The sequence below is a fragment of the Budorcas taxicolor genome, chromosome 18 (assembly GCF_023091745.1).
Source record: "Budorcas taxicolor isolate Tak-1 chromosome 18, Takin1.1, whole genome shotgun sequence".
Classification (NCBI taxonomy): Eukaryota; Metazoa; Chordata; class Mammalia; order Artiodactyla; family Bovidae; genus Budorcas; species Budorcas taxicolor.
Window position 1 is genome coordinate 52,821,213 of NC_068927.1, and position 115,186 is coordinate 52,936,398.

Consider the following 115,186-nt stretch of genomic DNA (forward strand, 5'->3'; position numbering starts at 1 on the left):
TCAGTTCCAATCTGGCCTTTAGGCACTCAGATATTTTTGAAGGCTTTGGAAATCTAAGAAAGACTGATGGTTATTGTTGTGTGTTATAACTTCCCACCTTTTCATGGTTGCAGCTTTCTCTGGGTACCAAGTGTGACAGGTATGAATATGTGCCTCTCAGGGGTCTTGGGGTGGGGATTTACTGATGGAAGGCCCTCTGAATTCACTGCCCCTTTGCACAGAGGAAACACTTCACATCGGCTCCCAGTAGGGATGTGAATTCAATCTCAATTCTGAGAAATGATCTTCCTCCACGGTAGGGCACGGATCTTCCCTGCCCTACCAGGAAATCCTGGGTTTCCAAATGAATCTCTATCTCTAGAATTTTTAGTGTCCCAGCCTCCATTTGGGATAAGTCCTCACACCCTGCCTAGCCACGTAAGATTACCTGGAGACACAGCCCCGGGAGAGACACTCACCATATTTCTATACATAAACAGTGAACAGTATGAAAAGAAAAATTTCAAAATCCCATGTACAACAGCATCAATAAGAATGAAATACTTAGGAATTAACTTAACCAGGTAAGTGGCAGACTTGTACACAGAAAAACTGAAAAACAATTGTTAAAAAGGAGAACACATAGTAAAAGAAATTAAAGAAGACATAAATAAGTGGAAAGATATTCTGTGCTCGTGTACTAGGAGACTTGATATTTTTTTAATGACAATACTAATGAAAATGTAGTGGATGTATATGGGTAATGATTCCCTGCCCAGGAGCTGAACCCGATTAGTCAACATCTGCGGGATCATCAAAAAAGCAAGAGAGTTCCAGAAAAACATCTATTTCTGCTTTATTGACTATGTCAAAGCCTTTGACTGTGTGGATCACAGCAAACTGTGGAAAATTCTTCAAGAGATGGGAATACCAGACCACCTGAACTGTCTCTTGAGAAACCTGTATGCAGGCCAGGAAGCAACAGTTAGAACTGGACATGGAACAAAAGACTGATTCCAAATAGGAAAAGGAGGACGTCAAGGCTGTATACTGTCACTGTGCTTATTTAACTTATATGCAGAGTACATCATGAGAAACACTGGACTGGAGGAAGCACAAGCTGGAATCAAGATTGCTGGGAGAAATATCAATAACCTCAGATATGCAGATGACACCACCCTTATGGCAGAAAGTGAAGAGGAACTAAAAAGCCTCTTGATGAAAGTGAAAGAGGAGAATGAAAAAGTTGGCTTAAAGCTCAACATTCAGAAAACGAAGATCATGGCATCCGGTCCCATCACTTGATGGCAAATAGATGGGGAAAGAGTGGCTGACTTTATTTTTCTGGGCTCCAAAATCAGTGCGGATGGTGACTGCAGCCATGAAATTAAAAGACACTTGGCTCCTTGGAAGGAAAGTTATGACCAACCTAGACAGCATATTAAAAAGCAGAGACATTACTTTGCCAACAAAGGTCTGTCTAGTCAAGGCTATGTGTTAGGTAAAGACAACCAGGACACCAAAAAAAAAAAAATGTCTAACAAGCTTTTTAATGACAAAGCACTACAGCGCAGGATTCCTGGACCCAAACGAGGCAGGTCGAGGAAGCCTGCGCCCAGGCCTTGTTACAAGCAGCTTATATAAGTTTGTTGCGAGGGATGGTCAGGTTAATGGATGGGGGTTTGGATAGGTCGAGGTGTTGTGGGCTGATAGGTCCTTCTACGTGGCTGGGGTGGGGCGGCTTTAGCTGGTGAACTGTGCTGTCACTGGTCCCCGGGATCTGGGAGGCTCCTTCCTTAGGGACTTCCCCCGCTGGTGGGGGAGGGAAGGGGTGGCCCATCATGACCCCAGGGGTCCGACGTTACACTATGGTTTTTCCAGTAGTCATGTATGGATGTGAGAGTTGGACTATAAAGAAAGCTGAGCAGAGAATAATTGATGCTTTTGAACTATGGTGCTGGTGAAGACTCTTGAGAGTCCCTTGGACTGCAAGGGGATTCAACCAGTTCATCCTAAAGGAGATCAGTCCTGGGTGTTCATTGGAAGGACTGATGCTGAGGCTGAAACTCCAATACTTTGGCCACCTCATGCGAAGAGTTAACTCATTGGAAAAGACTCTGATGCTGGGAGGGATTGGGGGCAGAAGGAGAAGGGGACGACAGAGGATGAGATGGTTGGATGGCATCACTGACACAACGGACATGGGTTTGGGTGGACTCCGGGAGTTGGTGATGGATAGGGAAGCGTGGCGTGCTGCGATTCATGGGGTTGTAGAGTCAGACACGACTGAGCGACTGAACTGAACTGAGCCTGAATGAAAACCAGGAATCCTAGTAGTTTGGCCACCAGGGGCTAGAGGCAAAGTTCCCTTGGCTTTACCCCTCACTGAAAGCAAGAATTTTTCAAGGAAGCGAAAACTAAAAACAACAACAAATTTTATTAGAGACACAGCATAATAAGTGGGAGAGCACACAGAGAAGCAGTCTGTTTATTTAAGATAGAAGCAAGGCAGAAATACACTCCCAGAGAGGAATGTGGGTATCCTGAAGGAGAAGCACAGTTAAGACATGATTGAAATCAGTCATCCAGGACAGTCCTTCTGGGTCTTTGTTTACCTTTGGCCAGTTATATAACCTTTTCCCACATCAGACCTGTGCTAGGATCCTCCCCAAGTCACATGGGTAACTTTTTGCTGAGATGGGTCCCACTGCAGAGGCATGTCCACATGTATTGGGTGACGACCCCGCCTCCCTTTTTGACTCCCAAGGAGCCTTCCTACACAGGTACACACAGGGAAGTTCTCCTTGCCCTCAGGAGTGGTCGTCTTATCTCTTTACTTCAGCAGAGCTCAGCTCCTGCCACTAGCTCTGTCCTCAGAGTGTCTGGGTGAGAACAAAGCTTCGATTTTACTCCACTGGACAGACACCAGCAGTTCGGATCAGGGGCCCATCCGTCTCCTACATCAACCTTGGTAAAAGCAATTTTAGAGGAAGAAGAGAAGGAAAGAAAGCATGGAGGAGTGAGTGAAAGGTGAAAAACTAGAAGAAAAAAAAAATTGTGGGCTTCCCTGGTGGTCCAGTAGTTAACAATCTGCCTGCCAACACAGGGGGCAGGAATTTGATCCCTGGTTCAGGAAGATCCCACATGCCTCGGGGCAACGAAGTCCATGTGCCACAACCCCTGAGCCAGCCCTCTAGAGCTCATGCTCTGCAACAAGACAAGCCACTGCGATAAGCCTGTGCACTGCAGTGAAGAGCAGCCCCCCTGCTCTCTGCAACATGAGAAAGCCACAAGCAATGAAGCCCCAGGGCAGCCAAAAAAAGAAAAGTGTCCAGGGCTGGACTTCCCTGGTGGTCCACTGGTTAAGAATCCACCTTCCAATGCAGGAGACGCAAGTTTGATCCCTGGTCAGGGAACTAAGATCCCACATGTGGTGCAACAATGAAGCCCTCATGCCATAGCTAAGACCCGACACAGCCAAATAAAATAAACAAATAAGTAAATTAAAAAAAAAAAATGTGTCCAGATAGTTGAAGATGCTTGACCCAGAAGGGAAGAAGCAGTGAACGGGATGGAAGATCAAGGAAGTGAGTTTTTTTCAGTAGATTGCTTTGGAGGATGTGGGGGGTGGGGCCAAAGCAGATGCAGAGAGGGAAGTTGAAGGCTGGCAGGGCGCAGACAGTGACCCCATGAAACAATGAAACCACATCTCTGGATGTGAATGTCCACTTGGCGAAGGACTATTTTAGATTCTTTAAAGTTCGAGTTTGCAGTGTAGAGAGAACGGGGGTTTAGGGTCAGTGTTAGGGCTTAGCCTGGTCAGGATCAGGAACTGCTTGTGAGAAGATGTTGATAGTCAGAATGTGGGCTTGACCTGGGATCAGAGTTAAGAATCAGTCTGCTTCTGGGATCAGATTAGAGGTTGATGTCCAAAAGAGAGAGGCTGATCTTTAGATATCACAAATCAACCTCATTCTGTCTCTAGTATTTTCCCTCCTTCTACATTCTGTAGCGAATTTTTGTTTGGTTTTATTTTTCATTGCTCTCCCTCCGTTTCTTTCTCTCTTTTCTCTTCTCTCTTTTTCTTAATCCCTCTTCTTTCTCCTCCACCTTTGCAACTCAAACTAGAAGAATTTAAACAGCTTGAAAAGTTGATTCTTTGCTAACTGAAATTGACTTTAGTCCCAACAGGAATAATTTAGAAACCAAAGGAGCATGAGTTGGTTCAAGGCTCTACAAATAAACAAGTAAAATCTAAATTCCAATACTTGTTTTTTAACCCACTGTTGATTTTTTGTAATGAATCAGGAACTTCCGATTTTTTTTTTTTTTTAGACTAAAACAAAACAAGCTTTATTCGATGCCAAAGAATGGAGAAGCTGGAACCGGTTCACAAATTAACTTCTCTGAAATTGATTTTTAGAATCTTGTAAGCTTGTTTCACAAATATCCTTGGGCAAAAGCCTTAACTTTCTGTAAGAGGAAATCAGACTTGGCTAATCCTCAACACGTTCTGAAAAAGTACAATTGCAAGTTGATAAATGCAGGTACATTTTAATATCAAGCAGCAGGGATAGTAAGCCATCGGCCATATAGGAAGTAGCCATAAATTAGAAAAGAGAACAAACCATTTAAACTACAAAAGAGTTATACTAGAAATCTCCCCCCCCTGGAAATATTAAAATGTCCTTCTAAGTAACTCCTGGGTGACTGTATTCAGAAAATAATGACTGTAAGAATGTTTATGTTTCAAACCTGGTATATTACAACATGGAACATCTTACAGAGTCTAATAGGAGAATCACAGTGCAGAATTCCTTGTTTTGGAGAAAATTCATGCCTTCTTCTGAAGATTGCAATCAGACATTTGGAAAGGGGCTTTAGGCTTGTTGTTATTGTTTAGTCACTAAGTCATATCTGATTCTTTTAAGACCCCATGACTGTAGCCTGCCAGGCTCCTCTATCCATGGGATTCCCCAGGCAAGAATACTAGAGCTGGTTGCCATTTCCTTTTCCAGGGGATCTTCCTGACCCAGGGATTAAACCTGCACCTCCTACATTGGCAGGCAGATTCTTTACCGGTGAGCCATCTAGGCTTATTACTGGGCCCCAGTGGAGGCTGAATGCCTGGTGCACTGGAAATGCTAATCCCAGTATGAAGGTACTAGGAGCTGGGGTCCTTGGGAGGTCATTAGATCATGAGAGTGGAACTCTAATGATGGGATTAGTGCCCATATTCATCAAAATTCTCCAGAGAAACAGAATCAATAGGGTATAAACAGATATATGTGTGTGTGTGTGTTATTCACTCACTTGTGTCAACTCTTTGTGACTCCATGGACTGTAGCCCACCAGGCTCCTCTGTCCATGGAACTTCCCAGGCAAGAACACTGGAATTGGGCAGCAATTCCCTTCTGCAGGGGATCTTCCAGGCCCAGGGATCAAACCTGGGTCTCCTGCATTGCAGGTGGGTTCTTTACCATCTGAGCCACTGGGGAAGCCCAAACAGATATATAGAAACAGAAGTAGATTTATTATAAAGAATTGGTTCATGAAATTATGGAAGCTAGGAAGTCCCAGGATCTACTGTCTGTAAGCTGGAGGCCCAGAAAATGTGGCAGTACAGTTGAAACTTCAAGCCTGTTAACTAGGGGAACAAGCAGTCTAAGTCCCAGTCTAAGGTAGAAACCCTGAGATAAGAAGGCCTGATAAGATTGAAGGCGGGACGAGAAGGGGATGACCGAGGATGAGATGGTTGGATGGCATCACCGACACGATGGACATGAGTTTGAATAAACTTTGGGAGTTGGTGATGAACAGGGAGGCCTGGCGTGCTGCAGTGCATGGGGTCGCAAAGAGTCGGGACGTGTCTGAGTGACTGAACTGAACTGAACTGATGTCCCAGGGCAGGATACAGTGACGTCTCAGCTCAAGCAGAGAGCGAATTCTTCCTTCTGCTACCTATTTGTGCTACTCAGGCCCTCAACGAACTAGAAGAAGCCCACTTTTTTCTACAAGGGCCATCTTTATTCATCTTTAAAAGACACTTGCTCCTTGGAAGAAAAGCTATGACAAACCTAGACAGCAAAATTAAAAAGCAGAGACATCACTTTGCCCACAAACGTCTGTATAGTCAAAATTATGGTTTTTCCAGCAGTCACATAAGAATGTGAGAGTTGAGCCATAAAGAAGATTGAGCGCTGAAGAACTGATACTTCGAACTGTGGTGTTGGAGAAGACCCTTGAGAGTCCCTTGGACAGCAAGTAGATCCAACCACTCAATCCTAAGGGAAATCAATTCTGAATATTCATTGGAAGGACTGATGCTGGAGCTGAAGCTCCAATACTTTGGTCACCTGATGAGAAGAGCTGACTAATTAGAAAAAACCCTGGTACTGGGAAAGATTGAAGGCAGGAAGAGAAGGGGACATTGGAGGACAAGATGGTTGGATGGAATCACCAACTCAATGGACATGAGTTTGAGCAAGCTCCAGGAGATGGAGGAGGACAGGGAAGCCTAGTGTGCTGCAGTCCATGGGGTCGCAAAAAGCTGGACATGACTTAGTGACTGAACAACAGCAAAAATCTTTATTCAGTGCACCAATTCAAATGCTATTGTCTCCTGGAAACACCCTTACAGAAACACCCCCAAATCATGTTTTACCAGCTATCTGGGCACCCCTTAGATGTGGCAAGTTGAACATTAATTACCACAGTGCCCTTTTATGAGGAAGGCAGAACTGGTTGGCTCTCCTCCAGCCATGTGAGGATGCAATGAGAAATCCACCACCTGCAGTCCAGAAAAGGGCCCTCGCCAGAACCTGATCGCATTAGCACCCTGAGCACTTCCGGCCCCCAAAACTGTGAGAAATAGTTCTATTCTTAAAAAAAAAAAAAAAAAGTTGATTTATTTAATTTTCGCTTCGCTGGGGCTTCATTGCTGGAGGTGGGCTTTCTCTAGTTGCTGTGAGCCAGGGCTGCTCATCATTACAGCAGGCAGGCTTCTCACTGAAGTGGCCTCTTGTGGAGCACAGGCTCAAGGTGCACGGGCTTCAGTAGTTGTGGCAACATTGGCTTAGTTGCCTCACAGCATCTGGAATCTTCCTGGACTAGGGATTGGACCCCTGTCCCCTGTACTGGCAGGTGGAGTCTTAATCACAGGACCACCAGGGAAGTCCTCCCATGAAGTATTGCTTCCAACTAGAGGACGTATTTTAAGGCAAAGGAACTGAGGCAGTTAACAGCCCCCATGGAGCTCACTGACCTGCCAGGTGCCCCCCTACACAGACACAGTTGGCTTATCAGAATGGTCAAGTGGCCACAATGGCTTTTGAAGGCACCAGGAAGAGAAGGTACCTTGCCACCCAACAGGAGATGCCCTAGGTCTCAAACTGGCCAGTCTATCGTGTCACCTGCCCTAGAGCCAGAAGGCAGGGGTCCATGACACAGGGGAGGATAAGGGAGTGTCCCCGCCCATCAGTACACATGACAACCCACCTAAAGGATTTTTGCTCCTGGTCTCTGTGACCGTGGGCTTGGTGTGGGTGAGAAACCCAATCAGAGCCCTAATCAACCAGAAGCCAGGCCTGCCCCCATGTGTTCCTCGTGCTGCTGAAACAAGACGCGGAGAAGACGACCAGAGGGAATGTGAACACCAGAGAGGGGCTGGTTTGCCGGGTCAAGGGGGACTATGTTTGGAAGCCAGGGGATGTGTTGGGGGTAATATTTACTTGCCGGTGGCCCTGTTCAGCGGAAAGTGGCCAAAAGTCAATAAAGACAAGACTATTGAACACTTACTTCCCTTAGGAATGAAGATTTGTGTCCCAACGATGTCCAGAGGAGGTTTGGCAGGTGGTAAGAGAACGTAGAAGGGGTGGTAGAAGAAGGCGGCTCTCATCACCACCAGCCACACAGTCAGGGCCTTTGCAGCTCTGTTACAGGTTTTCCCCCCATTCCACTCTCATTGAGGTTCATGAAGAACTGGCCATCTAAAGCTGTGGGCGTGTGATCCCTTGTCATTAGCACAAGATGATTCTATGATTAAGTAACAGGTGGGAATTGTATGTCTTCTGTACTGCGGACTCACGGGGTGGATTGTGCGGTTTCCTTTTCCTCATTCATTCTCTCCCCTTCTCCCCCTGCCCTGCGTTGTGGGGACTGTTAGTGGGATCTCCCACCTTCCAGCTGGGTTCGGTCAGTGGGGAGCCCCGGCAGGAGACCGCAGGGAGGACACTGAGTGAAGCTGGGGTGTTCATTCCCCGACTCCCTCCCTGTAGTGTCGTTGTGGGCTGGGTGAATTTTTCAGCCTGAAGTTGGAGCTCCTGTCAAGTAGCCATCTCCAGAGAGGGTTCTCTCTTGAGTGTCTGTCTTGCAACCCCTCTGTGTTGCAGTAAAACAGCAACAGAAACACAGTGGTATCAGAACCAGGACACTGCTCTAACCCTTGTGTCTCCACAGCAGTCTCGTGCTTTTTCCGATTGTCTCATTTAGAATCTCTTTTCAAGTTATGCAGGCGGAATGGGTCCCCATTTGAGCTGGGGCCCTGCCTGCTAGGGAGAATCCATATTGGTTGAAGTATACCTTCACCTCCGAGGTCATGGTCATGGGCACGTACTTTTGACTGTAGCACCCTGGGGCTTCCCAGGTGGTGCTAGTGGTAATGAAAACAAAAACAAAGAAAACCTGCCTGCAGATGCAGGAGACTAAGAAATGCAAGTTGGATCCCTGGGTCAGGACGATCCCCTGGAGGAGGGCATGGCAACCCACTCCAGTATTCTTACCTGGAGAATCCCATGGACAGAGGAGCCTGGTGGGCTACAGTCTATGGGGTCACATAGAATCAGACACGACTGAGCAACTAACACTTTCAGATGTTTCACTTTCACTTTTCACAAAAAGGCAGAAATGAGTTCCAGGCAGAGGACCCAGAACGTGCAAAGGCCAGGGGGTAGGAAAGTTGAGTCAAGTAAAGTTCAACTGACTCACTTGGGTGATTAAATGAGCTAAGACACCTGAAGTGCCCTGTACACAGTGAGCGCTACTTAAAGGCCAGCAGTTATAATTATTGCACACCAGTGTGCACACATCCAGGGTCTACCAACTTGGGCGTATTAGTGGTGGGATAGTATTCTCTCCTCCTGACAACACAGGCAATCCATAACCTCAAGCCTTGATTACAGCTCTAGTGAGCTGTAATGGACAGGCAAGAAACCACACACATATGAAGTATACAGTTCAATGAGTTTTCATGTGCACGCACACTCTGTAAGGTCATCAACACAGTTCAGATAATGAATGTATCCATTCCACCCAAGTTTCCACATGGGGACTTCCACATGGGGATGTCCTGGCTGGCCCTATGGTGAAGAATCTGCCTTGAAATGCAGGGAACTCGGGATTTGATCCCTAAAGAAAAAAAGATAGAGAATCTGAAATTTTGAACAATTTTACATGTTTACCTAAAATGTTTCCACATGAGCCTTTGTAATCCCTACCTCTGTACTCAGCCCCACCCCGACAGTACCCAGGCACTCACTCACCTTATTTCAGTTACTGTAGATTAGTTTGTAGTTTCCAGAATTGTATACAAATTAAATCTTGTAGTAGGTTCTCTTTTTCCATCTGGCTTCTTTCACTCAGTGTTCCCAGAATTGTATATAAGTGAAATCTTGTAGTAGGTTCTCTTTTTTCATCTGGCTTCTTTCATTCAGTGTAATAATTTTTTACTGAAATGAAATTCACCAAATGGAAACCGTTTTAAAGTGAACAATTCCATGGCATTCAGCTCAGTCACAAAGCTGTATGACCACCACCTGCTGCTGCTGCTGCCAAGTCGCTTCAGTCGTGTCCGACTCTGTGCAGCCCCACAGATGGCAGCCCACCAGGCTCCCCCGTCCCTGGGATTCTCCAGGCAAGAACGCTGGAGTGGGTTGCCATTTCCTTCTCCAATGACCACCACCTAGATAGTCCTAAAACGCTTTCATCGCTTCCAAATAAAACTCTACTTATTAAGAGGTTGCTCCCAATTCCCCCATCCCCTAACCCCTGGAAACCACCAGTTATGTCTCAATGGATTTACTTCTTCTGACTATATGTCATCAACGAATCATACAATATGTGACTTTTTGTGTCTGGCTTCTTCCAGAAATGGCTACCTACTCCAGTATTCTTGCCTGGAGAATCCCACGGACAGAAGAGCCTGATGGGCTACAGTCTATGGGGTCGCAAAAGAGTCAAACAAAACTGAGCGACTAAACAACACCAGCAACAACCTTATGGGCCTCTTTGCCCCCCTTCCTTCTTCCTCCAGGGACATTGCTTCAGTACGCACACAACTCCAGAGGGCGCCACTCACACAGCCACAGTGTGAATCACAGCGCACAACCCATACAAAGGTAGTGATGGCTGCATTGTACCTTTCCTTCCTTCCTCCCTCTCTCCCTTCCTTCAATAAATATTTATTGAGCATCTAGGCTCCGTCATGTTAGTGGTGGAGACACAGTGGCAGATGACCAGAACATGCCTCTGTCCATGGAGCAAATTTTAAACCTGCAAAACAGGGGCTTCCCTGGTGGCTCAGTGGTAAATCCGCTCTGTCAATGCAGGAGATGTGGGTTCGATCCCTGATCTGGGAAGATTCCACCTGCCTCGAAGCAACGAAGCCTGTGTGCCGCAACTACTGAGTCTATGCTCTAGAGACTGGGAACTGCAACTATTGAGCCCATGGGCCCTAACTGCTGAACCTGTGCACCCTAGCACCCATGCTCTGCAGCAAGCAAAGCCCCCGCAATGAGAAGCCCGTGCACCGCAATGAAGAGTAGCCCCTGCTCTCCGCAACTAGAGAAAAGCCTGCGTACCCGTGAACAAAAAATATAAATGAGCAAAATTAATTTTAAAAATTCTTAAAAAAATAAACTTGCACAACCAAAGAAAAATAAGACGTAAAAGGATGCTGAAATAAACATGTGTTTGCAACTTTCATATTCATTTCTTTCTCTTCTGCTGCTGTTCTCCATCTTTTCTCCGTTTCCCCTCTCTTTCTCACACATTCACATCTGGCCTCTGCAGTCACGGATAGACATCACCTATTCTTCCCTGTCTCTTCCTACCCAGCATGCTAGAGCTGGTTTGTGCAGGTTTTGCAAAAGCCAATTGTTAAATATTTAGGAAATTTTCGAGCTGGTTGTGAAAATGATTGGTAGCTTAAAACCAGACAGGATGAGAATGTACACCACAGAAATAGGCTGATGTGATGATGCTGTTTTTCTGAAAAGCTGATCTTCTAGCACACCACTCTTCTATCTATTTCTGGCAAAGACACTTTGCTTTGCCAAGGAATATCCTAATTCTCTGATAGATACTCAGTCTCCACCACCACCTGTCCACCCCCGCCATTCCTCACCTCCTTCCTGGGTGGCGGGAAAGTGGAGGTTCTAGGACCGGGTTGTGCTGAGAGTGGAGAGAACAGAGGAAGAAGAGGAAGCGTGAAGGAAGTTCATGAAAAAGAGAATAAAAAGGACAGCAGTATAGGAAGGTGGCGCTAGTGGTAAGGAACCCGGCTGTCGGTACGGGAGACGTAAGAGACACGGGTTCGATCCCTGGGTGGGGAAGATCCCCTGGAGGAGGGCATGGCAACCCACTCCAGCATTCTTGCCTGGAGAATCCCATGGACAGAGGAGGCTGGCGGCCTACAGTCCATGGGGTCACAAAGGGTCAGACATGGCTGAGCAACTAACACGCACACAGGAAGGAAAGAGAAGGAAAAGAGAAGCAGGAATCCATGGAGGGCAAGGGTTCAGGTAGGGAGAGCATAAGGACCAGGCAAGACTCACCGCCCAGTGTCCTCACAGGCAGTTGGGTCATTTCCCCATCTTGAGCCAGAAGGTGGCCGAGCTGCTAGGAGATGAGGAAACCACCTTCTCAAACTACCCTGAAACAGGGGTGGGGGTGGGGACCCACAGAGCTGGGCTCTGCAGGAAGGAGGGCTGGGGACCTGGACCAGTGAGGTCTGGGGTCTCTAACTGTTGAGAGGGCCTGCGGGCCCAGCCAGACTCTTGGGTCAGAGGGGGAGCGGGGGTCGCGGGGGCTGAATCCTGGGTCTGAAGGAGGAGGGGCTGGGGAGCTGGACCCCTGGGTCTGGGGAAGGAAAGAGGACACAGGTTCCTCCCCCATCCTTCCCCTGGATCCTCACCCTACTCACCTCACCCCACCCCACCACCTTTAAGCTATGGAGACGCGGAAGGAGGCCCTGGCCTTGTTTAGCAAGACCCTGTCCTCCCCATCCTTTCCTGGGCGACCTTGGGTGTGACAAGATATAAAAGTGCTGTTTCCTGGGAGAAAGAGCGGGAGCGAGCATTCCCGCCACCCAGACCATGAGCTCTGCCCTGCTGCTGGCCCTGCTGGGCATCACCCTCCCCCTGCCCGGTGAGTGAGAGACCCGGCCAGGGAGGGGATCCACCTGGAGGCTGAACTCAGATGGATATGCTCCTCCCATTTCAGGAGTGAGGGCCCTGAACTGTCACTGGGGCATAGCACAGACCGTGAGGAATGTATCTGAACAGCCCTTCCAGTGGAAGATTTCCCAGAAGAACTGTGGGGAAGGTTTGGGCTGCCAGGAAACAGTGATTATCACCCAGAACGGTGAGACGGGTCCCGCTCCTGACTTGCAGCCTCTCCCTTGGAGAGATGCCCCTATCACCCCACCCTCTAGTCCCAGCTGCATTCTGTGTACAAACTCAGAAGACCGCTCCCCGAAATACCAGGAGCGGCGCCCACCTTAGCCGCCCAGGGGCCTCCTCTGCACCCTTCCGGATGCACACCCTCCCTCTAGGACCCTGGAGCCCTGACCCCACCCTGGCCTGCTTCTCTCTCCTCGCAGAACCCCTCCTGTACCTGTTGCTCATCAAAGGCTGCACCCAGGCAGCCAATCAGGAGGCCCGCGTCACTGAGCACAGGGCAGGCCCCGGCCTGTCCATCACCTCCTACACCCGGGTATGCCGGGAGAATCTGTGCAATGACCTCTCCACCAGCCTCCCTCTCTGGACCCCGCTCCCAACCACAGGTGCCGGAGGTGGGGGGAGAAAGGCACTGCCCGGAGGAGGGGGGCAGTGGGGTTGAGGGGGTTGGGGTGAGCACACAGGCACTGTTCTTTTAGAATCCCTCCCTGCCTCCCCTCAACCCCGTCCAGCCTCCCCAGCACAGCTTCTTCTAACAGTCCCTTAGCAGCCCTGGACTGATGTTCCCTCATGTTCGACTACCCACCTCCGACTGCGGCTCTGGCCCTAACCTGCTGCCCGCTCCTTCTGTTTTTCCCGTGGGGTTTGGGAACTTGCCCATCAGGGTTTCGGCATCGCCTCTTCCGAACTGAAATTGACCTGTGGGTTCCCATTGTACTCTTCTGTCTGAGATCGTAAATCGGATTTCGCTCTGCCCTTTGCGTTTCTCTACTCTTGGGCATCGCTGGTGGACATGGGCATCTCCTCTTCTTCCACGGTTCAGTGGAGCCTCTGGGTCCTCCCAGGGCACCCCTCCCCTCACTTACTAGGCAGCCTTCCCCAGATCTCATGCTCCCTCCCCGCCTTGGTCTCTCTCTCTAGTCAAGGGTCCTAATGCCTTGCTCCCCAGACCTTCCTGAGAGGAGCCCAGGGAGGCTAAGGGAGCTGATTCTTGGGAGCCGTGAAGAGCTGAAAAGCCGAGGAGGGTGGAGGGAAGGCGCCTGGTCTGAGTTCAGAGCCCCCTTGCTCCGTCCCACCTTTGTCTCCCACCTCTCCAGTCCCAGGTTCTGTGCGGTGTCCAGTCTGCTTGTCTACAGAAGGCTGTCTGTCGGCCCCAGAGATGACCTGCCCAGCCGAGAGCTCACACTGCTACAATGGGGTCCTCCACCTCACTGCTGGTGAGCCACTGGGAGGTGGGGTCAGGGCCAGGTTTGGGGGAGGCTGGGGGGGTGGCGTGTGGGGCTGAGGATCAAGATCTGAGTCTCTTGGGGAGGAAAGCGAGGTGAGGATGGGAACCCTGAGGAGGGCGGGCCTGGCTTCCCCCTGAGTGTTGGCTGGTCCCGGTAACAGTGTCTCCACCTTCTGCTTTCCAGAGGGCGGCTCCACCAGACTCAAAGTCCAAGGATGCATTTCTCAAGCAGGCTGCAACCTGCTGAACGGAACCCAGGAAATCAGGCCCATCAGCCTGCGGGAGACTTGCAGCCCTAAAGGTGAATGTCCCGGTGACAAGACCAAGTGACAGGGGTGGAAGTTCCGGGGTATGACAACCCTGGGAAAGGCAGGCATCCAAACATCCCAGCAAAACCAGCAGCACAGGTCATTCAGATGCTACTACTCACCTAGGCAGGTGTGATGGGAGGGATTCTCCCAGTAGGCACTTCGGGCGAGGATGCCAGGAAACAGAGAAGGTACGTGGTCCAGGGAACAGATCTATAGGACAGGAGATCTATAGGACAGGTGTTTTAAATGATGCTGAGCCTGGCTCAGTTAGAACAGCCTGTCCAGGTGGGAGAGGAGCAATGGAGCTAGGAGGAAGGTCAGAGAGGCAAAGAGGGTGGGCCACATCGAATGACACTCTATCCATTGGCTACAGGAGTTGCCTGCTGGTTTCCCTGCTGGGCGTGACTAGCTGCTTCTGATTCTATTTCTCCACCTCCCTGACCTTGGGATCTCTGGCTTCCCCTTAACACCCGCCCCAACTCTGGCATCCCACCCTCGCCCAACCCCCACCCCTGGTACCGGAGGCCCCAGCAGCCCTGCTGCAGAGAAAAAGTGATCAGAAGGATGTCAAGGGTGCTTCAGGTGTGACAAAGAGAGTAAGAGCCAAACGAGGACCCGGGGAGGGTTCCCACTCCCCATGGAAACCCAGTCCAGGTGGAACACCAGTGGATGAGTGTGGCCTGGCACGTCTTGATGTCAGGGAGCAGGATGAAGAGAGGGGTGGGGTGAGGAGGGAAGTGGGGTCTGGAGAAAGTGGGAGGAGGGTCCTCCCTGACCAAGCTTCAGGCAGAGAATTGAGTGAGTTCAGCAAACGTTCCTGTTTGGATCTCTCTGGCTGGACTGGGAGCTTTGAGGACAGAACCCAGATGTCCCTGGCACCAAGGTTTCCAGCCTCGGGCAGCACAAGGGCTGGGTAAGGATGGGTTCCCCAGGATGTGTTTGCTGACAGGAGTTCATACAGCATTCCAAGGTCTCCTGTGGAGACCCCAGAGGACTCAGACCCTGGCCCTGCCCTAAAGGGCCTCTGGGACTGGGAACAGAGACATCACAGACACAGGTAGCCACGAGGCTGTCATGAAGGGAGCCTGGGGGAGCTCAGAGGAAGAAGATACTGATGTTCTGGAAGGGGGAAATCAGGGAGGACTTCACAGAGGAGGTGACCTATGACCCATGTCTTAACGATGAGCTGCAGTTCATTCACAGAAGAGGAAAAGGGCACAAACAGCCAGAGGAGATAGTATGGGCAAAGGCTTGGAGGTGGGGGCAGCCCGCTTTTTTCAAGAAGGCTCCCTGGGCTCTGCCTGAGGAGGGCTCATGGCGAGGATGAGGTACAGCTGGGAGCGGTGAGCAGTGACAAGTTTTCCAGGCGGACAAGGGGAGTGTGGGTGGTGAAGGCAGAGCCCTTCCAAGCAGAAGGAACACCCTGCTGTGTCTTGGGACTGGATGTTGGTGGGGGGAGCCGAGAGGTAGGTGGGGGTCCTGGTGGTGGGTCAGATCGCTTCCTAGCCAGACTGATGGGGCTGGCCTTTCTGCTAAAGGCAGGGGAACCATGGTCAGGGAGGGACAGAGTCTGAATCTTTATTTTTTTATTAATGCTAGTTTACTTATTTGGCCCACATCTCTGGGACTAGCAGGAATATTAGGTAACATAGTCCAGCAGACATTCAGACACAAATCAGACACACACACCACACATCACACAATACACACGAGAGACACAACCACACACACTGTGCCGTGTACACACCACACATGTGTTTCCTCCTCTCACACACCACACAACACCACATGCCACACCCAGCACACACCCAGCACCCGACACACACATGCAGCACAGAGACATGGGACACGCACCACGGTGCACTCATATGACAAACACACACCACATGCATCACCAACACACTCTGTCACTATGCACACACACCACACATCACACACCCACCCACCGTGCACATTCACACATTCCCATACTACCCCACACCCTCCACAGGCCCGCTACACGTTCACACACCCCACACATATCCCACATATGTGCGCTGCCCAGACCACACACGTGTCACATACAACACAGCCATTACACCACAAATGGATATTCCTCACATATGTCCCTGTTTCATTGGCTTTCTGCATCAAAGCCAGATCTTTTTAAAAATTGTTTATTTTTATTGATATATGTGGCTGCACTGGGTTGGACACGACTGAGTGGCTTCACTTTCACTTTTCACTTTCATGCATTGGAGAAGGAAATGGCAACCCACTTCAGTATTCTTGCCTGGAGAATCCCAGAGATGGGGGAGCCTGGTGGGCTGCCGTCTTTAGGGTCGCACAGAGTCGGACACGACTGAAGCGACTTAGCAGCAGCAGCAGCAGCACTGGGTCTTAGTTGAGACATGTGAATTCTTAGTTGTGGCATGTGGAGGCTAGTCCCCAACCAGGGATTGAACCTGGGCCCCCTGCAATAGGAGTGTGGCATCTTAGCCACTGGACCAAAAGGGAAGCCCCCAGCTAGGGTGGAGCAAAATGTCAGGGAGTAAGTGGAGAACAGAAGGACATCCCAGGGAACAGCTCCTGGAAGGCATGGGGGCAGGAGAGGACTGGGTGCAAAACAGGCCACTGCAGGAGCCCAGACTGAAGAAGAACCAAAGGTCCAGGATTTTAACAGCCTTGACTGTCCCCCTAAAGAACTGGATCGTGCTTCCAGCTAGAGCAGTGAGTCAGCTCAGCCTGGGAGATTGCAACTGTTAAGAGCTTAGCGTCTGAATGGAAAGACATGGGTTTCAGTCTGGGCTCTGCCACAGAACCAGCTTTTGAGGATTACCACTGTTTAGAGCCTCTTTCACCAAGTTCAGAGAGGAGGGGGCAGAGCATATCCAAAGGCATGGGGGCAGGCATGTGCCTCCATGTGTGGTTCAAAGAAGACTCCAGAAATCAGTGGGACTCCAGCAGAGTGATTAAGCGGGAGCAGAGCAGGACAGGAGGACTGTGCAGAGGTAGGAGGGCACCTCAGGTAGAGCCTTTGGGGCTGTTTTAAGGACTTGGAATTTTATTCTGCATGGGCTGAGGATCTATTGGAGTTTTCTGAACAAAGGATTGATGTGAAACAACCTTTCTTTTATAGGAATCATTCTGAATGCCTGGTGGAGAATAGAGTAAAGGGGAAGTGGGCATGGGGGAGGGGACCCTCCAGGGAGACTCAGGAAGAAGCAGGTGAGAGCCAAGGAGTCTTAGACCCTGGTGGAAGCTGTGGAGGAGGCAGCTTCAGCCAACAGGATTTCCTGATGGGCGCAACATGGGGTGTACGAGAGGAGGGATTGTCGAGAATAACAGCGATGTCTTCAACTTGAGCAACTGCAAGAAAGGAGGTGCCATTGGCCAAGACGGGAAAGATGGGGGTAGGCAGAGCGGGAACCAGGCTGAGAGGATGGCTGCAGGAGCCATGACGTGTCTGTGAAGTGGGGGAATGAGTGACCCTCCTTCACGGGGGCTGTTGTGAAAGTTAACACATTTGTGGGTTACTTGCCTGGTCAGCCCTGAGAGGTTCTGCATCAGGAGACACATCCCAGCTGATCGTGTGATGGTCTCAAGAGTCGGTGTAATGGTTTTCAAACTAGACTGCCGAGGGCTACAGGGGCTGAGGTGGCCCAGGATGGTCGTCAGTCCTCCTCTTCCCCATCACTCCCTGCAAGGAGCCAGAATAGTGCCTGAGTTCCCAGCCTAGCTCCTAACTCACTCGCGGTGGGACACTGGGCAAGCGGCTTTCAAAACTCCTCTGTTTCTCACTTGGAAAATCGGGGTAATGAGGACGACAACCTGTTTGAGGTAGGGGGGTGCCAGGAGGAAATGAAGCAATCCAGGTGAAGTGAGCTTCTGGAGAGGGTTCATCCTTGGAAACTGATCACGGCAGCTGGACACCTTTTAAGTGTTCAGTGCACACAAGGCATTTGAGTATTTCTGTTTGGAACATAGTGTTGCTCAGTGAAGACATATATGGTGTCAGGCTACATTTCTCTTTATCCAGATGAGGACCTTGAGGCCCAGAGAGGGAAGTAGAGATTGACTCAGGCTAAGAAAGAGCCATCTGTCTCCATCGCAGCTGACGGAAAGAGTAGCTGTCCTCAGGGGGCATTGAAAAATGCCCCTGTAGTGTGTTTGAGCAGAAACAGGGTAAAGAATGAGGATGGGCTCAGATTTCCAAAATGAAAGAAGTGAAAGTGTTAGTCACTCAGCCATGTCTGATTCTTTTGCAACCCCATGGACTGTAGCCAGGCTCCTCTGTCCATGGGATTCTCCAGGCAAGAATACTGGAGTGGGTGGCCATTCTCTTCTCCAGGGGATCCTCCTGACCCAGGGATTGAATCCGGATCTCCCACATTGCAGGCAGATTGTTTATCATCTGAGCCAGCAGGGAAGCCCTGAAGGTCCCTTCTACATCTGAGGTTTAGGGACCAGTGGCCCAACGGGCTGGCAGGGTAGCTCAAGAATGTGGGCATCTTCCCAAGCGTGGGACCAGAAGGAAGACACACAGCGGGTCCCTGGTTTCCACAGACCCTGTTGATTCTTTCTCTGCAGGTGTTCTGACGTGTTATCGGGGGATCATACTGCAGATGTCTCCAAACCTGAGCCGGGACCCTGTCAAGTGGTCCACATCCAGGGAGCAGCAGTGTAACCCTGGGGAGGTGTGTCAGGAGACCCTTCTGCTCATAGATGTAGGTGCGTGGGCTGCGCAGGAGGGCAAGACCCCTGCATGGGGTCCTGTGTCTCCCTGCCTTGGATTTTTAAAAAATTTATTAATTTATTTTAACTGGAGGCTAATTACTTTACAATATTGTAGTGGTTTTTGCCATACATTGACATGAATCAGCCATGGGCGTACCTGTGTTCCCCATCCTGAACCCCCTCCCACCTCCCTCCCCATCTCATCCCACCAGCCCTGAGCACCCTGTCTCATGCATTGAACCTGGACTGGCAATCTATTTCACATATGGTAATATGCATGTTTCAATGCCATTCTCTCAAATCATCCCACCCTCGCCTTCTCTCACAGAGTCCAAGTCTGTTCTTTACATCTGTGTCTCTTTTGCTGTCTCGCATACAGGGTCATTGTTACCATCTTTCTAAATTCCATATATATGCGTTAATATACTGTATTGGCGTTTTTCTTTCTGACTTGCTTCACTCTGTATAATAGGCTCCAGTTTCATCCACCTCTGTAGAACTGATTCAAATGCATTCTTTTTAATAGCTGAGTAATATTCCATTGTGTATATGTACCACAGCTTTCTTATCCATTCGTCTGCCAGTGGACATCCAGGTTGCTTCCATGTCCTGGCTATTGTACACAGTGCTGCGATGAACATTGGGGGTACATGTGTCTCTTTCCATTCTGGTTTCCTCAGTGTGTATGCCCAGGAGTGGGATTGCTGGGTCATATCCTGCCTTGGATTAAAAAAACATACTTCTCTGTTTATTTTTGGCTGCTCTGTATCTTCGTTGCTGCATGGGCTCTTCTCCAGTTGCGGAGAGCGGGGGCTACTCTCTAGCTGCCGTGCGCCGGCTTCTCATTGCTCTCTTGTTGGGGAGCACAGGCTCTAGGGCGTGTGGGCTTCAGTAATTGCAGCTCACGGGCTTGGTTGCCCCGCAGCTTGTGGGATCTTCCTAGGCCAGGGATCAAACCGGTGTCCCCAGCATTGCAAGGAATCCTCCTTAGTGGTTAAGGAATTTGAACCACTGGAGCACCAGGGAAGCCCCCTGCCCTGGATTCTGTGCACTAAATTTCCTGCCACGATCCCTTCAGGCTTGCAGTTCTAAATCCAGTTCTTCCTCTATCTGTGCCTTGGTTTCCCCTTCTGAAAATCGGGATGAAATGATGGCAGTAACAATAACCTACTTCACAGGGTGGTTACTAGGATATAGCCGGTAGTCCAGGCAAAGAGCTGAGAACAGAGCCGGCACAGAGAAAGCTTTTGCTCAGTCATTTCAGTCATGTGCGGCTCTTAACTCATTTCATTGAAAGTCTAAGGAACTGCTGTTATGTGTCAGGCACTGTTTTAGGTGCAATAGATCCCATTACATTTGCCTTCTTATAGCTTTACAGGCCAGTGGGGAAGCTACAGGCAAAATAAAACAAAAGAGTAAGATATCGTGTATGAAGACAAGAGCTGTGGACAGAAGTCCAGTGGGGACGGGAGATAGGGAGAATGATGTGAAGGTTGCAGTTTGTGCTCTGAAGGCTCCCTGTCACTAAAAAACCCCCAAACCTAAAAGTTCAGAGCTATTTATTCAGTGGGAATGTTATACACATTTGCAGCAAGCAGCAGGTAATCTGAGTAGGAAAGATTACTGTTAATTAAGAGAAAACTAAATCTCTCACATGAAGAGATTTAGCAATCTTCTATCTTCTATGGGAAGATGCAAGTGTCCAGACTTGCTGAAATCATTTCCTTCATATTTGTTGCTGTTGTTGTTCAATCGCTCAGTTGTGTCTGACCCTTTGCAACCCCATGAACTGTAGCACACTATGCTTCCCTGTCCTTCTCCATCTCCCAGAGCTTGCTCAAACTCATGTCCATTGAGTCGGTGACGCCATCCAACCATCTCATCCTCTGTCGTCCCCTTCTCCTCCTGCCCTCAATCTTTCCCAGCATCAGAGTCTTTTCTAGTGTGTCAGCTCTTTGTATCAGGTGGCCAGAGTATTGGAGCTTCATATGCATCTAGCTATCTGGGGCCAGTCCTGCTTTCTTTATTGTTCACAAACTAATTTCTTGTTTATCATGCTGCTGCTGCTGCTGCGTCACTTCAGTCGTGTCCAAGAGGTGGCAAATGTGGTGGATGGCTGCCTATCTCTCTCTCTCTCTCTCTCTCTCTCTCTCTCTCTCTCTCACACACACACACACACACACACACAGAGAGAGAGAGAGAGAGAGAGAGAGAGAGAGAGAGAGCTCCTACTGGCTTCCAAAAACCTGGCTTTGTTTCATCTGGGCTCAGAAATTTGCATTTGAAAAAGGCGTGTTGACTGGTAGGGCTTAGAGCAGAAAACGTTTCGTTTCCCAGGGGAAATTTAGAGGACGGTCTACTCCCAAGGTGACCTTTCAGATGGAAATGAGAGGCAGCAGAGGTGGGAGAGGACCCCGACTCTGGCCCCAGGCTTCCCTGTGCTCTCTACAGGACCTGTGCCCCCGGTCACGTACCTGTCTCCTGCCTGACGAGCCCCTGACTCTGCCGCCCTTGGAGCCTCCACTCTCGCCGCCCAGCTTTCTCTCTCTCACCCCTCAGGACCCAGGTCGATCCTGCTGGGAAGCAAAGGCTGCAGCCAGGTCAGAACCCAGGCTACCTCCATCCACTCGAGGCCCCCCGGAGTGCTGGTCGCTTCCTATACCCGGGTCTGCTCCTCCAACTACTGCAACTCGGCTGCCAGCAGCAGCGTCCTGATCAATGTCCTCCCTCGTCCAGGTGTGTGATGCCAGCGGGTTGGGTGGGGCCCGGGATAGGGAGAGACGGGGCCCCAGAGACATATCTCGGCGCTCAAGGAGGGTGGCTGCAGCTAAGCGCAGGGCTCTGTGTTCCCAACCTTCTCTCTGCTCCCCAGCCGCCCCGGCCCCAGGACACCTGCAATGTCCCATCTGTCTGGCTCTTGGATCCTGCTCACAAAGCTCTAACGTTGTGACGTGTCCTAACGGCACCAGTCACTGTTACAAGGGTGAGATTTTTCTCCAGGGAGGTGAGTACTCGAGCTGGGGGCCTGGATTCACGGGGTCCCGAGGTGGGAGAGTGCTTGAGACCCTGGTGTTGTGGTCCATGTGCAGGCTGGAAAAGAATTTCCAGATATGAGGCAGAAAGAGAGGAGAATAAAGTTTAATAGAGTGGGAAAACCAAACAGTGGGCTGGTTCAAGGGAGAGCCAAACCCTTTCGCAGGCTAGTAGCCAGTTTTCACAGCCTCAAGACAGAGAAAATTCCTACTGGAATGGTGGCATTAGGTGATTGGTTAGGATGCTATAGGGTGGCTATTTTATCTACTACCAGGTCAGGGAACTGGTCGCTTTAGATCCAGAGGCTCATGGCAACAGTTGCTATGGGGCTTGGTCAGTTCCAGAGATTTTTATCCTGTGACCTTGGTACAGGGCTCCACACCTGGCTCACAAGTTTGGGGTTGGGGGGGGGGGGGGGGCTTGGGAACCCAGATTTTCTAGGTCTGAGGGAGGAGGGGACTAAGCCTGGTCTCTTGGCCTGAGGTGGAGTAGGGGAAGGTCTAAGATTAATAGGGTCTAGGAACTTAAGCATGAGGAGCATTGAACCCTCTCTGACTCTATCTACTCTCTCTAGGTGGGCTGGTCTCCCCAGTGGGCATCCAGGGCTGCGTGGCCCACCCTTCCAGCACCTTGTTGAGCCGTACGAAGAGTATCGGGGTCTTCGATGTGACTGAGACCCGTGAGGGTGTCACTGAGGTGGATCAGCCTCTAACCCAAAGTGGAGCTGCCCCTGTCCCTTCCCTGGCTTGGGCGGTGGGGCTGTCCCTAGCCCTTTGGTGTGGGGCGCCCTCCTTGCTGACCCTGTTCCCCCATGATCCTTAGCTCCTGCTGACCCCCCACGCCCCACCTCTCCCTCTGACCTCATAACTCAACAGCCTTGGACACTGAATGATGTCACAGTCCTCATCACCACCCTCTCCACCACCATCACACACACACACATACTATCTGACCTGGAGACAGCATATGGAAGGGCCTGAGAACAGCTGAACTGATCCTCTGGGAGGAGGGACATTCACCCAGTGGCCACCTGTGTGTGATAATAAAGACATTGTCCTTTCCCCACATGCAGGGGTTTTTCTATGTGAGGGGAGGGCAGGGCTCCCAGAGACCTGGCTCAAGGGAGGAGAGGAAGCCGGTGAGAGAGTCATATCTCAGGTCATCCCTCACTGGTCTGGTCCACAGCCCCCCTGGACCAGCTTGGGTGGTAGCAGAGTCTTCCAGGTCCTGCAAGCAGAAGTATTAGGGCCTCTTGGGGGGCCTTTCCAGGCATCTCAGCAGTAAAGAATCTGCCTGCAATGCAGGAGTCCTGGGTTTGATCCCTGGGTGGGGAAGATCCCCCACAGGAGGGCATGGCAACCCACTCCAATGTTCTTGCCTGGAAAATTCCACGGACAGAGGAATCCGGCGGGCTACAGTCCATGGTGTTGCAAAGAGTCAGACACGACTGAGCCGCTGAGCACACACAATCACTTGGGAAGTGAAGGTGTGCCAGTGAAGCTTCTATTTTAGCAGGCAGCACCAACAGGGGTCTCACACCACTTGAATAAATTGACATAATGGTTTGTGTGAAGCAGAGAAATGAGAGGGTTGGCACCATTTCCTGAGGCTGATATCACTGGGTCTGTTATCCTAGGCTTGAAAGACTAGGAAGTCATTACTGTTGTTAGAATCTGGAAGGGGGTGGTGTTTAGAGAGGGCTGCCTGACAGGAGCCGTGATCTCAGGCTGAAAAATCCACCCAACCCATAACGACACTACAGGGAGGGAGCCGGGGAATGAACACCCCAACTTCACTCAGTGTCCTCCCTGCGGTCTCCTGCTGGGGCTCCCCATCAACCGGACCCAGCTGGAAGGTGGAGATCCCACTAACAGTCCCCACAACGCAGGGCAGGGGGAGAAGGGGAGAGAATGAATGAGGAAAAGGAAACCGCACAATCCACCCCGTGAGTCCGCAGTACAGAAGACACACAATTCCCATCTGTTACTTAATCATAGAATTATCTTGTGCTAATGACAAGGGATCGCATGCCCACAGCTTTAGATGGCCAGTTTTTCATGAACCTCAATGAGAGGGGAATGGGGGGAAAACCTGTAACAGAGCTGCAAAGGCCCTGACTGTGGCTGGTGGTGATGAGAGCCGCCTTCTTCTACCACCCCTTCTACGTTCTCTTACCACCTGCCAAACCTCCTCTGGACATCGTTGGGACACAAATCTTCATTCCTCAGGGAAGTAAGTGTTCAATAGTCTTGTCTTTATTGACTTTTGGCCACTTTCTGCTGAACAGGGCCACCGGCAAGTAAATATTACCCCCAACACATCCCCTGGCTTCCAAACGTAGTCCCCCTTGACCCGGCAAACCAGCCCCCCTCTGGTGGTCACATTCCCTCTGGTCGTCTTCTCCGCGTCTTGTTTCAGCAGCACGAGGAACACATGGGGGCAGGCCTGGCTTCTGGTTGATTAGGGCTCTGATTGGGTTTCTCACCCACACCAAGCCCACGGTCACAGAGACCAGGAGCAAAAATCCTTTAGGTGGGTTGTCATGTGTACTGATGGGCGGGGACACTCCCTTATCCTCCCCTGTGTCATGGACCCCTGCCTTCTGGCTCTAGGGCAGGTGACACGATAGACTGGCCAGTTTGAGACCTAGGGCATCTCCTGTTGGGTGGCAAGGTACCTTCTCTTCCTGGTGCCTTCAAAAGCCATTGTGGCCACTTGACCCTTCTGATAAGCCAACCGTGTCTGTGTAGGGGGCACCTGGAAGGTCAGGGAGCTCCCTGGGGGTAGTTAACTGCCTCAGTTCCTTTGCCTTAAAATACGTCCTCTAGTTGGAAGCAATACTTCATGGGAGGACTTCCCTGGTGGTCCTGTGATTAAGACTCCATCTGCCAGTACAGGGGACAGGGGTTCAATCCCTGGTCCAGGAAGATCCCACAGGCCACGTGGCAAATGAGCTTGTATGCCACCACTACTGAGCCCACATGCCCTAGAGCCTGTGCTCCGCAACAAGAGAAGCCACAGCAATGAGAAGCCTGTGCACCCCAAGTAGAGAAAGCCCATGTAGCAGGGAAGACCTAGGGCAGCACACAAAAAAAGAGAAAAATTAATTAATTAATTTTAAAAAACTTCCTGGGATCCTGTAGCAATAGAGCAGACATTTATTTCCTAAGTCCCCAGATGGCAGTGTTGACAGAAGCAGGGAGCACAAGGAGGGCAGAACAGCATCCACAGTGTGCATTACCCTGTGGGGAGAAAGGTCAGTCTCGAGAGTTGGGTATACGTCCTGAAGAGTCCTGCTGTAGAAAGATGTCATAACAGGCTGAGGTTGGCCTCTGCCTTTGTTGGTTTGAGCACTGAGGGGAGTCAACAGCTAGGTCACCTGGGGAGAGTTAGCGCACTTGTCACTGCATGGAGACATTAGTTAACTCACTAACCCAATAGAGTAGTAATTCTATCCCTGGGTGCTTGAACTAATACATCCGCTCCTATATTTCCTGTGAAAGATTTTGTCCCCATGAAGCCTTCCCCTTGGTCCTGTCTAGTCTCACACCCTTAGAATCTGTATCAGTCGGGGTCCAGGCATGTGTCAGGAACCACATACTAATTTTAACAGGTAAAGTTTTTTGTTTTGTTTTTATTTTGGCCACGCAGCCCGTGGGATCTTAGTTCCCTGACCAGGGATCAAACCCCAGTTAGTATAAGGAATCATTATTAGACTTCCCTGAGAGTCCAGTGGCTAAGACTGCCCTTCCAATGCAGGGGGCCTGGGTTCAATCCCTGGTCGGGGAGTGAGATCCCACATACCGCAACAAAGATTGAAGACCCCAAGTGCCGCAACTAAGACCTAGCACAACAAAATAAATAAAAATAAATATTTAAAAAAGGAAATATTTAAAAATAAAAGAATCATGAGGGAATTCCCTGGTAGGCCAATGGCTAGGGCTCTGAGCTTCCACTTCAGGGGACATGGTTCCATCTCTAGTTAGGAACTAAGATCCACAAGGCCGAAAAGGAAAGAAAGAATCATTACCTAGCAACACGGGGTGAGGATTAAGAGGGGATTTGCTACTAAGCCTGAAGAACACAGGGCTTTCCAGGTGGCGCTAGTGGCAAAGAACCTGCCCGCCAATGCAGGAGATGTAAGAGACAAGGGTTCGATCCCTGGGTCGGGAAGATGCCCTGGAGAAGGGCATGGCAACACACTCCCGTATTCTCACCTGGAGAACCCCATGGATGGAGGAGCCTGGGAGGCTACAGTCCACAGGGTCGCACCGAGTCGGACACGACTGAAGCGACTTAGCACATGACGAAGATAAGAGAATAGTGCATCTAGGGAGCAACCTCCACACTTGGGGCTGGAAGACAAGCTCTTCAGCCTGCAGTGTCCCTCTACCACCCTCTACTGGCAAAGCCTAACATTGTCCCTGGCTGCTGCTGCTGCTGCTGCTAAGTGGCTTCAGTCGTGTCCAACTCTGTGCAACCCCATAGACGGCAGCCTACCAGGCTCCACCCCTGGGATTCTCCAGGCAAGAACACTGGAGTGGGTTGCCATTTCCTTCTCCAATGTATGAAAGTGAAAAGTGAAAGTGAAGTCATTCAGTCTTGTCTGACCCTTTGCGACCCAACGGACTGCAGCCCTCCAGGCTCCTCCGTCCATGGGATTTTCCAGGCAAGAGTAGTGGGGTGCCATTGATGAACAAAATTGCTTGCAGGATCCAGCAGGGCAATGAATCTGGAGCTGAGAGGCCATAACTGGCACAGAATCTGCCCATACACACGCTCTGGGATTCCTGTCCGTGCAAACTGGTGAGGTTCTCTAATGCTCTCAATGTGTGGCGTGTACATGCAAGACCAAGTCCTGTGCTTCTTTGGACTACGTTAGAAATTTGTTCTTGTGGGTCTGGAGGAGAAGCAGTTTCCTGTGAGTGGTCTCTATCCCATATCTGAGGGTCACACTCCCTTAACACAGACTGGCAACACTGAACATTTACCTGGCAGTGCATCTCTGCAACCCGTTCACTCAAGTCTTAGGCTTGGTCCTCAGCCAGATCTGCCCTGTGACTGGAAACCAGAGATGTTCTGCCACGGGAGTTTTCTGATTGTCCGTCACATTTCCATTTGGACGATCTCATCTTTCCATTGCTCCCCTTCCCCCACGTTTGCTCACTAGGGTCATCGGAAGAAACCAGCTGACTCCCCAGTCAACCTGTGCACCACTGTTGCCATAGTAACAAGGCACCACACCCACTTCAGCTCCCAATACCCTGCTTTCCATCTGCACTTCTTTCACTGCTACCCCAGTGATAACTTGACCAACTATGAAATTGTCACAGGACTTCTCTCACCTGTGCCCTATCTTTTTCCATCAAGGTGGTCATCCCTGTGCTTCTCCCATGTAGTGGAAACCTAATCTCAGAATACAAGTTTGTTTGTCTGTTGCTGGATGCCACTGCTGATCCTGATTTCTGAATTGGTCAGGGTCCCGGCTTCAGGTTCAGTCACTCAGTCATGTCCAGCTATTTGTGACCCTATGAACTATAGCCTGCCAAGTCCTCCATGCTCTTCTGTCCATGGGATTTTCCAAGGAAGAATACTGGAGTGGGTTGTCATTTCCTATTCCAGGGATCTTCCTGACCCAGGAATTGAACCCTCATCTCCTGCATTGGCAATGGATTCTTTACCACTGAGCCACCTGGTAGCAGGAAATAAATTGTTCACCCAAGTTGGGTAATGAGGAGAATTTATTAAGGGGAGTGCTGATTACAACTATCAATACTGGATCCAGGGAAACCACAAAGGATGGTGCAGGAGTTGGGAGTAATCATATATTTTATTTAATTTTATTTATTTTTGGCTGTGCTGCACAGCTTGCAGGATCTCAGTTCCCCATCTAGCGGTTGAACCCAGGCCATGGCAATGAAAGCCCAGAATCATTACCACTAAGCCACCGGGGAACTCCTTCATGTATTTGAGACATATGACTGCAACAATATATAACAAAGAGGATTGCTCTGACCACAGATGCTCTACATCTAGGGTGGGGGGTGCCATGCACTTCATAGATTTATAACTGGCATGAAAAGGCCCAGTACTGAAATGGGGGAGAGAGCTCCTTTCTACATAAATCCACACTTGAACACAAAGCCACGTACACTCATGGTGTGCTGGTAAATGAACAGCTGCCTCCCTGAAGGGAGAAAGAAAAACTCTGATCTGTAGCATTTGCCAATGGCCTTGGTGTAAATACTCCCACTGTGGCTGATTTCAAGCTATCATGATGTCCCTGCCTATGGAGTTGGGAAAAAATGACCATGCAGGAGACACAGGTTTGATCCCTGGGTCGGGAAGATCCCCTGGAAGAGGAAATGGAAACCTACTCTAGTATTCTTGCCTGGAGAATCCCATGGACAGAGGAGCCTGGTGGGCTACAGTCCATGGGGTCACAAAAGAGTCAGACACGATTGAGAGACTGCGTACACACACACACACCATACAAATACAATAGTTATAAATAGCCTCAAGGGCATAGGTAATGGTAAAATAGTAGATAATTTAGGAAGTGATGATTTTTGAGTATTTATTACCTTTGTTTTAAAGTGTTTGTTATTTGTTTATTTATGGCTAAGCAGGCTTTCTCATTTTGCTGGCTTCTCTTGTTGTGGAGCACAGGCTCTAGGGTGTGCGAACTTCAGTAGCTGCAGTGCACAGGCTCAATAGCTGTGGCACGTGGGCTTGGTTGCCCTGAAGCATGTGGAATCTTCCCAGACCAGGGATTGAACCTGGGTCCCCTGCATTGGCAGGAAGATTCTTAACCACTGGACTACTAGGGAAGTCCTACGTTTGCTTCAATATAATTTAGTTTTAAGTTGACAAAATTTAATTTTTAATAGTGGCTCTATTTAGCAACTGGCTTGAAAAACTCCTGAAAATTGACTCTCATGAACCAGGTGGAGTCAGTCCCAGCACAGCATGGCCCACACCCCAGAGAGAGCCAATGACAATGCACAAATGCTCTTGCACAACCTACCCTGAGAGCCCTCAAGGATCCCCCGAGCTCTCAATTCTTAAAGAGTAGATCCGTATTCGTCCATCTCTGAACCCGTCAGGGTAGCCTCACCCAGGGTGGGTGGGTAAGGGACCAAGTTGGCTCACTGCCGGAAGCATGGGCACCTCAATATCCAAGATTTGTGGTGTGTGAGCATTGAAACCAGCAACACTATGGGTCTCCCTATTATGTCTTGAGAAGTTACCCGAGATGACCAACACCTACAATTCCCAAGATATGAGAAGGATGGGGACTTCCCTGGTGGTCCAGTGGCTAAGACTCCACCTCCTGATGCAGGGAGCCTGGGTTCAATCCCTGGTCAGGTAACTAGATCCCGCATGCTGAAACTAACAGATTCCATGTGTGGTAACTAAGAACTGGCACAGACAAATATAAAGAAATTAAAAAAAAAAAAATTTCTACCAAGTTACTGATGGCTTTAAAAACCGAACCCAAAGAAAGAATTACTATATTTATATCAGTGATTAACATTTTATTTTTTTATTTTTATCTTTTTTAGTGATTAACATTTTAAAGCAGCACTAGCTCTTGTTAAAATGTCTGCTTTTAGTTACTTTATTCAGAGGTGGTTTGGGGCCACCTTAACCATGCCAAAAGTTAATTTAAAACACACAAGTAAAATGCCATGTATCCCTACCAGGGCTAAGTGAGCAGACACAGGCAATTTACTTTAGAATAGAGCAGGGGTTGTGGGGGAAGCCCTTTATTTAAGCTTGTGCATTTGGGTGCAAACAACCTTCCAGGGAGAAATACATGGAACAATGTCCAAAGCTCACACAGAAAAAGAGTCTTCCAGCCTCTCAATCCCATGGTACTTAGCTATGGCAGCCTCAGCAAACTAGTTAACAGGCCAATGTGTTATTTAAGATGACCTTCACTACAGTTGCTAGATGCCAGGTATGGAGCTAGAACTGAAGAGGCAGGATGAGTGCTACTCAGAGGCATGGGAAGGGTCTTAAGACAAGATTCTGGAGCTCCAAGCAGGTGTCTATGCAGCTTCCAACCACCCTCTCTGCCCTCCAGTTACCCTTAACTCATTGGTCCCACACTGGCAATGGTGGCCAAGATCTGAGACCTTGCTCCAGACCTATAGTTACACAATAACCCAGGAAAACCACATACTGTTACAGATCAGAGGAGGTGAGTTCTGGAGGCCTGAGTCCCCAAAATAAGGGAGTGTGGCTCAGATTCCTGGGTCCTGAGGGGCAGGGGTCTTTGGACCAGAATGTTCTCTTACTATGTATATTAACTCTTTCTAATATTTACATGAATAACAATATTAATAATTATATTCTTAATGTTAACAGTCCCCAACTGGAAGCTCTGAATATGTTTTCACATAAAGTTAAGAATTTTACCAACACCATTCTTACTGTGGTATTTTCTCTATGAAAAATAACCACAAAACTCACAGAAACAGTATCAAGTCTGAAAGAACACATATGGCATCTTTGTTACATCCAGAGAACTTACGTGTAAGTATACATATGTGTAATATATATATATATATATATATATATATATATATATATATATGTATATATATGTAATGACTTCCAGCCATAAACAAGAAATCTGAATGCTGCGTCTGGTTTATGATACTGACACCAATATGTAGGTTAGCTACAATGGCATTCTGCCGTTCAAGGGTGCCAGAAATAACGCTGAAGCCAGCATCCCTCTATTCAGTCTTCCAGAAGACCACGGAGGAGGCTGGCGCCCTGGTGTGTACAGAGGATGAGGCCTGGGCTGAGCAGGAACCACTGCAAGTGAAGAGTGAGGGGACCAAGTTGACTCCCAACAGATATGGCCACTGGGATGGATTGCTGGGAAGGGGCCAAGCTGGTACCATGAGAGGAATCTGGGCTAGGAGAAGAGTTCGGGGGGGTGAAAGCCAAAGGTTTGCCTTCCTAGTGCGCCTAGGGAAGTATGAACTCTATAGATCAAACTACAAAAAAGTTGAAGCAAAGTCATTTGGGTATGCACCGCCCCGACACTGAACGGGCCTAGCACCACCAAGACCGGCGAGTTCTCAGTCGTCCAGCTTATACGCCACTCGCCATTCTGTCCCTGTGTATGTTCCAAGCCGGTCAGGGATAGGCCAATGGGGTGTGGGGTTCCTCCAGGCTCATCCAATGAGCTAGAAGACTCTTTTGTGTCAACCAATGGGGCTTCGAATGAGCTGTCGCGTGAAACAGGTCCCGCCTTCCGTGCCTCAGGGAGCTTGAAGGAGAAGGCGGGGTTGCGAGAGTGTAGCGTTCCAGGGCGTTGCTTCAGCACCAGTATATTTTTGTGAGATAATCTGGAAGTCAGGAGGAATTTTGGTCCCTTAAAGAGAAAAAGAGGGGCTGAGGACCCAGTTTCCTGGGTCCTGGGTAAAGATAAGGCTGGGGTGGGAGCGGGACTCCTGGAGTTAGCGGGGCGAAAGCTGGAGCCTTGCGCTCGTTGATCTGAGAGGGGGAGGGCTGGGTGCCCAGAATCACGCGTCCTGCCAGAAAAGGTGGCTGAACCCAAACTCCTGGATCCTTAGTTAGGACCAGGCTGAGATCTCAGAATCCCGGGTTCGGATGAAGATGGAGGCCGAGAGACCTGAGCCTCCAGGGCATAGGTTTGAATCTGGACTCTAGAGTCTGAGGGAGAAGGGGCCTGTAGGCCGGATTGTGGCTCCAGAGGTTGGAGAGTACAGGTTGCGGATGGAGCTCGTTGGTCTGGGTGGCCGAGTCTGAGAAGTACAGCTATGGAAACTGAGGCTTGTTAACTAGTTAAGTTGCCGAAACTCACAAGCTAGATCGGGAAAGAATGACTTTAGAAGCCATCGTTTTATATATCCCCGTAAGCTCTGCCCTTAAGTCGGTGCTTGCTCATATTTTATCTTATTCCATGTGGCTGAAAAGCTTCCTGTCCATGTCCATCAAATCACAGATCCTGATCAGTTCTTCCACACGTCTCTAAAAGAAGCCATGGGAGCCTGTCACTTTCAGGGTCTGCTGCTGCTGTTTCTTGTAGGAGCCTCGACCTTGATCAGTATGTATTGGAGATGTAGGGGTAGGGAGTGGTTGGGTCAAGGAGGGTGGATTTCTGGTGAAAAAAAGAGTGATTTGGGGCCCTGGCAGAGAAGGACAAGTGCTCATCTTTATCTCCTTTTCTCCCCAGTGGCACAGAAATTGTTTTGTCAAAAGGGTACATTCACGGGTATCCAAGAGGATCCAGCAAACACGTTCAACTGGACCTCAGAGAAAGTTGAAGCTTGTGACAATGGGGTATTGTGCCAGGAAACCATCCTGCTGGTCAAAACTGGTAAAATGAGAAAGGGGCGATTGGGCTGGTGGGGGCGGGGTAGAGGGGAGATGATCATGTTCGTGTTAAGACTGTTCCGCTTTCCCCAGGCCGAACAGTAGCGTCCCCACCCGCTTTCTTTCCTTCCTGTCACAGCAGGGACCAAGACAGCGATTTTGGCCACTAAGAGCTGCAGCTTGGATGGGACACCGGCAATAACGTATATCAGGCACGCTGCAGACCCCGGCCTAGTTGCAATCTCCTACAGTAATTACTGCGAGGATCCCTTTTGCAATAACAGAGAGGGATTATATGATATATGGAATATACAAGAGACCAAAGAAGGTACCCTGTGAGGGGAGAGATGGGTGCTCTTCCCCCATAAGAGAAACTCTATACATTCCTGAAAAGAAAATGGGAGGCTTCCTTCTTTGTGTTCTTACTTGGTTTAGGTTCAAGTGGGCCATACACAAAAGGACCTCAGACCTTCTGCTTGTCTCTCTTTTTCTAAATTGTCACCTCGGAGTACTGTATACTCCGAGCAGAGGGACATCAGTGAAGGCTGCAGTGTAAAGTGGATTTGGGGTTTATTAAGCAATAAGATGTCAGTGGAGGTTTCTGAGCAGGCTGGTGGCATCGGTCTAACTGCTCCGGCTTCCCCATTGCCGTGTGGCCACAGCCCAGTTCCTGCATTTGTCCTCAAAGTCTACAGTAACCTGGCCACACCTACCTTTTCAGGTCATTTTCTTCTCTTCCCTCTCTCATTTATTGTGTTTTAGCTAGGGCAGGATTCAAAATATTTAACAATGGAGATGCTACTGACCAATCAGAATGGATGCTGGCTATAAAAAACAGTCCAGCCCTGCCTGTCTGTGCCTACCAGCTGAATATCAACACCTGGTGATTTCTCACAATTCCCAAATCCACCAAGCCAGCTCACACTTCCAGGCCTCTGTCCTTGCTGTTGCCTTTTTTAACCCTCACGCAACCCCCACTTCACACAGCTAACCTCTGTTCTTCCTCCATCTCAACTGAGGTGTCTACTCTGGGAAAAATTCAACCAAATTATTTTAGATAATTAAGCATTCTTCCATTTCTTTGCTACCATACCGTGGCCACAGTGCCCACAGAGTTGTATGGTAGTTAATTACTTACATGTCTGTCCTTTTCAGGACAATGATCCTAGATGGCAGGAACTGTGTCCTTTGTGTATCTGTACCTCCACACCTATGCACAGTTTGGAAGTCATGTTGGATTGTGTTCTGACAGCACAGAAATCAGTTGGAAAGGGATGGGGAGGTGGTAGTAACAGGCCTTGAGTAGAGAGGCATCAGCAGGAAAGACTCAAGGAAGAGAAGGCAGCAAGGAGAGATAACTCCAGAGGCAGGACACATCCTTAACTTTCTCTCTCTTCACTCTTCAGAAACCAAAGGGACAACAGGCCTCCGCTGCCCAACCTGTCTGGCTGTGGGGTCCTGTTTGAATGCTCCTTCTCTGGCCTGCCCCAACGATACAGATCGATGCTATCAGGGGAAACTCCAGATCTCTGAAGGTAAGCCGAACCTCTGATGGTTTCAGAGGCCAGAAAACCTCAGGCATGTGCATGTAGCCTACAAGGTTCTGACACTGAGTTCCAGGAATGAGGTGAGGACTGGATTCCCCTCTGATTTCCTCAAACATCTGTGTGTCGCCCCGTCCTTGTTCCACAGGAAATGTCAACTCACTTTTGGAGGTCAAAGGCTGTACATCGATCATTGGTTGCAGGCTGATGTCTGGGGTCTTTAAAATAGGACCTCTGTGGGTGAAGGAAACTTGCCCCTTCATGTCCATTTCGACCCGAAAGATTGACAGTGGGGCCACGTGGCTTCACACTTCAGTTTGGAAGTTAAAGCTACTGCTGATGCTGTTACTGCTTGTCCTTGGAGGGAGTGCTTCTGGTCCCTAATCATCTCTTCAGACTGATCATTGGCAGCTTGAGGAGCAGGTGGAGATTTGAAGAGCAGCTCCTGTGAATGTATTTGACATTTCTAGTAAAGTTTCTGCTGTGATTTGTGTATGCCTCAAGACTAGATGTGGTGTTATTGAGCTAAGAGGGTCCTTAAAATTCGTGGTCTCCAACCCACACATTTGCAGAAAGGGAATCAAAGATCTCAAAAACTTGAGTGAATTTCTCACACTTACATAGCTATGGACAAAGCCATAAAGTCTGGTATTCCTTTCACTGTAGTAGGCTTCCTTCTCTTGCTGGCTAGACAGGAGACTAACATTATCCTCCTCTAGAACACTCCCAACCCAGTCGTAAGGCCAAAATCATGAGGTGTGTCAGAAAAATCAGATTCCAATTCTTCAGTTACAATGGGCCCTGTCTCCCCTATCCTGTTTGTTCCTTGCCCACTTTATATCATTCTTTTTCAACTCTGCTGCTTACTTAATGCCTCCTCAGTGGACAGAGAGAACTTAGGATGGAGCTAGGGCTCCATAGGTTCTGGTGAGTGTGAGCCAAACAATAATGTGGATGGGGAGGTTTTTTGTTTTTTTTTTTCAAGTTCTTACGCTTTTTTATTTAACTTATTACTCAAGAATACATAAAGTCTATGTTATTGTAAAAGACTCCAGTGATACAGGAGCTATATAGAGCAAAGTAAAAGAGTAAAGAGAAACAGACTTTTTTCATCTTTTAAAAAGCAGCTTTATTGAGACTTAACAGACATACAATAAACTGCACTGGAGGTGGGAGGAGAGACTTTTATTGCAAACTGTTGACCCCTCCCACAAAGGACAGGGAGGCTGATCGTAGCGTAGTCCAGCCAAGTTCTTTCTAGAAAGTTCTCTAGTTCTAACTTTTGGAGTTAAAGTTTCCCCACACAAGTTAATATTTTTTCTTTGTTCTTAGGCATCCAGCTCTCCATTGTGTCAGTTTGGTAAATCTAAAGAGTGAGAAGAAACACCAACAAAATGTTAACTTAATGAGGGGACATATAAATGTGGGAAATTACAAGCATTCAGAGCCATAGCTGGTAAATACTATTCAAGGTAAAACACAAAATCAGAAACAAATAAAATAAACCAAAAAAGCCAAGTAGGTGTTTCCTATAAGACACTGGTTTCTTTTGTTTTTTTTTTTTCATGATTAAATAAGTTTTTATTGTCACATTTAACTGCTTTGTCAGATATACATTGTAGGTTTCAGTATGGCATAAAAATAAAAATATTTTCCTGAATGTCAAAATCTGAACAGAGGAGATGGTGATGGCACTTAAAAAGATAAAAAAATTCACACTGGTGCTGAAGCCACTAGAAGGTAGCTGGTAAACACTGGAACACATTTGCGGATAAAGCGGTCTGAAGTGAAGTGATGTGAAAGTTGCCCAGTCATATCCGACTCTTTGTGACCCCATGGACTGTACTCTCCAGGCCAGAATACTGGAGTGGGTAGCCTTTCCCTTCTCCAGGGGATCTTCCCAACCCAGGGATCAAACCCAGGTCTCCCGCATTGCAGGCAGATTCTTTACCAGCTGAGCCACAAGGGAAGCCCTGAAACATTTCAAATCAAATGGCAGTGGTATAGGCCAGTAAAACTGGAGAGTAGGAAGATATAGAATCCGTCGAGTGACTACCTGAAGAATGGCAGTTTGAGCACTTAATTTCCAGTCAGACTAAAACTTCTTTCGTACAAAATGAAACTACTTTTTCAGAACCTGGATTTTAAGCTTTTTTTTTTTTAACAACTTCCTTATTCTTACAGGTTGTAACTAGTCCAAAGAAAAGGCAGTTACAATCCATGGCATTAGCTTTGTGGGCTGACCCTGCCATAAATGGAGGAGGGGTCTTGTCTTTTCCAAACCAGGAGCATGTCATACTCATGAACTTCTGTAGTGGTTTCACACATTCTGGGCAAAACTAGAAAAGAAGCAGTAAATAAAAATGTTAAGTGCATCCCCAAAGACAGTCTCTACACATTCCACAGCTATATGCCGAACGGTAACTTTAAAAAGTATGGTTATTCCGATTGAAAATGAATCTCTGTTCAATAACCAAGCTTCCCAAACAGTTTATTAAATGTCTTTCTTCCACAAATAAGACTAACACTAGGATTTGTCAGAAGATCTACACAAGTTATCTCCTTTATGTACGAACTTGGCTAAATCCACGGTGTCTGGAGTCTGTTCTTCGTAAAACTCGGGTCTAGAACATAACTCCTTTCTGTTATACTGTTGTGTGTACTTCATTTATGACTCCAGAACAACCTCCAATCAAAATAAATAAATTTATATTAAAAAAAAAAGAAGAACAGTAGAAACATTAAAAAAAAAAAAGACTCCAGAACAGAGACCATAAACATGGCTAGTGCAACATAACAGTCACTGGAATTCCCTGAAAGAAGAATAAGTAATTTATTTTATGACATACTTATTTGGATGATTACTTACTGGTAATTAGTATTCCTACATTTTTTTTTAAAGGCAACCATTTTAAGAGACAACACATATCAGGCGAGTAGAAAAAAAGTGGAAACAAAGCCCTCTCTTTTGATCTCACAAAGTCATGCAGACAAAAGAAGGTACATCTGATTTGCTCCAATCTTTGAACATTGCTGCTAAACTAGTTTTCCTTTTAAAAAGTAAATTTGAAGGCATGATAATGCAAGAGATGAGGTTTTTGTTTATAGAACATTTATAGATTAATATGGTTAGTCTCTAATTTCCAAATTATTTTAAAGAACAGAAACGGCATTGATAAATTTATCTTTGCCTAAATTTACCAGTACATCATGAATTGCACCAGAATTCGGACAATTTGATTATCTTAATGACTCTGTTGTGAGCCTTGCACACTGTGTCTGCAGGCGAGGACCCCACATGGACCCCTTGGAGGCTCCTCCAAAGTCTGTGCCCAAAAACTCATATCTTGGGGAGTCCAGGGGTCTGAGAAAGCAGTTCTCGCCCAAGAGGAAGTCCTCAAAAACTCTCTCAATTAGCGATTAAGAAAAACAGTGCTAACTGGAGAGTTTCTTGCGTTCAGTTAAATCTGGGAGGTCTAAGCATTCCTGGAGCCCTCGTCAGGATGTGTCATGGGTCCAGAATCCCTTGAATGTGAGTATTCACTATTAGAGGACTCTGTAGAGTCAATCAAATTTTCACAATCACTGTCGTCTGATTACTCAGCACTGTCTCCAGCTGCTCTGTGGGAAGGAGGGGGTCTGCTCCACTTTCAGGATATTTCAGTCCAGCATTGGTGGAGGCATAACTGGAAGAGTCCATGACTTGAGGTTGAGGCATAAACATGCTAGTTTCCATGTGAGAATGGCTCAGAGTACTTTCTTGATTGTTTGGGTGAAGATCAGAATTAGGCGGAGGCGGGTCTGAGGCCTCTGCATCTCCAGGTGTACTTTGACCTTCTGCTGTGAACCCTGGATAGAGCATCTGAGGGCTGAAGGTGGGGTCCACACTTTCAGATGGCATCTGTCTGCTTAGTGTTGCCTGCGGCAATTGTCTTTCTTTTTCCTTATCATTCTTCCTCTGAGTGATCTGTCTTCTTAATTGGTTCACTTCTGCCTGACAAGATTCAACAACTCGCTTGCTCTTTTCTACAGTTGCACGCACTGCTTGCACTTTCTGCTGAACTGCGTTATAAACCTGATAAATCACCCTGATGGCTTTCATTAGTCTGTCCTTGTCAAAAAAGTCAGTACCATGTTCTTTAATAACTTTGGCATAATTCTAAGAAATATTTGGCACTGAAGACACCTTATACTCTTGCTGGCTAGTATTGCCTAGATTGGGAATAGTGAGGGATAGCCTTTAATTATATCTTGTATCTAAACAGAACATATTCTAAAGCATGAGTGGAATTGTTGGCATGGAGATGAAGCTGAAGGGGAGGAAGATGAGGTCAGCCTCCCCGAGGGTGCAGGTGAGCTGCTTATGGATCACTGGTTCTCTGTATGACATCTGCTGCTGCGTGTTTCGCTGGAATCGGTACCACCCAATAACTTTCTTTCTCCGATCCTTAAGAATCCTGTCCAAGCTCTCTTCATTAACTTTGCTTGCATAGTCATAAAAACTAAAAAGTCTTGAACAAGGCTGATGGTTATGGATTTCAATTACTTGCAGAAATTTTGTGTTGATGATTTGGGAGTCACTGATGCTGAGGGTTTCCTCTCGCCTTACCTCTCCCAGCAAAAATCCTTCCTGAGAGCAATGGAAGAGGAGAGTTGCAGGTGGTCAGCGCTGCTGTTGGCGCTGTGGAAACACACAGCCCTGAAGGTGTAGCCCGAAATGGAAGCCGCCATGATTGAAATCTGACTCTGGTTTCTTAATGGCACTGAATACAGTTGCAGAAGACATTCCTGAGTGAATGAAGGAAAGCTACCATTTTAAAAAATTTGGCCTGTGAATAGTTTTGGTATTTAAAAAATTATAATATGCTAATAAGCTTGACACGGCATGAACAAATTTCTCAGGCCAAAAACTCAAGTGTGCAAACTTCCTAATTTTATGATATAAATATATAAGCTATTCAAATGTATGACTAATTTTTATGATACTTTTGCTTATAACAATCCCCCATTCTACCTGCTGCTGCTACCTAGTGGTAGATAAAACCTAATCAGTTCGGGACTTCCCTGGTGATGCAGTGGCTAAGACTCTGTGCTTCCAGTTCAGGGAGCCCAGTTTAATCTCTGGTCAGGGAACTCGATCTCATATGCCACAATCAAGAGTTCTTATGCTGCAACTAAGACCCAGCAGGGCCAAGTAATTATGAAAAAAAAAGAAGAAAAAGAAAAAGAAACTTAACCTGTTTGAATAAATTGTTATAAATTCAGCCAGAGTTTTCTCAGCCATTTCAGATCCCCTGCTCATGCTTCGTCGCTCAGTCGTGTCTGACTCTGCAACCTTGTGGACTGTCGTCTGCCAGGCTCCTCCGTCCATGTGATTTCCCAGGCAAGGATATTGGAGGAGGCTGTCATTCCCTTCTCCAGGGCATCTTCCCAAACCAGGGACTGAACCCAGGTCTCTTGCATTGTAGGCAGATGGGGAAGCCTCATTTCAGATCTAATCAATCAATTCAGGGCTTCTTTTCCTTTCCACTCTCTTTATCCACAGTTTTGAGGTAGTGCTGGTGGGAATGAGGTGACTGTCTAGTTTTCACCCCTCGTGCAGCTGAAGTTCAAGTTCTTACTGATGTCTGGTTCTCAGCTTCCATTCCTGCTGGCTTCCGCTGGGAAACCTTTGATTTGGTCTGGTGTTCATGGGCTCCATGCAGGCCCTGTGTGCTCTGCCATCCCTCTTAACCACTCTGGAGCCTCTTCCAACTGCTCTGAAATCCCACTGAGGTCCTCCAGGAATCTGAAGCAGCCTAGGAATCCCATATAATAGATGAAATTCCTCCAAGTTCTGGAGAAAAGATAATTTCATAGAGACTTGCTTTTTCCTCAGGTCCCTGGGAAAGAGATGGGACCTAGACCCTGGAATTTATTACCCACCACCTACAGGCCACTAGCACACATTCTTCTCATATCTATTTTTTCTTTTTTCAACAATCATGCCATAAGAATTCCCTGCCAGTCCAGTGGTTGGGGACTTGGCCCTCTCACTGCTGAGGGCCTATTTTGCAGTGAAAAGGAAAAAAGAGGAATGCATTTTTCTTTCCCTTTTCTGAGAACAAAGAAGGTAAACAGAACAGTGAACAGGCCTGAACATTCCTAGTTTTTACTTTGAAAGTGAAAACATTAGTAGTTCCGTCCTGTTGGACTCTTTGCAACCCCCAAGGATTATAGCCTGCCAGGCTTTTCTGTCCATAGAATTCTCCAAGCAAGAATACTGGAGTGGGTAACCATTCCCTTCTCCAGGGGACCTTCCTGGCCCAGGGATTGAACCTGGATCTCCTACATTGCAGGAACATTTTTTTTTTTACCATTTGAGCCACCAGGGATGTTTTTACTTTGTTTCTTATTTATGTGACTTCCCTGGTGGCTCAGATGGTAAAGCGTCTGCCTACAATACGGGAGACCTGGGTTCAAAATCGGGAAGATCTCCTGGAGAAGGAAATGGCAACCCACTCCAGTATTCTTGCCTGGAAAATCCCATGGATGGAGGATCCTGGTAGGCTATAGTCCATGGGGTTGCAAAGAGTCGGACTCAATTGAGCGATTTCACTTTCTTATTTGTAGTCTGCAACTAAATTTTCTTTTCTGACCCCTAATTCTGCATGAGCTACATTTTGCACCTCTTATCCTTTGATTCTATGCTAATTACATTCTGTATCTGGTGCTTACCACTCTCTACAAACCAACCCTTGTAGTTTTTCTCTTCTTGCAGATCAGAAAGGAGGCCTCTGTAACAATACACAGAGGACAATAGACCCAACTACTGGGCCTCCAGACTGCTGGAGGCTACCTGACGCCAGCCTGTGGCTATTTTGAAACAATGCAGGAGGGAGAAGACAAGACCCTAACACCTTTGATCCTCATCACTGACCCCCCCCACCCCGATTTCAAGCCCTCATCTTATATAAGCCCCTAGGCTCCTCACGGTGGGGTGGGCGCAGCTCTTGAGGCATGAGCCTAGCTTTCCCCTCTGCCACCTGAGAATTTAACCCACCTATTGTTTTCAACTCTATCTCTGTATTTTTATTTCTCTTTGTGGGGCAGAGAAAGCCAAGATTTTGACCGCCAACAAACACTAGGGCCCAGGTTCAATCCCTGATCAAGAAACTGAAATTCCACAAGATGAATAGCTTAAAAACAAATAAACAAAGAAACCCACTCATACCATAAAGCCTTCATTCTTACACTGAAACTTAAAAATTCCATGTCTAATAAGCAAAAGTTAGGCCTTTGGAATTACATCTACTTCCATTTCAATTTACATAATCTCTTTTGAAACTTCAAGGCTCAACATAAAGGTGTTTTTGGCTCTTTGCATTTCTAGAGTAATAGGCCTACTGACTGACTGGAGGAGAAAGGGCAAGAGAAGTAATATAAAGAAAGGGGGGCTTCCCCCTTGGTCCAGTAGTTAAGAGTTCCCCTTGCAGTGCAGGGGACACTGGTTCCATCCTTGTTCTAGGAAGATCCCACATGCTGCGGGGCAACTAAGCCCGGGTGGCGGAAACTACTGACCCCACACGCCCTAGAGCCTGGGCTCTGTAGCAAGAGAGCGACCACAACGGGAAGCTCAGGCACTGCAACTAGAAGAAAGCCTGTGTGCAACAAGGAAGACCTGGTGCAGCCAAAAATATGGAAAAAAAAAAAAGAAGAAGAAGAAGAACGGGAACGTGGGCAGATAAAAGTGACAGCAAAATACAACCCTGCCCTGTAGCTACTTCACCCACCCTCGTCAGCCTCCACATCACCCGTGATACTCGTCGCTCCCTCCAGGGCTGCGTTCGTGTCCTTTCCTCTCTGAAACTCCATCTCCTGCTCCCACTTACCCACCCTGGAGGGTCCCACTAGATGCCTCCCTGCAACTCCAGCAGACCTTGCTTGACTTCGCTGGCACTGATCTCCCTTCACAGAGCCCTGGCGTACCTGCCAGCTTCCCTTCAATATCATACTGTTCCCACACAATGTATAACCTCCCCAGACAAGGTAACAACACTTCAGGGACAGGCATTGTTTCCGACAGCTTTACGACTTAATAGCCTCCATGAAATGTGACTGGCAACTTGATGTTACGGGTCTTCCGGGAACTGCTTATCGAAGTGAGCCAAACTTCCGCTGTTGAGGCTTCCTGGGTGACTCAGATGGTAAAGAATCTGCCTGCAATACAGGAGATGTGGATTTGATTCCTGGGTCAGGAAGACTCCCCCGGAGAAGGGAACGGCTTCCCACTCCAGTATTCTTGCTTGGAGAATTCCACAGACAGAGGAGCCTGGTGGACTACCGTCCATGGAGTCGCAGAGTTAGACACGACACACTCACACTTTCACTTTTCACTTTCAAACTTCTACTATGCATGCACACACATTCCTCTTGAACAACAAAACCAGGAACTTGCCTGGTGGTCCAGTGGTTAAGAATCTGTCTGCCAATGCAGGGGACGTGGGTTCAATTCCTGGTCTAGAAAGATCCCACATGCTGTGGGGCAACTAAACCTGTATGATACAAGTACTGAGCTGGAGTATAGAGCCCACACACCACAATGAAGAGTAGCCCCAGCTGGCCGCAAGTAGAGAAAGCCCACTCAAAGCAATGAAGACACAGTGCAGCCATAAATGAATAAATAAATAAAATGTAAAGTCTAAATAAAAAACCCCTAAACTCCTTATTCTGCCAACAACCCTCTCCAAAGAAATCTTTAAAAAGAAACAAAACTAACCACCACCAACTGCTGCTGATTACCTGAAACAATGCTAATGAGAAAGAAAAAAAAAAAAGGCAGTAAGTTCTAGAGAGTAGACAAGAAGAGAGGCAGAAGTCTGAGAAGGATGAGCACTGCAGAAAGGTAAGAACTTGAAAATCCCTCTGTTTTGTGATGATGTTTTAGTAGCCAGATGGGCACATCCTCGTTTAGGGCAGTGATATCAGAGTGGGAGGTGAGTTTTGATCAGGGGTTGCAAAATTAGTTGTTCAGATTCTTTTATTATTGTTTAATGTTAATGAAGACAATAATCATTTAGTGGGCAATTTATCTGTTCCTTGCTCTACACTAAAAACTTTGGAACTACAATTTGTATAATCCCTCCGTGCATTTTTGTAGGGAGTCGGAGGCAACTCAAATACCCACGACTAGGGGAACAGACAAACAAAATGTGGCAGACATAATCTTCAGGTGTGCAACACATTAAATTTGCACTATATGTATTTTTTTAAAGTAAGAAAATTATTTTGTAGCAAAATATCACTTGTATAAATTAACTAGTTTGAGCAGTTCTCTGGAGACCTAAGTAATTAGGATTCTGGGCTGTCTCTGCCATGGCCCAGATTCAATCCTTGGTCAGGGAACGGAGATCCCAATAGCTGTGTGGTGTGGCCAAAGTTAAAAAATAAATAAATAAATAAATTATTTTAAGCCACAAATCTTGAAGGAAAAAAAAAAAAAAGACTGTTTAGATTATTCTGGGTCCCTTGAGTTTCCATATAAATTTTAGAATAAGAAGAAAGCTGGAGTTTTGATAAGGACTGAGTTGAATCTCTGGATCAGTTTGGGGGTATTGCCATCTTAATGGGCTTCCCTGGTGGCTCAGACAGTAAAGAATCTGCCTGCAATTCAGGAGATGTGGGTTCAGTTGCTGGATCAGGAAGATTCCCTGGAGAAGAAAATGGCAACCCACTCCAGCATTCTTGCCTGGGAAATCCCATGGGATAGAGGAGCCTGGCGGGCTACAGTCCCTCCCTGAGGTCTCAAAGAGTCGGACATGACGGAGTGGCTAAGCACAAGGGCACAGGCCATCTTAACAGTATTTTAGGTCTTCCAATCCATGAACGTGGGGTCTTTCCATTTATTTAGGCCTTTCTTAATTTCTTTCAGAAATAGTTTCTGATTTTTTAAAATAACTTGTGCTTCTTTAGCAACTGAACAAGTGTTTTATTCTTTTTGATATTTTTATTAATTTTGTTTTTAGAGTATTCATTGCCAGTGTATCAAAATACAATTGATTTTAAAATTTATTTTGTAACCTGCAACTTTGTATAAGAGTCTTACTTTCTTGTATCATTATAAGTGTCCAATATTTTTATTGAAACCTGAACATTTTATATAATACATTGTCCCTACTCTGGATACTGATTAGAACCAGCAATAATAATAAACAACAGGCTTCCTTTTGTTGTTCTTTGCTTGTCTGTTTGTTTGTTCAGTGACTTGGCTAGACTATTTCAGTGATGTCTATTTTCTCTGCAGAGAGCCTCTGATGTTAGTCTTCCCTTTGGGAAGGCACCTCCTTTGGGCATACACACAGTCTGCCTGGAAAGACAGTGGTTCTACCAAGGCCATCTGTCTGTCTTTCCCCCAATCTCCCTGGTTATCACACCCAGCTCTTAGGTTCCACTAGTTTCTAGCTGATTATTCTTTTTTTAAAAAAAAAATTAAATTTATTTTTGGCAGCAATGGGCCTTTGCTGCCCTGCACAGGCTACTGTCTTGTTGCAGTGAGCAGGGGCTACTCTGTTGCTGTAGTGCACAGGCTTCTCATTGCTGCGGCCTCCCCTGCTGCAGGGGACAGGCTCTAGGGCTCAATAATTGTGGCCCATGAGCTTAGTTGCCCCACAGCATGCGAAAGCTTCCTCGACCGGGGATGGAACCCGTGTCCCCTGCATTGGCAGGTGGATTCTTAACTATTGGACCCCCAGGAAAGCACCTATCCTATTGTTTTTGACAGTGCCTGGGATATAAATTGCTTTACATTCAGACTCTATTAAATTCAGTCAAGGGTTGTTTCCGAGGCCAAGCTTTGAGTTTGTCCTGACCCCCAGAGGACTCCTGTTAGTTATCTCTTTCTCTGGTTCTCTTTTGTTAGACAGTGAACGTAGGGTTTAATTAGTTGACACGGTGGGGCTACTAGTCTCCTCTTCATTGCTTACCACCAAAATCTCCATTGTTGGGGATGTCCCTGGCAGTCCAGTTAAGACTTCACCTTCCACTGAAGGGTGTGCAGATTTGATCCCTGGGCGTATACGACTGAAGCAAATTAGCAGCAGCAGCAGGGAACTAAGATCCCACATATCTCACAGCCAAAAAAAAAAACAAAAAAAAAAAACACCCCACCAAAACATAAAACAAAAGCAATATTGTAACAAATTCAATAAAAACTTAAAAAATGGCCTTCATAAAATAAAATTATTTTTGATCTCCGTTGTTTGCAGAGTGTCCTTAGTCATGAACTCCCCCGCACCCCCCGCCCCCAGCCTCCCTTTCTGTTCCAAATAAAGTCGCTTTCTGTGGAAAGAACCTTAAAGCTCTCTGTTCTTGTCTGCATCTCTGAGCCAGAGTTAGGGAGCTGGAGGCAAGGACAGTGGAGAGATTTTTTCAGAATGCCACACCTGCTTTGTTATTAACAGGACACTTGGCAGGGGTGGTAGCCTCTGGTCTTCTTGGCTTGCTTCTCCTGGCGTGGAGACTCTTCACTACAAGCAGGCTGGAGTAAGGGTGATGGAGACCCCCGTATTCTCAGCTTGCTGTTTGCTGATTGGAGCCTCAGCCCCATGATTGAAGCTGGGTTGGAGGAGACAGTCTCTAGCCTCTCGAACGCACTTGCCTGAAATCTCCCTCTATCCATCTGCGACACGGAATTGAGCGGGGTGAGTAAAGCTGGAAGCCTGCCCCGCTGACAATGATGCTAGATAGTCGTTGGCTGGAGAATGGGGATGAGAGAATCTGGCTTCTATTTTTCACTTTTATATTTGTAAGTGTCTTCCTTGCTGAGCGAGGGCTTTCTCTAGTTTGGTAAGCAGGGGCTACTCTCCAGGGCGGCTTGAAGTCTTCTCACTGTTGCGGCTCCTCTTGTCACAGAGCCTGGGCTCTACGGTGCGCTGGCTTCAGGAACTGTGGCCCACGGGCTCCGTACTTGCAGTGCATGGGTTCAGTTGCCCTGAGGCATGTGGGATCTTCCTGAACCAAGGATCAAACTGGTGTCCCTTGCATTTCAAGGTGCATTCTTAACCACTGGACCCGCAGGGAAGCCCAGGAACCTTCTTTTTGCTACACCCAGTTAACGTTACTTTCATCAACCAGAGCTGGAGGCTCATACAGAGCATCATTCCAAATCTCACAGACTTTTGCTGTTCTACTGATATTCAGTGTATTTCCTTAAATAAATATTTCTTCTCTCTCTCTTTTTTTTTTTTGGCCACACAGTGCTAGCATGCGGGATCTTAGTTCCCCCAACCAGGGATGGAACTTCAGAGTCTTAACAACTGGACTGCCAGGCAGGTCCCTAAATAAATGTTTCTTTGTAATCCACTTAGAGCACTTAGAGTCAAAAAAAGGAAAATTTCTTTGCTGCTTTTCTGGAACCACAGGTGAAGGTTTTCTAGGTTCCTTAACTGGATAGCCCTTAATATCACCCGGTTTTTAATTTTGTGAGCGCTAAGTCTCTTCAGTCGTGTCTGACTCTGTGCAACCCTATGAACTGTAGCCCGCCAGGCTCCTCTGTCCACGGGATTCTCCAGGCAAGAATACTGGAGTGGGTTGCTGTGCTCTTCTCCAGGTTTTTAGTTTTAGCCTCAGTTATCAATCTCCACATCATACAGGCCAAGAATGGCAACCTCACCTGAATGGTGACTTAAAGGTCAATCACCAGCTCCCACAGCCTCTATTACACCCAAAGATTAGGCTCTGGCTTCCAGGTCCTTCATTATTTCTGACACTTGTGAATTTAACTTTGTCTTATTCAAGTTCAGCTACTAACTCATATATTGCTCTCCAGAATATCTGATTTTTATTTTAAAGGAAAACATGCCCTTTGAAAAACATCGGGGGACCAAATCTGTGCCAGGTGCTACATTAAGGAATGATGCCAGGGCAGAGAGCCCAGTCCACCTGGTTCTTCCAAAGATTACAGTCCGCTGAGGAGGAGGGACAACTTAACTGCAAGAAGGAAGTAAGAAACCTGGCAGGACCTGACCAGAGATCCTCATACTGAGGAGCCCCAATATATTTCCAGAAAGAACATTTCAGATAGGTCAGGAAAGAACAAATCCTTTATTTATTTAATATTTTAATTTTATAGAGTATCGTTGTTTTACCATGTTATATGGGCTTCCCACGTGGCTCAGTGGATAAAGAATCCACCTGCAATGCAGGAGATGCTGGCAGGCATGATTTCAATTCCCAGGTGGAGAAGATCCCCTGGAGGAGGGCATGGCCCCCCACTCCAGTATTCTTGCCTGGAGAATCCCCACGGACAGAGGAGCCTGGCGGGCCACAGCCCATAGGGTGGCAAAGAGTCGGACACGACTGAAGTGACTGAGCTCACACCCTGTTGTGTTAGTTTCAGCTGTATAGCAAAGCTATTTAGTTATGCATATACATATATTAATTCTCTTTTAGATCCTTTTCTCATACAGGTTATCACAGAGTATTGGGTAGAGTTCCCCGTGCTATACAGTAGGTCCTCACTGGTTGTCTATCTTATACAGAGTAGGGTGCACGTGGCGGAGCCTGGTGGGCTGCCGTCTATGGGATCGCACAGAGTTGGGCACAACTGAAGTGACTTAGCAGCAGCAGCAGCAGCAGGGTGCACGTGCTCATCCCAAGCTCCTGATTTATCCCTCCCAGCTTTCATGTTTCATTTCCTGGAGAAGGAAATGGCACCCCACTCCAATATCTTTTGGTAACCATTTGTTTTCAAACTGTATACACTCTGCTTCTGTTTTGTAAATAAGTTCGTTTATATCTTTAAAAAAATAGATTCCAAATGTGAGTAATATCATATGTTATTTGTCTGAGTGAACGTGTGAAAGTTAGTCACTCAGTTGTGTCTGACTCTTTGCGACTGCATGGACTATAGCCTGACAGACTCCTCTGTCCATGGAATTCTCCAGGCAAGAATACTGGAGCAGCTTGCCATTCCTTTCTCCAGGGGATCTTCTCGACCCAGGGACTGAACCCTTATCTCCTGCCTCTTGTGGGTCTCCTGTATTGGCATGAGGATTCTTTACCAATGGGACACTTGGGAGTCCTGATAGTACGCAGGGACAAATGGGAGGGAAATTGAGAAAGGCAGGGATATTGTATATGCATGGCTGACTCATTTTGCTATGTAGTGGAAGCTAATCCAACATTGTAAAGCAGCTATGATCCTGTTGTTTAGTCAGTAAGTCATAACCGACGCTTTTGTGACCCCATGGACTGTAGCCCACCAGGCTCCTTTCCACCTGGGATTTCCCAGGCAAGAATATTGGAGTGGGTTGCCATTTCCTTCTCCAGGGGATCTTCCTGACCCTGGGATCTATTCGTGTCTCCTGCACTGGCAGGCAGATTCTTTACCACTGAGCCACCAGGGAAGCCCGAAGTAACTATACTGAAATAAAAATTATTTAATAAAAAAAAAGCTTATATCACAAATACTATATGCTAACAAAAACAGTAGACAGGGACTTCTCTGGTGGGCCAGTGGTTAAGACTCTGAGCTTTCATTGCAAGGGGCTTGGGTTCCATCCCTGGCTGTAGAACCAAGAACCCCTGTATCACAAGACGCAGCTAAACAAGCAAACAAAAAGAAAACCAGAAGACAACTTGAGTGACTATGGGTTCAACATGCCTTGCAATCAAGTTGGCAAGTCAGCCAATGGCAGGATAAAGTTCTATGTTTGATTTTCAGCAATTTCAGCCCAGCAGCTCTAGGAGAAAGGGGTCAAGAAACTCTTAAGCCATTTAGGCAGCACTTGGGCTAAAAGTTTGAGTGCCTGAGCTCACCTTTTTATTTCACCATTTTGTCTGATGACTTTAGGAGCAACCAACCAAGGTCATTATATTCCTTAGTTTCTCCCCAAATGTTCAAATGTACTATCAACAGAGTCACATAGAACCCTGCTTGTTACTTTAAGTGGTTGATTAGGCATATCTAACAGATTTTGCCTATCAGTGGTTTCTTTAAAACTGGGAGGTCATTAGTGTATTTTATTTCAGCCACACCACGCAGCTTGCAGGATCTTACTTCCCCAACCAGGGATCAAACTTGCACTCCTGAAGCAGAATTCAAAGCCCTAGGTCTCATTTTAAATGCATTTCAAACCACTGAGGCTTGGAGACATTAGACTGCCAGCCGATGTCCTGCACTTTCCATCTGAGAGATAAACTTGAACAGCATGCTCTCAGGCTGAGGAATGATCAACCATTGACCAGGTGAGGTTGATTCTTATCAGGTTGAAAGGACGCTGGGGTCACCGGTTAAATAAGAAGCAGATCGACGCTGGTCAGCCTCAGGAGAGCAAGCTACCATGGCACCGCGTCTGGGGCTCTTTCTGATTTGGGCTGGTGCGCCTGTGTTTCTACAACTGCACCCTGTGACTGGAGGTGAGGGAGGGGAGACGGACTAGAATTGGTGAGAAAGACCCTGCCCCAGACACGCTGATGTGCAGTGCTAGTCGCTCAGTCGTGTCTGACCCTTTTGCAACCCACTTGACTGTAGCCCGTCAGGTTCTCTGTCCATGGAATTTCCCAGGCGAGAATACTGCAGTGGGTTGCCATTTCTTCCCCAGGGGGTCTTCCTGACCCAGGGAGCAAACCCATGCCCCCTGCAATGGCAGGTGGGTCCTTTAATGCTGAACCACCAGGGAGGCCCACAGCAGACGTGGACTAATGAGTAAAAGTCATGACAATAATAATACTGTAACCAATACCACTGCCATCTCTTGAATGTGTCAGAAGGGCCAGCCGCTATGACAGCCACATTTTATTTAGTTTTCCAGCAACTCTATGAAACTGAAACCCGGGTGAGTTTGGCAACAGAGCCAAAGGCCTTTCTGGGAGCTGTCTCCTTCCTAAATCTCCATTGCACTGTCCCAGACATGGGCAACCTATGCCAGGGTTGGTTATGTTGTTCAAATGAAGAGTTTTTGATGTTTGTAGAGTTGACTGTTGGAAATATCGGGTTGGCCAAAAAACATTCCTTCCTGTTTTGCTGTACCATTGTATGGAAAAACCAGAACCAACTTTGGGGCCAACCCAGGAACGGGGACCGTGTGGTCTCAGGGCAGGTCCAAAGAACAGTGAGTGTCTGACTTTGTGGTTGAATCCATGTGTCTCGGTAGGGGGGCAATGCGAATGTGTCAGGGTCTCTCTCACCTGTGTCACCCTCTAGTCATCGAGTGTATCTGTTCAGGGTACACAAGGGCTTCAGAATATAAAAGAGAGTAAAAGAGATGCAGGGCATGTCCTACGACCGACCACAGTCTGCTTGCGGCTCTGCTTTGGGCTTGTTTGGTTGTTGTTGCTATTTTTTAGTTGTTCTTATTTTGTTTTCTATTTTGAATTGGAGGAGAACTGCTTTACGATGTTGTGTTGATGTCTGCCGTATGACAGTGCAAATCAGCCATAAATATGTATATATATTTATGCAGCCTATGGAGTAGCAAATATATTTATAATATTATATATATAATCCCCGCCCTCGCAAGCCTCCCTCCCACGCCGCCCCATCCTCTGCTCCCTGTTACTGAGCATCTTCCCACCAGCTCTCTATTGGACACGTGGCGGTGTACACGTCAATGCTCCTCTCTCAGTTCATCCCAGCTAACCCTAACCCTGCTTTGCTCTTACTCCGTTCCATCCATCTCCTCTGCTCCTGCCTTTCTTCTAGATGAGCCGCCGCCGGATGTGTACGACCTTCCCGAAACGCCCACTACAACTTTGTCTTACACCATTGCTGGTGCTCAAGGTAATCAAACACTGAAGAGAACGACAACGAAACAGCGATCAAATGCAACAAGCTGACACGCAGGTCCTGGAGACTGTGATGGGGGTCTTCCAAAGATGCTTAAGGGCAGGAGCTAACTTTACCCTCTCAGTCACGGGAGGAGGCAGGTGTGCACAGTCCCCAAGAGGGCTTCTCCGGAGAGCATCGGGGATATGCCTCTGTAGATGGTGGGGCTGCAATCGGAACCCAGGGCCCCGGATTCAGAGCTGGTGTCCCATGATAAAGTAGCAACTCCCCAGATTCACATCAGTACACCAATCCTCACAACTTGGGTACTTTTCACATGTCGACTAGCCACTCTTGACTTTGATTTCTTCCTATCTATGGACATGTGTATATCTGTAAATAAATTTTTTTTTCACTGTCAAAAACAATAAAGTAAAAACTGCCCACAGTCAGAGAACCCTTCCTAGTCCCCGAGGGAGGGACTACGCCATATTGACCTTGACATCCCTGATCCGTAGCCGGATGCTAAGGATGGTAAACGGAAGGAGGGGGACCTGGGAAGGATTCATGGCAAGAGAAGGTGAGAGAGAGGCAGAGAGAGGACAGCACAGTCTTTGGTGCAGGCATGACAGGGCAGGAGTCGAGATGGGCAGAGCAGGGGCATGGGGGAGGCAGGGTGCTTCGGCTGAGCCCCGGTTTTGAGCTTGAATCCCTGTGTGTCCTCCGGGAGCAACGAGAACATAAAGTTAGAGATGCAGGGCAGGTCCCACTACAGATGATATTCTGGGTGTGGCTCTGCTGTGTTCTTTTGTGGTGGTGGTTTTTTCCTTGTTTTGGTTTTGTTTTTATTTTTAATTGGAGGATAATTGCTTTATAATCTTGTGTTGATTTCTGCCACACAATAACATGAATCAGCCATAAGTATATCCATTTGCACTTCTCTTGAGCATCCCTCTCACCTCAGCCCACATCCTACCCGTTTACATTGACAATACAGAGCGCCAGGCTGGGATCCCTGTGTTATATAGCAGCTTCCCACTAGCTAGCTATTTCACTCCTGAAATGTATATACGTCAACGCTACTCTCGCAGTTCCTGCCTCCTAACCCTAACCCTACTTTGTTCTTCTCTTCCTCCATCCACCTCCTCCGCACCTGCTTTTCTTCTAGTGGAGAAGCCGCATGAGGACAACAGTACGTATCCCAGAGCCTACTTTCCTTGTTAAGTTCCTTGAGGTAATCAACAAGGGACAGAATGACAGCCAAACAACGACCAAATGCAATAAACTAACGCGGGTGCCCTGGTGCCTGTGATGCGGATCCTCCAAAGACACTTGACAGGCAAGAGCGAATCTTATCCTCTCAGTCACAGGAGGAGGCAGGCGTCCACATTCCCCAAGGGGGCGACCCTGGAGAGCATCAAGGGTGAGCATGTGTAGATGGTGGGACCGGAACCTGAACCCACGGTCCGGGCTTCACAGCTGCTGCCACATGCTAAAGTAGAGGCTGTCCAAAGTTAAAGAAATCTCCGAGTCCCTGAGGGAGGGACCACAATAGACAGACCTTGACATCCCCAGGGCTTAGCGGGGGACTCTGTACACGACAGTCTCGAACGGAGACTTTGCCAGAGTTACCAGCGATCGTGAAAGCCTAGGAGTCAACGAAGGGAACAAGGACTTCTTCTTTCAGGTCCTCCATGTGCTTTCCCATTCACCTATAGACGCAAAATGTATTATAAGTGCACGTCGGTGAATTCCGAAAGAGAATGGTGCTCTCTTGATGAAGATTATGTAGGAAGATGGAAAATCTGTAGTGATGGAGGTAAGTGTGCAGCTCGTCTTCATATGAGGAGTATGTGGCTTCCCAGATGAAGAGGGTGGGTTCATAACTGTCTCCTAGATGGAAGCCTCAGGCAGCCTCTGACCCAGCCCCATGAGTTCTATTCGGATCTGATTCTGGGTCTCTTTTGGGGGCGGGGGGGAGGCTGTGCTGAGTCTTGTCGCTGCGCGTGGGCTTTCTCTAGTCTCAGTGGGGGCCGCTCTTCACTGGCGGGTGGGTTTCTCGTTGCAGCGGCTTGTCTGGTGCAGTACAGGCTCTGGGTGCACCAGCCTCTGTAACTGCCGTGTGTGGACTCAGTAGTTGAGGCAGCGGGCTTCATTGTTCCTCAGCATTGGTTTCTTCCTGGACCAGGGACCGAGCCAGTATCTCTTGCATTGCAAGGCTTTCTTAACCACTGGACCACCAGGCAAGCCCCCTTTTCTCTTGACAAGCCTAAAAATAACCCTCCCACCATTAATGTTTTCACCCATTCTTTTTTCAGACCGTCCCAAATGTCATTTCCCCTTTATATATCGCGATAAACGATATTTCCGTTGCACAACAGAAGGGAGTGCTTATGGTTTAGCTTGGTGTTCACTCACTGAATACTTTGAGCGAGAATATGCTTGGCAGTACTGCGACTGGTAAAAAAAAAAAAAAGGTAAGAGTGTTCTGGGGAGGATGGGAAGAGACAGGGGTGAGCAGGGAAGAGACAGAGCTGGATAAAGAGGTGGAGTCAGATGCCCACTGAGAAGGAGAAAGGAGGCAGGTGGAGGGAGGGGATGAGGGAGAAAGAGGCAGGAGGAAGAGTGAGGAGCAGAGGTTCATGAGGAGAAACACGCAGAGAGGATGAGGAGGAGAAAGGGGACGAAAGAGGGAGACAGAGGGAGACTCAAAGGCAAACTGCAAACACTGGAGAGAGGAGAGTCCCGGAGGGAAGGAGAAAGGCAGTTTGCAGGATGATAAATGGAAGGAGGAGGATCTGGAGAGGATCGGTGCCACGATGAGGTGGAAGAGAAGGGGAGAGAGGGGCAGAGACAGGACAAGCTAATCTTGGAGCAGGCGTGAGACACTAGGAGCTGAGATGGGACACGAGTCTAGACAAGAAGAGCAGAGAGCAAAGGAGGAGCAGACGTTTGCCCTCCGTGGAACTGACTACAAAACGGACTCGTTAATTCTGACCCCAAAACTGTGTTCAGTTACTGTCCAGTGCATCCACCCTTGGCCATGGATGCAATCCAGCCTTTGAAACCTCAGTGAAGAAAATCCAGAACTCTCAAGCATGAAGGTGGTGCTCTGAATGACAGAGGTGAAATTGTTGCCCAGTATCTCCACCATGTTCCCCCTGTGCATGGGTCCAGTCAATAAACCACTTTCTCTGCAGGTGTGGCCTTTCTTTGTCCCACAAAGAAACCTGTGTATCAAATGGGAGGCTCTCAGCATTCTCAGGTTAACCAGGCAGGATCTTCTAGTGTTCCTTTCCCTTCCTCGGAGTCCTGATGGAACATCAATGCGCATTACAATTGTCCCTCCTGGGGGCCAGACTGACAGATGAAGACCTAGCGGTGAGACCTGAGGTGGGCTGGGAGGAGAGTCCCAGAGGGTATGGAGGGCTGGTCCTTGTCATAAACGATTTGTCTTTTCCCAACTTAGCTGAAATGTTATTTCTTCCTGGAGTTATTCTCTGACTCCCCAGTATAAGGAGGCCCAATCGAGTCTTCCCAGTTTATCCTTTCTCTCCTTACAGTTAAACTGCCCATCTTTCCAGGTGGACTATAATTGACAGGATGGGAACAAGGAGAACTGTGCTTGCCCTGGCCTCAGCCCTAACATCCTTTGCATTTATCAAAAGGACTACTCTCCTTTTAAAAACAAATAAGAATTTTAGAGAATAGCATTGAAACATGTATATTACCATATGTGAAATAGATCACCAGTCCAAGTTCAATGCATGAAACTGGGCACTCAAAGCCGGTGCACTGGGATGACCCTGAGGGATGAGATGGGGATCGAGTTGGGACGACAGTTCAGGATGGGGGACACATGTACACCCATGTCTGATTCATGTCAGTGTATGGCAAAACCCACTACAATATTGGAAAGTAATTAGCCTCCAATTAAAATTAACTAATTAATTAGTTCTTTAAAAATCAAAAGGAAATACTGCAAAATAAGTGAATAATCTGGATGGGAGAATTAAATTTGATTTGAATTTTGTTAAAAAAAATAGGAAATTTAGACAAATATTTTTTCTATCACTAACAGGGCCTGACTGAACGAAGGTCAAATTCATAGATGTCAGAAATAATGAAGGGCCTGAAAGGGCCTAAACACTAAATTTTATCCTCTTCAAAAACATCTAGAGTCTATCTAAGGATCCTCGGGATTTGGTGATGGATGTTCAGTCACTATCTGGGGAAGAGATGCACAGACTTTTAATCACTGTGCAGGAAGGAGGTATCGATAGAATATTTGTCTTCTGTGATTTAAGGCCAGAAACTTGGAGCCTCACTTAAAACCAGGACATAAAAATAAATAAATAATTTTAAGGTAATAAATAAAAAGTTTTCAATATAAATGTTTTAATAAAAATAAGTAAAAGGAAACAATCATGATGATGTATGGCAGAAACCAACACAATATTGTAAAGCAATTATACTTCAATTAAAAATGAATAAATTAAGCTGTTAAAAAAATGCTTCATAAAAATGTACAAATAAGAAAAAAACAGTGCTTCCCCTGGCAGATCAGTGGTAAAGAATCTGCCTGGCAATACAGGAGACATGGGTTTGATCCGTGGTCTTGGAAGCTCCCAGAAGCCTCGGAGCAGCTAAGCCTAACCACAGCTATTGAGTCTGTGCTCTAGCGTCTGGGAGGCACAGTTACTGAGCCCACGTGCCGCAACCACAGAGGAGCCTGTGCTCCACAACAAGAGAAGCCGCTGCATTGAGAAGCCTGCCCATCGAGACTGGAGAGTAGTCCCAACTCGCCACAGCTAGAGAAAAGCCTGCTAAGCGAGGATGAACCAGCACACCAAAAACAACATAAATAATTTAAAAAAAAAATTTTTTTAAAGAAACCCAGATAATATAAGGGCTATGCAGTTAATAGAGCTCAGAAAATCTCTCCTGGTCCTAGAGAAAGAGCAAAAAAGCTTCCATTTTTGACTCTCTGAACAGATTATATAGAAATACTGCCCTTTGGGTGAAGTCTTTTCCCAAGCCCTTCACACAGTGGTTCATGGTACTGAAATCACACAACTGAAAATTGGAAAGATCACACACACACACATACACAGACACATGCATTCCCAGTTGAATAATAATGAAAAGTCTACAGCATAAGCAGAAAAAAGATTTAGAACCAGTCTCTAAGGGAATTCCCTGGTAGTTGGTGGTTAAGATGCAGCATTTTCACTGTTCGATCCCTGGTGGGGAAGCTAACATCTCAAATGCTGCTTGGTGCAGCCAAAACATAAATAAATAAATACAAATAAAACCAATCTTGATGCTTCTACCAAAAACAAACCAAAACACTAGCACATCTCAGACAAAACATGCTAAATAATTGGTATGTTAGATATCACTGGCCATGCCAAAGAAAAAAATAGAAAATGTTATATAAAAAATGAACTTTATTTTCTTTCTTTATTTTTTAAATCAATGAACTCTACTTGAAAGTCCAGAAATAATCCATCACATTTGCAATTGATCTTCAGCAACACATCAAGGTAGTTTAATGTGGGGACTTCCCTAGAGGTCCCATGGTTAAGACTCGGCAGTTCCAATGCAGAGGGTGCGAGTTCTAACCCTGATCAGGGAACTAAGATCCCATATGCCACGAGGTGTGGTCAAAAAACAAAAAAGATAGCTCAACATGGCAAGAATAATATTATACTCTTTGCAACAAGTGGTGCTGAGACAAGCATATTGCGTGTGTGTGATAGTTGCTCAGTCACATCACTCGCTCTTTGCGATCCCATAGACCATCGCCCACCAGGCTCTTCTGTCCATGGAATCCTCCAGGCATGAACACTGGGGCGAGTTGCCAATCCCTTCTCTACAAGACAAGTATATCTGCAAGCAGACTAAATAAACTGGATACCTACTTCATACCACGTGCAAAAGTAAAGTCAAAATGAGTCATGCGCTTAATTTTAAAAGCTGAATCTATGTAATTCTTAGAAAAAATATACAAGTAAATCTTCAAGACCATGGGGTAAAAAAATGAGTTTTTATATGTAACACTGAAAGGACAAATGACAAAAGAAAAGGTTTATAAATTGGACTTTATCAGAATTAAATTTAGGCTTTAGTTTTCAGAGAAATGAAAACTCACAGAAAGGGAGAAAAGTATTTGCAGGTCAGGTATCAGATAAAGAACTTGAATCTAGAACATGTAGAGAATACTGACACCTCAGTAATGAAGTGACAACACAATTTAAACATGAGCTACAGCGATTGAATAGATACTTCAAGAAAGAATTGTACAAATGGCTAATAGGCACATGAAAAAGTGTTCAACATCATCAGACATAAAGAAAATACCAGTGATATACAAAACAGAAGCAGAAGATTAAAAAGAGATGGCAAGAATACACAGAAAAACTATACAAAAAAGGTCTCAATAACCCAGATAACCACGATGGTGTGGTCGCTGACCTAGAGCCAGACATCCTGGAGTGTGAAGTCAAGTGGGCCTTAGGAAGCATCACTATGAACAAAGCTAGTGGAGGTGATGGCATTCCAGTTGAACTGTTTCAAATCCTAAAAGATGATGCTTTGAAAGTGCTGCATTCAATATGCCAGGAAATTTAGAAAACTCAACAGTAGCCACAGGACTGGAAAAGGTCAGTTCTCATTCCAATCCCAAAGAAAGGCAATGCCAAAGAATGTTCAAACTACCACACAATTGCACTCATTTCACACACTAGCAAGGTAACGCTCGAAATTCTTCCAGCTAGGCTTTAACAGTACCTGAATTGAGTACTTCCAAAGGTACAAGCTAGATTTAGAAAAGGTAGAGGAACTAGAGATCAAATTGCCAACATCTGTTGTATCAGAGAAAAAGAAAGAGAATTCCCCAAATCATCTACTTCTGCTTCATTGACTACCCTAAAACCTTTAACTGTGTGGGTCACAAGAAACTGCGGAAAATTCTTAAAGAGATGGGAATACTGGACCACCTGACCTGTCTCCTGAGAAATCTGTATGCAGGTCAAGAAGCAACAGTTAGAACTGGACAACAGAGTAGTTCAAAACTGGGAAAGGAGTACATCAGGCTGTATCTTGTCACTCTGCTTTTATAACCTCTATGCAGAGTTTTTTTGTTCAGTCACTCAGTCAGGTCCAGCTCTTTGTGACCCCATGGACTGCAGTGCACCAGGCTTCCCTGTTCTTCACCATCTCCTAGAGCTTGCTCAAACTCATTTTCATTGAGTCAGTGACACCATCCAACCATCTCGCCCTCTCCTCCTGCCTTCAATCTTTCCCAGCCTCAGTGTCTTTTCCAATGAATCAGTCGTTTCATCATCAGGTGGCCCAAGTATTGAAGTTTCAGCTTCAGCATCAGTCCTTCCAATGAATATTCAGGGTTGATTTCCTTTAGGATTGACTGGTTTGATCTGCTTGCAGTCCAAAGCACTCTCAAGAGTCTTCTCTAACACCACAGTTCTAAAGCATCAGTTCCTTGAGACTCAGTCTTCTTTCTGGTCCAACTCTCACATCCATACATGACTACTGAGAAAACCATAGATTTGACTATACAGAAGTTTGTGGGCAAAGTAATGTCTTTGCTTTTTAATACACTTTCTACTTTTGTCATAGCTTTTCTTTCAAGGAACAGGCATCTTGGGGTCGTAAGGGTGGTGTCATCTGCATATCTGAGGCTAGAGTACATCATGCAAAATGCCAGGCTGGATGAAGCTTAATTAAGCTGGAATCAAGATTGCCAGGAGAAGTTATCAATAACCTCAGATATGCAGATGACACCACCCTAATGGTGGAACATGAAGAGGAACTAAACAGCCTCTTGATGAAGGTGAAAAAAGGAGAGTGAAAAAGCTGGCTTAAACTTAACATTCAAAAAATGAAGATCATGGCATTAGGTCCCATCACGTCATGGCAAATAGATGGGGCAAAAACTGGAAACAGTGACAGACTTTATTTTCTTGGGCTCCAAAATCACTGTGGGTGGTGACTGCAACCATGAAATTAAAAGATCCTTGCTCCTTGGAAGAAAAGCTATGACAAACCTATAAAAGTGTATTAAGCACCAGAGGCATTGATTTGCCAATAAAAAGTCCATATAGTCAAAACTATGGTTTTTCCGGTAGTCGTATACAGATGTGAGTTGGATCATAAAGAAGGCCGAGTGCTGAAGAACTGATGCTTTTGAACTGTGGTGTTGGAGAAGACTCTTGAGAGTCTCTCAGGTAGTAAGGAGATCAATCCAGTCCATCCTAAAGGAAATCAACCCTGAATATTCATTGGAAGGACTGATGCTGAAGCTGAAGCGCCAACACTTTGGCCACCTGATGTGAAGAGCTGGCTCATTGAAAAATACCCTGATGCTGGGAAAGATTGAGGGTGGGAGGAGAAGGCGGCAAGAGAGGATGAGATGTGTTGGATGGCCTCACTGATTCAACAGAGATGAGTTTGAGAAAACTCCAGGAGATAGTGAAAGGCAGGGAAGCCTGGCATGCTGCAATCCATGGGGTCACAAAGAGTTGGATATGACTGAGCGACTGAACAAAACAACAAATAAATTTAAAAGAAAATGTAATGATATTGATACATCAAATAGAGAATACCAATAATTAGAATGTTTTTTCAAAAGGACCAAATGTAAATTCCTTCGTTGGAAAGCACAATAACAAAAACAACAAAAAACTCACTAGAGGGCCCCAACAGCAGACTTGAGCTAACAAGAGGATCAGTGAACTAGGTGACAGATCAATAAAGATAATCCAATCTGAAAAACTGGAGGAGGAAACGGCAACCCACTCCAGTGTTCTTGCCTGGAGAGTCCGCATGGAAAGAGGAGCCTGGTGGGCTACAGTCCACGGGGTCTCAAAGAGTCAGACAGGACTGAGCGACTAAGCACAATTTTAGAAAAATAAAAGAAGAAAATTCAACAAGGCCTTGGCAACCCATGGGCCACTACCCCATTTAGCAACATGCACACATAGGAATATCACCCGGAGAAGAAAGGGGCAGAAATGGTAGTAAGATCAGTTTGTCGAGTATTGCCATCATAACAATGTTAAGTCTCCTCAACCATGAAGATAAAATGTCTTTCTATGGATTTACGTCTTCTTAATTTCTTTCTACAATGCTCTGTACACATCAAACAGGTGGGTTTTTGATAGGCATGCAAACTGTACTCAGCAAAGCTCTTTTTAAAAACTAGAATAGGGAATTCCCTGATGGTCCAGTGGCTAAGAATCTGCTTTGCAACACAGGGTATACCGGTTCAATCCCTAGTCAGGGAGCTAAGATCCCAGATGTCGACAGGCAACTAAACTTGAATGCCACAACTAAAGACCCGAAACAGCCAAATAAATAAGTAAAAAGAAAGAAAGAAAAAATAGAGACTTAAAAAAAAGAAAAAGAAAGAATAAAAGGAAGTTCCATGGGTCCCATGGCCTGGACTATTATCCCGTCAGCAGGAGAGATGGACAATGAGTTCTCATTTACAGATTGAATGTTCTTGATACTTATCAGAAAGTCCTAGACATCCCCCAGGATATATGCATATTATCCCCCCTGCATTAAGCTCATGAATTTTCATGACTGGATTTTTCCTTCAAACCAAGAGAACCAGGGGGCACCTCCTCCTCTTCTTGCCACAAAGCCTGCCTCCCGCAGCTCCTGCTTATTCGCTCTGCACCCAAGTGCAAACCCTGGGTGGCCCCACGTGATGTGGAATGTCCTCCTCCCCAGGCTGTGAATATTTGTGGCTCATACACTGCTGTTAGCCTCATCTGTGCAGTGTCGGGTGTCGCGTGTGTGGTTCATTCCTAATATTTAAGGTGGACTGAATAGAAGATGGTCAGAACAGCATGGCCTTTTCCCTCATGACTCTACCAGTGCTACTGAACTGCGAGGGGCAGAAGGCCCACTTCTCTGGCAGCCTGCATGCCTCCATCCTCCTCCTAATACTGGGAATTTGCTATGATTCTCACTGTTTTTCCCTGGTGGTTCAGAGGGTAAAGCGTCTGCCTGCAGTGCCGGAGACCCAGGTTCAACCCCTGGGTTGGGAAGATGCCCTGGAGAAGGAAATGGCAACCCACTCCAGTATTCTTACCTGGAGAATCCCGTGGACGGAGGAGCCTGGCAGGCCACAGTCCACAGGGTCTCAAACATGACTGAGCGACTTCACTTTCACTTTCACTGTTTTTATTCCCACATTCCACACTAAAAAAAAAAAAAAACCTGCCTTATTTTTCCTTTTTATTTCTCCCGTACTCTCATTGTTTCTATTTCTCTCTACATTTGTTTCTATCACTCAGATCTGGTATAAATTTCTTGCTGAGTCGAGGTTTTCACAAAAAAAAAAAAAAAAAGAGGTTTTTTGTTGTTGTTTTTGTTTGGGATGGTTTCTGGTCTGGTCGTTTGTTTGGTTTTTTGCCTTGGTGCTTGTGGGATCATAGTTCCCAGACTAGGGATTGAACCTAGGCAATGAAAGGGCAATGAAAGGGCAGAGTCTTAACCATTCCATCGCCAGCGAATTGCACAAATTTTTTTTTTTTTTTAACACTCAAAGATGCTAGGAAGGGTTTCCCAAGTGGCTCAGTGATAAAGAACCTGCCAGCCAATGCAGGAGACGCGAGATCGGTCCCTGATCTGGGAAGATCCCGCATGCCTCAGAGCAACTAAGCTTGTGTGCCACCACTATTGAATCTGTGCTCTAGAGTCTGTGCGTGGCACCAGGAGAAGTCTCCACAATGAGAAGCCTGAGCGCTGGAACTAGGGGGTAGACCCTGCTTGTCACAACTGGCGGAAAGTCCTTTGTTGTTGTTTGCTGGAGCAATGAAGACCCACCACAGACCAAAAACAAGTAAATAAGTAAAAATTATAAATAAAAAAAAAGAGGAAAACAGGAGACAGGGACTAACGGAAGGGAAATTCAAAAAGGAAGGAATATATATACATGTATGCATATATGCATATATATTCATATATGCATATATGCATACATGCTTATATATCATCTTGCTATGCAGTAGAAGCTAACACAACATGGCAAACCAACTACATTGTTACTGTTTAGCCACTATGTCATGTCCAGCTCTTTTGTGAACCCCATGGACTGTAGCTTGCCAGGCTCCTCAGACCTTGGGATCTCCAAGGCGAGAATACTAGCCTGAGTTCTGTTTCCTTCTCCAGGAGACCTCCCCAGCCCAGGGACCAAACTCGTGTCCTCTGCGTTGGCAGGACAATTCTTTACCACTGAGCAGCCAACAGGGAAGACCAAAGCAACTGTACTGCAATAAAAGTTATTTAATAAAAAAAAAATAAGGTATACATTATAAATCCTATACACTAACAACAATAAAAACTATATAGAGGGATTTCCCTGCTGGTCCAGTGGTTAAGATTCCAGGTTTCCGCTGCAGGCCTGGGTCCCATCCCTGCTCGTGGAAATAGTGAACCCCCATGCCACAAAAGGGGACCAAAAAAAACCCAAACAACAACAACAACAACAAAAAGAGTATGCACCCTGAGAGGTTGAGGGTTCAACTTGCACTGTAATCAAGCTGCCAAAGCAGCCAATGGCCAGATGAGGTTCTGTGTTTGATTTCCAGCAATTTTAGCCCTGCAGTTTTAGGAGAAAGGGGTCAAGAAACTCCCAAGTCACTTAGGCAGCACTTGGGCTGAAAGTTTGAATTCTTGAGCTCGTCTTTTTATTTCACCATTTTGTGTGCTGATGTGAGGAGCAACAAATCAAGGTCATCATATTCCTTAGTTTCCCCCAAAATGTTCAAAATTATCATCCACAGAGCCACATAACACCCTGTTTTTTATAAGTGATTGATTAGGCATATCTAACAGATATTTTTCCTGATCCTAAAACAGTTCACACCATGGACTATCAGTGGTCTGCTTATGACTGGGAAGTCAGCAGTCTTTTTTGGGCCACACCATGCTGCTTGTGGGATCTTATTTCCCTGACCAGGGGTTGAACCCATGCCCCCTGCAGTGAAAGCGTGGAGCCCTAACTCAGGCAGGAGATAGGCTCCAGCTCAATATTTATAACTGGTTACAGACAGGATTTGTATGTTTCAGCTTCTGTTCTTTCATAAAACTTGAGATAAAAATTATTTTGCTGCTGCTGCTAAGTCGCTTCAGTCGTGTCCGACTCTGTGCGACCCCATAGATGGCAGCCCACCACGCTCCCCCGTCCCTGGGATTCTCCAGGCAAGAACACTGGAGTGGGTTGCCATTTCCTTCTCCAATGCATGAAAGTGAAAAGTGAAAGTGGAGTCGCTCAGTCGTGTCCGACTCATCGCGACCCCATGGACTGCAGCCTAGCAGGCTCCTCCGCCCATGGGATTTTCCAGGCAAGAGTACTGGAGTGGGGTGCCACTGCCTTCTCTGAAAATTGTTTTAGCTGTGACCTAAAATTAAAGTCTGAAAAATGGCACATGTTAAGTTAAAAGCATCATATACTAGTTTAGTTTGCTGTATGATGCTGGTCTCGTAGGAAAATCTGATGAGCTTTCTTTTTTAGAAAAGTATGTGTCAGAGTTCTGGAATATGTCTAATTTCCTTCAGTGAATGTTATCTGCTTAAATATGTTTATAACATATAAAGAAAATAAGGATGTGTAACTATAGTTAACAGTACAATTTTGTTCATATTATCTAATGTTTGCTAAAAGAAAAAATAAAAGATAAATTAAATCAGAAAAAAAAAATAACTGGCTTCCTGTTTGGATTTCATGGGGTCTGAAGAAGTAGGCTTCAGGCTGGATATTTAGAACTGTTAGGGTTTCTGAGACAAGAGATAGAAGGACTCCAGTTAAGCCTTTACCATCAGCCTCCTGCTTGCTCTCTAGAACAGAAACAACAGGGTTAATGGAAAGTCTTGGTCTCTTGTAAACACCTTGAGAAAATCGGGATGGCAATCGTCAAGGTAATAATCAAGGCAAGGACAAAGAGGGGAAAACCCTGAATGAGTAAAGGATTAAGGGATTTCTCCTCCCTCAATTTCTGGGACAAGGGAGATACTCCAGGTGTGCAAAAGAGCTCCTTGTGGGTTAAAAGTCAGGGGATAACAGCAGGCCATAATGAGTCTTGCTCCTCCTAGAAGCCTTCACTTGCGATCTGTCTTGGTTGAGGGGTGCATGCGCTCCCAGAGGAGGACCCCAAGGTAGGTCACGTGTAGGAAAAGAAACCAGATAACTGGCAAAAGGTAAACAAAGCCCCTGAAGAACTGACTTGCATAAATGACTTCACCACCTCTTTACCGCGGTCCGCCTCACTAAGGGGGACACCACACCCTTTTTTTCTCTGCCTTGCTTCTGTCTTAATTAAACAAACTGTTTCTCACTGTGTGCTTTCCCTCTTGAGCTATGTCTAACAATAAATTTTGCACCCACATTTGTAGTTTTTGCCTCTGTTAAATGGATTTTTCACTGGGGGCAAAAATCCAGGGAAAAATTGCTGCTAGTCTAGACTTTGCTGTCTGATGGCTAGGGTTCCAGGTTCTTATCCAGGCTGCTTCAATTCCTGGGCAGGGAATTAAGATCTCGCTTCCTGCTGGCACTCTCTGCTGCTCTGCCTCCTTGAAATCATAAGGACTGGACCTTAGTCTCCTTTTAAATGTATTTCAAACCGCTGAGGCTTGGAGACATTAGAATGCCAGCCAATGTCCTGTACTTTCCATCTGAGAAATAAACTTGAACAGCATGCTCTCAGGCTGGGCAACGATCAAGCCCCGTGCAGGTGAAGTTGATTCTTATCAGGTTGAAGAGATGTTGGGCAGATCGACATGGGTCAGCCACAGGAGAGCAAGCTATCACGGCACTGTGTTTGGGAATCTTTGTGATTTGGGTTGGCACGTCCATGTTTCTACAACTGGACCCTGTCATTGGAGGTGAGAGAGGGGAGACAGGCTCGAATTGGTGCGAAAGACCCTGCCCCAGATGCGGATTGACGTGCAAAAGTCACATAATCATAATGATCTTTTTGATGTTCAGTCGCTAAGTGGTTTCCCACTCTTTGCAATTCCATGGACTGCAGCCCGCCAGGCCTCCCTGTCCCTCAGTGTCTCCTGGAGGTTGCCCAGGTTGATGTCTGTTGAATCAGTGATGCTATCCAACCATCTTACCCTCTGCCATCCTCCTCTCCTTTTGCCTTCAATCTTTCTTAGCATCAGGGCCTTTTCCAAAGAGTCAGCTATTCATATCAGGTGGCCATGGTGATACGTCTACCATAAGTATGCCGGAAGGGCCAGATGCTGTGAAGGGATTCACATGGTATTTGATTTTACAGCAACTCTCTGAAATTGAAACCCAGGTGAGTTTGGCAGCAGAGCCAAAAGCCTTTCTGAGAGCTGTCTCACCCGTAAATCTCCATGGCACTGTCCCAGACATGGGCAACCTAGACCAGGATTGGTTACGTTGTTCAGATGAAGAATTTTTGATGTTTGAAGAGTTCACTGTTTGAAATATTGGGTTCAGTCTGTGTTTTCCCTTAACATTGCAAGAAATAAGAGGGACAGTGTGGACTCAGGGCATATCCTAGGAACAGAGTGACACAGCCGAGTCTGACCTTGTGGTTGATTTCATGTATGTCCACAGCTAAGCAATAAGAGCAGGTCAGGGTCTTGCTCACCTGTTCTGTTAGCCCTCTAGTCATTGAGTATATCTGTTCAGGGTAAACAAGGACTTCAAAATATAAAACAAAATAAAAGTTAGAGATGCAGGGCAGGTCCTACCACAGAAGGTATTCTGGTTGTGGCCTGCTTTGTTCTATTTTGGTTGTTGCTCTTTTTCTGTTATCTTGTTTTTATTTTTTATTTTTAATTGGAGGATAATTGCTTTCCCATGTTGTGTTGGTTTCTGCCATACCACAACGTGAATCACCCATAAATATGTGTATGTATATATACATATATGTATATATAAATATGTGTATATTATATATGCATATGGGATATATATATCTCCTCCTGTTTGAATCTCCTTCCCACCCCACCTCTCATCCTACCCCTCTATGTTGACAACACAGAGTGCGCCATTGGGCTCCCTGCGTTATATAGCAGCTCCCCACTAGCTGTCTGTTTCACACAGGGTGGTGTGTATGTATCGAAGTTATCCTCTCAATTCGTCCCGCCTAAGCCTAACCCTGCTTTGTTCCTGCCCCTCCTCCGTCCATCTCCTCTGCTCCCGCTTTTCTTCCAGATCAGCAGCTGTCTGAGGACTACTGCATTCCTCCTGAAGAAAAGAAAGACACTGCTTCTGGTGCAGAAACCAAAGGTAATCAACAACGGAAGAGAATGACCACAAGCCACAAGCCAGTGCAACAGATTACCATGTGCGGTAACTGAGGGATTCTCCAGAGGCACCTTACAGGCAGGAGCTCATAGTACCCCCTCAGTCCCGGGAGGAGGCAGCTGTGCATGTCCCCCAAGGGAGCGACCCCAGACAACATCAGACATGAACCACGTGTAGCTGGCAGGGCTGGAATCTGAACCCAGGGTCCAGGCTTCAGAGCTGGTGTCACCGAAGTGCTAAAGCAGAAAATGCCCCGTCTCACATCTGTACACCAGTCCTCACAATTTATATAGTTTTAACGTGCCAGCTAGTCATTCTTTACATCCAGTTCTTTGTATCTATAAATGGGCATATATTTTTATATAAAATTTTTTCATTGTCAAAAATGTAATAAAGCAAACACTGCCCAAAGTTAGAGAACCCTTCCTAATCCCTGAGGGAGGGGCCACATCGTGCTGACCTTGACATCCCCGATGCTTAGCAGGGAGCTCTGCACCTGGGAGGCTGAAACAGAGACGTTACCAGAATTACTATGGAGATCATGAAACCCTAAGAGACAAAGAACCGAACAATGTTTTTCTTCTTTCAGATATGAAATGGGTTTTCCCATTCATCTACAGGGGCATAAAATTTGTTGACTGCACATCCCATGATTCCATATTCCTCTGGTGTTCTCTCAATGCAGACTATACAGGGAGACAGAAATACTGTACTAAGACAGGAGAGTGTGCAGACTGTGCTCATAGGAGGAGCCCATGGCTTCCCAGATGAAGGGGGAAGGTCAAAGCTGTCTCCTAGATGGAAGGTTCAGACATCTTCTGACCCAGCCCCATGTGTTCCGTTCACATCCCTTCCTCTCTTTAACCCTCTTTTGGCTGCTCTGGGTCTTCATTACTGTGCAAGGGCTTTCTCTAGTTGCAGCGAGTGGGGTCTACTCTCTGTTGGTGTGTGGGCTTCCTGGCGCAATGCTTTTCTTGTTCAGGAGCACAGGCTAAAGGGGCGCTGGCTTCATTAGCTGCATCGGGTTGGCTCAGTAGTTGAGATGCCGACGCTTAATTGCTCCTCCGCCTGTGGGATCTTTCAGGCCAAGGATCGAGCTGATGTCCCTCGCATTGCAAGGCATCCTTAACCATTGACCACTAGGGAAGCCTCCCTTTCTCTTGATGAGACTAAAACTGACCCTCCCACGATTAATGTTTTCACCTATTCCTTCTGTTTTTCAGACTACGCTAAATGTGTCTTTCCCTTTATCTATGGAAACAAGTCTTATCAGACTTGCACAAAAACTGGGAGTGTTACTAAAAGGTATTGGTGCTCCCTCTCTCCAAACTTCAACGAGGATAGAGCTTGGAAGTATTGCAACAATAATAATAATAAAAAGGTAAGAATGCCCAGGGAGGATGGGAAGAGACAGGGGTGAACAGGGAAGAGACAGAGCTGGATAAAGAGGTGGAGTCAGATGCCCAGTGAGGAGAGAGGAGGAAGGTGGAGGGAGGGGATGAGGGAGAAAGATGCAGAAGGAAGAGTGAGGAGCAGAGTTTCACGAGGAGAAACACGCAGAGAAGATGAAGAGGAGAAAGGGGACAAAAGAGGGAAACAGAGGGCGAGACAAAGGCATATATGCAAACACTGGAGAGAGGAGAGTCCCCGAGGGAAGGAGAAAGGGAGTTTGCAGGATGACAAATGGAAGGGGGAGGATCTGGGGAGGATCGGTGCCAAGACGAGGCGGAAGAGACGGGGAGAGAGGCGCAGAGAGAGGACAACAGAGTCTTTGGAGCAGGCGTGAGACAGTAGGAGCTGAGATGGGATAAGCAGAGAGCAAAGGAGAAGCAGACCTTTGCCCTCTGTGGGACTGGCTCAGAAACAAAACTAGACTCGTTACCACTAACCCCAGGACCATGTTGTTACTGTCCAGCGCATCCACCCGTGGCCATGGGTGCAATCCAGACCTTGAAACATCGGTGAAGAAAATTAACAACTCTCAAGCACGAAGGTGATGCTCTGATGACAGAAGTGAAATGCGTTCCCTGAATCGCCACCGTGTTCCCCCTGTGCATGGGTCCGATCAATAAACACTTTCTCTGCAAGTGTGGTCCTTGTCCCACAAAGAAACCTGTGTATCAAATGGGAGGGTCTCCGTGTGCACCAGTTGACCAGGCAGGATCTTCTTGTATTCCTTTCCCTTCTTCGGGGTCCCAATGGAACATCTGTATGCATCACAATTGTTCCCTTTTGGGGGCTTGATTGACAGGTGAAGACCCCATGGTAAGATTTGAGGTAGGGTGGGAGAAGGATCCCATGGGCCTTGTCATAAAGATTTTCCAGTCTTAGCTGAAATGTTATGCCTTCCTGGAGCTACTCTCTGATGCCCCTCTATAAGGAGTCCCCATCATGACTTCCCAGTTCGTCTTTTCTCTCCTCACAATTAAACTGCCCATCTTCCACGGGGGAAGGAATTTGGAGGAGGGTCAGGATGGACTGTGTTCACCGTGGGTGGCCTCACTCCTAAGTGCAGAACCTGACATACCTTGGTATTGATCAAAAGGGCCACTTTTCTTTTTAAAACATACAGGAATTTTAAACGAATATTATTTCCATCACTAACTGGGTCTGGTTGAAAGACGATTAAATTCACAAGTGGCAGAAACAATGAAGGGTCTGAAAGAGCCTAGCCACAAAATTTTATCCTAATGAAAAGCACCCAGTGCCTATCTAAGGAATCAAGAGAACTAGTGATGGACTTTCAGTCCCAATCTGGGGAAAAGGTACACAGACTTCTAATCACTGTGCAAGAAGGTTGTGTTGATAGAATATTTGTCCTCTGATTTAAGGCCAGAGATGCAGAACCTCACTTGAAACCAGGACATAAAATAAATAATTTTAAACTTAAAACAGAAAAAAATGTGTTTTAATTAAAAACACTTCAATCAAAATAAAAGGAAACCAGAGGCTTCCCTGGTGGCTCAGTGGTAAAGAATCTGCCTGCCAACGCAGAGGACACTGGGCCATCCCTTGGCCGGGAAGTTCCCAGACGCCACAGAGCAACTAAGCCCACGGGCCACAACTATCGAGCCTGCGCTCTAGAGCCCGGGAGCTGCAACCACTGAGCCCACGCGCCACAACTTTGGAAGCCCATGCACCCTAGAGTACATGTTCTGCAACAAGAGAAGCCACAGCAATGAGAAGGGCGAAGAGCAAAGTAGAGGGTTAAGAAGTAAACACTACTATGAATGAAATTAACAAGCTACAAGGGCATATTGTACAACGTCAGGGAATATAGCCAATAGCTGATAATGACTATGAATGAAATAAACCTTTAAAAGGTGAAGTACTGTTTTGCATGCCAGAGACATACAATACTGTATATCAACCTACCTCAATTTTAAAAAGGCAAAATAAAAATAAAATGTCCACATACACGTTGCTATATTTAAAATAGATAACCAACAAAGACCTACTCTATAGCACAGGGAACTCTGCTCAATTTTCTATAATAACCTAAATGGGAAAAGAATTTGAAAAAGAATAGACACATGGCCAATGGAACCGCTGAAATTAACACAACATTGTTAAACAGCTCTAGCCAATATTTAAAAAAATGTTTAAGAAAATAAAATGTTCGATTTCAACAAAAAGTATGAGCTATGCAAAGATACAGAAAAGGGAACTTTACACACAAAAAGACAATCAGAAGTTACTGTCTTTCAGAGATTCAGATGATAGACTTTTACCAGACAAAGATTCCAAAGTTTATATTATGAATATGTTCAAATAACTTACTTCACTCAGTACTACAATCTCTAGGCCCATCCATGTTGCTGAAAATGGCATTATTCTGTTCTTTTTAAAAGTCTACTAACTATGCTGTTGTTGTTGCTGAGTCGTGTCCAACTCTTTTTTGGCCCCATGGACTATAGCCCACAAGCTCCTCTCTTCATGGGATTTCCCAGGCATACTGGAATACTGGAGTAGGTTGCCACTTCCTTCTCCAAGGGAGCTTTCAGACCCAGGGACCGAATATACGTCTCCTGCTATGGCAGGCAGATTCTTTAGCACTGAGCCACCAGGGAAGCTCTCTATTTACTGTACCCTCGGTAAAAAAAAGAAAAGAAAAATTTGAGAGCTAAAAAAAAAAATCCATGGCATAGATTTAAAAGAAAGTTTAATGATATTGATACATCAAATAGAGAAAACTAATAGCAAGTTAGAAGTTTTTTCCAAAAGGACCAAACAGAAATCCCTAAATTGGAAAGTATAATAACAAAAATTTTAAAAACCCGCTTGAGGGCCCCAACAGCAGATTTGAGCTAGCAAAATAAAAAAATCAGTGAACTTAATGATCAGTCAATAGAGATTATCCAACCTGAAGAAAAGAAAAAGAATGAAGAAAATTCAGTGGAGCCTTGGCAATCCGTGGGATACTATCGGGTTTAGCAACATACACACATGGGAATACCTGCAGGAGACGAGGGAAAGAAGCAAAAATAAAAACAGCAAGATCAACTTAGTGAGTATTTTCATCTTATCAACATTAAGTCTCCTCATCCATGAACGTGGAATGTCTTTCTATTGATTTAGATCTTAATTTCTTCCTGCAATGCTCTGTACACATCGAACAGGTGGATTTTTGATCAGCATGCAAACCATACCTGAGTAATTTTTTTGAAAGTTGCTCAGTTGTGTCTGACTCTTTGCAACCCCGTGGTCTTCCAGACTCCTCTATCCATGGAATTCTCCAGGCCAGAATGATGGAGTGGGTAGCCGCTTCCTTCTCCAGGGGATCTTCCCAACCCAGGGATGGAACCCAGGTCTCCCACATTGCAGGCGGATTCTTTACCATCTGAGCCGCCAAGGAAGCCTCTACTTCAGTAAAGCTCTTTTTAAACACAAGAATAGGAAATTTGCTGGTGATCCAATGGCTTAGAATCTGCTTTGCAACTCAGGGGTTATTCAGTAGCTAAGACCTGTGTGACTCTTTACAGTTCCATGGACTGCAGCATGCCAGGCTTCCCTGTCCTTCACTGTCTCCTGAGTTTGCGCAAACACATGTCCATTGAGTCAGTGACGCCATCCAACTATCTCATTCTCTGTCTCCCTCTTCTCCTCCTGCCCTTAATCTTATCCAGCACCAGCATCTTTTCCAATGAGTCGGCTCTTCCCATCAGGTGGCCAAAGTATTGGAGGTTCAGCTTCAGCATCAGGGTGAGATTGAGGTCCCTCAGTTGTGTCTGACTGTTTGCGAACCCGTGGACTGTAGCCCACCAGGCTCCTCCATCCATGGGATTCCCCAGGCAAGAATACTGGAGTGGGTTGCCATTTCCTTCTCCAGGGGAATCTTCCCGACCCAGGGATTGAACCGTGGTCTCCCAAATTGCAGGCAAACGCTTTAACCTCTGAGCCACCAGGGGTACTTGCATTCAATTCCTGGTCAAGGAGCTAAGATCCCACATGTTGATGGGCAGCTAAGCCTGTGCACCACAACTAAAAGCCAAATAAATAAACAGAAAGAAAAAATACATATGCTTTTAAAAAGATACAAAACAAGAATATAAGAAAGTTCCTTGGGTGCTCACACCGGGTTCCATAGTCTGGACTATTGATCAGTCAGCGGGAGAGGTGGAGAATGAGTTCTTCTCTTTTACAGATTGAATGTTCTTGATACTAATCAGAAAGTCCTAGACATCTCCCAGGGATTCATCTATATGCACATTACCCCCTGCATCAACTTCATGAATTTTCATAACTGGATTTTTCCTTCAAACCAAGAGAACCAGGGGACACCTCCACCTCTTGTTACTACAGAGCAGCCTGCAGCCCCTGCTTATTCGCTCTGCACCAAAGTGCAAACCCTGGGTGGCCCCACGTGGTGTGCAATGTCCTCCTCCCCAGACTGTGAATATACAAGGCTCACACACTGCTGTCAGCCTCATCTGCGCAGTGTTGGGTGATGGGTATTTGGTTTTCTTCTAATATTTAAGGTGGGCTGGATAGAGGATGATCGGAACAGCACGGCTGTTTCTCTTGATCCTACGAGTACTACTGAATGGCAAGGGGTAGAGTCAATGGCCCACTTCTCAGGCAGCCTGCATACCTCCATCCTCCTCCTAATACTGGGAATCTGCTATGACTCTCACTGATTCTGTGCCCACACCCCACCTTTAAAAAAAAAAAAAAAAAAGGCCATCTCTTTCCTTTTGCTTTCTCTCCCACCCTTTTTGTCTCTATCTCCCTCTCTGCATTTATTTCTGTCTCTTAGGTCTGGTATAAGTTTCTCATTGAGTCTATGCTTTCATCTAAAACAAGAATTGTTGTTTTATTTTGGGTGGGTTTTTTGTTGATGGGTTTTATTTTATTGTTGGGTGGTTTTTTTTTTTTTTGGTTGGTTGGTTTTTTGCCAGGGTGCTTGTGGGATCATAGTTCCCTGACCAGGGATTGAACCTGGGCCCTGGGCAGTGAAAGTGTAGAATCTTAACCATTCTATCACCAGGGAACTCCACAAGAAGTTATTTTTAACATCAAAGATGCTAGGAAGGGTTTCCCTGGTGGCTCATTGGTAAAGAATCCATCTATCATTGCAGGAGACATGAGGTCAATCCCTGATCTGGCAAGATTCCCATGTGCCTTGGAGCAACTAAGCTTGTGCGTCACCTCTCCCGAGTCTGTGCTCTAGAACCTATGCTCCACAGCAAGAGAAGCCACTCCAGTGAGAAGCCTGAGCACTGGAACCAGAGCATAGCCCTCACTCGGCACAACTAGCGAAAAGCCCTTGGAGCAGTGAAGACCCAGCACAGGCAAAGACAAAGAAATAAATGAAAATTATTATTAAAAAAAAAAAAAGTAAAGACAGGGACTAATGGGAAGGAAACTCAAACTCAAAAAGGAGGGGATATGTGTGTGTGCATGGCTGGCTCATTCTTCTCTGCAGTAGAAGCTAACACAGCTAAGCAGCTATGTTGCCGTTCTGGTTGCTGTTCAGTCGCTAAGTTGTGTCCAACTCTTTTGTGACCCCCATGGACTGTGGCCCTCTAGGCTCCTCGGACCTTGGAATCTCCAAGCCAAGAATAACGGCGTGAGTTGCCATGTCCTTCTCCAGGAGATCTTCCCAACCCACGGACAGAACCTGTGTCTTCTGCACTGGCAGGCGGATTCTTTACCACTGAGCTACCAGGGAAGACCAAAAAAGAAATAGATAAAGTTTTATACCATAAATCCTCTATGCTAAGAACAATTAAAACGATAGACAGGGACTTCCTTGGTGGTCCAGTGGTTAAGACTGCAGGCTTCCACTGCAGGGGGCTGGGGTTCCCTCTCTGATCTCAGAAATAACAAATCCCCATGACACAAAGTGTGATCAGAAGAAACAAAGAAACAACAATAACAAATGTAGGCATATAGAGAGGCTAAGGGTTCAACTTGCATTGCAATCAAGTTGCCAAATCTGTCAGTGGAAAGATGAGGTTCTGTGTTTGATTTCCAGATTTCAGCCATGCAGCTCTAGGAGAAAGGCTTCAAGAAACTCTCAAGTCATTTAGGCAGCACTTGGGCTGAAAGTTTGAATTCCTGAGCTCACCTTCTTCTTTCACCATTTAGTACGGTGACTTTAGGCGCAACCAACCAAGTCATTATGTTTCTTAGTTTCCTTGCAAAAAATATCCGACACTATCACCTACAGAGTCACGTGGCACTCTGCTTGCTTTAAGTGGTTGATTAGGCATATATATCTAACCTCATGAGAAGAGTTGACTCATTGGAAAAGACCCTGATGCTGGGAGGGATTGGGGGCAGGAGGAGAAGGGGACGACCGAGGATGAGATGGCTGGATGGCATTAATGACTCGATGGACATGAGTTTGAGTAAACTCCAGGAGTTGGTGATGGACAGGGAGGCCTGGCGTGCTGCGATCCATGGGGTCGCAAAGAGTCGGACACGACTGAGCAACTGAACTGTACTGAACTGAAAAGATATTTTGCCTGACTCTAGAACAGTTCACACCATGGACTATCCGTGGTCCTTACAACTGGGAAGTCAGTAGTGTCTTTCTCTTTTTTTGGCCATACCATGTGGCTGGCAGGATCTTAACCTCCTGAGCAGGGATTGAACCCTTGTCCCCTGCAGCGGAGGCATGGAGCCTTAACTCAGGCAGGAGATCAGCGAGTTGCAGGTTAGGTATTTACAACTAGCCCCCCGTTTGCATTTCATGGGATATGAGGAAGTGGGCTTCAGTCTGAATACTTAGAACTGTCGGCATTTTCTGAGACAAGAGACAGATGAGCTCCAGTTAAGGCACTTACATCAACCACCTTTTGCTCTCAGGAATGGAAGTAGCAATAGAAACAAGGGTAATAGCCAGTCTTTGTCTCTGGTAAACACCTTAAGGTTCATGGCAATTGTCAAGGTAATAATCAAGGCAAGGACAGAGGGGAAAACCCTGTTTGAGTAAAGGGTTAAGGGGTCTCCACACTCCCAACCCTCCACTTCTGGGAACAAGTGAGCCACTCCATGTGCGCAGAAAGGCTCCTTGTGGGTCAAAAGTCAGGAGATAACAGGAGGCCATAGTGAGTCTTGCTCCTCCCGGAAGCCTTCACTGGAGATCCATCCTGGCTGAAGGGGTGCATGAGCACCCAGGGGAGGGCCCCAGGGTAGGTTAGGTGTAGAAAAGGAAACCAGATCATTGGCTAAAGATAAACACACACCCTGAAGAACTCACTTATATAAATGACTTACCAGTCTCTTTGCCGCGCTCCTCTTCACTAAAGCAGACACCCACACCCTTTCCCTCTGGTTGTGCGTCTCTGCCTTGCTTCTAACTTAACTAAACTGTTTTTCCGTGCGCTCTCCCACTAGCTGTAGTGCTGTGTCTCTAACAATAAACTTTGTACCTGCATTCCAAGTTTTTGCCTCCGTGACAAATGCATTTTTCACTGGGAGCAAAGATCCAGGGAAAAAATGCTTCTAGAGTCTAGCCTTTGCTGGCAGATGGCTAGGATTCCTGGTTCTCATCCAGGTTCAGTTCCTGGGCAGGGAATTAAGATCTCGCTTCCTGCTATCGCTCCCTGCTGCCTCATAACCACTGGACCTAGGTCTCCTTTTAAATGCCTTTCAAACCACTGAGGCTTGGAGACACGAAACTGCCAGCCAAGGTCCTGTACTGTCCATCTGAGAGATGAACTTCTTGCTCTCAGGCTGGGGAATGATCAAGCATCATCCAGGTGAGCTTGATTCTTATCAGGCTGAAAGGATGGTGAGGTCACCGATTACAAAAGGAGCAGATGGATGCCGGTCAGTCGCAGGAGCACAGGCTATCATGGCGCCGCGGCTGGGGCTCTTTCTGATTTGGGCTGGAGTGTCTGTGATTCTGCAACTGCACCCTGTGAACGGAGGTGAGAGAGGGGAGATGGGCTAGACCTGGTGAGAGAGCGCCTGCCCCAGACATGGACTGAAGTGTAAAAGTTATGAGAGTAATCATAGTGGTTACAAATATGTCTCCCATTTCTTGAGTATGTCCCAAGGGCAAGAAGCTATGAAGGGTTTCACATTTTATTAATTTCCCACCAACCCCATGACACTGAAACCCAGGTGAGTTTGGCAGTAAAGCCAAAGGCCTTTTGGGGAGCTGCCTCATTCCTAAATCTCCACTGCACTGTCCCAGACATGGGACGCCTACTCCCAGCGTTGGTTATCTTGTCCAAATGAAGAGTATTTCTATCTTTGTAGAGCTAACTGTTTGAAATACCGGGTTGGCCAAAAAGTCCGTTCAGATTTTTTTCCGTAACGTCGTGGGAAACAGGAAGGACAGCGTGGTCTCCAGGCAGGCCCTACACATTGTCTGCTATGACAGTCAGTGTCTGCGCTTCGTAGCTGGATCCATGTGGGTCCATAGGCAAGCAGTGAGGACGGGCCAGTGTCTCCCTCACCTGTTCTCTTAGCCTTCTAGTCAGCAAGTTTATCTGTTCAGGGGGAACAAGGACTTCAAAACATACAAGAAGATAAAAGCTAGAGACGCGGGGCAGGTCCCACTAGAGATGATATTCCGGTTGCGGCCCTGCTTCATTCTTTTTTGGTTGTTGTTATTTTTCTGTTATCGTGGCTTTGGTTTTTCATTTTTAATTGAAGGATAATTGCTTTACAGTGCTTTTTTGGTTTCTACAACATCTCCAGTCAGCCATAGGTGCATATATATAGAGAGAGATATGTGTGTGTGTGTGTGTGTTTAGTCGCTCAGTCATGTCCAACTCTTTGTGACCCCATGGACAGTAGCCCGCCAGGCCCCTCTGTCCATGGGGATTCTCCAGGCAAGAATACTGGAGTGGGTTACCTGGCCCTCCTCCAGGGGATCTTCCCAACCCAGGAATTGATCCCAGGTCTCCTGCATTGCAGGCAGGTTCGTTACCATCTTAGCCAGGAGGGAAGCCCATATATACGTATGTGTGTGCACATATACACATATATTTATATATGCATATGGGCATCTCATGGGGTTAGTGATAAAGGAATGTGATTGCCTATGCAGGAGGTCCAGGAGACACTGGTTCGATCCCTGGGTTGAGAAGATCCCCTGGAAGAGGAGACGGCAACCCGCTCCAGTATTCTTGCCTGGAGAATCCCATGGGTTTAGGAGTCTGGCGGGCTACAGTCCATGGGATTGCAAAGAGTTGGATGCGACTCAGCACACACACACACAAACTGGTGGCTCAGAGGTTAAAGTGTCCGCCTCCAATGCGGAACACCCGGGTTCGATCCCTGGGTTGGGAAGATCCCCTGGAAAAGGAAATGGTAACCCACTCCAGTATTCTTGCCTGGAGAATCCCATGGACGGAGAAGCCTGGTAGGCTACAGTCCATGGGGTTGCAAAGAGTCGGACACAACTGAGCGACTTCACTTCACTATATATGTCCCCTCCCTCTTGACCCTCCCTCCCACCCCACCCACCATCCTCTCCCTCTAGGTTGACAGCAGAGTGCTGGGCGGGGCTCCTTGTGTTATATAGCAGCTCCCCACTGGCTATCTATTTTACACACGGGGGTGTATATATGTCCACGTTACTCTCTCAATTTGTTCCACCAAACCTTGACGCTGCTTCGTTACTGCTCTTCCTCCATCGGTCTCCCTTTCTCCTGCTTTTCCTCCAGATGATGAACTTACCCGAAACAAGTCTTCTGAGGAATCACCCGAAGGTAGTGTTCCTGGTGCAGATCCTCAAGATGATCCACAAGGGAAGCAAATGACAACAAAAGAACAGCCCAGTGCAACAAACTAACATGCGTGGCCGGGGAACTGTGACGGGGATTCTCCAAAGATGCCTCACAAGCATGAGCTAATGCTACCCTCTCGGTCACACACATACCCCCAGGGGGTGTCCAACCCAGCATCAGGGATGAATGTTTTGTAGACAATGGGATTGGACTCTGAACATAGGGTCCAGGCTTCAGAGCTGGTGTCAGAGGCTAAAGTAGAAACTCCCCCAAATTCACATCCATGCACAAAACCTCCCAATTTATATCTTTTTAACATGTCCACTAGTTACTCTTTACAGCTTCCCAGGTGGTGCTAGTGGTAAAGAACCTGCCTTCTAGGACAGGAGACGTAAGAGACGCAGGTTCGACCCTTGGGTGGGGAAGATCCCCTGGAGAAGGAAATGGCAACCCACTCCAGTATTCTTGCTTGGGAAATCCCATGGACAGAGGAGCCTGGCTGGTTACAGTCCATAGGGTCTCAAAGAGTCGGACACAACTGAAGCAACTTAGCGGTCACTCTTTATACCACTTTCTCTGTGTCTATAGACAGACACGACTGAGCAACTAAGTACAGAACAGCACATAGACAGGCTTATATTTCTAAGTAAAATTTTCTTCACTGCCAAAAAATAAATAAATAAAGTAGAAACTTCCCAAAATTAGAGAAGCCTTCCCAGTCCCTGAGGGAAGGACCACACCACATTGACCCTGACATCCCTGATGCTTAGCAGGGGCTCTGTACACAGCAGGTTTGGGGCTGATGGGCAGGCTTGGATGGAGATTTTGCCAGAGTTACCACAGACATCATGAAACCCTGAGTGCCAAAGAAGCGAACAATGTCTTTCTTCTTTCAGATGAAGCATGTGTTTTCCCGTTCACCTACAAAGACAGAAGGCATTTTGACTGCACATTCCATGGTTCCATATTCCCGTGGTGTTCCCTCGATGCAGACTATGTAGGAAGATGGAAATTCTGTTCTGAGAGCGGTGAGTGTGCAGCCTGTCCTCGTGTGAGAAGCACCTGGCTCCCCAGATGAAGGGGGAAAGTCCATAACTGCCTCCCAGAGGGAAGCCTTGGACATGAGTCTGAGCAAGCTCTGGGAGCTGGTGATGGACAGGGAAGCCTGGCATGCAGCAAGGGGTCGCAAAGAGTCGGACACGACTGAGGGACTGAACTGAACTGAACTGAGAGGGTAGTCTCAGGCGTCTCCTGATCCAGCCCCATGTGTTCCATTCATGTCCCTTTCTCTCCCTCTCTCTCTCTCTCTCTCTCTGGTGGCTCTGGGTCTTTGTTGCTATGCCCAGTTCTCTAGTTGCGGTGAGTGGGGTCTACTCTCCATTGGTGTCTGGGCTTCTCATTGCAGTGGCCTCTCTTGTTGGGAAGCACAGGTTTCTAGGAGTACAAGCTTCGGTAGTTGCAGGGTGTCAGCTCAGTAGTTGAGGTGCCTGGGCTTAACAGCTCCTCCACCTGCTGGATCTTTCAGACCAGGGTTTGAACCCATGTTCAAACAGAAAGCATTTTGACTTGCATTGCAAGGCATTCTCTACCACAGACCACCAGGGAAGCCCCCTTTTCTCTTGACATGATTAAAAACAACCCTCCCGCAATTAATGTTTCACCCATTCCTTCTATTTTTCAGACCATGCCAAGTGTGTCTTTCCCTTTATCTTTGGAGGCAAGAAATATGAGACTTGCACAAAAATTGGGAGTATTTTGGGGGCTTGGTGCTCACTCTCTCCAAACTACGACCAGGATGGAGCTTGGAAGTATTGCTAGCCATAAAAAGAGGTAAGAGTGGCCAGGGAGGGTGGGAAGAGACAGTGGTGAGCAGGGAAGAGATGGAGCTGGATAAAGAGGTGGAGTCAGATGCCCAGTGAAGAGAGAGGAGGCAGGTGGAGGGAGTGGATGGGGGAGAAAGATGCAGAAGGAAGAGTGAGGAGCAGAGTTTCAGGAGGAGAAACACGCAGAAAGGATGAAGAGGAGAAAGGGGACAAAAGAGGGAAACAGAGGGCTAGACAAAGGCATATATGCAAACAATAGAGAGAGGAGAGTCCCAGAGGGAAGGAGAAAGAGAGTTTGCAGGATGACAAATAGAAGGAGGAGGATCTGGGGAGGATCGGTGCCAAGACGAGGCAGAAGAGAAGGGGAGAGAGGGGCAGAGGGAGGACAAGAGTCTTAGGAGCACATGTGAGATAGCAGAATTGAGACAGGAAGAGCAGAGAGCAAAGGAGAAAGAGACCTTTGCCCTCCGTGGGACTGACTGAGAAGCAAAATAGACTCGTTTACATTGACCCCAAAACTATGTTCAGTTACTGTCCAGTGCATCCACCGTTGGCCATGGATGCATCAAGCCTTTGAAACCTCAGTGAAGAAAATCAAGAAATCTCAAGCATGAAGGTGATGCTCTGAAAGACAGAGGTGAAATCCTTTCCCTACATCTCCACCATGTTGCCCCTGTGTGTGGGTCCAATCAATAAACCACTTTCTCAGCAGGTGTGGTCTTTTTTTTTTTCCTCCACAAAGAAACCTGACTGGGAAGGTCTCAACGTGCTCAGGTTAACCAGGCAGGATCTTCTTGTTTTCCTTTCCCTTCCTTGGGGTCCCGATGGAAAATCAATACACATCACAATTGTCCCTCCTGGGGGCTTGATTGACAGGTGAAGACCTGGTGGTAAGATCTGAGGTGGGGGGAGGAGGGTCCCAGAAGGTATGGAGGACTGCTCCTTGTCATAAAAGATTTGTCTTTTCCCAACTTAGCTGAAATGTTATTCCTTCCTGGACCTGTTCTCTGACTCCATAGGATAAGGAGTCTGGATCACATCTTTCCACTTCATCCTTTCTTTCCTTAAAATTAAACTGCCCATCTTCCATGGCGGGGCTGTAATTTGGAGAAGGGTCAGGATGGACTGTTTTCCCTGACCTCAGTACTAGAACAGAATCTGACACATCCTTGGTATTTATCAACAGGACCACTCTCCTTTTTAAAACAAACAGGAATTTTAGACAATCAGTCACTAACTGGGCCTGATTGAAAGAAGGTTAAATATACACGTGTTAGAAATAATGAAGGTCCTGAAAGGTCCTGATCACTAAATTTTATCCTGGTCCAAAACACCCAGTGCCTATCTAAGGAGTCCACGAGACCCGTGATGGACTTCCGTTCACCATCCAGGGAAGAGGTACACAGATGTTTAATCACCGTGCAGGAAGGCTGTGTTGACAGAATATTTGTCCTCTGTGTTTTAAGGCCAGAGACGCAGAGCCTCACTTGAAACCAGGACATTAAATAATTTTAAACTTAAAACATAAAAAGTATTTTCATTAAAAAGACTTCAATTAAAAACAAATAAAAGGAAATCAGGGGCTTCCCTGGTGGCTCAGTGGTAAAGAACCTGCCTGCCAATTCAGGAGACACTGGCTCCATCTCTTTCATAGGAAGATCCCACACCCTACAGAGCAACCAAGCCCGTGTGTCACAAATATTGAGCCCGAGTTCAGAGGCCCCAGAGCTGCAATTACTGAGCCCACACACTGCAACTGCTGAAGCCCGTGGACCCTAGAGCCCGGGCTCTGCAACAAGAGAAACCACAGCAGTGAGGAAGAAGCCTGGGCACCGCAACTAGAGAGTAGCTCCTGCTCGCCACAACAAGAGAAACGTCACACAGCAACAAAGACCCAGCGAGGCCAAAATCAACCAATAAATACTAAAAATTTAGAAAAGGCAACTGGGACATTGTAAGAGCAATGCAGTTAATGGGGATCAGAAGATCTTCCCTTCTGGTCCCAGAGAAACGGCAAAGAAGCCTCCTTTTTTGACCCTCCAAGTAGATTTTAAGGAAATATTGCCCTAGGGGAACATCCATTCTCATACCCTTTACACACTTATTCCTGACACTGAATTTACACAAGTGAAAAGGGGCCCAATCATACACACACATAGCGTATACACAAACATGCGAGCACACACACGCATTCCTAGCTGAGGAGTCACGAAAAGTCTGCAGCATTGGCAGGAAAAAAGATTTAAAACCAAATCTCCAAGGGAGTTTCCTGCCAATCCATTCGTCAGGACGAGGTGCTCTCACTGCCAGGGCCAGGTTCGACCCCTGGTGGGGAAACTAAGATGTTACATGCTATGTGGTGCAGCCAAGATACAAATAAAAAATTTAAAACCCATCTTGACACTTCTACCAAAAACAAACCAAAAATTCAGCACATCTCAGACGTGTCTGATATATTAGGTATCACCAGCTATGACAAGGAAAAGTAAGAGAATAAGTTATAGAAAAAAATGAACCTTATTATTAGTCTTTATGTTTTAGATCAAGGAACTCTATCTAATTGAAAGTCCGGAATTAATCCTCCACATTTGCAACTGATCTTCAATAACCTATCAAGATAGTTCAATGTGGGACTTCCCTGGCGTTCCAGAGGTTAAGACTCCACACTTCTAATGCGAGGGGTGGGAGTTCAAACCCTGGTCAAGGAACTAAGATCCCACACATTGCCAGGCACGGCCAAGAAAAAAAAGGTAGTTCAACGTGGCGGGAATAATATAATAATCTTTGCAACAAGTGGTGCTGAGACAAGCATATCTGCATGCAAAATAAGTAAGCTGAATACCTTCTTCATACCATGCCCAAAAGTTAAGCCAACATGAGCCACAGACTCCATTTCTAAAGGTGAAACTATAAAATCCTTAGAAAATGTAAGAGCAAATCTTTAAGACCTTTGGTTAAGAAATGAGTTCTCATATATGACACTAAAAGGATGAACGACTAAAGAAAATGTGTGTAACTTGGACTTTGTAAAATTAAATTGTTTACACTTTAGTTTTCATAACAATGAAAAGAAAACTGCCAGAATAGGAGAAAAGCATTTGCAGGTCAGGTGTCAGATAAGGAAGTTGTACTAGAACACGTAGAGAACACTTACTCCTCAATAATAAAGTGAAAAATTACCCGATTTAAAATTAAGCTAAGAGACTGAAGCTCCCCTGGTGGCTCAGATGGTAAAGAACCCGCCTGCGATGCAGGAGACCTGGGTTCGACCCCTGGGTCGGGAAGATCCCCTGGAGAAGGGCATGGCAACCCACTCCAGTGTTCTTGCCTGGAGAATCCCATGGACACAGGAGCCTTGTGGGCTACAGTCCATGGGATCCCAAAGAGTAGGACACGACTGGATGACTAACTCTTTCTTTTCTAAGAGAGTTACTAGATACTTCACCAAAGAATATGTTCAAATGGCCAATAGGCACGTGAAAAAATGTTCAGTATCATTAGACAGAAAGAAAATCTCAATGATATACCGCTTCATTCTAACCGGAAGGCCAACAATGGATACTTGCAGCCCGGTGTTCACAGCAGCATTGTTTACAGTTGCCAAGATACAGAAGCGACTTAAATATCCATCAGATGAATGGATAAAAACGATGTGGGATGTATAGACAATAGAATACTACTCAGACACTTTTATGAAATGTTGTTGTTTGCAACAGCGTGGTTGGACTTGGCGGCTATTAGGGTAAGTTCCTTGGGTGCTTGTACTGGGCCCCATAGTCTGGCCTATTATCCAGTCAGCGGGAGAGGTGGACAATGAGTTCTTCCCTTTTACAGACTGAATGTTCTTGATACTAATCAGAAAGTCCCAGACATCTCCCAGGGATTCATCTATATGAATATTACCCCCCCTGCATCACCTTCATGAATTTTCAAGACGGGATTTTTCCATCAAACCAAAAGAACCAGGGGACACCTCCTCCTCTTATTACTACAAAGCCTGCCTCCTGCAGCCCCTGCTTATTCACTCTGCACCAAAGTGCAAACCCTGGGTGGCCCCACGTGGTGTGCAATGCCCTCCTCTCCAGACTGTGAACATATGTGGCTCACACACTGCCATCAATCTCATCTGTGTTGGCTGTTGTGTATTTGAAAGTGTTAGTCGTGTCCAACTCTTTGTGACCCCATGGACTGTAGTCCGCCAGGCTCCTCTGTCCATGGGATTTCCCTGGCAATGAAGCAGGTAGCCATTCCCTTCTCCAGGGCATCTTCCCGACCCAGGGATCGAACCCAGGTCTCCCACATTGCAGGCAGATTCTTTACCTTTGAGTCAACAAGAAAGCCTTAGGTTTGTCCCTTTTAGAAAGATAGCTGCCTGGAAGCTGGACAGGAGACAAGGAGGCAAGCCGGGAAGAAACTGCAAGTAGGTCAAGCAAGTGATCATGAAAGCTTAGAACAGTGGCCTTCAAACTGTGGGTCACACCCCACAAGTGGATCTTAAAATGGTTTTTATTGCAGTTAGAAAAAATAGGCTCAAATGGAAAAGAAAATATTAAAGAGTCTTTTGAAATAGATGGTGGCGGGGGAAGCAGAGATCAGCGATCAGAACAGAGATCTCCGCTCTCTGGAGGGCGAGCAGGCAAATTGCTCCAGGAGCACAGGCACCGCAGCCTGTCGCGTGGGTGGGGGTGGTGGATGAGTAGCTGCTACTGTGCCATTGACTGAAATGAACCACAATTTACATCAAGTATTTTAAACTGACTGAACTACAGTTTACATCAAGCCTTCCCCTGGAAGTTGTTAAGCCTGTCGACAGACGCTGGTGTGGTGAGAGCATGCGCAGTCGTGTCCACCTCTTAGCGACCCCTGGGGACTGTAGCCTGCCAGGCTCCTCCGTCCGCGGAATCTCCCAGGAGAGAACACTGGATGGGTTGCCATTTCCTCCTCCAGGGGATCTTCCCGACCCAGGGATTGAAGCCGCGTCTCCTGCATTGGCCAGCGGATTCTTTACCACTGAGCCAGCTGGGAAGCCAGAGTTCCAAACTAGTTATATCAGACAGATTCTGCCGTTGCAGTTGTTGTCAGGTTGGAGAGACAGATTCTGGTGCTTCTCACTCGGTCACGTTCCCACTGTCTGCCAGAGTTATTGAAGTGGCTTAGATCAGCAGATCTAACTGTCAAGTAAAAGGGAATTCACGGGGGAAAGGGTCATGTTAAACAACAGCGCAGGATATGATCGGCAAAACCCAGACTGCAGAAACTCTGAAAGATAGTGACCTGGCTTTGTCAAAAATTTAGTTTGGGACTTCCCTGGTGGTCCAGTGGTTAAGACTCCAAGCTCCCAGTGCAGGGGGCCCGGGTTCAACCCCTGGTCAGGGAACTAGAACCCACATGTCTCAACTAAGAGTTTGTGTCTCACAACTAAAGATCTTGCGTGTTGCAGCTAAGACCCGGCACAGCCGCAGCAATAAATATTAATAAATTTTTTAAAATAATTTTAATGGGATAAAAAGAGAGAGAGAAAGGAAGATATAGCTCCAAAAGAAACTTAAACACACAAAATCAAGTGCAGTATGTAAAACTCACTAGGCTCCTGACTTGAAAAACCAGGAAAAATACTTTTATGAGACAGGTAAGGAAATCCATTCCTCGATTGGCTATTTAACCTATACGTATTTTAAATTCTCTTAGACTATGCATTTGGAACTATGCATTTCAATGTGACTTAATGGTTTGTTCCAAGAAAATCTTACCCAGAAGGATGTCTGTAAAATAATACATAACTCAATATTTACCCCCAGGAAATTCATGCAAACCAGTTTATCTAAGCAAACAGTTTATTCACCTGGGCAAACAGGTCCTTTTTCAGGATAACAGATCGCTCATGTAGGCAACAAGTTCACTTATTACACATAAGTTTGCTTATCAAGACTTGTTGCAAGACTGTCGTTTCGTTGTGTTCACCAACCCTAAATGATTGTGCTATAATCTTGGCTTAATCTTAGCTACTTCCTTGCTTAGAAAAACCCATCCCAAATAGCCTTACTTAATTTTCCCTTTGGTGGCACTACTGAGACTCTGGTGGCCTTTGTGAGAACCAACTGTTGCTATTGTATAGTCAACATTATGTATAATAATACTGATAATATAATAATATTTTATATTATAATAAATATTTAATCATTTTGTGTGGCATGTTTATTTTTAAAGGGAGGGGAGCTTAACATATCTGGACAAACCTGCTTTCTTGAGCAATCATCAATTTACAGGGGTCTCCCATATTTTTTCTACTTGCAATCCCCAAGTGGGAGTCATGATTTAATCACCTACTTTGTCCCTTTGTTGTTGCTGTTCAGTTGAAAGGTTGGGTCCAACTCTTTGCGACCCCATCAGTCTCCTGTAGCCCATCAGTTTCCTCAGTCCATGGGATTTCCCAGGCAAGAATACTGGAGTGGGTTACCGTTTCCTACTCCAGGGACAATGGAATATTACTCAATCATAAAAAAAAGAATGAAATAATGCCATTTTCAACAACATGGATGGACCTAGAGATTATCATACTAAGGGAAGCAAGCCAGAAAGAGAAAGACAAGTATCATAGGATGTCACTTACTTGCAGAATCTAAAATATGACACAAATTAACACAGCTGGAAAACAGAAAGAGACCCACAGAGAACAGACTTGCGATTGCCAAGGGGAAAGGCAGGGTGGGATGGAGTAGCAGTTTGGGCGTAGAAGATGCAAATGATCAGTTTTGAATGGATAGCCAACAAGGTCCTACTGTATAGCACGGGGAACTATATTCAATATCCTGTGATAAACCATAGTAGAAAAGAGTATGAAAAACAGTGTCTATGTGTAACTGAATCACTTTGCTCTGCAGCAGAAATTAACACAATGTTACAAATGAGCCATACTTCAATTTAAAAAGAACAAAAAAGGCAGGGAGCTTATATTTTTGAAGAAATAAATATAATAAAGGATTTACAAATTTGATGAAATGAAGTCTGACATTGGCTTCAATGTAATGTGGGATAGAGGCTGGTGGAGGCACAGAAGAAATAAAATTAACCATAAGGCGACAATTGTTGAAGTGAAAGCCTCAGTGCTTTCACTGCCTGGGTCCGGGTTGGGGAGTTTCCTGTACTATTTTTGTCTACTTATGTATATGTTTGAAATCATCCAAAGTAAAAGCTTTTCTAAGTGTGCTCAGACCACATCGCTGGAGCTATGCTTGGCCTTCCTCGCTTCCTCTCCTAATCTACACCCAGTCGATTAGCATATCTAGCTCTCAGATTTCCTCTAGAATCTGACCACTTCTCATGACCTTCGCTGCCACTTCCTTCGTCCAATTCACCGCCCTTTCACTCCTTGATTATTGTAGCGATCTCTGTGTTGCAACCTTACCCCTTCCCCAATCCCATTCTATTTTCAACACAGCAGCCAGAGAGACCCTTTTAAAAAATAAGTCTAATCTTTTTGAGCATGGATTACCCATCTGATTATGCAGCAGGAGGGAGGGAGGGATCCTACAGAGGTCATGGAAGGCTCTTTTGAGTTAAGTCTAGACCTGAGCCTTCAAAGATGTCTGAGAATTATATACCCAGAGAGGATGCTTCAGATGGGAAACAGCATTGCTTCTATAACCAAGCAGGACACTATGCGGCCTTGATTCCTCCAGGATTCAAATGTATGTGCTAAATCCAGATGGGACACTTAGGAAAGAAAGTCTTGATTAAAAAAATATATATCCTAAGGGAAGAGAGGCAGGGTCTTAACACTGCAGTCTACAGGTTTGCACCTAAATGATGAGCCCTGGAGCAGAACTCTGTGAATTCACCTGGTGGGGTGGTGTCCCCTAGCGGTGGACCCAGGTCTTTGAACAATGGCATTACCCATAAAGGTTCAAACTAGCAAAGAATGTTCAAACTACTGAACAACTGTGCTCATTTTGCATGCCAGTAAGTTTAAAGAATCACAAGCTGGAATCAATATTGCCGGGAGAAATATCAATAACCTCAGATATGCAGATGACACCACCCTTATGGCAGAAAGTGAAGAGGAACTAAAAAGCCTCTTGATGAAAGTGAAAGAGGAGAGTGAAAAAGTTGACTTAAAGCTCAACATTCAGAAAACGAAGATCATGGCATCCGGTCCCATCACTTCATGGGAAGTAGATGGGGAAACAGTGGAAACAGTGTCAGACTTTACTTTGGGAGGCTCCAAAATCACTGCAGATGGTGACTGCAGCCATGAAATTAAAAGACGCTTAATCCTTGGAAGAAAAGTTATGACCAACCTAGATAGCATATTCAAGAGCAGAGACATTACTTTGCCGACTAAGGTCCGTCTAGTCAAGGCTATGGTTTTTCCAGTGGTCATGTATGGATGTGAGAGTTGGACTGTGAAGAAGGCTGAGCGCCGAAGAATTGACGCTTTTGAACTGTGGTGTTGGAGAAGACTCTTGAGAGTCCCTTGGACTGCAAGGAGATCCAACCAGTCCATTCTGAAGGAGATCAGCCCTGGGATTTCTTTGGAAAGAATGATGCTGAAACTGAAACTCCAGTACTTTGGCCACCTCATGAGAAGAGTTGACTCATTGGAAAAGACTCTGATGCTGGGAGGGATTGGGGGCAGGAGGAGAAGGGGATGACAGAGGATGAGATGGCTGGATGGCCTCACTGACTCGATGGACGTGAATCTGAGTGAACTCCGGGAGTTGGTGATGGACAGGGAGGCCTGGCGTGCTGCAATTCTTGGGGTCGCAAAGAGTCGGACATGACTGAGCGACTGAACTGAAGATTGTGCTCAAAATCCTTCAAGATACGGTTCAGCAGTAGCCCCTGCCCCAAGAACTTTGAGATGTACCAGCTGGGTTTAGAAAAGGCAGAGGAACCAGAGATCAAATTACCAACATTCCTTGGATCATAGAGAGAAATTCCAGAACATCATTTACCTCTGTTTCATTGACTACACTAAAGCTTTTGATTGCATGGATCACAACAAACTGTGGAAAATTCTTAAATAGATGGGGATACCAGATCACCTTACCTATCTCCTGAGAAACTTGTATGCAGGTCAAAAAGCAACAGTTAGAAACAGACATGGAACAACAGACTGGTTCAAAACTGGGAAACAAGTAAGACAAAGCTATATACTGTTACTCCAATTATTTAACTTATATACAGAGTACATCGGGGTGAAATGTTGGGCTGAAATGACAGTCTGGAATCAAGATTGCCCGGAGAGATATCACCAACCTCACATATGCCATTTCTCTAATGGCAGAAAGTGAAGAGGAAGTAAAGAGCTGTTTGATAAAAGGGAAAGAAGAGAGTAAAAAAAGTTGGCTTAAAACTCAACATTCAAAAAAGTAAGATCATGGCATCTGGCCCCATAACTTCATGGCAAATAGAAGAGGGAAAAATGGAAACAGTAACAGATTTTATTTTCTTGGGCTCTAAAATCATTGCAGATGGTGATTGCAGCCATGAAATTAAAAGACGCTTGTTCCTTGGAAGGAAAGCTATGACCAACCTAGACAGCACTTTAGAAAGCAAGAGACATCACTTTGCCAACAAAGGTCCGTATAATCAAAGCTATGGTTTTTCCAGTAGTCATGTATGGATGTGAGAGCTGGACCATAAAGAGGGCTGAGCGCTGAAGAACCGATGCTTTTTAACTGCGGTGTTAAAGAAGACTCTAGAGGGTCCCTTGGATGGCAAGGAGATCAAAACAGTCAATCCTAAAGAAAATCAGTCCTGAATAGTCACTGGAAGGACTGATGCTGAAGCTTCAATACTTTGGCCACTTGATGGAAAGAGCCGACTCTTTGGGAAAAAAACCCAGATGCTGGGAAGATTGAAGGCAGGAGGAGCAGAGGGCAGCAGAGGATGAGATGGTTAGATAGCATCACTGACTCAACCGACATGAATTTGAGCAAACTCTGGGAGACAGTGGAGAACAGGGAAGCCTGGAGTTCTGCAGTCCATGGGATCGCAAAGAGTTGGACTTAGCAACTGAACAACAACAAATAAATGATCTAGTGCGCTAGCAGATTGGAAAAAAATGTTCATTTTCCTTCCCTAGGCACCCAGGAAATGCAAACTGAAAAACAATCTATTACCTTGGCAACTTTTCAAACAAGGGAGGAAACTAGTCAGAAATGAGCAAACTTCATTCAAGACAAAATTTTAAAACAGTGTTTTGATTTCTTCAGCATGTCTCAAGACACATGGCTCAAGTTTCTGACTCATTTTAAAAGACAGAAATAATAGGTGACCTCTCTGGTGGTCTAATGGTTAAGACTCTGAGCTTCCACTGCAGGGGGCCTAGGTTCAATCCCTGGTCAGGGAACTAAGATCCCACATGCCACATGTCACAGAAAAAAAAAAAAAAAAATTACATTGTGGAGTTGAAAAATACTAGTAAGCACTTGGAAAAAAAAGTTTGGCCGGACCTGCTGAGACTAACATGTGTTTGCCCTATGACTTTGTAATTCCACATCTGGGTATACACCCAAGAAATATGAGCACGTATATCCATGGACAAGGATGTTCGTGGCAGCTTTATTCATAATAACTAAAGACTGAAAACAACCCAAGTATCCATCAACAATGCGTGTATGTGTGCTAAGTCGCTTTAGTTACGTCCGACTCTGCGACCCTATGGATTCTATGAACAGCTCTCCAGGCTCCTCTGTCCATGGGATTCTCTGGGCAAGAATACTGGAGAGGGTTGCCGTGCTCTCCTCCAGGTTACCTTTCCAACCCAGGGATCACACCCCCATCTCTTAATATCTGCTGCATTGGCAGGCAAGTTCTTTACCACTAGTGCTACTTGGGAAGCCGTCCATCAACAATAGACTTAATGCTTCACCGAAATATACATATTTTTTGGCTGCACCTCGCAGCTTGGGGATCTTATTTCCCCCACCAGGGATTGAACCTGGGTCCCTGTCAGTGAAAGCAACGAGTCCTAACCACTGGACCACCAGGGAATTCCCTTCACAGCAACTTAAAAAATAACAGTACAGCTACATGCAATAACATGGTTGAATCTTACAACATAATGTTGAGTGAAAGAAGTCAGGGACAGAAGACTGCATAACTGAAAGATTCCTTTCATGTAAGTATCGACTCGTGGTGATAGAACGCTAACAGCCAGCCCTGGGCGTTACTGACTGGAGGAGGGCACAAGGAAACCTTCTGGAACGATTAGAGTGTTCTGTCTCCGGACCTCAGGGGTGGTGACATGAATGAACGTATATATATATAAAATACTATATATATACTATACAGTATTTTTATATAATACTATGTAATACTCAGTCAAGTCGCTCAGTAGTGTCCGACTCTTTGCTATCCCGTGGACTGTAGCCCACCAGGCTCTTCTGTCCATGGGATTCTCCAGGCAAGAATACTGGAGTGGGTTGCCATTTCCTTCTCCAGGGGATCTTCCTGACCCAGGAATCAAACCCAGGTCTCCCGCATTAGAGGCAGATGCTTTAACCTCTGAGCCACCAGGGAAGCCGAATACTATATACAGTATAATATATAATGTATATTAATATATCATAGAATATTATATGTAATATAATATATTATAGTATATTATATAATATTAATATACAATATAAACATTATATATAATATATTTATATGAACATATTATTATATTATAAATCAATATTATAATTATAAATTATAATGATAAATATATTATATATAATTGTATAAATATTTATATATTATATATAATCATATTATTTTATTATACTTTATATATTATATATTGTAATATATTTAATATAATATTTTATATAATTAATTATAATATATTCTTATATATTATGCCATATATTAATATATAATATAAAATTATAAACATCAATATAATATTATTAATGTATTGTATTAGTGATAATATTAATAATCATTAACAATTATTGTTAACTAATAATATTGTATTAATAACAGTTTAAATATTATATAAATTATTATAATGTAAATATAATAATATATTATATAAATAATATATTATATAATGAAAATTATATATTATATAATTATATATTAATTTATTGTATTTTATACATTATACATTGTATGTTATATAATTATATTTTATGTATAATACATTATATATAATTTTATAATATAGAGATATATATTTATATTATATATCTACATATTATATTGCATATTATATATTCATTTCTGTTACATATAATATTGCATATAATAAATATAATATGTTATATTTTATATATATATATTAATATTATTATATAATGTTATCCACAATGTAATATTGTATATTATATAATATAATTATATATAAAACAATTATATTAAAATATAATATATAATTATATATACAAATAATTGTATTAAATATATTATATAATTATATATTATACAATATATTATATAATTATATATTATATAATATATTATACAATTATATATTATATAATATATTATACATATTTAATATATATTATATTTATATAATATGTAACCAGGCTTCCCTGGTGGCTCAGACGGTAAAGAATCTACCTTCAAGGTAGGAGACCCAGGTTCAATTCCTGGGTCAGGAAGATCCCATGGAGAAGGGAATGGCTACCAGTATTCCTGCCTGACTAATTCCATGGACAGAGGAGCCTGGCAGGCTACAGTTCATTTTATAAGTATATGCATATATCGAGCTGTACACTTCAGTTTTGTACTCTAAGTTACACAATAATTAAAAATGTAAATTTTTAAAATTCTTAATGAATAGAATAAACAACTACTACGTTGGTGCATTCAAGGCATGAAATAGCAGAATGCAGGACTGGTCCAGTGGGTGCACGCATGGAGAATTGGGGCCCAGGGGTTCAGATGCCCTATCTCACCACAAGGTGGCTCTCTCCTCCCTCAAGACTCAAGTCTCCGGGAGGGAAAACCAACTGAAGATGACATTGCTCACTTAGAAATATTCCTGAAGGTGGAAGGTTGGGTGCTCCAGAAAGGAGAGCATAGGCCTAGGGTAGAAATGCTGTGCATTGATGCTGGCCTCACTACAGAGGATTGTAGCCCTTTCAAAACAAGGGACTGAATCCCAGCTTTGTCATTCCCTAGCTGTGTGACCTTGGAAATATTCATTAACTTCTCTGTGCCCCAGTATCCTCATTTGTACAGTGGAATAATCATAATTGGTAGTGTGGTTGTTGTTGTCCGTTCACGTGAAATGACTTAGTCTTCATGAAGCTCTTAGAACATCACCGTGTACAGAAGACGAGCTCAGGGACTTCCCTGATGGTCCAGTGGTTAGGACTCTGCCTTTCCACTGCAGGGGGCACAGGTTTGATCCGTGGTCAAAGAACTAAGATCCCATAAGCTGGGCAGCATGGCAAAAAAAAAAAAAAGAAGAAGAGCTCAAAATCATTATCGGAATAATATTGAGATGAAATCTCAGTAATGAATAGGGGAAGACCTGGCCACCCACTTCTGCAGGGACCAATTGGGTATGGAGAGCCTTGCCAAGCAGGAGATGTCATTTGGGGTTCTGTGTTCTTTTGCCAGAGCCTGATGGCCCACTCACAGCCACCACAGCCAGTGCTGATTCAGCTCTGTGACCCACAGAGGGTGACATGAGTCTTTCTGTTGGTACTGAAACTGTGGCTCGGTGTGGGAGATAGAATGCGTACGCACGTGCTCAACTGCTTCAGTCGTGTCCGACTCTGTGTGACCTGGTGGACTGTAGCCCCCGGGCTCCTCTGTCCATGGGGTTCTCCAGGCAGAAATACTGGAGCGGGTTGCCATCTCCTCCTCCATGGATCTTCCCGACTCAGGGATTGAACCCATGCCTCTTTTGTCTCCTGAATTAAGCAGGTGGATTCTTTACCACTAGTGCCACCTGGGAAGCCCGGGAGATAGAATAATGCCCCCCCACCTAGAATTTCCACGTCCTAATCCCTAGGACCTGTGACTATGTGATGCTGTGTGGCAAAAGGGGATTTGCAGGTGTGCTTAACTCAAGCATCTTGAGATGGGAAGATTATCCTGACAATTATCAGGAAAGGTCCAGTGTAACTACTTGGGTCTTTATACAAGGGAGGCAAGAGGGTCAGAGTCAGAGAAGGAGATGTGTTGACAGAGCAGAAGTCAGAGTTATGTGGCTGGGAGCTAAGGAATGCAGGCAGCCTCTGGAAACTGGAAAAGGCAAGGAGCAGATTTCTTTCCTAGAGCCTCCTTTTTTTTTTTTTTCCTTTTAAAAAATATTTATGAATTTGGCTGCACCAGGTCTTGTGGGGTCTTTAGTTCCGGCATGCGAACACTTAGTTGCATCATGTGGGATCTAGTTCCCTGAGCAGAGACTGAACCTGGGCCGCCTGCAATGGGAGCGTGAAGTCTTAGCCGCTGGACCACGAGGGAAGTCTCTTTTGAAAGAAGATGGCTTTTGATTTTAGCTCAAGAAGACCTATGCAAGATTTCTGACCTCCAGAACTGTAAGATAATAAACTTGTGTTATTCTAAGCCATTAAGATTGTGGTCAGCTGTTATAGCAGCGATTGGAAAATAATACACTCAATGTAAGCAATGTCTGGGCAATTTGGTGGTGTTTGTAGCTGTACATCTCAATTTTTTTTAAATTTAAACAGGAAATACAATCCCCTGGTCCAAAATTCAGCAAGTGTATACAACTACTTGAGAAAACTGTTTCTCAGTATTCTGCTAAACATATATATATATATATATATATATATATCCTTTAACCCTGCACTTGCAGCCCTGCCTACATACTGAATAGGAGTGCATAGGTATGTCCACCAAAGGACTCAGACAAGAATGTTCCTGGCAGCAATATTTGCAGTTGCCAAAAATTGGACATATGGGACTCTCAGAACTCAACCTGGCTCAAGATTCTGTCTGGAAGCACTTTCTAATCGTTGGGCTGTCCCTGCACCTGGGCAGCCTTCCCGGGAGGTTGGTGGGCACAGGCTGAGGGTGCCAGGGTGTGGGCTGATAATCTCCTTCCAGCTCCAAGCTGGGTGCAGTGATAGGAGTGGGAAGGGCCTGGAACATCATCAGTGCTACAAAAGCCCAACACTGAACCCAGGTCCTTTGCCCTGGGCCAGAAAAATATCTCTGCGTGACTGGCACCTCCCCTGTACCTCCTACTGCTTTGAGATAAGGATCAAGAAATTTGAATTCTGATTGGTAACACATAGGGAAAATAATTAATACTCCAAATGCATGATGCGTGCTGTGTGCTAAGTTGCTTCTGTCCTGTCCGACTCTTTGCGACCCTCTGAACTGCAGCCTGCCAGGCTCCTCTGTCCATGGGATTCTCTAGGCAAGAATAGTGGTGTGGGTTGCCATGCCCTCCTCCAGGGGATCTTCCTGACCCAGAGATCAAACCAAGTCTCATGTCTCCTGCATTGGCAGCCGGCTTCTTTACCACTAGGGCCACTTGGAAAGGCCAAATGAATGATACAGCTTCCAAATGTGAAAGACTGAGCTTGGGCTTGCCAGATTAGCTGTAAAAGGATTCCTGTTATTCCAGACTTGACTTTCTCAAAGCCTATGAGCCCTGAGAATAGGGAGGCTACTCCAGATCAAGAGTCAGGAAAAACCCACACCCGCAGTTCCCGTAAGAATGACAGCTGCAGAGACCAGCCCCTCCGTTCTGCATGCTGTGTTGCCAGAGAGATGGGAGTGTGCCTGCGTCCCGGTCAGGCCTCTGTGCCCAGACAGCTGTCTCCATTCTGAGGGTGACAGCCCAGTGAACCGCGCTTAAAAAAAAAAAAAATACCCAGGGAAGTTCTAGAATCATCTGGGTCCAATCATTTTCACAAGCAGCAAAAGTTCTGGGAAACTTACTTGTGGAAACCACTCAATTTTCTTCGCTCGTCAAATGGAGGTAATCATAATCTGGCTACAGGGAACTGCTGGGATGATTAAGTGGCTTCCGCAGGGCACACAAGAAGGAATGCGGGTTTGCAGGGCTCAAAGCTTACACAAGAACTAGGAGGAAAGATTTCGAAATGACTCCAAAGATCTTAGGATGCATGAATCCCTCAACTGCACCTTTATTTACAAAGCAAGGCTTCATTGAGCTAAAGACAAAAACTCAGAAAAACATAGCCCATGTATAATTGAATGATAAATAGATCTAAATTAATATATTTAGATTAAAAACCTCAAATCAGATAATGCAGGGACCTCCCTGGTGGGCCAGTGGCTAAGACTCAGGTTCGATCCCTGGTCAGGGAACTAGATCCCACATGTTGCAACTAAGAAATCGAATGCCACGATAAAAGATTGCTCAGGCTGCAACTAAGACCCAGGGCAGCCAAAGAAAAATAAGTAAATAAATAAATATTTTTAGAAAACAGATAATGCAATGATATGATCAAATAAGGCATTCACTCTTCAACAGCCAGCAAACGTGGATGTCTTCCAAGCTTCCCGCCAGCTCCCTCTAGACAGCCACACCCAAATGAGAAATGCAAACACAACAGCTTCTTCCCCCTGCCATTCTCTCTATTGTGTTCCCTAATGGCAACCCACTCCAGTACTCTTGCCTGGAAAATCTCATGGACTGAGAAGCCTGGTAGGCTACAGTCCATGGGGTCGCAAAGAGTCGGACACGACTGAGCAACTTCACTTTCACTTTCCCCACATAAACCCTGGGCCTGAGAGTTTTCTGCAAAGAGCCATGATCTGGGAGCTCTCTGGGGTCCTCTCAGAGACAAGCTCTGATGTCTCCTGCTGGGGAGCAGAGCCCAAGATCTCTGAGCTGATGATAATCTTGGCCCCCGATTCCTCACCCCTCCCTGTATTCACGCTCTTTACCATGTAACTTTGTAGTTACATGACTCTGGGTTGGCTGTGGGACCTGCTTTCACCAGCAGAATGAGTTGGAAGTGACAGAGCGCCAATCCCCAGCCTAAGTCTTAATTGAGGGGCCCCCACCCATTTCAACCTGTACTTTTGTTGCGATGAAACCAGGCTAGATCAGCCAAGAGCTGACACCCCACCACCACCCCCTACCCTGCCCCAGACTTGTGGGTAAGCACAGCTGAGCCCAGGAAAACCATTCAGCCAAGCTCAGCCTAAATTGCCCAGGTACCACAAACTTGTGAGTTAAATGAATGTTACTGAGGGTCAGGGCTGGTTTGTTACACAGCATTGCTACCGCAGAAGCTAAATGGTATGGGAAATCTGCAGGTCCAAACTAAGCTACAAGAAAAAGTGCCAAAGCCAGAGTACTTTTCCAAACGGGTCCTGACCTATTTCCCCAGCCTCCTTGGCCAGGCTTTCTCCTACACAAAAATGCACCCTTTTCCCAGAACAAGGGGGATTCTCTCAGGCCTTGGCTACTTGTCCTTTAAAGCTCTGCTCTAATGTCACTTCCTTCAAGAAGACATCTTGGAGCCCAGGCAGTGTCCACAGCCGAATATAGTTCAATGTTGTCGCTGCATTAGCCAAATATTGAAACAGGAGTACTCTGCAGAGCCAGGGGGCTAGTGTTCAGGGGATTTCTCAGGAAAGAATACCAGGGTGTGTTCTGCCTTTCTCCAAGGCTCCTAGAAAGCAGGGACTCCTAAGAGGAGGTGCCGGGGTCAGGGCCAGCGTAGATGCTAGCTCAGCTGACCGTGCTCCATCCAGCCACCAGAGGGCGTTCTCAAAACACCAACCTGACTTCTTGGCTTAAAATTCCCACAATGGCTCTGAGTTATTCTTGATTCCTATCGGTTCAAATCCTAGGTCCACCACTTGATTCATTCTGAAACTCTGGACTAGAGACTACCTCTCCAGATCTCTGTTTCTCCATGGGGCCGTTCAGTTCAGTTCAGTCGCTCAGTCGTGTCCGACTCTGCAACCCCATCAACCGCAGCACGCCAGGCCTCCCTATCCATCACGGACTCTGGACTCTACCCAAGCTCACGTCCGTTGAGTGGGTGATGCCATCCAAACATCTCATCCTCTGTCATCCCCTTCTCTTCCTGCCTTCAATCTTTCCCAGCATCAGGGTCTTTTCAAATGAGTCAGCTCTTCGCATCAGGTGGCCAAAGTATTGGAGTTTCAGCTTCAATATCAGTCCTTCCAATGAACACCCAGGACTGATCTTTAGGATGGACTGGTTGGATCTCCTTGCAGTCCAAGGGGCTCTCGAGAGTCTTCTCCAATACCACAGTTCAAAAGCATCAATTCTTCGGCGCTCAGCCTTTTTTATAGTCCGACTCTCACATCCATACATGACTACTGGAAAAACCATAGCCTTGACTAGACGGACCTTTGTTGACAAAGTAATGTCTCTGCTTTTTAATATGCTGTTTAGGTTGGTCATAACTTTCCTTCCAAGGAGTAGGCACCTTTTAATTTCATGGCTGCAATTTACCATCTGCAGTGATTTTGGAGCCCCCTCGCCAAAAAGTTAGCTACTGTTTCCACTGTTTCCCCATCTATTTCCCATGAAGTGATGGGTCCAGATGCCATGATCTTCGTTTTCTGAATGTTGAGCTTTAAGCCAACTTTTTCATTCTCCTCTTTCACTTTCATCAAGAGGCTCTTGTTTCTTCTTCACTTTCTGCCATAAGGGTGGTGTCATCTGCATATCTGAGGTTATTGATATTTCTCCCAGCAATCTTGATTCCAGCTTAGGCTTCTTCCAGCCCAGCATTTCTAATGATGTACTCTGTATATAAGTTAAATAAGCAGGGTGACAATATACAGCCTTGACGTACTCCTTTTCCTATTTGGAACCGGTCTGTTGTTCCATGTCCAGTTCCAACTGTTGCTTCCTGACCTGCATATAGGTTTCTCAAGAGGCAGGTCAGGTGGTCTGGTATGCCCATCTCTTTCAGAATTTTCCACAGTTTATTGTGATCCACACAGTCAAAGGTTTTGGCATAGTCAATAAAGCAGAAATAGATCTTCTTCTGGAACTCTCTTGCTTTTTCGATGAACCAGCCTATGTTGGCAATTTGATCTCTGGTTCCTCTGCCTTTTCTAAAACCAGCTTGAACATCTGGAATTTCATGGTTCACGTATTACTGAAGCCTGGTTTGGAGAATTTTGATCATTACGTTACTAGCGTGTGAGATGAGTGCAATTGTGCGGTAGTTTGAGCATTCTTTGGCATTGCCTTTCTTTGGAATAGGAATGAAAAGTGACCTTTTCCAGTCCTGTGGCCACTGCTGAGTTTTCCAATTTGCTGACATATTGAGTACAGCACTTTCACAGCATCAACTTTAAGGATTTGAAAAAGCTCAACTGGAATTCCATCACCTCCACTAGCTTTGTTCATAGTGATGCTTCCTAAGGCCCACTTGACTTCACATTCCAGGATGTCTGGCTCTAGGTGACCATCATGATTATCTGGGTTGTGAACATCTTTTTTGTACAGTTCTTCTGTGTACTCTTGCCACCTCTTCAACGACCCCAGTGGGGTCATTGGGTGAATTACATAGAGTGTTTCCTGTTAAGCTGGGACAGTGTCTCTTAGGATGTTCTCAGTACGGCTAACTACCACATCCTCCAGTCTGGGCAGAAAGCAGACATCAGATCCAAAGTGAGTGACTGGCGTGAGTTTAATAAAAAGACTACTTACCATTACTCAGCCACACACACAAGCAAAGAATGGAATGTTGCCATTTTCAGCAAAATAAAGAGCCTAGGGATTATCATACAAGTGAACTAAGACAGAGAAAGACATATATGATATCATTTATATGTGGAATCTAATAAATAATACAAATGAATCTATATACAAAACAGAGCCACAGACATACAAAACAACATTATGGTTACCAAAGGGGGAAGGGAGGGGGAAGAGGGATAAATCAGAAGAATTAACAGATACAAACTACTATGTGTAAAGCAGATAAGCAATAGGGATTTACCTATAGCACAGGGAATTATGAGACTTCCCAGGTGGCTCAGTGGTAAAGAATCCGTCTGCCCAGCAGGTGACACAGGTTCAATTCCTGGATCAGGAAGATCGCCTAGAGCAGGAAATGGCAACCCACACCAGTATTCTTGCCTGGAGAATCTCATGTACAGAGGAGCCTGGCAGGCTACAGTCCATGGGGTTGCAAAAAGTCAGACACGGCTACTAACATAATACTTTAAAGCAACTATGAAGTGAAGTCACTCAGTCGTGTCCGACTCTTTGCGACCCCACGGACTGTAGCCTACCAGGTTCCACCATCCATGGAATTTTCCAGGCAAGAATACTGGAGTGGGTTGCCATTTCCTTCTCCAGGAGATCTTCCCGACCCAGGGACTGAACCCAGGTCCCCCACATGATAGGTATTGTAGGCAGACGCTTTACCATCTGAGCCACAAGGGAAGCCCCATAATACTTTAAAGGAACTATATGCCAATTAAAAAAAAAGAGACAAAGGTGGAGCAGTGAGCAGGGAGACCGCAAGGGTAGTGAAGGAGTTAAGGGCAAGAAAGAGGGGAGTTTTGATTACCCCCAGGCCTGGAAGAACACAGGCGTATGTGAAGTGGACCCCCAGACAGGAGCTGTGGGCGGAAAGATACAACCAACTGGAGGCAACTCCCACATCAAGCAGGGTGTTGGAGACATAAACACCCCTCCTTTCAATCTCTTGTCAGTGTCCCCATTGGCCAACCCAAACAGGAAGCTAGAGGTCAAGAAAACCCTTGGTGGGGCTTTCTTGGTGGTCCAGTGGCTAAGACTCCAGGCTCTCAATGCAGGGGGCCCGGGTTCAATCCCTGGTCAGGGAACTAGATCTCACATGCCACAACTAAGAGTTGCCGAAACTCAAGATTCCACATGCCACAACGAAAACTGAACATCCCATATGCCACAACTAAGACCTATACAGCCAAATAAATAATATTAAAAAAAAAAATAAGAAAGCCCAGGGTAGTCCATAGTGACTAACCTCCCAACATTTATCATAGTGGATCAGAAAAAAGCAAACAAAAAATATCCAGTATATTATCATCATCACCAATTGTATTCATCTTGTTGTTCAACTACTTGTCAACTACAAATTGGTGTTTACCAAGAGCACTCCCAACAACTGAACAACAAAGGCATTTGCCATCTGCCTCTAGCTGTGTTGACCTTCAACAACCCCTGAGGGAGTTCAGGGTGGAGTGAGGCACTCTATGCTCCAGGGAAGCTGCTGGGACAGGTCTTTAGATAGTTGAATGCTTTTAGGAACAGATTTTATGATCTCAATCCTTGCATCTCCTCACATCTAGAGAAGCCCTTCATGGTGACATCAGATCCTTGTGACTAACAGAAAACTTTTGTAAAATGAGTGCTTCATGGCATTGAACTCCCCCTTCACCAAAACCTTATATGTTGACTTTCCCCCACTGCCGCTTTGGAGCAGTGTGTCAGAGCTATCTGAGATGCTGCCTCCCGGGCTGCAGTCCTCATTTTGCCCCAAATAAAACTTCACTCACAGCTCTCAACTTGTACATCTATTTTTAGTCGACATACTCATCATGGTCTAAGAGGGTCTTCAAAGTCTGGTCTCCCACTTTCCACCACATTACCCCACCTCCCCTACTCCTCTCTGAAACCCAGAAATTGACCCAAAAAGTGTGCAAGGGAACCGTCTGGAAGATGGTAAGGTTCTGATTCATGATAGGAATCTGGTTAGCAAGGATCTACATGCTTGTCATAAGTCTAAGAGTGCTTAAGATTGTGTATTTTGGTGTATTTAAACTCTATATGAAAAGTAAAATCTAAATAAGTAAAATAAAACAGAAAATAAATATTGAACACTCATTAGTTTTACACATGGGATAGCATTGACAGAGAAGTGTACTTTGAAAGGCAAAAGAAAAATCAGAGGGAGTAACAGATAGACAGGGAGATAGGAAGGTAAGTGGACAGGTGATAAAGCGAGTAGCGTTAAATGGTAATAGTTGAATCTAGGTGATGAGTCGGAGAAGGCAATGGCGCCCCACTCCAGTACTCTTGCCTGGAAAATCCCATGGACAGAGGAGCCTGGTAGGCTGCAGTCCATAGGGTCGCTAAGAGTCGGACACTACTGAGCAACTTCACTTTCACTTTTCACTTTCATTCATTGGAGAAGGAAATAGCAACCCACTTTAGTGTTCTTGCCTGGAGAATCCTAGGGATGGGGGAGCCTGGTGGGCTGCCGTCTATGGGGTCACACAGAGTCGGACACGACTGAAGCGACTTAGCAGAGACTAGAGATCTCTTCAAGAAAATTAGAGATACCAAGGAAACATTTCATGCAAAGATGGGCTCAATAAAGGACAGAAATGGTATGGACCTAACAGAAGCAGAAGATATTAAGAAGAAGTGGCAAGAATACACGGAAGAACTGTACAAAAGAGATCTTCACGACCCAGATAATCATGATGATGTGATCACTAATATAGAGCCAGACATCTTGGAATGTGAAGTCAAGTGGGCCTTAGAAAGCATCACTACGAACAAAGCTAGTGGAGGTGATGGAATTCCAGTTGAGCTGTTTCAAATCCTGAAGGATGATGCTGTGAAAATGCTGCACTCAATATGCCAGCAAATTTGGAAAACTCAGCAGTGGCCACAGGACTGGAAAAGGTCAGTTTTCATTCCAATCCCAAAGAAAGGCGATGGGCTCCAAAATCACTGCAGATGGTGACTGCAGCCATGAAATTAAAAGACGCTTACTCCTTAGAAGAAAAGTTATGACCAACCTAGATAGTATATTCAAAAGCAGAGACATTACTTTGCCGACTAAGGTCCGTCTAGTCAAGGCTATGGTTTTTCCTGTGGTCATGTATGGATGTGAGAGTTGGACTGTGAAGAAGGCTGAGCACTGAAGAATTGATGCTTTTGAACTGTAGTGTTGGAGAAGACCCTTGAGAGTCCCTTGGACTGCAAGGAGATCCAACCAGTCCGTTCTGAAGGAGATCAGCCCTGGGATTTCTTTGGAAGGAATGATGCTAAAGCTGAAACTCCAGTAGTTTGGCCACCTCATGCGAAGAGTTAACTCATCGGAAAAGACTCTGATGCTGGGAGGGATTGGGGGCAGGAGGAGAAGGGGACAACAGAGGATGAGATGGCTGGATGGCATCACTGACTCGATGGATGTGAGTCTGAGTGAACTCCGGGAGATGGTGATAGACAGGGAGGCCTGACGTGCTGTGATTCATGGGATCGCAAGTAGTCAGACACGACTGAGCGACTGAACTGAACTGATGAATGTTCACTATGAAATTATTTCAGACTTTCTCTATGTTCAAAAATTTTCATTAAAAAGGTTGGGGGAAATGTAAAAATAAAAGCTGAAGAGGGTGGCTTCAGCAAAGAAATTTCGATAGAATTCGTTAGAGGATCCAAGAAAACAAGAATTTCTCTGGGACTTTCCACAGAAACCACAGCCACTTCCCTGCAGTATTCAGGAATGAATTATGCCAACTGTTAAGTGCTGGATCAGAAGAAAGGCTCCCACAGAGAAATGAAAATAGCAGAAGAGATATCGCCCCACTTCTCAGAAACCCTGTGACAGAGAGCTCTGTTTAACATCTTAATTTATCTATTATTCATTCAACAAACATTTATTGAAACCCTCCTCTTTACCCAGCCCTGCCCTCAAGGGACTCCAGTGGTGGAGACAGACTTATTCCTCAGAGATGATCTACAGTGATCACAACAGTTATGGAGGAAGCCCAGGGACTGTGGGAGTTCCAAAGGAACATTGAGCCAGAGTAGAGGTCAGACAGGGCTTCCTGTTGGAGAGGATATCTAAGGTGAGTCTTAAAAGAGGAGTAGGTGTCAGTCAGGTAGAGAGAAAGAGAGGGCAGGACCCGGGAAAAGCATTCTGGGTAGAAGGCACAGCACACAGAAAAACCAGGAAGTGAGCATAAGACTACAATGCTTCCGGTAAACAGAAGTTCAGGACAACTAGAATACAAATGTAAATAAGGGTGGGGGAGAAGCGTAAGAGGCAGGAAGGAGTCTGCATCACGTAGAAGGGTAGGTAGGGCCACAAAAAGCACTTAGACTGTCTCCTGACAGTGCTGGGAATCATGAAAGGGTGATAGACAGTGAACTCGGCCTGCTTTGCAAAAGATTCCAACTGCAGGGCAAGTGAAGGGGGTGAGGAACACATCTGTCAGGATAGGCTAGGTTATGCTGCGGAGACGGCTCCAGCATTCAGTGGCTCAAAGACGGTTTACTCCTTGTGAGCATCATTCCTCACTCTGTTCCACGTCGTCCTCACACTATGACCCTGGCTGACAAAAGATCTTCCATTTGGAAGGTTGGTGGTCACAGCAACAAGGACACAGAAAATAGAGACGCAGGTAAGTTTAAACGCTTCCCTGCTGAAGCATCCCGCGTCACTTCCGCTCTTATTTCATTGGCCACAACAAGTCACGTGGCCACGTGTTTCTTTCAGGCAGGAAAGGGTGATCCTCCCAAGTGCCCAGAAGTAAGGAAGGACTAACTATTGGGACCAGGATTGGTGACCGCAAGCGGACCTGAGCACAGAATCTTGGAGAACAGCGGGAGCGGGCAAGAGAAGAGGTAGCCCGGACTCAAGCAGTAGAAAGGGAAGAAATGAGTAGATTTGAGAGATATTCAAGAATCACACAGAATTCTGTAAATGCTGGCCATTTGTCCTAATTTCATAATCTAAAAACTAACCAACCAGGCTTGCCTGGTGCCTCAGTGGTAAAGAATCTGCATGCCAATGCAAGGGACACAGGTTCCATCCCTGATCAGGGAAGATCCCACACACCACACAGCAACTAAGTCCCTGAGCCAAACTACTGAAGCCTGGGTGCCCTAAAACCAGTGCTCCACAACAAGAGAAGCCACGCAATGAGAAGCCCGCCCACCACAGCTAGAGAGTAGCCCCTGTACTCTGCAACTAGAGAAAAGCCCGAGCAACAAAGAAGACCCAGCATAGCCATAAATAAATAAACAATACATTAAAACAAAAAAAAAAAAACCACAAAGCTCCTAAGTGCTGAGATCAGTATCTGCTTGTTTCCCAGCTCACATTCAATAAATGTTTAAAAGATGAAAAAACCAACCAACCAACAAAAAACAATAAAAAATTACCATCAGGTAAAATGGATATATATTGGTCAAAGGAGATGAACTTGTTTTTATAAGATGATTAATTTCTGGGAATCTAGCATACAGCATCAGTTCAGTTCAGTTGCTCAGTCGTATCTGACTCTTTGTGACCCCAGGGACTGCAGCACACCAGGCTTCCCCATCCATCACCAACTCCCAAAATTTGCTCAAACTCATGTCCATCGAGTCAGTGATGCCATCCAACCATTTCATCCTCTGTCGCCCCCTTCTCCTCCCGCCTTCAGTTTTTCTCAGCATCAGGGTCTTTTCCAATGAGTCATTTCTTCGATCAGGTGGCCAAAGTATTGGAGCTTCAGCTTCAGCATCAGTCCTTCCAATGAATATTCAGGACTGATTTCCTTTAGGATGGACTGGTTGGATCTCCTTGCCGTCCAAGGGACTCTCAAGAGTCTTCTCCAACACCATGATTCAGAAGCATCGATTCTTCCGCACTCAGCTTTCTTTATAGTCCAACTCTCACAGCCATACATGACTACTGGAAAAACCATAGCTTTGACTAGGTGGACCTTTATTGGCAAAGTAACGTCTCTTCTTTTTAATATACTGTCTAGGTTGATCATAGCTTTTCTTCCAAGGAGCAGGTGTTTTTTAATTTCATGGCTGCAGGAGCCCGAGAAAATAAAGTCTGTCACTGTTTCCATTGTTTTCCCGTCTATTTGCCATGAAGTGATGGGACCGGATGCCATGATCTTAGTTTTTTGAATGAACACAGGGCATGGTGACTTTAATTACTGCTATGTATTATTTACTTGAAAATCGCTAAAGAGCAGATCACCACACACACACACAATGTGACTACATGAGGTGGTGTTGCTGTTCAGTTGCTAACTCATGTCTGACTCTTTGCAACCCCATGGACTGCAGCATGCCAGGCTTCCCTGTCCTTCACTATTAGCCTGATTGTGGTACTTATTTCACAATGTATATATATATATCAAATCATCATTTTGTGCACCATAAGCACAGACAATTTTTGTCAATTGTACCTCAATAAAGCTGTGGAGAAAACCAATCAGTGACTGTCAGAACAAAAAATGGGCTCTGAGGGCTGCTTGAAGTAGCAGCTAATGTTCGAGTGCCCACAGTTTTTCTAAACCAGCACCGTCCAACAGAACTATTACGGTGAGCTTCAAATGTAATTCTACATTTTCTAGTCACTACATTTTAAAAAAGCAAAAAGAAAAAGGTGAAATAAATCATACTTAAATCCAACACATTCAGAATATTACCACTTTAGAATGTGATCAACAAAAAAATTACAAATGACTTGCTGTACATTCTTTTATTTTTTTATACTGTGAGGCGAGAGCGAGTTAGCTAAGATAGCGTGTTCAGGCTCTCTGGCCCCACATTTTGTAAATAATGACTGTGTAACAGCTGAGATCATTTGTAGCACTGCACATGCGCTTGGTCACGAGCTACTGCGGGCTCAAGGCATGTGTGAGCTCCACCTAGAAAGGGGCCACGTGACTGCTGCCTCAGGGCTGTGTCTGTTGGATCAGCCATGAGAGGAGCGGATACAGCGAGTCTGCTGCTAGGGCTGCTGTACCAGCCAGGAGTGAACAAATACTGCTCCTTGCATTTTCTTCCAGCCCCTTAACTCTCTCCTTGCCTACCCTGGGTTCAGCTAACAGTGCAGACAGTGTGAACAGCGGGACAACTGGCACTGTGATCAGGATCAACCATACACATGCAAAGTCTTCCAAATGCAGTCCCTACTTTACATTGATAGCGCACCTCTGTTTAGAGCAGCCACATTTAAAGGGCCAGATGGCTAGTGGCTACCCTCTTGGACAGAGCAGGTCTAGACACATTAGCTGATTAGGATGTCTTCTTCCATTTTACAGATGAGGAAACTGAGGCACAGAAAGCTAGAAGGGACTTGCCCAAAGTCATACATGGGTGGAAGAGCAGGATTTTGGACCAGGCAGTGGAGCTCCTGCCATGTAGAACTGAGATGGGCTGACACAGGTCACTTATTAGGCTGGGTGAGTGACAGCGCACAGGAGACCACTCCTCACTCACCAGAGGTCTCTGCAGAGAGAGAACCCTGATGGCTTTTGAGAGTCCTGGAGGGGAAACCCACAGTGGGACCCAAGCCTGAGGGTGAATGTGGGAATGCAGAGATACTAGAAAGGACTCGGTTATCTTGCCCCTTACTTGCCAGAGATTGCCAAAAAATTAAGAAAATCCCCTTATGCATCTGACTACAGACTGATGGCTGCAAATGCTACTTTTTTTTAAGTATAGTTGATTTACACATTATGTTATTTCCATGTGTGCAACAAAGTGATTCCATTATACACACACATATATATTCTTTTTTTTATTCTTTTTCATTAAATTTTAGTACAAGATACTGAATATGGTTCCCTGTGCTAGACAGTAAAATTCTTGTTATCTATTTAATGTATAGTAGAGTGCATCTGTTAATTGATATTCCCAATTTACCTCTCCCCCGCCTTTGTTGAAGTTTGTTTTCTGTGTCTGAGTCTGTTTCTGTTACATAGATAATCTCTAGGTGCATCCATATTGCTGCAAATGGCATATAGTTCACTCTTTTTTATGGGTGAGTAATATTCCAATATTCCACGTCTTCTTTATCCATTCGCCTGTTAATAGGCACTTAAGTCGCTTCTATGTCTTGGCATTATTGGAAATAATTATGCAATAAACAGTGAGGTGCCAGTGTCTCTTTATCACCAGATAAAGCAGAAAGTTGGAGTGAGTCCTCTGTGAAGCCCCAGACCGGGAGGTGGGGGTAGGGGGGTGACAAGTCCTCTCACTAAGAGTGATTCTATGCCAGCTCCAGAAAGAGAACTCCAGTGTCCCTTGTCATGACCCTTCCTTTCCAAGTGGGGAAACTGAGGCTCAGAAAAGCCACAGGGAGGATAGAAAGGATGCATCAGGAAGGATGGGAAAATCTCCTCCCACGCCCATTCCATGGCCACCCAATTTCTTTCCAAGTCAAAACTAGTTATTGCCTGTGTGAATTTCCTGAAGGGTTTTAGGCATATATAAGTGTTTGCGCATAGATCGTTTTTTTTAACACGATGCGTGCGAGCTCAGTCGTGTCTGAATCTTTGTGACCCCATGTAGTCTGTCAGGCTCCACTGTCCATGGGATTTTCCAGGCAAGAATACTGGACTGGGTTGCCATTTCTTCCTCCAGGGACCGCAATCTATTGCGTTAGCAGGTGGATTGTTTACCACTGCGCCACCTGGGAAACCCATTTAACACCATGGTGGCACACAATTCTGCATCTTACTTTAATTTTTAACTTGAGATTATCTTCAAGGTTTCTCCAGACTAATATATAAGATGTGCCTTGTTTTTGTTTTTTTTTTTCCCTTTAGCCACGGACTCTATTTGAATATTTGCATTATTATTCTATACACAGTTTTAATTTCTTACAAAACTCAATATGTGCCTCATGTTTGTTTGTTTGTTTGTTTGTTTTCAAATGCCCTTAGAGCATCAAATGGTCTGCTACTGCTGCTAAGTCACTTCAGTCATGTCCAACTCTGTGCGACCCCATAGACGGCAGCCCACCAGGCTCCCCCGTCCTTGGGATTCTCCAGGCAAGAACACTGGAGTGGGTTGCCATCTCCTTCTCCAATGCATGAAAGTGAAAAGTGAAAGTGAAGTCGCTCAGTCGTGTCCGACTCTTAGTGACCCCATGGACTGCAGCGTACCAGGCTCCTCCGTCCATGGGATCTTCCAGGCAAGAGTACTGGAGTGGGGTGCCATTTCCTTCTCCATCAAACGGTCTGAATGTACCATAATTAACTTAGCCAGCCCCCTCTTAATAGACACTTAGGAGGTTCCTAGTTTTTGCCACCTCAAACATTACTGTAATTAATATCACTTGGGCAGACCTCATGCTGGCCGTATGATCCATGCCTGTAAGATAAATTCCTAGGAGGAAAACTGCCAAGTCAAAGTGATGTACATTCGTCATTTTGAAAAATATTTCCACATTGCATTCCAAATTCCTCCTCTGTCACTGGTTGACTGCCCATTTCTCAAAAGGGCTTTTTGCTCTCTCTATGTATTGTTTGAATGTTTTTACAGTGAGAAGGTATTCGTGTATTATTTATGTAACTGAAATTAAATGAGCCCTTCCTTAAAAACACAAACTTGGGAAGAAGAGAAACCAGCAAGACCAGTTCGGCCAGTCTCTCCCTCTGTCCCCTGTCACACTCACCTCATCCCCAAAAAGCCCTGCCTGATGTTGAAATCCATTTCTCAAGTACAAACAGGGACCGCAAAGGTCCAACCTTGGGAAAAACACAGGGATGAGATTATGTCAGGACTTCTCAGGTGGCTCAGTGGTAAAGAATCTGCCTGCCAATGCAGGAGACTTGGGTTTGATACCTTGGTCAGGAACATTCCCTGGAGAAGGAAATGGCCACCCACTCCAGTATTCTTGCCTGGAAAAATCCCAGGGCCAGAGAAGCCTGGTGGGCTGCAGCCCATGGGATTTCAAAGAGTAGGGCACGAGTGCGCACACACACGGCACACACACACACAGGTTGAATCGTTGTTTTTTATGTAACTAGATTCTGCCGCTCTTCATCTTCTTCCTCTTTCACCTCCTTTTCCTTTTTCCCTCTGACTTCTGTTACAATGAGCATCGCACTGAAAAGATTTTTAAGATATGTCCAGTTCAGTAAAAGAACACTTCACTTACGCGGAACCTAGTATTAATAACAAGGAACAGAAACGGAAAGGAAAGAATAGCTAGGGGCTTCTAAGTAGAAGTTGGAAGAGCAAAACAATAATCTATTTCTTTTATAAGGAAAGGAAGTTTTTAAAAATATTTATTTAGCTGCTCTGGGTCTTCGTTGCAGCACATAGGATCTTTAGTTGGGGCAGGCAAACTCTTAGTTGCAGCCTGTGGGAACTGGTCCCTTGACCAGGGATCAAACCTCTGCATTGGGAGTGCAGAGTCCTAGCCGCTGGATCCCCAGGGAAGTCCCTGTTCTATTTTAAATACGTCGATCTCTTCCTTTCCTTTCCCTTCCTCAGCACAAACAAGTAGTTGTCTGGAAGAGGGGTTGGAGTAGCCAGGAATAGGGTGTCAGGGCTCAGATGGAATAGGGAATCCACCCCAGGGCCCAAAGGAGCAGGCAGGAGGATACTCTCAGGAGGATCCAGCAAATAGGTAGATATACCAAGAGCACCAGGGGCCAGTGTTTTCACTGCCAGAAAAGTGAGCTACAGTGATACAAAGGGAGAAACCCGGAATAAGCCCCATAGTGCTGGGCTGGAATCGGAGGTAGTGTAGACTCATGACTTTCAATATAGAAAGACAGATGTAGAAATGAATACAGGTAGAATATTACTCAACCATAAAAAAGAATGAAGTAATGCCATTTTCAGCAACATGGATGGCCCTAGAGATTACCATACTGAGTGAAGCAAGGCAGACAAAGAAAGACAAATATTATATGTTATCATTTATATGTGAAATCTTAAAAAATGATACAAATAAACTTATTTGCCAAACAGAAATAGACTCGCAGACATAGATAACAAACATATGGCTGTCAAAGGGGAAAGTGGGGGAGGGCAAGGGATAAATTAGGAGTTTGAGATTAAAATATACACACTATTGTATATGGAGTAGATAACCCATAAGGACCTATTGTAAATCACAGGGAACTATATTCAATATCTTGTAATAACCTATAGTAGAAAAGAATATATAAAAGTATACATATATATTTATTTATATATATAAACACATGTATGTATATATGAATCACTTTGCTGTACACCTGAAACTATCACAACATTGTAAATTAGTTGTATTTCAATAAAAATTTTAAAAAAGAAAAGCCTAGGCTCCTCATCAAAGATTGAATAAAGAAACCCATATCAGTATGTTTTAAGTTTAAAGAATTTTTTTAAAAATATAGTTGTAAATCTCTGGTTCCTCTGCCTTTTCTAAACCCAGCATGATACTTGGAAGTTCTTGGTTCATGTACTGCTGAAGCCTAGCTTGAAGGATTTTGCGCATAACCTTGCTACCATGTGAAATAAGCACAATTGTACAGTCGTTTGAACATAATTTGGCATTGCCCTTCTTTGGGACTAGAACAAAAACTGACCTTTTCCAGTTGTGTGGCCACTGCTGAGTTTTCCAAAGTTGCTAACATATTGAGTGCAGCACTTTAACAGCATTATCTTTTAGGATTTTAAATAGCTCAGCTGGAATTCCATCATCTCCACTAGCTTTGTTTGTAGTAATGCTCCCTCAGACTCACTTGACTTCACACTCCAGGATGTCTGGCTCTAGGTCAGTGACCATACCGTTGTGGTTATCTAGGTCATCAATACTTTTCTGAATAGTTCTTTGTATTCTTTTCACCTCTTCTTAATTTCATCTACTTCTATTAGGTCCTTACCTTTTTTTTTCCTTTATCATGCCCATTCTTACATGAAAGATTCCCTTGATATCGCCAATTCTCTTGAGATGTCTAGTCTTTCCCATTCTGTTGCTTTCCTCTATCTCTTTAAATTGTTCATGTAAGAATGCCTCCTTAACCTATATCTACACACACACACACACACACACACACACACTCCCTACCTCTGCCCACTGAGAGAGCCTGGATGCAGTAAGAGCCGATAGTAATGACCACATGTAACTTCAGACTCTTGGTTTCTAAATGTCACTCTCCAGTGAAATAGATCAGGGCTTCTCGGGATAAAGACTTCTAGAACTGGGACAGAGCAAATATAAGGCGAGCCTGTATTGCTGTGCTGTGTGTGTGTGTGTGTGTGTGCTTAGTTGCTCAGTCGTGTCCGACTCTTGCTACCCCATAGACTGTAACCTTCCAGGCTCCTGTGTCCATGGGATTTTCCAGGCAAGAATACTGGAGTGGGTTGTCATGCCCTGCTGTGCCAGGAAGCAAAATAATGTGTAAAGAATGATGGGATACACAAAATAGATAACTAACAAGGACCTACTGTTTAGCACAGGGAACTCTACTCAGTACTCTGTAATGGCCTATATGGGAAAAGATTCTAAAAAAGAGTGTGTGTGTGTGTGTGTGTGTGTGTGTGTGTGTGTGTGTATACATGTGTGAAGTGAAAATCACTCAGTCGTGTCCGACTCTTTGCGACCCCATGGACTACACAGTCCATGGAATTCTCCAGACCACAATACTGGAGTCGGTAGCCTTTCCCACCTCCAGGGGATCTATAGCCATACACTAATTAATATATGTATATATATACATATAGATGTGTATATATACATATATGTACGTGCGTGCTCTGTCGCTTCAGTCATGTCTGACTCTTTGGGACCCCATGGACTGTAACCCACCAGGCTCCCCTGTCCACGGGATTTTTCAGGCAAGAATACTGAAGTGGGTTGCCATGCCCTCCTCCAGGGGATCTTCCCACCCCAGGGATCGAACCAGCACCTCTTGCATCTCCTGCACTGCATGTGGATTCTTTACCACTGAGCCACCAGGGAAGCCCAATATATATGTGTGTATATTAGTAAATGTATACACGGATACGTATGTGTATATAACTGACTCATTTTGCTGTGCCACTGAAATTAACACAGCAATGTAAATCAACGCTAGTCCAAAAAAAAAAATTGTTTTTAAATCACTTAGCTTCTAAAATGAAATAAAAGAAAACAGGATGAGGGGAACAGGCCAAAATGACCTGGAAGCAGCTGGAAAGGGCAGGTCAAATTGGGAACAACTGGAACATCAAAATAAACAGTGATTTTAATAGATTACAGTCCTTTGACACTCAGAGTTTATCCTGATATGACTAAATAAATGAATAAATCGAGGGTTTTGACAAGGAACAGGGTATTTACATGACTCCAAAAGATCGTCCCAGAAAATGCATTAATCACGAAGAGGAAAAGAGTAACTTAACAGTGGAGAAGGCTGAAAGACTCCACCTTAGCGTCAACATCCTGATGGCTGTAAGATCCTAACCTCACTTCTGTGACCCTCCTGCCGGAAGCGCATGATTAGAATCTGATCAGGAGACGATATCAGAGGAACACAAAATCATGGGCATCCTAGCCAAAACTGGCCTTGTAATGTTCACAAGAGTCACGGAGGTCAAGGAAAGAAGGAAAAAATTTTCCAGACTAAAGGAAGCGAAAGAGACATGGCAACACAATGCAGCGCGAGAGCCTAGAACAGAACCCCTGCTGGAAACACCGTCATTGGGACAGCGGGTGACACTTGAACGGAGAATGAAAAGTAGTCTCAGTCGCTCAGTTGTGTGCGACTCTTTGTGACCCCGTGGACTGTAGCCCACCAGACTCCTCCGTCCATGGGATTTTCCAGGCAAGAGTACTGGAGTGGGGTGCCGTTTCCCTCTCCAGGGGATCTTCCTGACCCAGGAGTTGAACCGGAGTCTCTTACCTGTCCTGCGTTGGAAGGAGGAGGTTCTTTACTACTGAGCCACTTGGGAAGTCCCAGCATGAAGATTAGATGGTAGTAATTCATCACTGCTAATACGTTTTTATTTCTGAGGTTCTACTTTATGTAAGAAATGATCCTGTGTGTAGGAAATACGTTAAACATCTGTAAGTGTTGGCACTTAAGTCTGGCAACTCGTCTTTATATGGTTTAGGAAAAATAATTTCTTTGTACTGTGCGTGCAACTTTTCAGCAACTCTGAGATCTTTCCAATTTAAAAATATTAAAGCTTGCTTTTGAAATTTGTTTGAACACATTGGGGTAAGAAATGTATTTGACACAAAAAAACAGTACAGAACATATTTGTGAAACTGAAATAAACACATCATGAAACAAAGCATAGCCTTGCTCAAAAAGATCATAACACATAAATCAAATATACTTCAATAAAATAAAATTTTAAAAAGTATAATAGTGAATGGATTATCATATTAAGTAAGCCAGACAAAGACAAATATTATATGATATCACTTATATGTGGAATCTAAAAACTAATACAGATAAATTTATAAAAAAGAAAGACACACAGACACAGGAAACAAACTTACGGTTACCAAAGTGGAAAGGGGGGAGGGATAAATTGGGAATTTGGGATTAACAGATACACACTATTATATATAAAATGTAAACAACAAGGGCTTACTGTATAGCACAGGGAACTATATTCACTATCCTGTAATAAGCTATAACGGAAAATAATCTGAAAACCAGAATGTGCACCTGAAATGTTGTATATCAACTTCAGTTTTTAAAAAAGGTAATATCAAATGTGGTTTTATAAATGGTTAACCTAACACAGGAAAAAAAATTCTAAGACACACAGAAAAGAAACAGATTCCAAAAGCACTGGTGGAGACTTACTAAATTGATTTCCTGACCTACAAATTTTGTCCACAAGCATATTATTAATATAGGAGCAAATACATATGTAGGTTGTATCGCGCCCTGGGCACTGCTATAAGTACTTGACAAATACTGCTTAATCCTCACAACAGTCTTAGGAGGAAGGTAACATTCACTCCCATCTTAAAGGTAATGATACTAAAGCCGAAAAAGGTTAAGTAATGTGCCCAAGGTCACGCAGCCAAGAAAAGGTGGGGCTGGCTTAGAATTGTAGGCTGCCTTCACAAAAGGCCTTGCAAAAGGAATGTGATTATCCCTCATTTGACAGATGGGGTAACCAAGGCTCAGAGAAACTAAACGGCTAGTTCACGGCCAGGCTGGTTCTGAAAGCAGAGACTAGTTCTCAAGAACAGACTTGCATAATCAGGGAGAAACGATGTCAGTGCTTAGATCCTGAACCAGGAACCACTGTTTGTTCATCCAACCCGGTTACAAGAACAAGCCTCCTACTTTCACCAGCACTCAGGCCATCGGACGAGAGCTTCACTGTCCAACAAGGTAGTCACAAGCCACAAGCGGCTGGTTAAATTTAATTCAAATTAAACAAAATTAAAACTTTGATGGCTCTCACTCACCACCTTTAAACATGTACTCATGAGCTCATTGTTAGCACAGTGCACAACATAGGCTACAGACCATTTCCATGGTCACTGGAGGTTATGTTGGACAGGGTGGAATCTAGAGATTGCCTTGCAAGGGCTCAACAATTGATTTTTTTCAAAAGCAGGGACTGGGATATTCTGGATTTTCTTTAATATATGCTAGAGCACATCCTATCCGATTTTTTCCTAACAACCACATTTAAGTGTGTTTTTATTGAAGTCACAGGCTTCCCTGGTGGCTCAGATAGTAAAAAAAAAATCTGCCTATAATGCAAGAGACCCAGGTTGGATCCCTAAGTCAGGAAGATCCCTTGGAGAAGGAAATGGCAACCCACTCCAGCATTCTTGCCTGGGAAATCCCAGGGACAGAGAAGCCTGACAGGCTACAGTCCATGGGCTCACTAAGACTTGACTGAGCATCTTTCACTTTCACTTTTTTTCATTCATTGAAGTGACATTGTCAGATTTTTCATATAAACTAACAAGGTAGTAAGTAAATAAAGCCCATAAACTCCAACTCCAACTTCGGTTTCAATCCATGGCCATGATTACTGATGGCATTTGTAAACTCCCACCTTATAAATTTCTTTTTTTATTTCTGTTTGTTTTTTCTGGCATGTGGAACTTCCCCAATCAGGGATCGAACCTCCACCCCTTGCAGTGGAAGCTCCAAGTCTTAACCACCACCAAGGAAGTCCCACCTTGTAGATTTCTAATCCAGTGGCTTGAAACCCCAGATCTTGCTTCTAAATGTGGCATTCTGTGCCACATGATGTAATTATTGCCCTGAAGAATTACAAGTGCAGAACTCAGAGAGCAAAGTGTCTGCAAATGACAGCAGCTACCAGTCATTAAATGTTCTACCCACCTAGGGCTGGTACAGGCCTAATCATCACTGTTTTCATGCTAACCCTAAGAGGGCTTCCCTGATAGCTCAGTTGGTAAAGAATCTGCCTGCAATGCAGAAGACCCTGGTTTGATTCCTGGGTCAGAAAGATCCACTGGAGAAGGCATAGGCTACCCACTCCAGTATTCTTGGGCTTCCCCTGTGGCTCAGCTGGTAAAAAATCCACCTGCAGTGAGGGAGACCTGGGTTTGATCCCTGGGTTGGGAAGTTTCCCTGGAGAAGGGAAAGGCTACCCTCTCCAGTATTCTGGCCTGGAGAATTCCATGGACTGTAAAG

At 45.6% G+C, this 115,186-nt stretch overlaps 5 protein-coding genes, 1 non-coding gene and 1 pseudogene across 6 annotated transcripts; 5 read left to right on the forward strand and 2 right to left on the reverse strand.

The window, feature by feature from the left end:
- Positions 1-12,350: 12,350 nt before the first annotated feature.
- On the forward strand, positions 12,351-22,763 carry CD177 (CD177 molecule). Its single transcript, XM_052656611.1, has 9 exons — positions 12,351-12,402; positions 12,478-12,618; positions 12,857-13,039; positions 13,751-13,870; positions 14,066-14,182; positions 18,762-18,902; positions 21,468-21,644; positions 21,781-21,912; positions 22,516-22,763. The coding sequence occupies exons 1-9, from the start codon at positions 12,351-12,353 to the stop codon at positions 22,761-22,763; spliced, it is 1,311 nt and encodes a 436-aa protein (XP_052512571.1).
- Positions 22,764-24,073: 1,310 nt separating this feature from the next.
- TEX101 (testis expressed 101) lies at positions 24,074-34,228 on the forward strand. The gene is made up of 6 exons (XM_052656928.1): positions 24,074-24,173; positions 31,930-32,031; positions 32,161-32,304; positions 32,440-32,628; positions 33,707-33,835; positions 33,993-34,228. The coding sequence occupies exons 1-6, from the start codon at positions 24,074-24,076 to the stop codon at positions 34,226-34,228; spliced, it is 900 nt and encodes a 299-aa protein (XP_052512888.1).
- A 3,077-nt stretch (positions 34,229-37,305) lies between these two features.
- On the reverse strand, positions 37,306-38,596 carry LOC128063875 (BRISC complex subunit Abraxas 2-like; annotated as a pseudogene).
- Positions 38,597-49,164: 10,568 nt separating this feature from the next.
- LOC128063972 (seminal plasma protein BSP-30 kDa-like) lies at positions 49,165-53,052 on the forward strand. Its single transcript, XM_052656797.1, has 5 exons — positions 49,165-49,240; positions 50,526-50,603; positions 51,757-51,780; positions 52,276-52,407; positions 52,907-53,052. The coding sequence occupies exons 1-5, from the start codon at positions 49,165-49,167 to the stop codon at positions 53,050-53,052; spliced, it is 456 nt and encodes a 151-aa protein (XP_052512757.1).
- Positions 53,053-63,527: 10,475 nt separating this feature from the next.
- On the forward strand, positions 63,528-74,757 carry LOC128063973 (seminal plasma protein A3-like). The gene is made up of 6 exons (XM_052656798.1): positions 63,528-63,542; positions 64,355-64,505; positions 65,815-65,889; positions 66,497-66,624; positions 67,127-67,288; positions 74,752-74,757. Exons 1-6 carry the CDS (start codon positions 63,528-63,530, stop codon positions 74,755-74,757), a joined length of 537 nt encoding a protein of 178 aa, XP_052512758.1.
- A 454-nt stretch (positions 74,758-75,211) lies between these two features.
- Positions 75,212-78,917, forward strand: LOC128063880 (seminal plasma protein PDC-109-like). The gene is made up of 4 exons (XM_052656707.1): positions 75,212-75,287; positions 77,037-77,081; positions 77,996-78,127; positions 78,781-78,917. The coding sequence occupies exons 1-4, from the start codon at positions 75,212-75,214 to the stop codon at positions 78,915-78,917; spliced, it is 390 nt and encodes a 129-aa protein (XP_052512667.1).
- Positions 78,918-89,846: 10,929 nt separating this feature from the next.
- On the reverse strand, positions 89,847-89,919 carry TRNAE-UUC (transfer RNA glutamic acid (anticodon UUC)). The gene has a single exon. It is a non-coding gene; the product is annotated as a tRNA-Glu (tRNA).
- Between the last annotated feature and the right edge of the window lie 25,267 nt (positions 89,920-115,186).

Bases quoted from the DNA above. Each gene is read 5' to 3' on its own strand.
- CD177 (XM_052656611.1), top strand. From the start codon at position 12,351: ATGAGCTCTGCCCTGCTGCTGGCCCTGCTGGGCATCACCCTCCCCCTG. The intron at 12,619-12,856 runs GTGAGACGGGTC...CTCTCCTCGCAG, and splicing joins AGTGATTATCACCCAGAACG to AACCCCTCCTGTACCTGTTG. The intron at 21,645-21,780 runs GTGTGTGATGCC...TCTGCTCCCCAG, and splicing joins CAATGTCCTCCCTCGTCCAG to CCGCCCCGGCCCCAGGACAC.
- TEX101 (XM_052656928.1), top strand. From the start codon at position 24,074: ATGAGAGCCGCCTTCTTCTACCACCCCTTCTACGTTCTCTTACCACCT. The intron at 24,174-31,929 runs GTAAGTGTTCAA...ATCAAATCACAG, and splicing joins AATCTTCATTCCTCAGGGAA to ATCCTGATCAGTTCTTCCAC. The intron at 32,629-33,706 runs GTACCCTGTGAG...TTCACTCTTCAG, and splicing joins TATACAAGAGACCAAAGAAG to AAACCAAAGGGACAACAGGC.
- LOC128063972 (XM_052656797.1), top strand. From the start codon at position 49,165: ATGGCACCGCGTCTGGGGCTCTTTCTGATTTGGGCTGGTGCGCCTGTG. The intron at 49,241-50,525 runs GTGAGGGAGGGG...CCTTTCTTCTAG, and splicing joins ACTGCACCCTGTGACTGGAG to ATGAGCCGCCGCCGGATGTG. The intron at 51,781-52,275 runs GTACGTATCCCA...TTCTTCTTTCAG, and splicing joins GAAGCCGCATGAGGACAACA to GTCCTCCATGTGCTTTCCCA.
- LOC128063973 (XM_052656798.1), top strand. The intron at 64,506-65,814 runs GTGAGAGAGGGG...CTTTTCTTCCAG, and splicing joins ACTGGACCCTGTCATTGGAG to ATCAGCAGCTGTCTGAGGAC. The intron at 66,625-67,126 runs ACAGGAGAGTGT...TCCTTCTGTTTT, and splicing joins GACAGAAATACTGTACTAAG to TCAGACTACGCTAAATGTGT.
- LOC128063880 (XM_052656707.1), top strand. From the start codon at position 75,212: ATGGCGCCGCGGCTGGGGCTCTTTCTGATTTGGGCTGGAGTGTCTGTG. The intron at 75,288-77,036 runs GTGAGAGAGGGG...CTTTTCCTCCAG, and splicing joins ACTGCACCCTGTGAACGGAG to ATGATGAACTTACCCGAAAC. The intron at 78,128-78,780 runs GTGAGTGTGCAG...TCTATTTTTCAG, and splicing joins GAAATTCTGTTCTGAGAGCG to ACCATGCCAAGTGTGTCTTT.